Source organism: Podarcis cretensis, assembly GCF_951804945.1.
Source record: "Podarcis cretensis genome assembly, chromosome: 2".
In the NCBI taxonomy this organism is placed as follows: Eukaryota; Metazoa; Chordata; class Lepidosauria; order Squamata; family Lacertidae; genus Podarcis; species Podarcis cretensis.
In genome coordinates, this window is record NC_137171.1 from 19,603,234 (window position 1) to 19,746,341 (window position 143,108).

Consider the following 143,108-nt stretch of genomic DNA (forward strand, 5'->3'; position numbering starts at 1 on the left):
TCATCTCGCTTTATTAGCCAAGGGAGCCGGTGTACAGCTTCCGGGTCATGTGGCCAGCATGACTAAGCCGCTTCTGGCGAACCAGAGCAGCACACAAAAAAGCCGTTTACCTTCCCGCCAGAGTGGTACCTATCTATCTACTTCCACTTTGACGTGCTTTCGAACTGCTAGGTTGGCAGGAGCAGGGACCAAGCAACGGGAGCTCACCCCATCACGGGGATTCGAACCGCTGACCTTCTGATCAGCAAGTCCTAGGCTCTGTGGTTTAACCCACAGCGCCACCCGCGTCCCAATTGTATTTATATCCCGCCCTAAATCTGGAGGTCTCAGGGTGGTTCAAAGAAAAGATCACAACATATATAATCAGAATAAAAACAACCCAATAACACACACCCCGAAAAGAGCTACATTTTAAAAGGGTGTTGGATGTCAAACAGATCAACCAAAGGCCTGGTTAAAAAGGAACATTTTTGCCTGGTGCCTAAAGGTGTGTAATGAAGGCACCAGGTGAACTTCCCTGGGGAGAGCATTCCACAGATGGGGAGCCACTGCAGAGAAGGCCCCGCTCTTGTGTTGCCACCCTCTGGACCTCTCGAGGAGGAGGCACACAAAGAGGAAGAAGAAGAAGAGTTTGGATTTGATATCCCACTTTATCACTACCCGAAGGAGTCTCAAAGCGACTAACATTCTCCTTTCCCTTCCTCTCCCACAACAAACACTCTGTGAAGTGAGTGGGGCTGAGAGACTTCAAAGAAGTGTGACTGGCCCAAGGTCACCCAGCAACTGCATGTGGATGAGCGGAGACGCGGAGCCGATTCACCAGATTACGAGTCCACTGCTCTTAACCACTACACCACACTGGCTCACAAAGAAGGGCCTCAGAAGCAGGGGTGGAGGAAGGGAGGTGCGGCGGGTGCAGGCCACCCCAGGTGTCACTACTTAGGGGGGTGACAAAATGCCGGGCGGAACTTACCGAGAGATCTGCAGCGCACCCGAGCCACGCGTCTCTCCTGGGCTCCACGCTGCCCAAACGGTCCACCCACTGCATCCCCCCCCCCCCCAAGCTGTAGGGCGGCTGAGTGGGAGGAGGCAGGCAGACTCCAGAGGCCCTGCAGTGCGCCCTGCCCCTATGGGCAGCTTGCCATGCCTCTGGGCGCACTGCCCCAGGCACCTGAGCAGCTTCCTCCGCAGCTGCTCAGAAGATGATCTCAGGGGCCGGGTAGGTTCATATGGAAAGAGGCAGTCCTTGAGCATGTCTCAGACAGTAAAGGTTGCCCCCTACCCCTGCTTGAGTCACAGTTTCCTGCCTCCCCCCCCCCTTTTAAAAAAGTTTTTGTCTTGCCTGAAGATTGAGCATTTCACTGTTGCTATTCAGGGAATCTAGGAGCTGGGAAACTAAACCAACTGAAGAGAAGGCCGCTGGTTCTGTCAGTCCTTTGGAGAAGGAAGGAAGCAGGTGTGGTTCCTTCTGCATTGTCCAGCTACTTCATGGGTGGGGAAACTAAGGCCCGGGGGCCGGATCCGGCCCAATCGCCTTCTTAATCTGGCCCGCAGACAGTCCAGGAATGTTTTTACATGAGTAGAATGTGTCCTTTTATTTGAAATGCGTCTCTGGGTTACTTGTGGGTCCTGCCTGGTGTTTTTACATGAGTAGAATGTGTGCTTTTATTTAAAATGCATCTCTGGGTTATTTGTGGGGTACAAGGTCTGAGGGACAATGGACCGGCCCCCTGCTGAAAAAGTTTGCTGACCCCTGAGTTAGACTCTGAAACAGGCCAGATGGCCCTAAGCTGTGGAATTCCCTCCCTACAAAGATGTATCTTGTACCTTTACTTTGGCACCTGAGACCTGTTTTCAGGACTCATCCTATTCCCATGGCTGCAATTTGTTTTAACTGTTTTTAGTACTGAATTTTAATAATAGCAATAACAATAGCAACAACAACAACAATTGTCAGAGACTCAGCGGGAGCGCAGGGAGGAGAGGAGATGGAGAGCGAGGGGGAGCAATCTGAGGGCAGCATAGGAGAAGATGACAGCAGCCCGATAGATTCCGTGAGCCTCTCCAGCGAATCGGAAAATTCACAGAAGGGGGCGCCGATGGGCAGGGCAAGGGGGGACCCAAGGGGGACACCCCAGAAACAAGGGGCCAGCGGGGACTCCCAGAGCAGCAGTTGGAAATCAGGACCAGCTTCCCCACCAGAGTGTAGTGGGGGGGAGGAGTCCCAGGTATCAGAGCCCACATATTCACCACCAGCGAGAGAAGATGAGTCAGGGGTGGCCACGCCTCCATCGGAGAGCGAGGGAACGGTCAAGAGGAAAGTTGCAGGCTGGGCGCGCGCGCCAAGTTCAAATGTACAGGTGAGCGGCACAGAAGGTAGCCCGGATAGGGAACCAGGTCCTAAAGCCCGCCGGAAGGAGGGGGAAGAATCATCAGGGTCAGCATCAGAGGAGTCCAGAAAGGATGAAACCCTAGCGGGCAGGAGGGCCCAGAGGAGAAAGGAACTTAGGAAGAGGTGGAGCAAAGCAAGAGTCTTAAACTGGTGTGGAAGGGGCGGAGACTCAGACGGGACTTCGCCGGTCTAGGGTTGAGACGTAGAGCTGCGCGCTGCGGCTTTAAAATGGAAACTGAACCTCAATAAAGACTTTTGTACATAACTACAGCCTAGCGTTGGTCCTCTGTGAGCTGGGACCTAGAGGCAGCTCTGACAACAATTATTATTATTATTATTATTATTATTATTATTATTATTATCAGGGTTTTTTGTGGGGCATAGGAATTCGTTCATTTTTTTTTTTTTTTCAAAATATAGTCCGGCCCGCACAAGGTCTGAGGGACAATGGACCACCCCCCACTGAAAAAGTTTGCTGACCCCTGAGCTAGTTGCATCAACTGCAGCAGTTGAAAGAAGATTAAAAAAAAACCCACCACCACCGGTCCCAATCCAAGAAGAGAAATTGGCATGTACAGCAACCCCGCCTGCCCTCCCCTTGTCACATGGAACTAACATTGGGTTTGATTGGCTACGCACATGTCCACCCAGAAACATTAAGTTACCTCCATACTCTCAGTATTTTGCAGGATGGATTCAAGTGCATTCTGGGAATGTGAGGTTTGCCCAATTCACTGTTGCTCTGGTGAAACAAACCCACTTTTTTTGCATTTAGGAGTATGATGGGGAAATACACACAAAAAAAGTGTGGGATAAGCGACTGCAGAACAGGAAGGCGTTCAACTTCTTTGACACAATCAAATCTGGACGAGGTCAATACGAATGTTCGTTGTCGTATAACCTCCCCACAGACAAATCAGAATGGATGTTCCTCAAAGTCCAGATGTAGCCTAACCTCCATGTGAGCTTTGTTCAAGCTAAGCAGAGGAACTTCGCTCAGTGTTATTTATTTATTTCATTTCAACAGTTTATATGCTGCGATGGTACACTGCAAGCATGGCCGGATTTAGGTTTGATAAGGCCCTAAGCTACTGAAGGTAATGGGGCCCTTTATATGTCCAGCTGTCCTTTATCAACAACAAATTGTCACTGTTTTTTGTGTTAAATATATGCTATATGGTAACTTATGGACCTAATAGGTATCCTAATAGAAGACTCCCTGGAAAAGACCCTGATGTTGGGAAAGATTGAGGGCACTAGGAGAAGGGGAGGACAGAAGACGAGATGGTTGGACAGTGTTCTTGAAGCTACCAACATGAGTTTGACCAAGCTGTGGGAGGCAGTGGAAGACAGGAGTGCCTTGCGAGTTCTGGTCCATGGGGTCACAAAGAGTCGGACACGACTAAATAACTAAACAACAATAGGTATCTAAAGCCATCTGCACATAACAAAATATGTATTTTATCAAAGTAATGGTTGAACTGAAATACAATTAAGTATTTTAATAGTGAAATACATTTAAGAAGTATATTAATAGTGAAATAATTATTAAGCTTAAACTTAAAATGATTTTTTATTCATAACAAACTTAAAAATGCAAACACGTTGGCATTTGACAATAACAAAAGTTCCTTTAGAAACACAATTTACAAAGACCCATAAAAACTGGGGGGGGGGCAAGAGTGTGGAGCCCTTAGCTATAGATTGTTTAGCTTATACAGTGGTACCTCGTGTCAAGTACCTTACAAATACTTCGGATTATGCGCTCCACTAACCCGGACATAGATGCCCCTTGTTCCAACCTTTGCCCCAGGATACGAGCAGAATTCGCGTGTTGGCATTCCAGCAGCAGCGGGAGGCGCTGTTAGCGAAAGCGCACCTCATGCCACGAGTGGTTTCCGGTTATGAACGGACCTCCGGAATGGATTAAGTACGTAACCCGAGGTACCACTGTACAGTGGTACCTCGGGTTAAGTACTTAATTCGTTCCGGAGGTCCGTTCTTAACCTGAAACTGTTCTTAGCCTGAAGCTCCACTTTTAGCTAATGGGGCCTCCTGCTGCTGCCGCACCGCTGGAGCACGATTTCTGTTCTCATCCTGAAGCAAAGTTCTTAACCCGAGGTACTATTTCTGGGTTATAGCGGAATCTGTAACCTGAAGCGTATGTAACCTGAAGCATATGTAACCCGAGGTACTACTGTACGTAAATCCAGCACTGACTGCAAGTGTAAAAATATACAATGAAGATAAAATAAGTTTATTTTTTAATTTTTAAAACTTTATTCATTTTTCTTTTTCATTCATTACATACACCTCAAATTCTTAACATTTACTATGTATACCTTCCTGCCTCCCCTCCTCCTAGGCTTCCCCCAACTTCCACTTCTGGTTTGTTTTTCTTTTCACCCACTTTTCTATCTCCTAACAGAAAAAGTTATTAATAACATAACATCAAACCTAAAAACATAAAATTAAAAATAAATGCACCATAATATTTCACTATCTTCTAAACATTTTCTAATACTAATAATGCGAATGTTTATTTCAATCCTGCCATCAAGTCTATTGACTTTCTTTGTTTCTGCAAGTATAATATATGGTGGTACCTCAGGTTAAGAACTTAATTCGTTCCGGAGGTCCGTTCTTAACGTGAAACTGTTCTTAACCTGAAGCACCACTTTAGCTAATGGGGCCTCCTGCTGCCGCTGCACCACCGCTGCACAATTTCTGTTCTCATCCTGAAGCAAAGTTCTTAATCTGAAGCACTATTTCTGGGTTAGCGGAGTCTGTAACCTGAAGCGTCTGTAACCTGAAGCGTATGTAACCCGAGGTACCACTGTAAATGGTTCACATTCTTTTTCAAAGTCGCTATTGTCTTTTTCTCTTAATCTGTCTGTCCTTTTTGCCAGTTCTGCATAGATAAAATAAGTTTAAACTCAGCGTTATGTCGGAATGCTTACGTAAGAGCCCTGCTGAATTGATCTCTCTCACAGAGATTGAGTGGGTGGGGTGTGTGTGCAGATCAGGCATAGGGGTTAGGAAAGGAGAAGCCACAGAGATTGGCTGGGTGAGGGGAGGAGAGGAAATGGAGTCACCTCCACTTCATGGTTTGAGTGGGAGGAGATGGGGATGGGGGCTGCATCAATCTGCAGTCACTGGGGCAACCAGCAGTGGCAGCTAGTGAAGTTGCACATCCACTGTGGCCGCTGCTGCTTTCCTGCTGGCTGTGAAAAACTCCTCTGCCTCAGTGCCAGGGGAAGGTAGAGTCGCTGTGCCACGAAGTGAAGGCAATCAGCTGCCCTGTTGGCCATATATTGCTGTGTATTTCCAGCTCAAAATTGTTATCTCGGTGTGATTTCAAAACCAATTTTGGCTAATACAGCGGTACCTTGGTTCTCAAACGCCTTGGTACTCAAACAACTTGGAACCCAAACACTGCAAATCCATAAGAATGTTACGCTTCCAATTTGAGTGCCACACTTCCATTTTGAGTGTTACGCTGAGGACCGTCTTTTTTTTGCTATTTATTTTGAGCTTGTGTGTTTGCGCCTCTTTTTGTTTTGTTTTTGTGACTGTGTGGAACCCAGTTCAGCTACTGATTGACTGGTTGATTGTGTGACGGCAGTACATTGTCTATTGCTTTCATTTTATGGATCAATGGTCTCGTTAGATAGTAAAATTCATGTTAAATTTTACCGGTTGTTTTTAAAAGTCTGGAATGGATGAATCCATTTTGCATTGCTTTGTATGGGAAAGTCCACCTTGGTTTTGGAACGCTTTGGTTTTGGAACAGATTAAGTTTGAGAACCAAGGTACCACTGTATATTGAAAAATCGCACAGCACTAAATCAGGCCATAAGATCTGTGATATTACCATGCAAAAATGACAAAAAAAGTAGGGGGGAGGCAAAGGATGAGGCCACAGACCCCTTGGGTGCGTTCCGTGGACCCCCAGGGGTCCCTAGACCCCTAAATGGGAACCACTAATCTAAGGAATCAGGTGGTCTTTAAAGTATCCTGGACACAAGTTGCTAAGGGGCTGGTAAGTTAATACAATGTTAATTTGAAGCTGACCTGGTAGCATATAGACAGCCAGGGCTGTTCAGCCTGGAGTTACCTTCTGGCGGTTGTCTCCTTGACATAAATCCATTCTAGCCACAACTTTGCAGCATCTTGAGCCTCCAGATCAGGCCCAGGGGTAACCCAACATAGAGCACATTGTAATAATCGAATCTTGAGGTTCTCAGTGCAGGAATTCCTGTTGAAGGACAGCGATAGTTGGCATAGCAGCTGTAACTGCTAAAAGACATTCATTGAGGCTACTTTCAGCATTGGAGAAATGTTGGAGGGTATGGTAGGATGTCCATATTTTCATCGGAGAAATGTTGGAGGGTATGGAGTTATGTAACCCCCGATCCAAGGAGATAAGTAACTATACAACCTTTGGAAGACATCTGAAGGCAGCCCTGTATAGGAAAGTTTTTTAACAAAATGTTTAATGTTTTGTTATGTTTTTATATTTGTTGGAAGCCACCCACAGTGGCTGGGGCAACCCAGGAAGATGTGTGGGTTATAAATAGTAAAATTATCATGATGGAATGGGACATCCCTATTTTCATTGGAGAAATGTTGGAGGGTATCCTATCAGGGCGATGGGCAGGGTATACATAATAAAATTATGATAGTGATGGTGATGGAATAAAGGTAAAGGTAAAGGTACCCCTGCCCGTACGGGCCAGTCTTGACAGACTCTGGGGTTGTGCGCCCATCTCACTTAAGAGGCCAGGGGCCAGCGCTGTCCGCAGACACTTCCGGGTCACGTGGCCAGCGTGACATCGCTACTCTGGCCAGAGCCAGAGCCAGAGCCAGAGCCGCACACGGAGACGCCGTTTACCTTCCCGCTGGTAAGCGGTCCCTATTTATCTACTTGCACCCGGGGGTGCTTTCGAACTGCTAGGTTGGCAGGCGCTGGGACCGAGCAGCGGGAGCGCACCCCGCCGCAGGGATTCGAACCGCCGACCTTTCGATCGGCAAGCCCTAGGCGCTGAGGCTTTAACCCACAGCGCCACCTGCGTCCCTGGTGATGGAATAGGATGTCCCTATTTTTATCAGATGAATGTTGGAGGGTATGCTCTTGCTTGCTTGGATAGAAGACAGAGAGGGTTGTGAGAGTGTGTGTACACACAAGTCTGCAGGACAAAGGTAGAATTTGCATTTACTCCACCCATATTTGCCCCTGGTCCCACCCACCACAGTCATGTGACCCTTGGAAGGTCCAGGTGGGTCACCATCCCTATATTAAGGGAAACCCTTATACACTCCTTTCCAATGATTTCCCAGAACACAGTCTGAAACAGGAAAGCAGGAGGGTTAAAATAAAATGTGTATGTTCATTTGGTGGTGGAGAGGCAACGTGCCAGGATTTCCAGGACTTCTGAGCTAGATACCCTGGTTTCTGGGGCTGTCTCAGTCCCACGGATGATTTCTTCATCCCACATGGAAAATAGTATTTTCCCAGAATTTTTTTTTTTTTGGGGGGGGGGGAATACCTTGATTTCTTTCTTTCTGCCTCCTCCATCACCCCACCTAGCATGATTTGTTTCTGGAAACTAGAGGGCCGAGGGCGCCACACATATTATTGGAAAGGAGGAGAAATGATAAACAGGCAGGCTTGAACTAATTGGACAAGCCAGGAGCTGGAAAATTTGGCAGGGCACAGGGATGTAGGACAGGCAGGTGGAGGAAGGGAGAATTAACACAGAAGCTACGGAAGGGAAAATACGAGCGAGCAGAGAGAGCAAAATGGCAGGCTGCTTGCTGCGGCTTGGCAGGTGTAGGGAGAAAAGGACTAGCTGCACAGATAGCACTTGGAAAGAGAAACTGTGCCATGGATATGTCAATGTGGGAGAAATCTTGGAGGGAAGAATGCTTCTGTCCGCCTAGTTTCCCCCCCCCCCTCCTTGAAACTATTCCCCATCAGTTGTTTTTCACCTGTTGTCCCAGTTGGGCTCTGAGACCAGATATAAGCCTGCCTGCAAGAGAAACCAGCCTTGGGTGGGATAGGAATTGCAAGGAGCGGTCTAAGGGCCACATTCCTTCACGGTGAGCCTTCCAGGGGCCACTTGCCAGTGTGGACCTCCCTATCTTAGACTACTGCAATGCGTTCTACATGGGGCTACCTTTGAAGGTGACCCGGAAACTGCAATTAATCCACAATGTGGCAGCTAGACTGGTGACTGGGAGTGGCTGCCTGGACCACATGACAGATCTGCATTGGCTCCCAGTACGTTTCCGAGCACAATTCAAAGTGTTGGTGCTGACCTTTAAAGCCCTAAATGGCCTCGGTCCAGTATACCTGAAGGAGTGTCTCCACCCCCATCGTTCAGCTCAGACACTGAGATCCAGCGCCGAGGGCCTTCTGGCGGTTCCCTCATTGCGAGAAGTGAGGTTACAGGGAACCAGACAGAGGGCCTTCTCAGTAGTGGCGCCCGCCCTGTGGAATGCGCTCCCTTCAGATGTCAAGGAAATAAGCAGCTATCTTATCTTTAAAAGAAGGCAGCCCTGTTTAGGGAAGTTTTTGATATTTAATGCTGTATTGTTTTTAACACTACATTGGAAGCCGCCCAGAGTGGCTGGGGAAACTTAGCCAGATGGGCGGGGTATATTATTATTATTATTATTATTATTATTATTATTATATCTCATTGTATCCTGTCCTTCCTCCTATGCAATGTTTGCCTGAGTTTCTAGGCTTCATATTGGACCTTCAAACTTCTTCCAAGACAGTTGAGCTGCCATAGGCTGGGTCTACACTGACCAGTTTAAACATTATTTTCCCCCATTCAAATAATATTAGATATGTCATTTTAAACGTCGCACACTTGTTGATTAAAACGTTTTGTACCTTGGGTTTTTTCCATCCAATGTAAGTAATACCCGGCCACACCATTTTCAAAAACACTGTTTCTTTCCCTGCTCCTGGTCCCTGGTTGCTCTGTCCTACCCTCTTATCACATTTTAATTCTTCCTCCCTCCATGTCCTTTGTTATCTGCCCCTTGAATACGATTGGAGGGGGTGGTGGTCAGAGTTTGAATGCAGTAAAAAAAAGGTACAGTGGTACCTTGGTTCTCAAACTTAATCCGTTCCAGAAGTCCGCTCCAAAACCAAAGCGTTCCAAAACCAAGGCACACTTTCCCATAGAAAGTAATGCAAAATGGATTAATCCGTTCCAGACTTTTTAAAAAAAACCCTAAAACAGCAATTTAACATGAATTTTACTATCTAACGAGACCACTGATCCTTAAATGAAAGCAATAAACAATGTGCTGCAGTCACACAATCAATCCATCAGTAGCTGAACTGGGTTCCACAAAGTCACAAAAACGAAAGAGCTGAAAAAACAAAAACACAAAATAAATAGCAAAAGCAGACAGACTTCAGTGTAACACTCAAAACGGAAGTGTGGCACTCAAATTGGAAGCATAACACTCAAAATGGAGCATGTTCGGCTTCCGAACAAAGTTCGCAAACCAGAGCACTTAATTTGCAGTGTTTGGGTTCCAAGTTGTTTGAGTACCAAGGCGTTTGAGAACCAAGATACCACTGTAAAACACTACATAGGGACATATGAGCAGTGTTTCACCGATATAGCAACATAAAACGAGTAAAAATTAAGCAATAAAAAAGACAAGGTGATAATGCATTATGAACATAAAAAATAGGACGTTGTGTGTCCATCTATGTTGTCAAAACCATTTCTTAACCCTTCCTTAATGTTAAAAACCATGAATGTAGATTCACCCCTAGACCACAGAAGAATGTTATTCCTCTCTCTTCCCCCCCCCCTTGCCCACAAAACGTTTTTATGATTTTCCATACAAGCACTGAAGGAAAATATGAGTAACCACACTGGCCTCAGGTGGGTTTTGTGTGTGGGTGTGCGAGTGTCACACCATCTCTGAGCGAGGAGGAGCAGCAGCAAGGATGGAGGAGTTCAGCAACCATACAGAATGGTGCAGCTTTTGAAATCTCAGAACGGCTCTTTGCTCTTATGAGGAGGATTTTGACATGCCCATTCCCACAGCTCTCGATAACAGGGTTGGGAAAGGAAATGCAGGAAAAACCGGGGGGAAGTGTTTAGAAAGCCCTTTTTGCATTTGCTGGAATCTGGGATTGCGAAGCCAGAGGAATCCAGTCCGTGTGTGAGCTGAGAGTGCATGCACGCACATTAATGTATAACAGGGGCGAGTGAGGAGGGGAGTCGCCTTTTTATGATGGTGTCTACGCTGCACTCTTCTTAAAGGCCTCTTTGTACCTGAGCAATGCCAATTTCTTTATAGGAACTCTCTCTCTCAGCATATTAATATATATGGTTTGGGAGCGTGGGGGTGGCTTGTCATTGCTTCAATTTCAACGGAGCCAACTGCTGTATCTGGTAATTTTTTCCCCCTGCCAGTTTCCTGCAGTGAAAGCAACGCAGCTGTCACAAGCAGAACCTTCTACAGAATGTTAGAATTCCTCAACAACAACAACAAGTCCAAGGCAAAACGAAAAGCTTGCTTGTTTGTGGCTGCTTCTAGAGTATCTCCAGTAAAATGCCATGGATGTTTGCCACCAGACAGGCACAGAAACTAGTAAACTACTCCCCTGAAATTCTTTTATTCCCCCAGGGGGAATCATGGAAAGGGATGCATTGATGGCTGCCATCAGATAGACACACGAGCTGGCAATAAAATGCCCGTGATTCACTGCGTTTCATTCCGCAGGGCAACTTATGCAAAGGTAGCGGCTGATATTTATGTTCGGTTTATGCCTCCGCGAGATGAGAAGAACGAACAACCGGTTTTATAGCATGTGCTATTGGCCCGCAGGGGAGGAATTATTTATGTGGATTCCTATATTTCACACTAGTCAATTTTGTTTCCAATCTGTTAAAATGTTCCTATACCCTGGTGAGCTCCAGCACCTTGTGTGTGTTTTTTGTTTTTTAAAAAATTGCACTGGTCAAATGTATTTCTTCTGCTGCTCCCACCTAATGATTTGGGAGGTAAGTATAGGGAAGAGGGCCTTTTCAGTAGTGGCTCCCCAATTCTGGAATGTCGGCATGCCTAGCACCTTCTTTGATGCCCTTTTGGAGCCAAGCAAACACCTTTTTCTCCCAGGCTTTCTCATTTATCAATATGTCTACCACGGGATGTGAGGCTGCTTGCATATTCATTAAAAAATTTAATCTTTTGTTTTGCATCTTGGATCTTTTGCATTGTAGTACAGTGGTACCTTGGTTCTCAAACACCTTGGTATTCAAACAACTTGTAACCCAAACACTGCAAATCCATAAGAGTGTTACGCTTCCAATTTGAGGGCCACACTTCCATTTTGAGTGTTATGCAGATGTCTGTCTGTTTTTTGCTATTTATTTTGAGTTTTTGTTTTTGCGGCTCTTTTTGTTTTGTTTTTGTGAATGTGTGGAACCCAGTTCAGCTATTGATTGATTGATTGATTGATTGATTGCAGTACATTATTGCTTTCATTTTATGGATCAGTGGTCTCATTAGATAGTAGAATTCATGTTAAATTGCTGTTTTAGGGGTTGTTTTTAAAAGTCTGGAATGGATTAATCCATTCTGCATTACTTTCTATGGGAAAGCGTGCCTCGGTTTTGGAACGCTTTGGTTTTGGAATGGACTTCCGGAACAGATTAAGTCTGGGAACCAAGGTACCACTATATTTTAAAACTACTCATATGGGTGCTAGAGCACCTTGTTGAACAGCAAGGTACCAATGTCCTAAATGAAACAAATCGTCATGATTCCCAGGCAGTGTGTATATACAGCAGGCAGTGGGTGGGGAGTCCATGTTCATTTGTGGATATGGGATGAACTGCATGAAAGACCCATATGATTTTCAAAAGAGAAGGGTATAGGCATTCTGCAACCCCATAGTCCCCTTTGAGTGGACTTAACCGTCTAGGGGTCCTTTCCCTTTTACCTTTTTTTATTTATTGAGAACACGCTCTCATACAAAAAACAAAGACACACCCCAAAGCTGACTTGAACATGTGTATTATTGCACTGCTAATAACGTGCGCTGTGTGTGCATGGGAAAGTTTGTGGTTGAAGCATCCTGCTTGTTAACTGAAATTCAAAGCCACAAAATAACATCTGCATGTCGCCGGTAACGTGACTGGTAGCTCAGGACCAAGAGCTATAAATGCATAACAGTTTTAGCATTGTCCAATGATCCCTTTTTGAACCTAACCCACCATACTGTCCCTTAGCAGGGATGCTATAGCATCATCCATGGACCACAAACATTGAACTTCAATTTGGCCTCTAATTCTATGTTGCATCATGCTTTCCAGCCAAAAGATAAGGAGGCCTATTTTGTAAAGCGAGGATATTTTCAAGCAAGGATACTTTCCTTTAAAAATGGCAACTGTTGGCCTTCAGCATAAAAAGGTAAAGGGACCCCTGACCATTAGGTCCAGTCGTGCCCAACTCTAGGGTTGCGGCGCTCATCTTGCTTTATTGGCCGAGGGAGCCGGCGTACAGCTTCCGGGTCATGTGGCCAGCAGGACTAAGCTGCTTCTGGCTTAGTCCAGAGCAGCGCACGGAAACACCGTTTACCTTCCCGCTGGAGCGGTACCTATTTATCTACTTGCACTTTGACGTGCTTTCGAACTGCTAGGTTGGCAGGAGGGTCTTCAGCATACAGGGAAGCAAAAGCTTTGGGTCCTAGGTGTTGTCTCTCCAATGTGCCCAAAATCGAGGGCAGGATTCCTTGCTTGTGTAATGAGGCTCCCCTCATGTGTCCCCCACCCAGAACACTGTATGGGGGAGAGGGGTCATTGCATTGGGCAAGCTGAAAAGCTTGTTCTGACAGAACATCCAACATAATGTGACATTGGATTACTGAAGGAGCGTCTCTGCCCCTATCGTTCAGCCCAGACACTGAGGTCCACCTTCAAGGGCCCTCACTGAGAGAAATGAGGTTACAGGGAACCAGGCAGAGGGCCTTCTCGGTAGTGGCGCCCACCCTGTGGAACGCCCTCCCATCAGATATCAAGGAAATAAACTATTATCTGACTTTTAGAAGACATCTGAAGGCAGCCCTGTTTAGGGAAGTTTTTAATGTTTGATGGAGTACTGTGTCCAGTTCTGGGCACCACAGTTCAAGAAGGACACTGACAAACTGGAACGTGTCCAGAGGAGGGCAACCAAAATGGTCAAAGGCCTGGAAACGATGCCTTATGAGGAACGACTAAGGGAGCTGGGCATGTTTAGCCTGGAGAAGAGGAGGTTAAGGGGTGATATGATAGCCATGTTCAAACATATAAAAGGATGTCACATAGAGGAGGGAGAAAGGTTGTTTTCTGCTGCTCCAGAGAAGCGGACACGGAGCAATGGCTCCAAACTACAAGAAAGAAGATTCCACCTAAACATTAGGAAGAACTTCCTGACAGTAAGAGCTGTTCAACAGTGGAATTTGCTGCCAAGGAGTGTGGTGGAGTCTCCTTCTTTGGAGGTCTTTAAGCAGAGGCTTGACAACCATATGTCAGGAGTGCTCTGATGGTGTTTCCTGCTTGGCAGGGGGTTGGACTCGATGGCCCTTGTGGTCTCTTCCAACTCTATGATTCTATGATTCTATGTTTTATCGTGTTTTTAATATTCTGTTGGGAGCCGCCCATACTTGCTGGGGAAATCCAGTCAGATGAGCGGGGTGTAAATAATATATTATTATTATTATTATTATTATTATTATTATTATTACCTTGCCACCTGGGAATCTTGGGTTAGCACTGGATCCAGGAGAATCCCCAAGCAGCGACTTGATCCTTCATGGGAGTGGTACACCATCCAGCAAATTAACTAACATGGGTAATTAAATAAACAATATAGGAATGACAATACCAATATACCTTGCAGGGTTTTTGTTTAAATTTCAGTGGTGATTTGTGCGAGATAGTTTGAATGACCAGGAGCCGTGTACATGCTTAGCTGGAGTATTTTCATCTTATCAGCTCCGATATTAACTTTTACTCTCTCTAGAGGAAGGAACCAGAGACAAGTTATTGGAAGCCTATCTTTGTAGGGTCATCCTTCCTATTTTAGCAAGACAACTATTGAGCCAGAGTTCTGCACTAAATATCTTCTCATTTTCCTGTTCCTATAGATAGAGGGTAACCTCTGGAAATTACACATTCATGCTAATGTGTTTAGATTTAAAGTACTAGGAGTTGATTCAAAGGTTCTCAGGAGACAAAAAATGGTTGCGGACATCACTGGATAACCCTGTTGTTCAGGACTTGAGCAGTCTGCGTGTGAGAAGAATATCTCAACATTTCCTCACAAATCTAAACCTTTTTTTTTCCTGGCCAAAATCCACATGTCCTTATTTAACCCTAAATACCTGTCTGTAAGCTTCCAGGAATGTGTTCCTTTGTGAAATATTTGGAAAGATCGCTCCCTCCCTAACCCTCCCACCCCCCCCCCAAAAAAAAAAACCCTGCTTCTAAAGTCAGCAAAGTTTCATATTTAGAGGAGTGAGACACCAACACATCCTATCCTGAGTAAGGTCCTTTGATCGGTTGTGACACTGAATGAATAGTAAATATATCCTCAGACTCAGAGTAAATATCAAATGGCATGTAACTCAGGTAGAAAGGAGCAAATTTTACACACGTTGGCCACAGACGCCTTGTCATTTCCCAGTAAATTAAAGGGTCTTCCGTTGGACCTGTAAATTTAAATTTATCATGCTAGTATTCTTCCATAATTAAAGCAATAGAAGACCCCCTGTTTTTTAATACCGTCTTCCATTCCCTGCAGACAACAAGGGCTCCGTGCTGTGTGTGTGTGTGTGTTCAAAGGAGAGGGAAAGAGGGTTTGAGCGCTAGGCCTTATGGCTTCTCCTTTCCTCAGTTTTAGCCCATCCCCAATTAACTTTATTTCCCCTTAAGGTTTTGCTTGCATTCCTGGCCAGAAAAAGAAGTGCTTTTTCATGGGTTCTCCTCACTTCTTGGCAACTGGAAAACCCTTTCCCCGATGCTGGGATTGCCTCAGTAACGGCACCACAATCTCCTCAGTCAACAAAATAAATAAAGAAGTGGCGAGTCTAGGTGTGTGGCATGTGCTCCGCCAAATTGTTGCTGCAGGGGTGGAGAAGGCCAGTGGGGAAGTTGCCCTCAGCGGTACAATGTGAGTTTAAATTACTACGTAGCAATCCGTTCCAATGCCCGCCCAGGGCCAAGCGTATTGCTCTTCTTTTCTTTTCTTTTCTTTTCTTTTCTTTTCTTTTCTTTTCTTTTCTTTTCTTTTCTTTTCTTTTTTCTTCTTATATTTTATTTTTTAGGTAAAGGTAAAGGTACCCCTGCCCGTACGGGCCAGTCTTGACAGACTCTGGGGTTGTGCGCCCATCTCACTTAAGAGGCCAGGGGCCAGCGCTGTCCGGAGACACTTCCGGGTCACGTGGCCAGCGTGACATCGCTGCTCTGGCGAGCCAGAGCCGCACACGGAAACGCCGTTTACCTTCCCGCTGGTAAGCGGTCCCTATTTATCTACTTGCACCCGGAGGTGCTTTCGAACTGCTAGGTTGGCAGGCGCTGGGACCGAGCAGCGGGAGCGCACCCCGCCGCAGGGATTCGAACCGCCGACCTTTCGATCGGCAAGTCCTAGGCGCTGAGGCTTTAACCCACAGCGCCACCTGCGTCCCTATTTTATTTTTTACCAACCACCAAAAAATAAACAGTGAACCCCCCCCCCCCAGGCGGCTGATAAATTGGGTATACAGTGGTACCTCAGGTTACATACACTTCAGGTTACATACACTTCAGGTTACATACGCTTCAGGTTACAGACTCCGCTAACCCAGAAATAGTGCTTCAGGTTAAGAACTTTGCTTCAGGATGAGAACAGAAATCGTGCTCTGGTGGCACGGCAGCAGCAGGAGGCCCTATTAGCTAAAGTGGTGCTTCAGGTTAAGAACAGTTTCAGGTTAAGTACGGACCTCCAGAATGAATTTACTTAACCTGAGGTAAAACTGTACAATATTCAGTAATATACATATTCAATAATATTCAATAATAACATATTCAAATCAACCATATGTACACTTCTGTATACCTTAACACACCTCCCTCCACAAGGTTTATTTAACATTTAACATTTTAATTGCCCCAAATTGTTCAAACCTACCCAAATACAGTGGTACCTCGGGTTACATATGCTTCAGGTTACAGACTCCCCTAACCCAGAAATAGTACCTCGGGTTAAGAACTTTGCTTCAGGATGAAAACAGAAATTCTGCTCTGGCAGTGTGGCGGCAGTGGAAGGCCCCATTAGCTAAAGTGGTGCTTCAGGTTAAGAACAGTTTCAGGTTAAGAACGGACCTCCAGAACGAATTAAGTTCTTAACCCGAGGTACCACTGTAATTCAATATCTTCTCAAACCAATCCTCCTCTTTCTCACTGACCTTAAGCCCTTTCATTCTATGTATCTTCACATTTAAAAGGTAAAGGTAAAGGTACCCCTGCCCGTACGGGCCAGTCTTGACAGACTCTAGGGTTGTGCGCCCATCTCACTTAAGAGGCCGGGGGCCAGCGCTGTCCGGAGACACTTCCGGGTCACATGGCCAGTGTGACAAAGCTGCATCTGGCGAGCCAGCGCAGCACACGGAAACACCGTTTACCTTTCCGCCAGTAAGCGGTCCCTATTTATCTACTTGCACCCGGGGGTGCTTTCGAACTGCTAGGTTGGCAGGCGCTGGGACCGAGCAACAGGAGCGCACCCCACCGCGGGGATTCGAACCACCGACCTTTCGATCGGCAAGTCCTAGGCACTGAGGCTTTTACCCACAGCGCCACCCGCGTCCCTCTTCACAGTTAGGTATTCTAAAATTATAATATTATTCAGTTTTTTCCTCCATTGGTTCACCCCAGCTCTTCTGTATTTTTCCAATTACTCGCTATAACCTGCTTTTCTTTGGACAATGTCAGCGAGTCTGGGGAGGGGGGTGGCTTGTCGTCTGGGCATCCCGGAACCTCCATACACACTTCCCACACTGGTGCCTTCAGGTCACTTCAGTGCTGCTAACGGAGCAGCTTGACATCATCCCCAGAGCTGTACCCCATTGTCACTTGAGACAGACGGACACCAAGAACAACAACTACTGCACAAAGGAAAAAAAACACGCATTCATTGCATCAGAGCCAGCGTGGTGTAGTGGTTAAGAGCGGTAGTGTTATGTACTGAGTCGAATAGGATCCAAACTGCAGCAGTCTGATTGGTCCTAGAACAATAGGATCCAAAAGGCAGCAGTCTGATTGGTCCTAGAACAATAGGATTCAGAATGCAGCAGTCTGATTGGTCCCAGAACAATGCAGCAGTATGATTGGTTGGCAGGAACCACCCAATCATGCTCCAGATAGAAGTAAATCCACAACCTGATTGGCTTACAGTAGAATTCCGGAATTAGCCAATCATGTGCAGCCCATTGTGTAAATAATGTATATAAAGCAGATACTTTGAGGGGACTTTCATTCATTCCTCCTCACCACTATGAGCTGAATAAAGAGCATGAAATCACTTTGCGACTCTGAGTATATTTCAGGTAGACTCGTAATCTGGGGAACTGGGTTTGCATCTCCGCTCCTCCACATGCAGCTGCTGGGTGACCTTGGGCTAGTCACACTTCTGTGAAGTCTCTCAGCCCCACTCACCTCACAGAGTGTTTGTTGTGGGGGAGGAAGGGAAAGGAGAATGTTAGCTGCTTTGAGACTCCTTAGGGTAGTGATAAAGTGGAATATCAAATCCAAACTCTTCTTCTTCTGCACACTTTGCCTCTGGCCCTGCCCACCACTCATAGGAGCCAACTCCTAGGGGCCAAGGTCCCTTCAGAGCCCCCATTAAATATTTGAGGGGGGCTCCCGGCTGGTGGGCACTGCCTTTCAAATGGCGTGTGTATGCGTTATTTCATGCGATTGATTATGCAGGGCAGTGTTTACCTTTCCACCCCCAATATTTTATTCAAGTTGGCACCCCTGCCACCACTAGCCCCCAAAAAGTTGCCCAGAAAGAATCGTTGTCCTCAGGCTGCAAGTGTTCCTCACCCCTCCAGCAAAAGGGGGGGAAAGATGGTCTGAAGCCCCCCCCCGGCAGAATATGCAGGAGGAGGGGATAAAAAAGGGTAAAAAGGTAAAGGGCCCCTGAACGGTTAAGTCTAGTGAAAGGCAACTATGGGGTTGCAGCGCTCATCTTGCTTTCAGGCCGAGGGAGCTGGCGTTTGTCCACATACAGCTTTCCGGGTTATGTGGCCAGCATGACTAAACCACTTCTGGTGCAACAGAAAACAGTGACGGAAACCAGAGCGCACGGAAATGGCGCTTACCTTCCTGCCACAGTGGTACCTATTTATCTACTTGCACTGGTGTGCTTTGGAACTTCTAGGTTGGCAGAAGCTGGGACAGAGCAATGGGAGCTCACCTCATTGTGCAGATTCTAACTGCCGACTTTCCAATCAGCAAGTCCAAGAGGCTCAGTGGTTTAGACCACAACTCCACCTGCTCCCCTGCTGTGGAGGGCATAGACAGAACTGCACCCTACACCCCCTGAAGCAGCTTTCTGCTCTTAAGGAAAGTGGGGGACGCCATCCCATAACACCAGTGTTTAAGTACAGTCACCCAGCAGCCAATCTACTTAGCTTTTCTCCATGAAAGGCTGGGGGACAGTCGCCATCTTGTTTGCTTTTGCCTTATGTTATATGATTATAGGAAGCAAAGTGTTTGCTAATTTTAAATGCTGCTGTTATCATTGCAAGCTGCTTTGAGCTCATTGCTGCTGTGGGAATACAAATAACATATCATATCAAAACATTGGCTCATCTAGTTCAGTATTGTCTACTGGCAGCGGCTCCAGAGTTTCTGCTGGAAGTCTTCTCCAGCCCTCCTTAGAAATGCTGGAACATCCAGTTTGCAAAGCAGGTGATCTACCACTGAAACGATAGATAGATAGATGATAGATAGATAGATAGATGATAGATAGATAAATGATAGAAGGATATAGATAGATAGATGATAGATAAATAGATGATAGATAGATAGATAGATAGATAGATAGATAGATAGATAGATGATAGATGATAGATAGATAGATAGATAGATAGATAGATAGATAGATAGATAGATAGACAGATAGATAGATAGATAGATGATAGATAGATGATAGATGATAGATGTTCAGTGTAGTGGCATTATGACTCAGTTCAAACATAATGGAATACCACAGTTTCCCACTGTATGAATGAGCCTGCATGAGACTTGCATTGCTTCCAGATGACCTGTTTATTGAGCGCTTATCCTGATTTGTTTACAGGGAGATTAGACATCAGCTGTTTAATGTGCATTCATTCTGACTTGTTTTATATACGGTATATATATGAGGCGCTGTGGCCTAAACCACTGAGCCTCTTGGGCTTGCTGATCAGAAGGTCAGCAGTTCAAATCCCGGCAACAGGGTGAGCTCTGTCCCAACTCCTGCCAACCTAGCAGTTCGAAAGCACACCAGTGCAAGTAGATACTGTAAATAGGTACCGCTGCGGAGGGAAGGTAAATGGTGTTTCCGTGTGCTCTGGCACTCAAAACGGTCCCCCATGCGCCAGAAGAGGTTTAGTCATGCTGGCTACATGACTCGGAAAGCTGTCTGTGGACAAACGTTGGCTCCCTCAGCCTGAAAGCGAGATGAGCACCGCAACCCCATAGTTGTCTTTGACTGGACTTAACCATCCAGGGGTCCTTTACCTTTACGCTTACAGAGGGAGAGAGAGAGAAAGAGAATATACTGCCCCATACCCGGAGGTTTCAGGGCGGTTCACAGAAAATCACTGTATAGTTACAAGGGAGGCAGATCTGTCAGGTTAGGGGGTGTAACTACAATTTCAGTCCAGTTATACTGCCGTACACTAGAGGTAAGATGGGATTGCAACACACAGCAACAGAGGGCTACAACTGTAGAGGGGTTTTCTTAAGCACATAGGATCAGATCCTCAAAACTGTGAATGGAAGTTGATTGCTCACCCCTCCCTCTCTGTGGTGCTTTTCTGGAACCTTTCTGAAAAGCATGAAACGGGGCTTTGGGCTGTGAGAGGAGGAAATAATGGTCCAAAACTGGGCACCAGTGAAGTTAAGTTTATGCACAGCCCCTCTGCTGAATTTTGGCTAATGACCCCTTCATCCACCATGGCCCATCCTAAGCTGTTCAAGAGAGTTTCCACTTCCGAGGAACTTCCAGAAGGTGCCAAAGATTCAAGCCACAGGTTTGAATGGAAAATCGACAACAAGAATGTTAAGTTTTCTTGATCAATGAATAGAATTCTATGCATCCTCAGTTACATTCCTTGTTTGCAAGGAGGTTAAGCAAGTGTTGTATCCCACCCTTTTCCAGGGCATCATCGAGTCACTTTCCTTGGTCTTTTGTGGAAGCTAGTTTGTTGCACAAGACCTCCCAATCAACTTCAATTGCACAACCTGAACTTGTCAGTATGTGATTGAGTCCCACCTGTAAACGGCAAAATTATTTTTTTAACAATAATAATTTTATTATTTATTTCCCCGCCCATCCCATAAAGCAGGAAACTGTGGTTTTCATTATGTCTGAAGCAACCTTTTGTATTCATGAAGAAAAAAAAATGCATCAGAAAGAGGGAGAGTTTTAACTTCTGAAAACCCTGAAGTGGGTGGGGGGTTTGAAATGTGAAATGTTCAACTGCATGTCTGCACACTCTAGCAAAAGTTTTAAAACACATGCCCCCATCTCACCAAAATACAAACTAGGGGGAAGTTTTAATCAGGCTTAAAGGTAAAGGGACCCCTGACCATTAGGTCCAGTCGTGGCCGACTCTGGGCTTGCGGCGCTCATCTCGCTTTATTGGCCGAGGGAGCCGGTGTACAGCTTCCGGGTCATGTGGCCAGCATGACTAAGCCGCTTCTGGCGAACCAGAGCAGCACACGGAAACACCGTTTACCTTCCCGCTGGAGCGGTACCTATTTATCTACTTGCACTTTGACGTGCTTTCGAACTGCTAGGTTGGCAGGAGCAGGGACCAAGCAAGGTACTCAAAAAATAGGGATGGCAGCGAATGAAATGAACTATTGGTTTTGATGGTCAAGGCTTTTGCTTTTGCAGATTGAATAAGTAGCTGTGTGTGGAGCTGAATATGGCAACAAGATGTAAAGATAGTTCTTGATGCCAGGCTCACATTCCAACCAATGTGTGTAAATATATCTCAGAGCAATTGTTTACTGAGCAAGTGCCCATGTTTCTATTCAGGCTTTGAAAATTAAAGTTTACTTATGGTGAAAATTATACAAAACGAAACTACTTATAGGAAGAGGTAACTGATAACAACTCAATGGTTTATATAAGATCATTGGATCAATATGCTAAACTATTCCTGGATTATTAAACAATATAACAATACTGCTTTTCCATATATATATATATATATATATATATGGATGGATAGGTTATAATGAATCTGTTTTTCCCCATTGTATGGGGAAAGCGCTACATTATAGCCACGAGACACCTACAATTAAGACTTTTATCATTTGAGTCAAAAAGTTTATATAATTTACATGCAGGAACAGTGACATCTAGTGGACAGCTAGCTTTCAAAGATTTCCAGTTCCAGTGAAGTGGTTTGCTGGTCTGTGAACACACAAAGATTTAAACGATACAAGTTAAACATTCTAGAAGTTCTTATCTCATGCACCAAATCCCAGATCTGATTCCCCTGCAACCCCTTTTAATTTATTAAAACTGTTTACAGGGAACTGGGCAGGCTAAAGAGTGAATGCTGGTGAGAACCCACCCATTTTCCATCTTAAGTGGCCCAGAGCTACTTCTTTTAGTTTTGATATTGTACATAACTCTTGCCAATGACTTGGCGGGGGTGGGGGAGCAGAGGGCCCAATCCACAACATACACTGTACTACTGAACCAAGAAAATCCTGGCGCCACCACATAGCTCAGAGTAAGCCAGTTTGCTTTCCCTTCTTGGAAACTTCAGCCTAAATTTGCATCTATACCTATAAATTAACAGGTGCAAATTTGTGCCCCAAGTCTTTGAAATACATACCAATGCCTCTAGTATTAGATATTCTTGTGGTGACTGCATTCTAATATTCTAACTGTTTTCTGAGAAACTTTATTGAAACCCGCCTTCACGGGTACAGCTTTGAGCAAGATATTCACATGGAGAATAATGGAAAGTTATGTGGCTTTAAGATATAGAATACGTAATGTAATAGCTAAGCTAATGCTAGCATGGGCCAGAATTTTTTTTTCTAAACATTAATAGAAGAGGCAATTCCTAGATTGCCTAGGCCAGGGGTGGTCAAGGGGATCCCTTCCTCCAGATGTTGTTGAACTACAATTCCCATCAGCTCCAGCCAACATGGCCGATGCAATGCAGCAACATCTTACCTGCCACAACCTGAGCTAGCCCAGATCTGAGCACCTGAGGTGGTCATGGGTGGGTCAGTCCTGGCTACAACAAGATCTTCAAGGCCCAAGAGATTATAGATAGATTAGATGATAGATAGATAGATAGATAGATAGATAGATAGATAGATAGATAGATGATAGATAGATAGATAGATAGATAGATAGATATAGATAGATGATAGATAGATAGATGATAGATAGATGATAGATAGATAGATGATAGATAGATAGATAGATAGATAGATAGATAGATGATAGATGATAGATAGATAGATAGATAGATAGATAGATAGATAGAGATAGAGATAGATAGATAGATAGATAGATAGATAGATAGATAGATGATAGATCAATGTTTCCCAACCTTGAGTCTCCAGCTGTTTTTGGACTACAACTCCCATCATCCCTAGCTAGCAAGACCAGTGGTCAGGGATGATGGGAACTGTAGTCTGAAAACAGCTGGAGACTGAAGGTTGGGAAACACTGTAGATGATAGATGATGATAGATAGATGATAGATAGATAGATAGATAGATAGATAGATAGATATAGATATACAGTTTTACCTCGGGTTACAGACGCTTCAGGTTACATACGCTTCAGGTTACAGACTCCGCTAACCCAGAAATAGTACCTTCGGGTTAAGAACTTTACCTCAGGATGAGAACAGAAATTGTGCTCCGGTGGCACGGCAGCAGCAGGAGGCCCCATTAGCTAAAGTGGTACCTCAGGTTTAGAACAGTTTTAGGTTAAGAACAGACCTGAAGAACAAATTAAGTTCTTAACCTGAGGTAGCACTGTACAGTGGGACCTTGGTTCTCAAACGCCTTGGTACTCAAACAACTTGGAACCCAAACACTGCAAACCTGGAAGTAAGTGTTCCAGTTTGCGAACCTTTTTCGGAAACCGAATGTGCTCCATTTTGAGTGCCACACTTCCGTTTCGATTGTTACGCTTCCATTTTGGGTGTGGTTTTTTTCTTATTTGAGTGCCACACTTCCATTTTGAGTGTTATGCTGTCTGTTTTTGCTATTTGTTTTGTGTTTTTGTGACTGTGTGGAACCCACTTCAGCTACTGATTGATTGACTGATTGTGTGACTGCAGTACATTGTTTATTGCTTTCATTTTATGGATCAATGGTCTCGTTAAATAGTAAAATTCATGTTAAATTGCTGTTTTGTGGGATGTTTTTAAAAGTCTGGAATGGATTAATCCATTTTGCATTACTTTCAATGGGAAAGTGTGCCTTGGTTTCGGAATGCTTCGGTTTTGGAACGACTTCCGGAATGCATTAAATTTGAGAACCAAGGTACCACTGGATATATAGGCTGGGGTGAGCTGAGTGGGGACCCAGGAGACGGCCTTCTCGGTGACAGCCCCTAAGCTATGGATCTCCCTCCCCACAGAGGCGCATCTATCATCTTCATTCTCCACCTTCCAATGAATGCTGAAGACACCTCTCTTTCCCCTTTGCTTCTGACACTTGAGATGTATGTTTTTAGGACCCACCTTGCTTTGGTGATTTTAAGTTATTTAAAACAGTTTTCAGTATTATGTTTTAAAGTTGTAACCCACCCTGGAACCTCAGGGTGAAGGGCAGGTAATAAATAAGTACAGTGGTACCTCAGGTTAAGAACTTAATTCATTCCAGAGGTCTGTCCTTAACCTGAAACTGTTCTTAACCTGAAGCACCACTTTAGCTAATGGGGCCTCCCGCTGCTGCTGCGCCACTGGAGCACGATTTCTGTTCTCACCCTGAAGCAAAGTTCTTAACCCAAGGTAATATTTCTGGGTTAGCGGAGTCTGTAACCTGAAACGTATGTAACCTGAAGCGTATGTAACCTGAAGCGTATGTAACCTAGGTACCACTGTAAGTAAGTGCAAAGTGGGTCCTCTGAGATGGGCACTCTATAATTGGGGGTGCAATAACAAAAAAAGGACATCTCAAAGGAGCTCAGAGAAAAATCTCAGAGTCTAGGAAGTTACATGTGGTAAGAAGTGATTCTTGGTGTACCATGTTCTCACATGATAAAGAACTTTGGGGTTTTTGTCATAATGTTTTGGTTTTCCTAGGTAAAGGTAAAGGTACCCCTGACCGTAAGATCCATTCGCTGATGACTCTGGGGTTGCACGCTCATCTCGCACTATAGGCCGAGGGAGCCAGTGTTTGTCCATAGACAGCTTCCGGGTCATGTGGCCAGCATGACTAAGCCGCTTCTGGCGAACCAGAGCAGCGCACGGAAATGCCGTTTACCTTCCTACCAGAGCGGTACCTATTTATCTACTTGCACTTGACATGCTTTCGAAGTGCTAGGTGGACAGGAGCTGGGACCAAACAACGGGAGCTTACGCCGTCGCGGGGATTCGAATCGCTGACCTTCTGATCAGCAAGCCCTAGGCTCTATGGTTTAGACCACAGCGCCACCGCGTCCCATTTTGGGTTTTCCTACAGTTTAACAATTTTAACAATTTCATAGAATTTAACAAATTCAGTTTCGGTTTCGGTTTCCATACACTTAGGTGACCAAAGTAGTTTCAGCACCTAAATTCTAAATGAAATGGATTTAGGAAAATCAGTTTCATTCCAAAGTGCCTTGAATTGGCCAGCAGACATTTCCTTAGGTTAGAGCCATTAGCCATAAACCAATAGTTGTTCCAATATATGTTTGTTTGTTTGTTTGTTTGTTTGTTTGTTTGTTTGTTTGTTGTTTTTCAGGAGCAGCTATACTCCATTAAGGTAGCAAGGATCACCCCCTGTGTCAACAAGGCATTTGTAAGCTTCCTGCTAATAAACCAAGAGTGGAACATGCAAAGTTGTCAAACAGACTTGTCCAAGCATCTTGTCCCCATCCTCAGGCCTTCTGAACCGATAGTCAAACAACAAATAGGATCAGGCAGGACTTTGGACCAGGGCCAGCCCACCTATGAGGCAAGGAGAGTCAACCGCAGGAGCAGCAGATTGGATGTTGATCTTTGTTTCCTCCTTGTTCCTGGTGTAGATCTTCACTCAACCATTCTTCCCTGACAGGGTAATGGGGGCCTCAGGTGCCAAATTGTCTTGGGCCTGCCTTGTTCTGGACTAGGGATGCGGGAGAAATTCAACTTAGTTTGCATCTGAAAGCAAACTTGCCTAATTTGCCTTTTCTGAAATGCAATGCAAACAGAAGAGTGGCCATCCTTCAAAATTAATTAATTAATTAAATTAATTAATTCAATTTATTTTAATTAATTCTCCAAGCAAGCAATGCACAGAGGCATACACTGGGGGTAAAATCTGCACACAGGTGCATGTATTGGTGAAAATAATATACCAAAAAAAAATCATTAGATGCAACCCTATTCCCTGTATAGGGAAGCTTTTTAAGGTTTAAGGTTTTACTTTGTTTTTATATATGCTGGAAGCCACCCAGAGTGGCTGGGGCAACCCAGTTAGATGGCAGGGGTACAAATAAATTATGATTATAATTACGATTATGATCCATTTTCAACAGAGCTCAGCAACAGAAGTGCAGAAGTGTATTGAGGCAGCACCGGGTGTTGAAATTATGTACCCCCTAAGAATTTTGCACCCAGGGCAACTGCCCCTGTGCACAACCCCCCCCCCCAAAAAAAAAGCTACGTCACCCCCAGAACCACTTCTACTTCACTTTCATTTTGGGGCTGGTCACACTTCAACACATCCTTGTATATACCCATAAAGTACTCCTGGGGAGTTTTTTTGCACCTCTTAGTTACTGAACTAAGGCAGATTCATCTACAAATTGTCACTGTATAGCAGATAAGAACTCCTGACTCCCATGGGAAAACCACCATTGGTACAATATGTAAGCAAGGAGCAAAGCATGCCTTGCAATCATTTGGCAATTTGACTGAGACTAAGTGATTTACCGGGGAGGACCTGGTTGGTGCCAGCAGACTAGTGGTGTACGGGTCAATAGTCCATGAGATGACCGTGGGCTCTGTACGAATGCCACACATTGTACTTTCACACCTGGTTCACTGCACGCTGTATTTTAGACTCGTGATCTGGCGAAACAACTCCACCGTTGGACTATTGAAGGAGGGTGGGAATGGGGAGCGGCAGATCTGCAAGCAGCTATTACAGCCACATTTATAGAGTAACAAGTCACTGCCTAGTGAAAATTTCTACCCACACTCATTATCGGATTCAATGAAGAAACACCAAAATAATGAAAACAAGCTTTGTTTGAAGCAGGTTTTATATGAGGCAATTAACAGAAAGCTAATGCTGAGCAAATGGTTGCATTTAATTACAAAGTAATTAGCAAAACTACTGTCATTCAGCTCATCTTCCAAATCCGCTACGTTATTTGCCCCTGTGGCTACTTATTAGTTAAAGCTTCCAATTTCCTTTTCTACCCTAAAGTGGAAGTTTCTGGCATTTGGAACAAAATTGCAGCTATGTATTCCTCAACTTCGAGGAAATATGTGTGTGGGCACACACAAACTTGCATTCTTGAAAGGACATCTCTGAGGACACAAGCTATTTTAATTAGAAACTACCCCTATTTGTACTGCCCAACTGATACATGAGACAAAACCCTTCAAAATATGCACTTCTCCACAATAATGAAGGACCAAATGATGTGCACAAAAAGGCATTGTACTGGAGGAAATGGCATTCAAAAAAAGTGTAGATCAGTCAAAACTGTGTTCAAATATGTGTGCATTAGGAGAAGTTTGCAATGAGACGACGAATCTTCGTGGGGATTTTTAAACAAAAATATGCACATTGCTGCGGAAGTGCGGAGAACGGAACTTAAGATCAGAAAAAAGAGAGAGAAACTGAGGGGAACAAACAAATAGAAGTAGCGGAAAAGGAGTGGAGGGAGGGCAGCCAGGTGAAAAAATGGACAGGGCTTCTGCACCATTACTAGTTGTGCAGAAGAAGAGGCGATTTCAGTGGGTCTGCTTGCCATTTGTGATAGGAATTTTGAAGTCTTGATATATGGAATTTTGAAGTCTTTGATATATGGTAATGTTCATAAGTGTACCAACCAAGCACATACATAGATCAGCACAGGAAGGCCAACCTGGAACCATTTTGATTCCTAAACTGGCCAAATCTTTTCTCTGCAAGGTCAAAATGGAAACGCCTCCCCATTGTCTTTTCCTTCACAAATCCTGTCTTAAGGGTATGTCTGTGTTTGAATAAGGTGTGAGTCTATGACATGGCCCAGGAACTAAGTATTTATCATTACAAAAGACTGGCCAGGCTACCCAGGAAATCCAATCAAGTAACCTGCCAGACAGGAGATAAACAAGGGCAGGAGAAAAAAAACAATATTAAAATTTTTGTTTTAGACTGCCTTTTCTGTGATGTAGGTATGATGTATCTGAGGGGTGGTCTTAGGTTACACCCCTTCTGTGATGTATGTATGATGTTTCTGGGGGTGGTCTTGATCTACAGGGTGGGAATTTTAAAAGTCTTTATAAGGCCTTGCATGCCATTTTTCTGGGCCCCTCCTCTCTCCTGCAGGTGAGGGGAGCACCCTGTTGCAACAGATCAATAAAGGCCAAGCCTACAGGCTGCTGTTTTGCTCTAAATAATCCTGGTTGGTGTCTTTGTTTTTGTCCAAGGGAGCCCTCGGATTTTTCCGTTAACAAGCTACACCTGCTGAAATCCCCGCTTCTATGCAACTAGTAAGGGTACGGAGTCCTGCCTTCTTTTGCATCTGGTCTTGCTAGAGAGGCAGTATAGATCATTAAGATGCCCATCTTCTCTGGGATTACATTTTATTAAACTGGGTAGGATTCAGTTCCTACCCAGGGATGGGAGAAGGATGCAGCCCAGGTCCATGCATAAAATCAGAACTGTAGAGTTGGAAAAGACCCTGAGGATCATCTAGTCCAAATAGCTGTCTCATATGGGGATCAAACTCGCAACCTTGGCATTATCCGCACCAGGCGCTCTAACCAACCGAGCAATCCAGGAATGCTCAGTTCAAAGGAACTTGCTCCCAAGTCAATGGGCAAAGCATTGCAGTTGGATCAGCAGCCTCAGGGACAGTCTATGGATATCTAACAATCCGGGATAGCAGCGGGAAGCAGCGGAAAACGGTGCTGGAATAAGGGAATTTCCAGCAAAAAAGGGGAAGGTTGACAGCTATGGTCCTTGGCCGCTGAGGTTCTTGACTTAAAAACAGATGCACAGATGCTGACTTAAACCACTTCAGGTGGCTGCATTTTGAAGAACAAGAATAGCAACAGAATTCTTAGGGATGTCTAAGGAACCTACCGCTTTCTAAACTAGAAATCACGATTCCATGTTTCAGAGAGAGACAGAGGCCTGGGAGATTGCACAAATGTATACCTGTGCTTTTTCATCAAAATGAAGCGCTTATCGTTACCAAGAAAGCTCAGCTAAGTAGCAGATTAGTCTCCAAAAACACCCAAGCCTTGGATGTTCTACTGGCATAGACAGTACTAGGTGAATCTTGTCTCATTTAACGTTGACGGTTTCTTTTCCCCCACACAGAAGGATGATCTGGGAAGAAATATTGGGAAATGTTATCACAACACCGCATTGCAAAATGAGGTTTCTGCCCCGAAAGAAATAGTTAAAAATGAAAAGAAGGCTTGCTGTCATTCAGAAAGGAACTGACCCTTTTACACCGGGTGAACTATATTCCTGTTGCAATGAGGGAGGCAGTGTGGATTCAGCCAGTGCTCAAAGAATTGTTCTTCAGATCTCTGTTCCAGTTGCTGGAGGTAAAGCAGGTATTCCTGTTAAAGGAAAGTATTTTTTAAAGCCACTCAGAGATGGGCCACTGAGTCTGTTGGTTAGATGTACTGAACTACCTTAGAGTGACTGTTGCTTTACCCATAGTATATGCTAACAGCAAACTTATTGACCCAGTTTGCACCTAATGCTAAGCCAAACTATGGTTTAGCACGAATGAGTTAACATGCAGGTTCCCAGAGAGATCACAGCTGCTTCTCTTCCTTTTGCCCTGCTGCTACTATGTACAGTGGTACCTTGGGTTAAGAACTTAATTCGTTCTGGAGGTCCGTTCTTAACCTAAAACTGTTCTTAACCTGAAGCACCACTTTAGCTAATGGGGCCTCCTGCTGCCGCCGCGCAGCTACCAAGCAATTTCTGTTCCCATCCTGAAGCAAAGTTCTTAACCTGAGTTACTATTTCTGGGTTAGGGGAGTCTGTAACCTGAAGCGTCTGTAACCTAAAGCGTCTGTAACCCGAGGTACCACTGTACTAAGCCATGGCTTAGTGATGTGTCTGAACTCAGGCTTGTGGTTTATCTCACTTCAGGCAAACAACAAGCTGTAGGTTTGTTCTATGACTTATCCCTCACCGTTCATGTGTAGTGAGACAAACGCTAAGCCAAACCATAGCTTAGCTCACTATAGAGCAGTAGAACTGGAGGAGGAGCAAAACAGCCCCAATCTTCTCTCCAGGAACCTACACATTTGCACATTTCTGGTACTACCCTTATGAGAAAAAGCCCACCCCACCCTCCCACTATATATAAGGGTCTGGTGACTTCTGTTTCAGTGTATCTGAAGAAGTGTTCATGCACACGAAAGCTTATACCCAGAACAAACTTAGTTGGTCTCTAAGGTGCTACTGGACAATTATTTAATTTATTTCGACTGCGTCAGCACGTCAACACGGCTACCTACCTGAATCTGTTTTATTAAACTCAATTTTATTAAAGGTTTTCAACGTATAATACAATAAAAACCAAACTAAGCTGCTATCTAAAGAGAACAAAATAATAAAAAATGAAAAAAGAGAGTAAAGACAAAGAAGAAAGAAGAAAAACACTCACATACAAGCAAAATTTTATATTCTGTCAACTTTCTATCTTAATCTTCCGTACACAAACTGTGATCCACATCTTCCCAGCTCCCACCTGGGACAGCTCCCATCTTTCTTAGCATCACATCCTGAAAAAAACACTCTATTCTGTCTCTCTACTATCAGTTTTCTCTCTGTATGTATCTCCATATCATAGTTATAAGTAGTATGATTTAATATTAATTTTTAAAAACTATCAAAAATTAAATAATAAGAAATAAACAAAGAAGAAAGCATCTAGACCTAATCAGGTTTGTTTGTTTTTAAGTATCAGTAAATAAATACAGCACATTTTAAAACACTGCGCAGAGACACCTAGATCTCCATTAAGGCAGAGGTCACCTGCATGATCACCCCCCCCCCCATGCCTGCTTTGCATTTAAGGCAGTGTTCTCTGATACAAACGGGACGTGGGTGGCACTGTGGGTTAAACCGCAGGACCTAGGACTTGCCAATCAGAAGGTCAGCGGTTCGAATCCCCGCGACGGGTGAGCTCCCGTTGCTCGGTTCCAGCTTCTGCCAACCTAGCAGTTCGAAAGAACGTCAAAGTGCAAGTAAATAAATAGGTACTGCTCCAGCGGGAAGGTAAACGGCGTTTCCGTGTGCTGCTCTGGTTTGCCAGAAGCGGCTTAGTCATGCTGGCCACATGACCCGGAAGCTGTACGCCGGCTCCCTCAGCCAATAAAGCGAGATGAGCACCGCAACCCCAGAGTTGGCCACGACTGGACCTAATGGTCGGGGTCCGTTTTCCTTTACCTTTACAGTACCTCTCTGGTACAAGTTGCTTGGCTTGCGGACAAATCAGAGACAACATGAAAAAAGAACATGATGGTGTAATGCGGCCTCGCTTCACAACAGTTTGTAGCGAATGCTATAAGACCAAAGTCCCTCTTATGTGTGAATGGTAGTTGAAGGTCTGTAAAGATGAATAAATGACAAGCATATGGAATATATGAGACTAAAAGGGTAGACGACTGGGGGGGGGGGAATCCTGGTCTCTTTTATTAAGTTCCTAAAAATGATCAGTAATGTAAATATAGAATTACAGGCTTAATATTATAGTGGGTCGTTGTTTTTTTAAAAAATGAGGATTTGTCGTGCATACTCTTCTATCCTTCACTTTGTACATTAATGCACACAATAATTTAAAGCATTGCTTGATTGGTGCCCCCTTCCTGCAGATGAAATACAGCTTTCTTAACTAAAAACTGAGCCATTTTGTTAGAATGGAGTAGCAGGTGTGTACAGTTATTGATTCTCAGACCTGGAGAGCAATGGCAAGAAGTCGCACAGATAGCACACAGAGGTACATTCAATCATGCCGTTGTAGAAATGATCCGCTTGAGTTTATTTTGGCAAAAAAATGTGCAAAAGCTTAACAATAGAAGCTTTGTGCTGATTTTAATGGTTTGCTTAGAATGTGTCACATTTAAAGATAAGCCAGCAAAAACAAACAACCCAAAAGCATCTGTTTTTACTTAAGTGAAATATTAAAATCACCCTCATTGGTTCATACAGGGAAGCCAGCTTTTCTTGGTCTGTCTTCGCGACGGGTTCTCAAAAGCTGCTTGGCTTGTTTTTCTGGTAGTATTGGCGAGGCATCTTTTTAAAAAGCGAAATGGACAAGAATAGTTAAGTTTTCAGGTACACGATAAAGTATATAGAAGGCTTATATTATAGATATGTGTGTGTGTATCTCTCTCTCTCTCTCTCTCTCTCTCTCTCTCACACACACACACACACACATATATATATATATATATATATATATATATATATATATATATTACAATACACAAAGTGTTCTTTCATTACAGTGCCTTCTCAGGAGGATATTACATTCCAGGAGGCATGAGTGGAATCTGAAACCATTTTTAATAATAAACTAGGGCTTGTTTATAAGTTGGATAGGTTAAAGTAAACAAAACCTACATAGAACCACATCTCTTCACAAAATTAGGAAAGTATAACGGCACCGTCTACTTGTGATCAGATTTACTCTTTTTCCATTGGGTACAATCCACTGGGGGGGGGGTGCGCGTGTGTGCGTGTGTGTGTGTGCATGCAAGCCCCATTGAAATGAATGGAAGGCGTGCTCTGAACAGCTCTCATTCATTTCAACACAGTTTGTGCAGGAGAACATCCTGGTTAATATTGCACTTCATCATCTAAAGGGCTGCTATGCAAGATAAAGGCATTTATTTTATTGATTGATTGATTAATTGATTGATTGGTCTGAGAGCCTTATCTAGGCAAAGAAACAGCATGGATCACTAAGCAAGAGCTGCAGTAAAATACTGGCAATTAAAAAAAAACAGGTTTACAACTTTAAAGGACCCTGTGCAACCTTTTGTGGAAGTTAAGTGCGCTGAATTCAAAGGCAATCGCTCCCAGGTATGGATGCATAGGACTGTAGCAGCACAGTGAGATCTTAAGCATATTTACCCAGAACAAGTACATAAACCCTAGTACGAAGTGTGTTCCAGAGAACAGCAGCTAGCAGTTTGTTTACTGATCTGTGACTCTAATATCCACAGGATGGATCTCTTTCAGACTGCAATCCTAAGAACACTTGCTGGTAAAATAAGCTCCGTTGAATTCAGCGGGGCTTACTGCTAAGTAAACATGCGCAGGAATAGGGCTGATATTGATCTCTATAGATTATCTTCCACACTAGCCTGGTTGTCAAGCTGTCAAAATTAAAAGGCTGCAGTGTAACACCACAGTGAAGTTCAGCCAGAATCGTGGAGAAAATTTCAGTAGCAAAATACAACAAGCCAGTCTGCTGTCTAGAGCTCCCGACAGAATAGTACATATTCCCTTCCACCCCCATTGCTAATAATACCTACCTACAAAAATGGTTAGAAGGGTCAAAACAATAACAAAAGCTGTCTTCATTTTGATTCTGCTGCTTCTTAGTCTGCTCCTCCAAAATGAATTACCCCGACGGAGGTATTAGCCTACTTGAGGCAGCTACGTCAGTCACAGATGTTTGTTTATTCTTTGACTACTATGACTTAAGAGTATGCGTTTGAGGACATCTGGTCCTGGGTTTTGAATATGGCTATTGTGAGCTTTTGACATTCTTGGGGAGGTGCTAATCTATTCCTTGGTAAAAGAAACAGGCAAGCCTTCTTTGCAGCGTTTCAACACTTTTTAAAAACAAAACAAGACATGGAGAGGAGCACCGAAAAGGCAGAAGTAAACAAGGAGGAGGGTATCCGAAAGGTGCTATGGGCCAAGATGAATTTGCCTGAAGTGTTTGTGTGTGTGTTTATATAGAAGGAAGCTAGCTCAGGCAAACACAATGTCTACACCAGATTCATTATTATCAATTGTTTCCAAAGAAGAAGAGTTAGACCATGGGTAGGCAAACTAAGGCCCGGGGGCCGGATCTGGCCCAATCGCCTTCTCATTCTGGCCCGTGGATGGTCCAGGAAACAGCATGTTTTTACATGAGTAGAATGTGTCCTTTCATTTAAAATGCATCTCTGGGTTATTTGTGGGGCCTGCCTGGTGTTTTTACCTGAGTAGAATGTGTCCTTTTATTTAAAATGCATCTCTGGGTTATTTGTGGGGCCTGCCTGGTGTTTTTACATGAGTAGAATGTGTGCTTTTATTTAAAATGCATCTCTGGGTTATTTGTGGGGTATAGGAATTCGTTCATTATTTTTTTCAAAATATAGTCTGGCCCCCCACAAGGTCTGAGGGACAATGGACCGGCCCCCTGCTGAAAAAGTTTGCTGACCCCTGAGTTAGACTCTGAAACAGGCCAGACGGCCCTAAGTTGTGGAATTCCCTCCCTACAAAGATGTATCTTGTACCTTCACTTTGGCACCTGAGACCTGTTTTCAGGACTCATCCTATTCCCATGGCTGCAATTTGTTTTAACTGTTTTTAGTACTGAATTTTAATAATAACAATAACAATAGCAACAACAATTATTATTATTATTATTATTATTATTATTATTAATTGATTAATCATATCCTGCCCATCTGGCCAAGTTAAACTGTTGTAACCTGTCATAGGACCTGTGCCAAGTTCTCCTTTCTCCCCGTTATATTCAGTTCAACTTACTCCTTGCCCTAATGTCATTAAAGTGTGGCACTTTCCTCACCCAACAGGCACAGGGGGAGGGGAGGGTGTGTATGAAAAACAAACATTGTGCCAATTAGCAATGGACCATATTGAAATAAAAATGCATTTTTGTCGTCATCTTCTGAAGTTGATGCGGGAAGATGGCTGTGATGGTTTTAGATCCAGAGCCTATATCATCCAGGAAACCTTATTGTGGGCCTTGAAGGGCTGGCAGAGGGGAGACAGAGTGGGGAAACTGCATTCTATTGGCTCGCTTCTGGTGGTGTTTCAAGACAACACCATCCTAATGAACTTACCAAGATCCACTTTTGTTCCATGTGCAGTCTAGGGCTGCCAGCTTCTGAACTTGGAATCTGTAGCTGCAACAGCAGTTTGATTTGAAAAATGAACTGGCAATTGCCTTTGGCTCTATGCCATTTAAAGTATTACCCATTCACTTCTGCATTATCAAACCTCTGTTAAAGGCTCAGGAAGAAGCTGGGCTGTGATTCTATTTATTTAGCCAGTTGGAAATACAACTTATACCATGCAGTTGGGCGAATGAGTTTAGGCATCAGCCTTTGAATGAGGCTTCTCAAACTCAGCACACAAACAGCACATCTCAGACAAGTATTCCATTTCTTCCTCATCTTCTTTCAATTTAGCTCCCTCTAGTGGGATTGCAATCTGCCAATCCATTTTCTCTGTAATAAATCCCTCTACGTTATATCTGAGGTTAGTTCTGTTCAGTAAACCCACTTAAATTAACATGCATGACTAACTGAAATGCATTAATTTCAGTGGGACTACCTTGGGTAGGTCTTCGTTGGGTACAACTCTTTAAGACTTTAATCCTGCAACAAATGGATTGTGGTTGTGATATAATTAGGGAGGGAAAACCCCTCCTGATAGCACTGTTGATATTGGTCTTTAAGCTTCACTTTATGTTTGAATTACAAGGTCGGGAGCACCAGAACCTTCAAGTGTCCCTATTTTCCAGGGACAGTCCCGGATTACAGAAGCCATCCTGGTTTCTGATTTGAACCTGGAATGTCCCACTTTTCTTTAGAATGACCTATTACCATCGGAGAAATGTTGAAGGATATGGAATTGTGTGTCACCACTGAGCCAAGGAGATACGTAACCACAACCTTTAGAAGACATCTGACGGCAGCCCTGTATAGGGGAGTTTTTTTAACGCTTAATGTTTTATATGTTTATATGTTTAATGTTTAATGTTTTTATATGTGTTGGAAGCCATCCAAAGTGGCTGGGGCCACTCAGTCAGATTGGTGGGGTATAAATACTACTACTACAACAACAACAGACGAGGAAACCCCACTTTCATTGGAGAAATGTTGAAGGATATGTATTATTTCATTTTCTTCCGCATTCTTTACCAAGACCCCAGGGTGGGTTACAGCAATTTTAAAACACAGTATAAAGCAGTTTATGGGACGCGGGTGGTGCTGTGGGTTAAACCACAGAGCCTAGGACTTGCCAATCAGAAGGTCGGCGGTTTGAATCCCGCGACGGGGTGAGCTCCCATTGCTCGGTCCCTGCTCCTGCCAACCTAGCAGTTCAAAAGCACGTCAAAGTGCAAGTAGATAAATAGGTACCACTCCGGCGGGGAGGTAAACGACGTTTCCATGTGCTGCTCTGGTTTGCCAGAAGCGGCTTAGTCATGCTGGCCACATGACCCAGAAGCTGTACGCCAGCTCCCTCGGCCAATAAAGCGAGATGAGCGCTGCAACCCCAGAGTTGGTCACGACTGGGCCTAATGGTCAGGGGTCCCTTTACCTTTATAAAGCAGTTTTAAGCAAATTATGGTCAAGAGAATAAGTTGAACCCTATATATGTATCTATTGTCAAAGATCAGGGTGAAAAGGCACAACGTCTTCAGCGTACAAGGAAAATGCATGATGGTCCCATCTATTGGGAAAGCCTGATGGGCAGGATATAAAAATAAGCATTATTACTATCATAATTATTACTTTTTATTGTTGTTGTTGTTGTGGAACAGGGTGTCCCTGTTTTCATCGGAGAAAGGCTGACGTTTTCAAAAAGCAAATTATAGTCAAGAGAAAGTACAGTCCAAAGCACAGGCGGGAGGGGAGTCAGTGACGCAGAGCGGGGCGGCAGGTGATCAGCTCCCTTCCTCCTTCCCTTCGCCCGTCCCTTTCATCAGCATCCCTCGTTCGGCCTCTACCCCTCGTCACGTGGGCCGGCGGTCGGGCGGCCGTTTCCTAGCAACCCCCCATCAGCAGCTTCCTGGCCCGCCGTTCCTCCTCCTCCTCCTGACCCCGCCCCTCTCCCGCTCAGAGAGCTCTTCCGCTTCCGGCGCTCATCCCTTGCCTGGCTGCCTCTGCAGATGGTCCCGTCGAGCTGTCGGTGAGGAACCGGGGGGGGGGGCGGGGGGATTTTGAGCGGGGGACCAGCAGCAGCAGCAGCAGAATTGCTAGGGCTGTTCGCTGCTGCTTCTGCCTGGAAATGCCCAGGGGCGGTGAATTTGTAGGAGGGGCAGGTGGCCGCCCCAGGTTTATGAAGGGATTTCGCAGCCTCACGGTGTGTTGAGGTGGGGGGGGGCGGTTCGTTACTATTTTATATATATTATATATATATATATATATATATATATATATATATATAATATTATATATATATATATATATATATATTATAATATATATATATATATATACATATAAAGGTAAAGGTAAAGGTACCCCTGCCCATACGGGCCAGTCTTGACAGACTCTGGGGTTGTGCGCCCATCTCACTTAAGAGGCCAGGGGCCAGCGCTGTCCGGAGACACTTCCGGGTCACGTGGCCAGCGTGACATCGCTGCTCTGGCCAGAGCCAGAGCCAGAGCCGCACACGGAAACGCCGTTTACCTTCCCGCTAGTAAGTGGTCCCTATTTATCTACTTGCACCCAGGGGTGCTTTCGAACTGCTAGGTTGGCAGGCGCTGGGACCGAACGACGGGAGCGCACCCCGCCGCAGGGATTCGAACCGCCGACCTTTCGATCGGCAAGCCCTAGGCGCTGAGGCTTTTACCCACAGCGCCACCTGCGTCCCATATATATATATATATATATATATATAATATAATTCATATATATGTATATGAAAAGCCAAGCGATAGGCCTGATTTGCTGGGAAACGAAAGCCGAGTGAGGTGCGCTTTTGTACGTGAAGGTTGGCAGGTTGGTATCTGAAGAAGTGTGCATGCACACAAAAGCTTAAACCAAGACAAGCTTAGTTGGTTTACAGTGGTACCTCGGGTTACAGACGCTTCAGGTTACAGACTCCGCTAACCCAGAAATAGTACCTCGGGTTAAGAACTTTGCTTCAGGATGAGAACAGAAATCGTGCTCCAGCGGCGCGGTGCCAGCGGGAGGCCCAATTAGCTAAAGTGGTGCTTCAGGTTAAGAACAGTTTCAGGTTAAGAACAGACCTCCGGAACGAATTAAGTACATAACCCGAGGTACCACTGTACTGGCTTTCCAAAAGATCAGCACATGCAGAGATGTCTATGCTGTCCTGAATCATAGGTACCACTGTATAAGGTGCTACTGGACAATTTTTTTATTATTATTTTTTACTGCATCAAACCAACACGGCTACCTACCTGAATCTAGGTTGTGTAACGTTTCATTTCCTTTTATTATATATGTCAGAAGCCGCCCAGAGTGGCTGGGGCAACCCAGTGAGATGGGTGGGGGTACAAAGAATAAAATTATTATCATCATTATTAAGGATGGAAGGAGGTACCGCAACTGAGCGAGCAGCCACTGTTTTTGTGGAATCGTAGAATTGTAGAGATGAGCCCAATGCAGGAATATGAAGCATCTGCTGCCCGCCCCCTCAACCCTCAGGCTAACTCAGGTTGTTTTTTTTAAATTTCAGATGACTTAATCCGGAGCTGCTGCGCCCTTCTGCTGTCCTGCCCTCGTGGACTAGAGTTGGCCTAAGAGGCGCAAGCCTGGCATTAAAAGGGGCGGGGAACCACCTGTGTTGCCCCCTGGGTGTGGGTGGGTGTTAAGGGGTAAATTGATTGTTCTTGTGCTTATATGTGTGTAGAGCAAGAAGCAAGGTAATGATAGTCATAACAAGGAGAGAAACGAGGTGCTGTTGTTTATAGCATGGAAGGCGAAAGTGCTTGACTCTGTTTTGGGAGTTGGCATTTGCTTCTGTGCATCGGCTTAGTGTTGGGTTTCTGCTATAACAAAGGGCAGGTGAGCTATAGCAAGAACACAGTCACTGTTGTCATGATGGTGTGATGTTGTAAGGGTACATTGATAGGAGAAAAACAAGTTGTGGTGAACTATTTAATAGCACGAGAAATATATGTAGCATTGGAATTACGTAAAACTAAGTCTTCTGCTTTGTCAGGTATTTTAAGACAAGTGGATATTTGATTTCAAGACACAGATGTTTAAGCCTTTCTTTAGGGGAGCCACAAATAAAAGGAAAAAGTGAGGCTTTGTTCAGTAAGGTCTAATGAGGAAGGAACAGGCAATGTGGTTAATGATGGCAGATTAGGGAAAACTGCTGAAATGAACATGAGCAAATCTATGTTGGGACCTACATGATCAAAACGTGCTCCCTTGTATCAGGTTTAATTTGACACCTAGAGATTGATACTAAATCAATTAAGGATGGAAGGGGTTGAAAGGAACAGCTCCATATTTTCTCCAAGACTGTTTCAAGAATGGAGTCTAGCCTTCTGGACTCTGTGCTCGGTGATGGTTCCCGTACTGATCACCTTGTGGTGCAGCTTTCGGCGATCTCGGAGGCAGGAACTGATGCAGGACATTTTGCATAAGAGCAAGCACAATTGGCAGGACACAGATCTCTTCAGCCAGCCCACCTATTGCTGCATCTGCTCTCTGCACATCCTTCAGGGAGCTTTCTGCAACTGCTGTGGGCTGTGTGTCGATGAAGAGTGCCTGAAGAAGGCTGACCGGCGTTTCCTCTGCAAGGAAATAATAATGAGGGGTGAAAGCGGCTTCAGGACCTCTATGGTACACCAGTGGATCCGTGGCAACGTCCCTCTGTGCAGTTACTGTGTTGTGTGCAAACAGCAATGCGGTACCCAGCCCAAGCTGTGTGATTACAGGTAATGCTGGGAGTACAATTTATTTATTATTACATTTGTAGCCCAGGTACTCATAAAGTGGTGTACACTCTTCTCCCCCTTCTGAATTTATCCTTGCAACAACCCTTTGAAGTAGGTTAGGATGAGAGATGGTGATGGGCCAAAGGTGAGCTTCATGGCTGAGTGGGGATTTTAACCCTGGTCTCCCAATCCTAGTCAAACACTTAACTACTTCACCACAAATGGGTCACAGTTATCAGACACGGTGGTGGCAGAATGCTTCCCTGTGGAGGTGAGTCATCAGAAATGTGCTCTGCATTTTCTCATTGTGTTCATAGGCTACCTCTAGCTTTCCATGAACAAGATGATGAGTACTGTGATCTCCATACCCTGCTGAATGAAGCTATGATTTACAGTATTTCCAAAGACTACAAAGAAAGTAGGCCAAGTAGTGAGGTGTTCTTAGTGAACGCTTTTCAACTTTAGAGCTTCCGTCTCCTGGAGAGCAGTACAACCTGTTCTTACTGGCTTAGGCATTTAATTTAATACTAAAAGTACACAAGAGTCCATTTTAGTAGGTTAAAGAGATAGAAATATATATATTAAAACATGAAGGGAAGGGAAGGTATTCATTCTCTTTATTCCACAAGCTGGCCTAATGAAAGCTTGAAAGGCCTCACACCCCTGGTTGCTTATGATGAGCAAATACTTTCTTATAGGTGTACATAGGTTGGCTAGTAACTCTTTTTATGGTCTTTTACCTTAGCCAGCCAAGCCAGCCTAGTGGGATAAGGATGACAGATAAATCAAACCAAAATAATTACTTAGTAGAATTCTAGAGTCATCTATGTGTTGTATGTAAGTACAGCAAGTGTGTTTACAAAGCATCATCTTATCTCTTAGTTTGGATGGCGTGGCCAATTGTCAGAGATTATGGGAGTTGTGGTCCATCACAATGTGAAAGACCAAGTATTCCCCATCTTTGCTATAGGGAATGTGACAGGCACATGACAGCTTTTTCCTCTGGCTTTTCTTGACAACCCTCCCCTTGGAATCTTCTCTGAAGCCAAAAGTGGGTGGGAAAGCCTCTCTTGTTTTCTCACATTTAGTGATGAGTTGAGTGAGAACCGATGTGCCCAAGGGCAGTGTAACTGAAAGTATGATTCTTCTGATGCAGCTGAAATGCATCTTTGGATTAGATTGCTGCGTGAAAAGTTAACCAAAGGCAGAAATGCTGGGACGTAAACCACCCCAACTAGTGTGGAAGCCCAGTCCCTAATCCCAATTGCAAGGGAACAAGCTGGTGATTAATATTCATCTGTGGTGAGCAAATGGTTCTCTGCACATGCTCAAAGGCTCTGTTTTATGTATTCAGTGATGTTGCGTAACTGAGCCTTGGCCTTGGAAATAGGCCCCTAGGCAAAACTGTAGCTGAAATTTTAAAGCATTAAGAGCTTTGTAACGAGTCATACATTAATTGGACATTAATACATGCAAGTTCTTGTGCAATAATATGGCACCTGTGTGTTAAAATCAGAGTGAAGGTTTATGAGTGGAACATTAGGTTCTTAGCCACTGTGTCTTGCTCTATAGAGTATACAACTGTTGTTCTAGTTTAAAATTGGATTAGCACACAGAGTCCTAAATATAGTGTCCAGGGCTTTTCAATCTACTCTCTGAATAGTAAGAGTGAGAATCCCACCTCTTGTCCAGTTATCATAGGCCAGGCATGTCCAAAGTCCATTTTGGGGACCTAATTTGGCCCGCTGGTCAGTTTAATCCGGCTCCTGTGGCAGTTTATTTCCTGGGGTAAAATTCTAAAAAAACTTCAATCCTGAAAGAAGCTCAACAACTCCAACCCTAAAAAAGGTCAACAACTTTGGGGTCAAATCATAAAAAAGCTCAAGAACTTCAATCCTTAAAAAAAAGGTCAACTTTGGTCGGCCCTTCACTTCATCAAATCTGGCCCTCTTTGAAAAAAGTTTGGAAACCACTGTCATTGGCCATAATATGCATCACTCTCAAAGTTATTTTGTAGGGTCTTGATCTTGCTTGAGTAGTGCACTTTCAGAATCTGGAACATATAGAACCTAGGGCAGTGTTTTGCAAACATCCTGAACGCATCTCCTCTTTCTGAAGTTTAGCTTTTCTTCCCACCTAACCCTAACCCAGCATGAACATCTCTGTAGCAATTGAGTGGGTCAGAATCCTCACACATAGACAAACGTGTGTGCATTTACCTGCTCTGCATGAAGCTTTCTTAACTGTGGCAAAGAGATGTTTAAAAGATTGTTGTAGCAAAAGTACTTCACAATTCTTCTCATTTCTTCATCTCCCCCCCCCCCCCCCCCGGTTTCTTGCCTGCCTCCAGTCCAGGGTGGATTTGATTTAAATCAAATCGATTTAAATCACGATTTAAATCACTAGACAGTAAGACTTGTGATTTAAATCATTATTTTTACAGAAAGACTCATTCTTGCTGGTATAATCTTAATATTTACAACCAGATGAAGATTTCATTTTTGGAATAATAAATTTTCAGAGTAGTTTTTACAGTTATATCAAAAAATACTGATTTGGTTATACTGTTAGAAATACATAGACAGATAATGATGAAATTATTGTGAGGTTTAATAAGTTAACCGTTTATATTTGGACAACTTTCCTGCTGTACTTTATTGGAAGGAGAAAAAGAATCATTAGTAACAATTCAAACTATTTATTTAACTAAAAGAATAACGTTATAGAATATGTATCCATGTTTGTTAACTGATGTGGTTAAACGCTTTTTAAAAAAAACAACAGACTGAGTTTTAGTGAAAAACTTAAAACAAATCCTTATTTCCTGATGGCCTTTGGACTATAATGTAACTTAAATAGAAAACTATCTTTAGAAATATTTTTCCTCCAAAAGCATTTTATTTTAAAAATCCGATTTAAATTTTAAAAAACCAGATTTTTATTTATTATTTTTTTAAAAAACATCATTGATTTTTATCCACCCTGCTCCAGTCTCACTCACCCCCCCCCCCCCCCGAATCAAGCCCAGGTCTTGATTGCATAACAGATGCATATGTTTTAATCTCTGCCTTCTGGTACAGTTGAGTTCAACAATCAGGAAGCAGAGAGAAATGCAAGCTTTTTTCCTGGCCAGGGAAGTGTAAGTGCCCGAGAGAGAGGTAGGATGAGAGAGGCAGGTAGTTTGCCATCTGGCAGGGGCTAATTGTTCCAGGCAAATGAAATGGCTGAAACAATAGTACGTTAAAATGCAGTGCATTTAATTGCCTTTTTTATTCGTGCAACTCAGTGCCTTGGACATAATGCGCTTGGGTTCTTCAGTCGCTTTTTCCTTTCTGTTTGTTCAGAAAGTATTTTGGGTCACCGTTCCAACTAAGGACTCTCAAGGTGACATCACAACTTCCCCGCGACGGTGAGGGCTATAAAATTCTTTTCTTTTGAACGGAAGCATGCATCTCTTTCTAAATTCTGTTCACCTGGTGGGTCTTATATTGCTGATCTGGCGCTTGGAGGGAACAACATAGTTGATTCTAGGAATTGTTTCTTTTGGATTTTTGAGTGCTTTTTTCACCTTGTGGTTTTTAAGTTACTTTTAGCCAAGCTTGAGTTAAATGTCCTCTTAATAGCTTAGTCTGTTTAGTGTGGATTAAGGACCTCATTCACTCCTATCCTCAATGAATTCCTACTATGTAGTATTTTACAATGTTTAATATTAATAAGTTTGTACCAGAGTACGTTGTGTACCTTTTCCAGCAAGAACATCCAAGGCATTAATATGTGTGTGTGTCCCCCCCCCCTTCACAGGGGAGGATATTTATGGCTAGTCTCTTTCATCCTATTTGTAGATGTGCCTTTATTAACATGGGAACAGCCAGCATTGCTTCCTGGTCATAGTGGACATCTGCATCGAAATTATTATTTGTTGGTCCTGGCAGTTCTTTAGGAGATTATAGCCATTCATCTTTATACAAAACGTGGTTTGGCAGCACCGCTGTCAGACCCAGAATCATGTGCATTTTCCAGGTGGGTAAGGGTGTGAAAGACTTTGGTCAAGTGATCAAGTGCAGCTTGTCACGCTGGCCACGTGACCCGGAAGTGACTGCGGACAGCGCTGGCTCCCGGCCTATAGAGTGAGATGAGCGCACAACCGTAGAGTCTTGCAAGACTGGCCCGTACGGGCAGGGGTACCTTTACCTTTACCTTTATACCAATACAGTGGTACCTCGGGTTACATACGCTTCAGGTTACAGACTCCGCTAACCCAGAAATAGTACCTTGGATTAAGAACTTTGCTTCAGGATGAGAACAGAAATCGTGCTCCGGCGGCGCGGCAGCAGCAGGAGGCCCCATTAGCTAAAGTGGTGCTTCAGGTTAAGAACTGCTTCAGGTTAAGAACGGACCTCCAGAACAAATTAAGTACGTAACCAGAGGTACCACTGTAAGCATTTTGTTATTCCAGTTTAAAGGCACAGAGTTGGTATGTAGATTTTTTAAAAATAGCTTGACTATTGCTAGAGATTACCTTATAAGCCTTTCTATTTATACAGCTTATCTGCTTGTTGGTTTTTTGATGTTCATTTTTATAGTGTTCATTACATAGTAATAAAAATCATTTAAAAAAAAAATCCAGTAAAAATAGAATAAAATTGAATAATGCACTGAACTTTCCCCTGAACCCCGAGACAATCTCAAAAGCGTAGATCTTGTAGTACTTCCATCCAGTGTTCAGGATTTGACTTGGGCTTGTCTTCAGCGAGAGAGTGTTTTGTAACCGGTGGAAAATGCTGCGAGTGCTTTTATATATGTCCTTGCTGGCTGAATCTGGCATGCATCCTTAAGGTGGGGGCACCTCAGAGAGAATAATGCAGAGATGGGGGAAACAGATCTCTGGTATATTGGGGCTTTTTGCCCTTTAGACTTGATTGTTTACTGCATTTATATACAACTTTTTTGACTCATAGGTGGCTTTTGGTTTAAAATAGAAAATAGGGGCTGCAAAAAATAATAAAACAGGCAAATTGTCTGAGTGTTGTAGCAAATGCTATGCAAGTGGAGCTCCACTCACATGATAGGGAATCCCCTACCACTCCTCCTAGGTAAAGGTAAAGGGACCCCTGACCATTAGCTCCAGTCGTGGCCAACTCTGGGGTTGCGGCGCTCATCTCGCTTTATTGGCCAAGGGAGCCAGCGTACAGCTTCTGAGTCATGTGGCCAGCATGACTATATCTATAGATATAGATATGAGAGAGAGAGGGAGGGATTGTATAGACATATGGAGGACATTTTTCTAAAAGAGTTGTGGGAGATGGGTATGTATTTGCATACGTCTTGGTTTGCATACGTTTTGGATTACAAACCATTTTGGGGGGATTCCGAACAAAAAAAATTTGGAGGCCCCATTGGTGAAAGCGCACCTTGGGTTTATAACCTGTTTTGGTTTACAAACAGATCTCCGGAACGGATTATGATTGTAAACCAGGGTACCACTGTACTTGTTTCATCCTTCAAAATCCATGTAACAACTCGTGAGTTGAGAGAAATAAGGAGGCAGCAGAGATTTTCTTATTTCATGATTGCACCGTGCGAACTGTGGCCCTACCCACTTTTCTTCTTGAGCCTGTTAAAAATGTCTTTCTCAGCAGCTGCCTGGCAAAAAACAAACAAACAAAAAACAGTTGCTTGAGTTCAGTCAACCTTATTATTTTCTTTTCAGGTGTGTGTGGTGTCAGCAAACCGTACACGATGAATGTATGCAGAGCGCTTTGAAGAACGGGACATGTGAGCTAGGAGAATTTCGCAACTTAATTATTCCTCCATATTACTTATTCAATGTCAGTCAGATGCGAAAAGACAAAAGAGTGGACTATGGCAAGGTAAGCCTTTCTCTAGAGCTGCATCAGAGATGGGGAACCTATAGCCCTTCAAAGGATAGAGGAGAACATCATGCAAGTGGGAATTAAAAAGAAAAACCAGGAAACCATGGTTTCCCCTTTACATCCCAACCAGGGAGTGTTGTTTGTTCCTCTCTCTCTGCTGCTGGCCATGGTTTGATAGAGGGCAACAAATTACAAACACTGGTTTGCACATAATATAAAGTCAAGGCTTCCAGATTTGTTTTATTTTGCTAATACAGTGGTAGGGGGCAGCAAAGCAGGAGCGGTTGGTATGCTGTTTATTCCAGATAAACCATGCTAACCCAATGTTCGTGGCTCCATTCCATCTGAAGGATTAGGTAATAATCTCACGGAGTTCTTCCATGCTGTAGGAGCTGTTGATCCTTTGAAGATGTCACAGGCATAAAGTTTGCATAAGTCTGCATAAAATACAGATACACAAATTAGCTTATGTGATTTAGCCCTTAAATATTGTTTGGAAGTGGAAAAAAGTAGTGTTTTGTCTAAACTGCAAAGCTGTTTATTTTGCTGTAGCTTTTTTCTGAAATATTATTCTAAGGTGTTCAGTCTCTCTTTCATAGTTTCAATTAGTTACCTAACAATGAAATAAGAAGGGAAAGAACCGAGTTTCTTTTTATTTGCTTCATCACACAGATCAGCATGCAACTACTTACTTGTTTGTTTCTGTTCTGCAGCTAGCAGCCTCCTGTGGGAAAAACTGGACTCCCCTAATCATTCTGGCTAATACTCGGAGTGGAAACAATATGGGGGAAACATTGCTTGGGCAATTTAAGATGTTACTAAACCCAATTCAGGTAATTGTACTGATTCACTGAAATTGTTTTATTGTTGAATGAATCTTACTGCTGAGTGGGGGGGAGGGTGATATATTTTAAATACATTATGCTAAAGACCCTCAGGGTACAATCCCAAACATGCTTTCTAGGGAGTAAGCCCCACTGAACACAGTAAGATTTAGCAAAACATGCACAGGACAGCATAGTGTAGTGGTTAGAGTGTCACACTAGAACTGAGGAAACATCTTGGGCTGGTTACTGTCTCAGCCTAAATCTACCCCATGGCAAGTTTAAAAGGAAGGGAACATGCCCTACTACTTAGCTGCTTGAAGGAACAGCAAGACAAGACCATAGTTATAATAATTATAGCCTGCTTGTTTGCTCAGGAAAACCCTGTTGTCATGTTTTAGAACTAAGCTTAAAGTGTGTTTTGATAAGCCTGATCTTCCTGAAGTAGTACTACAGCCTTGCAAATCAATTCACAATTACACTGCACTTGGAAAAAGGGCATGGAGAAAGGCCCTTCTTGTTTCTCCGTTTTAAATTGGTCAGGAATGTTAAGTGTGTTTTTAGAGGAGGAGGAGGAGGAGGAGGAGGAATGGGTGCTGGTTTTTTCCCTCTCTCTGCATTGTGTATTTTCTTTCTTCGTTGTTTGTTTCAAAGCCGCACTAAAATAACCCACTTGCTTTTGGAAACACTTGCAGCGTTCTCCCGACGTTTTGTGCCTTGAACTCAACTGGGCAGTGGCACAGGATGCTATTACAGGAGCCTTTTGTTCCTTAAGTTTCCTGTTTAATTTTTTTAGTTCTCTTCCTCCCAAATCTCAAATGAGTTTTTAAATGAATGGGAACCAGGCTTTTGAAATTCTCTGTGCAAACAGGCTGTGTCGCAAGTAGCCTCAAAGCGTAACACACCTAACGTATTCAATAATATCTCGCTTGTAAAGACAAGGCAGAAAATCATCGCTATATAGATGGAAATTCTCTTTAGGCACAATTAGATTGTAGTGTATCAGTGCATCGTTTTGCTGTTTGCTTTCTTATCATAGTGACAATATTTGACCTGTGAAGTAAAATATTTCTGACTGCCATTTTAGGAATAAGCTCCTTTTTAAAAGGTACAAAATAAAAATTAAAAAAAATCTGTCTCTTATTTTGTATATGATTTCAAGGCTTAAAAGGTATTTTGTATGTTTGGTGGTTTATAAATCCTTGCCGTTAAACAAATAAATTCTATTTAATTTCCAGATTTTTGAGCTAACCAAAACAACACCTGCAAAAGCACTGCAGCTCTGCACTTGGTTGCCTTGCAATTCTGCTAGAGTACTTGTCTGTGGGGGAGATGGCACCGTGGGCTGGGTCTTGGATGCGATTGATGACATGAAGATCAAGGTATGGTGTCCCAAAGTGACTTGGCAACCCACTGATTTCTTCGCACTCCCATCTGTGCCAGGTTCACCTGACCCGGTAAAGGTAAAGGGACCCCTGACCATTAGGTCCAGTCGTGACCGACTCTAGGGTTGAAGCGCTCATCCTGCTTTATTGGCCGAGGGAGCCGGCGTACAGCTTCCGGGTCATGTGGCCAGAATGACTAAGCCGCTTCTGGCGAACCAGAGCTGCACACAGAAACGCCATTTACCTTCCCGCCAGAGTGGTACCTATTTATCTACTTGCACTTTGACATGCTTTCGAACTGCTAGGTTGGCAGGAGCAGGGACCAAGCAATGGGAGCTCACCCCGTCGCGGGGATTTGAACCGCCGACCTTCTGATTGGCAAGTCCTAGGCTCTGTGGTTTAACCCACAGCACCACCCGCATCCCTACCTGACCCAGTACTGCAGGCCAAACAACCCATGTCGTCACTTTACTATATGCTCCCGGAGTAACTTTAATCTGCCTCCTTTTTTCCTTTTTACCAGGAGTACCATTTAAAACTTTTATTTGGGGGCGGGGGAGAGAGAGAATGTTCAGCCCTCCTCTCTCCCCACCCATATGTTGTGCATTATTTTTATAATGTTTTTAGAATGTTGCACTATTTTAGTGTTGTTAGCCGCCCTGAGCCCGGCTTCGGCTGGGGAGGGCGGGATATAAATATTTTTTTTTTTTATTTTTATTTTTTTTTATTTATTTTATTGTTCCACAACCCTTGCTCTGTGCTTCTAACACACAGTTTCCCAAAATGGCACCCTGTCGTTTTTCCTGTTTCATTCTTCATTCCTGCAAATTTTGCTACTGCTTAATTTTTTCCAGCAAAGAACTGCCTCCTTTTAGGTACATTTGGTCGCTGGTGTGGTTTCAGTTCTGCTATTTTGGGGGGGGGGCGGCATTGTTTTTATTTTGTGACAATTACCTTTTTGGTGACTGGAAAGGAGGTTTTGTTGGGTGTTACTGTCGGGTGATCAGTTCCAATATAACTGATAAAGGTGGTTATAATACTTCACTCGTTTTCCCCACCTCAAAGACTATCATAGCTTTGGAAGCAGGTTGCAGACACCCCAAGGAACCCTGTTTTTCCATTTGAGAATCCCTGTTTATATAGGTTTCTTACAGGCAGCTGATTTCAGGCTCCCATCCATCATCATCATTATTATTATTATTATTATTATTATTATTATTATCATTTCCGGTCTGGTCTCTCTCTATTTGTTGGTATCTAAATATATATATGTAAAGGTAGAGAAGAGGAAAGTTACATACCCTTTCCTTCAATTAGTATATAATTTTGTCATATGCTTTCTTTAGCCTTCCAGCTGTAACATTTAATAGTAATTTTTGAACCAGATTTCCAGTTAATGGTGTTTTTAGGCAGTCTTTTATATTCTGGGATTAAATTTGAGGAGTTGCCAACCGTGTAAAATCAAGAGCCTTTGGGAAAGGTTGTGGACCACTGGGCTGAACTTCACTGCATGTAATGCTCTGAAGGAAAATGTAATGAAAATGATATATAAATGGTACATGACCCCAGTTAAACTTGCCAAAATATACCATTTGTCTGATAATAAATGTTGGAAATGTAAAGAACATGAGGGAACATTCTTTCACCTCTGGTGGACCTGCCCTAAAGTGAAGGCCTTCTGGGAAATGATATATAATGAGTTGAAAAAGGTATTTAAGTATACCTTTACTAAGAAACCAGAGGCCTTCCTTCTGGGTATTGTCGGCCAGAAGGTGTTAAAGAAGGACCGAACATTTTTTATGTATGCAACAACGGCAGCAAGGATACTCATCTCTAAGAATTGGAAAACTCAAGATCTACCCACACTGGAAGAGTGGCAGATGCAGCTGATGGACTATATGCAACTGGCCAGGATGACTGGTAGAATCCGAGACCTGGGAGAGGAGAGGGTTGAGGAGGACTGGAGGAAATTCAAGATTTATTTACAAAAATATTGTAATCTGGTTGAATGTTAAGAAGGATGCTAGATCATAAATAACTGCCCACCACTGAATTAGATCTGAATTTGACGATAAGTGAGATTAAGGAAAATATAAACTTTTTGGAAAACTGCTAGACTTTATTTAAATGAGCGGAGATAAGATTGTAAACAAGTGGGTAATTTGCTTGGAAAATTCTTTTTTTTTTTTTTTGTAACGATGTAAGTGGGAGCGGGAGATGTGAGGGAGTCCAAAGAAGTGATGAAATTATGTCATGTAATAAGTAATGTTGTTTATTATTTATGCATTTGTATTCAAAAAACTTTAATAAATATGTATTAAAAAAAAATATCAAGAGCCTTAATGCTGAATCAATACTTCTGTCTGGCAGGGCCAAGAGCGCTACATCCCACAGGTTGCGATCTTACCTTTGGGAACGGGAAATGATCTGTCGAATACACTGGGCTGGGGGGCTGGCTATGCCGGAGAGGTCCCTGTGGAGCAGATTCTGCGCAACGTGATGGATGCTGATGGAATCAAGCTGGATAGGTGAGCTTCCAAGCAAGCCATCTCTAAGATCTTTGCTTGTTCCTCCCACCCTCTAACCTCTCTAAAATATCACTATAGGGGAACTGTTACGTTGAGTTCTGACATCTGTCCTCAGTTCTGTGCATTGCTACTGCTCTATTTCAATGCCTGCTTGAATCATATCTGGTTCTAAATGTTTTAGTGGTATGAGTAGTTATGATTAATTTAATTTAACCAAAAAGGATTAAACCCAGGGGTGAGTGGGGAGGGTGGTCCAATTAAAAGGGGGAAAGGGTTAGAGGTCACATAGGAAGCAGCTGCACATGGAAGCAAAGCCCATGGTGATTAGAGATCAGGGAGTCCTTCAATAAGCGGCTATGCAGAAACTGAATGTCTCATTTTTAATCCAAACGTAGGCAAGTACAAATGCAGCGTAGCATTTCCAGTTTATAAAACTGCAGCAGGATTTCAATGGGCTTAGGTACTGGGGGCCCCATGGCATACGCTATCTGTTTTTGTTTCTTTATATAAAATTTGTTCTCTTGTACACGCTTTCGAAGCTTTGGGATGTTAGGTGGTCTCTAAATGGAATCACAGAATTGTAGAGTTGGAAAGGGACCCCAAGGCTAATCGTCCAGTCCAGCCCCTGCAGTGTAGGAACCTTGCCTAATTTGGGGCTCAAAATCCACAACCCTGAGATTAAGAGTCTCATGCTCAACCGACTGAAACATCCAGGGGTCATTTTGTGTTTGGCAACATGCACCTTCCATTCACAGGAAACGCCACCATGCCCAGTTGCTCCGTGGCGAGCACCACGCATACCGTGAGTCTTCTTTACAAATAGATGTGCACCTCAGCCTTCATACACACACATACAGATTTATAATTTAGCTAAATTAACTTGTCCACACAACAGGAATCCTCAAGATGACCTATACTCAATAGAATTTTTAATAAACACACAATATGTTGTAAGGCAGAACCCATGTTTCTTTGTGGCTGTTACAGTCTAGAATAGGGTTGCCATATTTCAAGAAGTAAAAATCCAGACATAACAAGTTGTTTGAGCTTTTTTTGGAAAATCCCCCAAAGAAAGTTGTAGGGACATGGTTCAAGAGGTTTGCACTAGTAATGGAAAATGGTCGTTCTCATGTAGATAGCTGAGCACAGTCAGTTCCAGGAGGGGAAGAAAAAGCTGCAAAATAACGATGTTGTCCCTCATACTGTGTATAAATGTGGGGTTTCCTTGCCCTTTGAGGGATTGATGCGGTAATGTTGTCCATTTCTATAAAGTCTTAAAAAGAAATCTTTTGTGAATAAGGGTTGTGCTCCAGGATACCTTATTTCCGACGAAGAAAGGCTAGCCTAACCCCACTCATATGCAGGCACGATGAACACAGTTACAGCACAGTCCTACATGTGTCTTGAAATCAGTAGGACTTGCTTCCAATTAAGTCGGGTTTGGATTGCAGTCCTGGTCCTGAAGCCTTATCTTGAAGGACTTGCTCAGCAACTGTCATGATTCCTAAAAGCATAATGTTCAAAAGGGGTTGTTTTATTTTTTTCCTAATGTCAGTTTCAACCTGTAAGGCAAGTAGAGCCAAGTTGCCATCTCTGCCATGTTGCATGTTCCTTTATTAGGCGTTTTGACATGCCGCCTGAGGCTTGTTTTGTGGGATGTGAAACACTTAGCAGTCAAGTACAACATTCCTAGAGTGGACATGCTAGGGAATGCCTTGTACCAGCCAGGAGAAAACTTCCTGTTTCCTCCTGAGCTGTGACAAACTTCCTCTGCATGTGACTAGAGGTGTGTGTGTGTGTGTGTGTGTGTGTGTGTGTGTCCTAACCTGGGCACAGCTCCTTCTTTTGCTCTCTTCTCCATTTTGCTTTTCCATGTGTTTGCAGAAGTGACTGCCTGTTCTCAGTCGCTTAGGAACTAACACCCTTATGGGATAGTTCCACATGTGTATATAGTTTTGTAACCTAAGTCTGCCTTCAGGGATCCAACTGTGAACAGAAAGATTGTGAGTAAACTACTTTTATATTGACTTTAATAAGACTGTCGTGTCTGTTCTTTTTATGAGGGAGTAGAAGGGATCTTACCAGGAATCTTATATTGGGAGGCTCAGACGAGCCTAAAACAAGCAAACCACTGTGTGTTTAAAGGGGAATGTTACTCTGCTAAGATATAGAACTTGCTAACACAAGTTAGGAAAGATATCATTAAACAATATGTCCTCCCCTGCATCCCTGAACATTCCCACATGTTTGAGAATTTGGCTTTGGAATGCAAACAAAAATGTACAATCTGCGCCTTTCTCCCCCCTCTGTAGGTGGAAGGTTCAGGTGACAAACAAAGGATACTACAACTTAAGGAAGCTTAAGGTACGATTTGGAGATGTGTGCATGTATTTAATCGCTCTAAGCCTGGGGAGGACAAAAAACACTGCTTGGTCACCAATGGACACCTTCTGGCACTGAAACATCTTGGTCCTATGGGTTGCTGGGATTTTGGAAAGAATAGAGGACTAGTTAAATTGAGGATCCAGTAAGCTGCTGCTTAATCAATCATGGTTCCTCAGGACCTCTGGATTCAGCTTAGTTATACCCTCCAGGGGTGGGACGGCATTGGGCTGTGTGAAGGGAGATTTCTGCTCCATATACTACCACCCTCCAGTGAGTGGATCAGGGATTCGGACAGCTGCCTAAATTACATTGTACAGTGGAACCTTGGTTGTCAAACGGCTTGGCTCCCGAAAAAATCAGCTCCCGAACACTGCAAACCCAGAAGTGAGTGTTCTGGTTTGCAGATGTTTTTCGGAAGCTGAACATCTGACGTGGCTTCCTATTGAGTGCAGTAAACTCCTGCAGCCAATCGGAAGCCATGCCTTGGTTTTCGAATGGTTCTGGGAGTCAAACGGACTCCCGGAATGGATTAAGTTTGACATCCAAGATACCACTGTATAAATTTTTCTACGAACATAGAAAACTTTTAAAAATAAAATAAAATAAATCTGTTAAAGCAACAGTTTTATGAGTGGGGTCTATTTCTGAGCACAACACAGAACCATTAGGTCCAGTCGCAGATGACTGGGGTTGCGGCACTCATCTCGCTTTATTGGCCGAGGGAGCCGGCGTGCAGCTTCCAGTTCATGTGGCCAGCATGACTAAGCCGCTTCTGGTGAACCAGAGCAGCACACAGAAACGCTGTTTACCTTCCCGCCGGCGCGGTACCTATTTATCTACTTGCACTTTGACATGCTTTCAAACTGCTAGGTTGACAGGAGCTGGGACCGAGCAACGGGAGCTCACCCCATCACGGGGATTCGAACCGCCGACCTTCTGATCGGCAAGTCCTAGGCTCTGTGGTTTAACCCACAGCGCCACCCGCGTCCCTAACACAGAAGAAGCCAAGTGCTAAAACTGTTAATGCTTCTCCCTCTTCTTGCAGGTCTTCACAATGAACAACTACTTTTCCACGGGTCCAGATGCCCTCATGGCTTTAAACTTTCACACACATCGTGAGAAGTCTCCCTCTCTCTTTTCCAGTAGGATCATTAACAAGGTACGTCGGGTAAAACCAAAGCTTTTTTTAATACCTACCTTTTCAGAACCCTAACATTTAATTTAAAAAATCTCCAAAAGAAGTTGTGGTAGCAAAAGTAAAAGCTCCTCTGTGTGCAGACTTTCTTTTTCACAACAGTCTTTCTTTCTTTGCAGGCTGTATATTTTTTCTACGGGACCAAAGATTGCTTAGTACAGGAGTGTAAGGATTTGAACAAAAAGATTGAGGTAAGATGGTTGTTTCCTCCTTGTCATACTTAATTCACTTTGTAGTAGAGCTGGGCAGAGAAACCATCTCAGAGATAATAAATCCAAAATGCTCTTGGAGAGCAAAAATGATTGACCAGTTCAGATGGGAATCGGAGGTTTGTGGTGGGCTTCGGCCAATAATGGGATTATTTGGCTTGGCCTCACTCCCCATAGTCTTCTCACTTTTATTGAGCTAAAAAAGGAGGTTATCTTGAAACCCTCAGAACTCTTCTGTGTAAAATGGCAGCATGCCTCACTTAGAGTCCCTTCCTGACATACCCAAAAGTCTAGCTTTGAATTTGATCTTGCCAATGTCTTCTTTTCTTCTTCTCTGGCAATCACTCGTAGTTGAGTAAGAGTGTCATCCATAAACACGGTTTTAAAAGTGACTCTGTAAGTGACTGTGGAGGCCAATTCTGGATCCACACGTTCTTCCACAGTGGGGACATAGGTTTCTGGGTTGGAGTTGATCACGGTGAGGGTTTGCCAAGCGTGCCTTCCTCTTAGCACGTTTCTCCCTTTTGTCCTGAGTTTGAGCGTCTTCAAAACCAATGACACCTTTGGTAAAGGCTGTTCTCCAATTGGAGCGCTCGCAGGCCAGTGTTTCCCAGTTGTCAGTGTTTATACTACATTTTTAAAGATTTGCCTTGAGAGAGCCTTTGAACCTCTTTTGTTAACCACCAGTATTAGACTTTCCATTTTTAAGTTCGGAGTAGAATAGTTGCTTTGGAGGACGATCATCAGGCATCTGCACAACATGACCAGTCCAACGAAGTTGATGTTGAAGAATCATCGCTTCAACACTGGTGATCTTTGCTTCTTCCAATACACTGGCGTTAGTTCACCTGTCTTCCGAAGTGATGTGTAAAAATTTTCAGAGACACCGTTGATGGAATCTTTCGAGGAGTTGGTGATGGCGTCTCTCTCTTGCCAATGTAACTTGCTAACAATCTGTTGTATCTCTTTTAAAGCTAGAGTTGGATGGAGAGAGAATTGATTTGCCCAGCTTGGAAGGCATCATAGTTCTGAATATCGCCTACTGGGGAGGCGGCTGTAGACTGTGGGAAGGAATGGGGGATGAACTTTACCCTCCGGCAAGGTAAGAGTATAAACTTTTTGTACATGATCTGTGTGCATTTGGTAAAAGTTTTGGGGCCCGTGTATCCAGGGGTTTGCTCACTGTGTGGGGACTTGTAGAATTGTTTTGCAGCATCATGCATACTGACTACTGAAGCAGCAGAAACATTTTGAAACAGTTTGGCTGAAGTGTTCTTCTATGACGAGTCATGTTTAAAGTTGTGCTTATAATGGTAAGAAGCTCCCCTTTTCTCTCTCTTAGGCATGATGATGGGCTGCTGGAAGTTGTCGGAGTCAATGGCTCTTTTCACTGCGCTCAGATTCAAGTGAAGCTCGCAAATCCCATTCGGCTGGGACAGGCCCACACTGTGAGGGTAGGTGATAATTTCGGGGTGTGCCTCCAGGCCTGCTTTCCATGCTCTTGGTTCAGCCTTCTGGCACTGAGCCTGGTAGTACAAGCAGCAGGTACCTTGTCTCCATCTTCATCTGGAAACTAATCCTCAGGTTGTTATGAGGGCCACACATATCTTGTGGATTCCAAAGTCACTTCAGTCTGTTGTGTGGACAGACTGACCAAAGCAGAGGAGGACCTTCAGGAGGATGCTGTGTGACTGCATTGTATCTTTAAAATAAGTGCTAGGCATGTGCTTTTGACTGGTGGTTTAGTTAACTTTTGGCTAACCAGCCTGGTACTTTTTTTCTGCAGCAGGCAGTCAGCAGAGTTAGTGCCACTTAATTTTACTGTGGCATTGGTAGCGTTACACCCCAAATAGTGGCTTCAGAGCAACCTGTTCAGTTTCAAGTGACATTCTAGGAAACTGACGAACCATACATAGGGAAATGCTCTCTGCATAATCTACAGTCTTGGGGGTTGATTTGAAAAATGGGGTGGTTGCTTACTTGTTTATTAAATCTACTATTTTTAGACACACACTCAGACACACACACACACACGTTTCATCTGGAGAAGCTAGGGCAGGTTGCAATTCAACTTAAAAACATAAAATACATCCAAAATATCTTTTACTCGTGGATTTCTAGCCTGCCCTGTCTCAGGGGGTGGGGACCACTAATGGCCTTTAACAAATGCTGTGGGTTTTGCTGTTGTGAAAGAAGCTCAAGTAGCATGAAAGGAAGAATAGGGAAGGAAGGAAACAGGAATCCCCTTTCATTATCTGTATGTAGCTCTGCTGGTTTGAGCCAAGGAAGTCTCCTTTTTCCACCAGTCTAAACAGTATTGAGTTGTACAGCTAGTTGCCTCCTTCCTCCCCTCAAGCCCCCCTTTTTAACTCCTCTTTTCCCATTAAATCCCAGTGAGGTTTATTTTTTTGCCCCCAAACTTTCTCTTGCCATTTAATAAATGCCATGAGCTGATCTGCTACAGACATTAAGCATCCTGCCCTAGTTCAGTTGCCTGGCCTGACACGGCTTTCAGGTTTTGCCGTCTCTGCAGTGGTTTGACTTTGTTTCTTTTTCTTTACGTACCTTCCCAATTCCAGTTAATCTTGAAGAATTCAAAGATGCCAATGCAGGTGGACGGAGAACCCTGGGCACAAGGCCCTTGCACTGTCACCATTACACACAAGACACACGCGCTGATGCTGTATCACTCAGGGGAACAGACAGACGACGACGACGTGTCCAGCATATCCGAACAAGAACTTGCCAAGGATCAGACAGATGAAGATACCTAGGTCTGGGCCAAGTTTTTGGCATGCTAAAAATGGTAACTCCAGCTTGGCTTTGGCTGAAAAGCTTAGCACTAGATATTCCGTCTCCAGTAAACCTCTCAACGCCATGCCAATCTCTGTACTTACAACTGGCACAGGAGTAACTAAGCCATGCTTTTAGTGAGATAGCGATATAGATATATATATAAAAGCTGAACCAGGCTTAAATTCAGCAAGCACTTTTACTCTGGTTTATAGTATCAAGCTGAAGTGGATGGGGGGAAAAACTTTCATGGTTACACTGACTGCTCTGCAGACAATGCCTTCTTCTGTAGGCTTTCTTTCAGAGTTTGTGTATAGTCCTATGGACTAGCTGCTGGTGTCTGTGATGTCTAATTGTGTAGATTTGAAGAGCATGAAGAAATGTCGTTTGGGGACATGTTGGCTCAGTGCTGATAGGCCCCTGTCTGATCACTTGAGAACCCTGTGGACTCAAGTTCTCCTTTTCCATCCCATTTTTCTCATGAATTCCCCCTTCCCTTCCCTTCCCTTCCCTTCCCTCCTCCTTCTCCTTTGAGCCAACCCTGGTGCTAAGTCGTATCAGCACCAGGGTTTTCACTACCCGTGGTTAGCTTTGAAAATGAAAGTGAATAGGGAATTTGCACGTGAGTGAAGTATGATGAACCACAGGACACTCTCGATGGGGCAAGCGCTATGTCTGCACCAGACCATGACTAGCTTCATTTTCAATAATAGAATCACAGCACCAGATGTTATTTGACTTGCACTTAGTGTTGCTAGGCCTCATAGATATTTAAAAACCATTGCATATCACAGCACTTGATATTATTACCTTCTTAGGTGCTGAACAGAGAGAGTTCCTGAACAGTATGTTGCTCACCTAACCAGTCAAGACCTGATAGATACTTATGGTTCTGGTTTTCAAAGAAGAGTATTCATTTGACCAGTACGTAACGCTTCTTTCCTCACTGGCTGATCAGAGATTAAATGTGTTAGATCCCTGAATTATACAAGACAATAGCAACAAATATTCTAGATGAAACTGTCCAGTGCAACTGTAGTCTTGTTTTGAGGGAAACAGATTTGCAAAATTCAGTAACCAAAGCTTCGCCACCTGACTGACAGTCCCAGTACTTGTAATTTTAAATTTCAAAGAATTCCTAAATAGCCTGTGAACGATGCACTGATTCCGTTCAGACCACATCGAAAGAAAAACTCAAATGAGAACATATTATCCACTATCTCTGAGTCCAATCCCAAATTGCCTTCTGTTTGCAGAAGGGACTGCAATCCAGCAGGGACTCCTGATGGAAAAAAAAAGGAGGGGGCAAGTTTCAGTTATTTCCCCCTCACTGATCCAGTGTGTCCCCCAACCTTCCAAAGTAGATTTTCAGGAGGCTGTAAATTGAAACAGGAATTGGTGGAAATCACTCTTGCCACTGGGAAGCACACGCCCAAGTCTGCTTAGGTTGCAGATATGTTGTTGTTTTTTTCTTGCTGTTCACAAATCCCACTGAAACAAACCAAAGTAGTACAAGGATAGAAATTCCTCCTTGTTTCAGTGAGGCTTGTGGAGGGATACATTCCTGGCATATTATGCCTTTGGTCTTAACACTGAATTATTCTTTCCCCCTTAGAAAAGATTCCCAACTCCATGTGTGTGTGTGGTAGTACTTTTAAGAGACTGTTTAGTAATGCACGTTATTCACTTGGGTAGTATAATTACAAGTTTTAGAAACACTAGCTTGTATAGCTTAAATTAAGAGTGCCCCCATGCTCATTTTGAGCAAAGGAGAAAGACGTCTAGAAATCAGGCAAGTTTCAGTATTGGTGATATAGTTTAATAGTCTTTGGCTGGAGCAGACTATGTAAATTGACAGACCAAATATTATCCATTGAAGTCAGGGTGGTTGTGTGTTTTTGTGTTAAACCTTTTTCCACTGGACTGATTTTGACAGTCAACTAGTTGTATTCTTAAGCTATTTGTAGCGTTAGCAGCGTGCTTGAAGGTCCATTTGCATCCATGTATGTCTTCCGTTGCACAGGAGAGTTCCCAAATATGCATGGAATGAGTAAGTTGTGTTATTGAGAGAAATACACGCCAGTGATTGCCAGGACTTCATGGCCCGGGTATCATTGCTGTAGGACTTCTTGGTCGGCACTACTCTCTTGGTAACCATGTCCAAGAATCTGTTCTATGGGGAACATCACTGCTCAACAAAGACAAAAGGGGCTTTCAATCACCACCTGTACCTCGCTGAAAATTGTTACAAATTCTTGTGTACCTTCTTAGCTGATAAGAACAGCAAAGAGGTATATGAAAAGTCATTATCTGTGTCCTCAAAGCACTTGACCAAGAAACAGATTCCGAGCTGCTAGGTGGATGTTAATAGAGACCTAACCATTCGATTTCTGTTCTTATTTATTTGAATGATTCCTATGTAAGTGCTATGCTCTGATTTTGAGTGTCCTAGTGTTTACATAGTAGGCATCTCCGCAGGTGGATTCCGGTAAGAATCTGCTGAATATGCTTTACTGTTTCCTACTGAAGAATGTATAATTAGTTCAGCACCTTGGAGAGGTAGCAATGCACTTTCACCTTTATTCTTCTGTTACCTGGACCACTTCATTCTGCCAGACTGCAAGGACATTCCTACTTTGAGTTGCTTCCTGTGCCATGTACTATTCCACTAGCTATCAAGGGGCCAATCTGAGCAGCTGTTGGGCTCTGTAGGATAGGATTGTAACACTCTCATTCTGGTTGATGCATTCTCAGACCACCAGGAATCTTCCAGGTGGGGTGGGCCCTTCTACTATACGATGCAGTTATAAGTAGGCATCTCCAGTTTGTGAAATCTTACCTTTGTCACGCTCTCTCATGTTTCCATGCATAATCCCTGTACTCCTCATTATGCCAAAACAACAGTGAGAGGTGCAAGGACATGCCTACTGCAAATAGAGGATTTATCAGGCTGTTGGGTGTGTGAGCTGGTTTTAGTGTGTTCATGTGACGCTCCAGTTTGGTTTCAATATTTGTTCCTGTAAATCAGCTAGGGAACACACCCTTGAGAGGAAATATCTTAATTACTTAAACTACTGAATCTTGAACAAAATTCAACGGACTTGGCAACTCCCTCAAATAGTGCAGTTGATCAGTTATCCAAAAGGGGGTGCTCAGCTACTGAGTTACAGCTCTAACATGAGCTGTGGTTTCCTCACTCAAGTAGTTTACATTATGACTAGATTTGTAAGAATCTGTTGCTGTTTAACACTTCCTGATCTGCTGCTGCTGCTGCTGCTGCTACTACTACTACTAACCACCCAGAGTGGCTGGGACAACCCAGTCAGATGGGTGGGTACAAATAATAAAATTATTATAACCTAGAATGAACAGTTATTGCATTGTAGATGTGGCAAGCTGTGTGTAATGCCCATATCACACAGACGTTCCATTAGATTCAGGTGATCTATTTGCCCTGGCAGCTTTTTGCACCGCTGTGGTGCAGTGACCACTTGGATGTGTGGCTGTCTGGAGGGCGTGATGAGTGGATAAGCCCTTGGCTGCTACTCTCAAATTATTACATGCAAACCTTCCTCTAATGAGCGATTAGAGATAAGGCAGAAACAGCTACCAAGGAGATTGCCACCCCTTGCTTCTGTCATGGCATTGGGAGTATATAGTAAATATTCTGGAGCAAAGTTCTCCAAAACCATTGGCAATTCTTAAGTAGCTTCAGCCTCTCTAACTAGCAAGAGTGAAATGAATTAAAAGTTACTGCTCCTTGGCTAGTGGAACTTTACAAACTGGTTTTGGATAAGACTCAGAAGAGCAAACAGAAACACATGGTCTTGCTTTTCTAGAACTCTCTAAGGAAGTCTTTTTTTTTTTAAAAAAAGGAAATTGTTGGATTGTGTGAAATACTTTGCTACTGAAATAAAGCGATTGAAGCACTGATGTCTAGTTGCTTTTCGAGTTTATTCTTTTTTAGAATAATTTGTATGATATGATCTTTTATAATCTGCTGCTTAATGTCGTCGTGAGAACCTAGGCCAGTGAGAAACGTAGACCTGTCTGTTGTCTGAGCTTATATGGTCTGCATCAGCTAAAATAGTCCCCTTTTAACTTTTAAGTCAAAGTCCACCTTATGTCTGAGTACTTTACATAGCTTTCCACCCCTCGCCCCAAGAAAAAAAAAAGGGTTGTATCTTATTTGTAGTGAAATTAGGGCTGGTTGTGATGGTGACTTCCCTGGCACATCTCAAGGCAAAAAGCTGGGAAGCGAAAACCAGGAGTCCTCTGCGTACTGGTCAGAAGTAAATCTGCTGCACAGAACTTGGGAAGATTCCCCCAAATGATCCACAAGTTCAGAGTACCAGCCTCACAGCTCACTTGTGAGAAAGTGCCACGCATTTCTAGCCATTTCGAATGCTGGAAGGCACTCAAATTCAGAAGTTAGTGTTGTGGTGCATGTAGAGAGCAGCTTATGCGCAGGGTGCCTCATTCGAGAGAATGAGAAGTCAGCAGATATCTGAGCACAGGAACGCGTGTTTGGGTGTTGATGCAAATGGGGAGCCTGTTGCAGGTAAGAAGACTTGAGGTGCTCCCTTGGAGCTGCTGCTTCTGATTCAGATTTGCTGCATTAGTTTTTACACACTGAGCGAAGCGGGGTGCTTTGGTTATAGACACGGGGTGAGCGCTGCTGCAGACACAGCCCCCCTCTTCCGCCTCTGTAAGTGGCATGTAGGCCGAGTTACAAAAGCATTTCCTTCCCTCTGCCCTTTCTGTTGATGGCAGGAAAATTCTCAGCAGCGTGATACCAACACACAAGTTGGAGTAAGCATTCCAGATGGGGCGCTGGGAGTTTCATCCCCGTGGCCCTTTATAAGAGTTCCTCCGAAAGGTTAACCGTTTACGCTATGTCAGGTAAATTTTAGAAAAATTCTACTCCCTTTTGAGTGCAAACTGTCTCGCCATGTCGTTCCCTGTTGCAAATGAGATCTCTCGTTTGTTTGCTCTCCAGTACCAGCACTGCATCTTTCTCAGGTATTTTTTTATATATATATATATGATTTATGTTGCTTGAGGTATTTGCATTCTAGACTGTGTCTTTTTGTTTTTCCAAATGCACACGCTTCTAAAATGGGTGTCTTTAAACGTGAGCTATTCTACCTTACAATGCTTTCCTTCTCGCGGAGCAGGGGGGGAAAGTGCTATCTCTCAGAAGGTGTGCGTGCTGTCCGCATGTTCAGTTTGCGTCAAACAAAAGTCCCTAACCACTGTACTTGATTGTCTTTGAATTTGTCTTCAGGTTAATTAGTTGAAACATAGAAGGCGTACAGAAACAATTAGAGCATGCAAGTGGTGACTGCTCATAGGGCAAGGATGGTGTCTCAAGGCCTTGTGTGCGTGCACTGCTTATTTTGAAAACTCAGTGCCCTTGGCATAGTGCATGCAGTTCCCTCCACTCTCACAATCGCTCCATTTTTTTCCCTGAGAGATGGTTCTTGCCCACCATGGTCTGTGCATAGCCAGAATTGTGCTTTCAAGCTGGGGTTATGTAGGAGAGGCATGGAGCAGTTAACCAGCCTTTTCCAGGATACACCCCATGTTTCTGATGGCATGTCTTTTGAGAGAGAGAGAGAGAGAGAGAGAGAGAGAGAGAGAGAGAGAGATGCGAGCCAAAGAACTGTCGTTCTGGCCTTCAAAAGTTCAAGGGCATCTGTTAAAACCCTAGTCTGGGGTCCTCCTAGTGAGGAAAGAGCAACTATGTGGCCAAAGCAAATACCAGTGAGGCTGGACTTTCACCCCCAATGTGACTAGTGATCAGGGATGATGGAAGCTATATTCCAGCAGCTTTCAGAGGGCCACAGGTCTCCACTTCCCTGTGATACAGTCAACGTCCTTGCTTACATTTGCTCACTTGTCACCATGTCCTCTTCTCCACAACTAACTCCTGGAGACTACTTTCCATAAAAGAATGCCCCCCTCCATTTTAACCAAAACTGTAGAAATAGGTCTGATATTGTTATAGTTCTAAATTATAATAAGCTGGAATGTAGCCTCCAATTATAGCCCCTTAACCTGGGAAGTCGGCTTATAGCTGTGGTTGCAAGACTATTGCCACTGTCACTCTTTTACATACCAAAATTTTAAGGTAGGGTACAGTCTTGCAACCTAGGATGAAGTTCCGTTCTTTTTAATGGGGCTTAATTCTGAGTTAGCATGTGTAGGATTTCCCTCTAAGCCAGAGTAACTATCCCTAATAAGTCAGTTGTGGTTGTAGGTCTCTTTCTCAATGGTCTCTGAAACCCTCAGATAGCTCATAGCTGAAAAGTGAAAAGGTAAAATGACATGTCTTGTTTTTAACCACATCATACCCTTTGGATGGGTGCTGTCAAGACATGGTTGAAACATGAATGTGTTCATCTTTGAATGTGTGCTCTGAAACAGCTTCGAGTGCTTAGATGGAATGATAACTCAACCACACCTTCCCCTGGGTGGAATCCAGTTTCACAAGGGTGGCTTAAGAGTTTTTTTGGGGTTTTTAATGTCAGGCTAGTGGTCATACTCTGATTTTAGAAACCTGCTGTTCCATGTGAGCACATCTGAGTTGCCACCGCAGTGTATAGCTGTTGTAAATTATTCCAAATGTCTGACCTGCTTTTCGGGGGCTTGGGGTGGCTGTCCTACATGTGGGCATTCTTGGGTTTTCAGCAGAATCAGGGTAGTGACTAATGCTTAGCTTTCACGGGTTACAGGTGAGGCAATCAAAATGTTCCTGAGCTATAGTCTTTCAGACTGCAGATGGCAGATTACATAGAAGGATCATTTTCCATTGGGGGGAGAACCAATTCTAGTTTTGTACGTAACTGGGAGCAGGCTAGGCTAGAACCCCTTTCCTTTCTATGTGCACAAATATCTTTTTCCATGAAAGAAGTCTTCTGCCTTCAGTCTGAAGTGTTGAGGAACAGCTCCTCTCGGTGGGAACTAGGCCTCAGAGTCTGAGCTGAGACACCCAGGACTTGCTGGGTGGCATCTTTTCTCCCTCTGCTTATCTTCTATATAAGGTGGGGATAAGAATACCGTTCTGTATTAAAGGAGTGTTGTGAGAAGTACTAAGATGACGTGGGGCAGTCCTTCAGAATATTCGAAGTGATTTATGAAACAGAATTTTAACCTGCACGGCTCCCAAGTCCTACAAGCCGTCAGAATCTGTTTTAAGAGTTCTCCGTACATCTTCCTTTCCATGATGCTGCACAGGTGATGTGCTAAAAAGAAACCTCTTGTCTCCTCTTTTTTTAAGGGACCCTGTTTTCATACTTTGGAGAGCTGCCGGGTTTCCTATCAATTGGTCTGTTTGTTTGTTTGTTTTCCTCTTGTGTGAATTTAGACCGAAGAAAATGTGTGTGGATCTGAATCTGTATTGTCTGCTCTTTGGTGAGACACTTCTCTGAATTTGTTTTGTTTTGTTTACATCATCTGTTAATAAAAGATTGGCACCAAATGTTTGTGTCCCTCTTTTTTTCAAATAATAATGGTTTCCAATCAAGCAACCTATTAGCAAAAATATGAATGGCCTGTGTCGGTACAGAAGAGGCGTGTGACATTTGATGTTATGTGGGCTCTAGTCTATGAAAGTGGTGCCACAATAAATGGTTGCTTTTTTTGCTTTTGCAGCAATAAACAAGTAAACCTACTGCCTGGAATTTGCCACAAGTGAAAAGAGAAGAGCCACTAGTTTATTACGCAGATCATAAACTTTAAACAAGGGCTTTAGGGCAGACAATGTAGTTTGCCTGTGGTTGCTCCTGAGTTCAACTTTGGGCACCTATGAATTGAATGTGAAAGACTTCTTCCTGAAACCCTGGTGAAATAATAGTGGCCATATGGCCTGACTCTGTATAATGCTGCTTCCTATGTCCCTAAAGCAGGGGTTACTAACCTGCAGCCCATATGATGCATGTGAGCTCTCCAAAAATTTTTGTGGGCAAAAATTGCCCTTTGAAAACAAAATGCTGACGCCTTCACAGGTCCCCTGCTGTGATCAGTGATACCAAAAGGTTGTTGTGAGAGCCCCCCCGAATGTATTTTTTTAAGAACTGAGAATGGTCATGTACCCTTTCTAAACTTTGGTCCCTGGGGGGTTCATCAGGGATCAGTCCGTCCCTCTGCATGAAAAGCCTAGCTTACCTTTCTAAAACAAATTATTCGGAGAGCTGCAAATTTTCTTCACTCCCCCGCCCCTCGTTGAAATGCTTAATACAATAGCTAATAAGTGAATCCTCCAGAATCTTCCCGGTTCTGGCAAACTCTGGTTTACCAGCAACTAGGTTCTGTGCTTGCCTTCCAAGTTAGGACAGAAAGGCCTATAGTTTGAAGCTGTTTTCCCATGCGAAACTGAAAGACGATGACCAGCCATGGCTTGGTGGTTCAGACGTGAACTGAGCTGATTTGTGGAGCCATGCAATTTTAGACTGACTCTGCACAGAGGAGGAGTGCACAGCCCCATTTATTATCTTTCAACACACGGAAGCCAAACTAAACCATGGCCTTGGTTACGTTTGCACCAGGCCATGGAGTTTGCAAGTCGGGGTGGTGCAATCGCAGCAGCTTGAGAAAGGCAGGCTGTGATTTCATAAAATAGGCTGGGATGTGGGCAGCAGGAGCCCCAGTGTCATGCAGAAATGAGAATTGTTCTGTAGTTCAAAAAGCATTTCATGTGTTGTGGTGTTTTCATATATATATATATATGTTTACTTTTCTAATTTACATTTCAAAATATTCATTTAAACAACCTTAATTCAATGACTTCCCTTCTCTTTCCTGGTTCATTTTGCATACCATACATCCCGGCATATTTTACATGAACTAAACCATTCAGTAATCCATTGTTACATCCACCAAAACTTATTTACACTGTTGAATTTATCTTAGTGCTGCCAGCATTTTCAAACGAACACAATTTTCACCCATATATCCAGTACAGTGGTGCCCCGCAAGACGAATGCCTCGCAAGACGAAAAACCCACTAGACGAAAGGGTTTTCCGTTTTGGAGGTGCTTCGCAAAACAAATTTCCTATGGGCTTGCTTCGCAAGATGAAAATGTCTTGCGAGTTTTTCCGACTTTTTCCCCCTTTCCCCCCCTTTTTCTAAGCCGCTTATCCGCTAAGCCGCTAATAGCGCTAATCCGCTAAGCCGTCAAAGGACCCCTGACCATTAGGTCGAGTTGTGGCGGACTCTGGGGTAGCGGCGCTCATCTCGCTTTATTGGCCAAGGGAGCTGGCGTACAGCTTCCGGGTCATGTGGCCAGCATGACTAAGCCGCTTCTGGCAAACCAGAGCAGCACACGGAAATGCCATTTACCTTCCCGCCGGAGCGTTACCTATTTGTCTGCTTGCACTTTAATGTACTTTTGAACTGCTAGGTGGGCAGGAGCAGGGACCGAGCAACGGGAGCTCACCCCGTCGTGGGGATTCGAACCGCCGACCTTCTGATCGGCAAGTCCTAGGCTCTGTGGTTTAACCCACAGTGCCACCCGCATCCCTGTTAGCAAGTCTACACAAAGTTAAATACCATCTATAAATCATTTTCAGGTTGTTGTGGCGTTTTCAGATGTTCGTAAAATATAAACCCGCACTGGGGTCTTCCTGCCCTCTTGAAGTGGGCTCCGCCATTTCCCCTTTTCACTAGACCTGCAGTTGGGGAAAACGGCCCACTGACAAACCCAACTAGCTGTGGATGTGGATGTCCACTGGGGAAGGGGGGAATGGGCTGTGAGTTTGCTGGTGGTAGAAAGAGCAGTTCAGAGATCAAGTGCCTCAATGGCTTCTAATGGCAGCAGATGGGCTGGTTTTGAGTACGGAGTACGTTGGGGCTGAATGAACCCTCCCGGGGGGTCACTTCATCATGGTGTCAGCATCCTCCCAACATCCTTTCCTTTCTGCTTCCCTGACTGATTTGGAACAAAGGAGGAGCTTTGGCATTTCGACTCCCGATATTGTGCCTGCGATCAGACCTTTTAAAAGACTATTTGCATGTAGCTTTTGATTCCAAAATGAGGTCGGGTCAGATACATTCAGCTGACTTTTTGCTCTGAGCGACGGCATAATTGTCTCGAACCGAGCTTCAGAGATCACTATGCTGCCTTTGTTAGCTCAAGATCTTAATGCCAGCTCCCTCCTTCCTCCTAAGGCTGGCAATCGCAAAATTATTTTTGTGCGACATATTAAAATTACAGTAACCTAAGTCCCCCATAGTGGGACATGGGTGGCGCTGTGGGTTAAACCACAGAGCCTAGGACTTGCCGATCAGAAGATCGGCGGTTCAAATCCCCGCGACGGGGTGAGCTCCCATTGCTCGGTCCCTGCTCCTTCCAACCTAGCAGTTCGAAAACACGTCAAAGTGCAAGTAGATAAATAGGTACTGCTCCAGCGGGAAGGTAAACGCCGTTTCCGTGCGCTGCTCTGATTTGCCAGAAGCGGCTTAGTCATGCTGGCCACATGACCCGGAAGCTGTACGCCGGCTCCCTCGGCCGATAAAGTGAGATGAGCACCGCAACCCTAGAGTTGGTCACGACTGGACCTAATGGTCAGGGGTCCCTTTACCTTTTAAGTCCCCCATAATAGAGAAACAAGAATTCCCATCCCTTCTGAACTGCTGTTTGTTTCAGCCTTCCCCAACAGTGCACCCTCCTGATGTTTTTTGACCATGGCGAATGGCCGAGGATGATGGGAGTTGTTCAGCAACATCAGGGCTCACAAGAGACAATGCATCACATAATTTTGGATTGCCGTCTTCTCAACACCCATTGCAGAGATCTCCTTGTGACTCCCTTACAGCTCAGATTATCGATTTGCAAAGAGTCTGTAATTCAATATTTGTTGAGGGATTATACTCCAGAAACTACCAAGATTGTTTCGGGGTGCTTAGCCAAGATCACTAAAATTGCCTGATTTATTCAGTGGTGGTTATCTAGTCTTTTTTTATATATTGTATATAAGTCACTGGATATTTTAATGTTTGTAAAACGTTTATTTGAAATTGTAAAACAGAAAATTTAATTTTAAAGAAAAAAGAAACTCGTGTATATAAGCTAGGTGCCAAATGGCTCCTCCAACTAGGTTACAGTCACCAGAATGACTGTTGCTGTTTGTGGCCAGATGGTTGTAGTGATAGAGCACAGCAACATCTGAGTGGGGCACAGTTTCCCCACTCCTGTCACACTTTTACAGAACGATTTGCTTAATTGATACGATTCTTCTATGCCTGGCTTTCGATTTGCCTTAAAACTGTTATCAGTTTTCTTTCTTTCTTTCTTTCTTTCTTTCTTTCTTTCTTTCTTTCTTTCTTATACCCCGCCCATGTGGGCGGGCCTCCCCAGCCACTCTGGGCAGCTCCCAACAGAATATTAAAAACACAATAAAACACCAAACATTAAAAACAGGGCATATTGAACTTGCCGCCCTTTTCTCCATGGGGCAATTGTGAGTCTGTGTGTCAGTGCTTATTGTAATAACCTGCAGTTTGATAAGAGTATATATTTAAAGTAGATGAATAAATTAGCAAATTAAGTTAATTTGGATATGCAGAAGATATTAAAAATAAATTTAAGAAACCACAGAAACGGGGAGGGAAGTCAAGTTTTGAAATGTTGAAATGATTGTAAAATTAGTGAAATGTATAAACTTGAAAAGCATAAATAAAATTTATATATATGTATATGCCTAAAAACTTTGTCTCCATGCTATAGGGCAATTGGTGTTACCTTGCCCTTTGCTGACAGAGAGGTCACTCCAGCTTAGCTTAAAATATCTTACGGTTATCCTCATATTGGGACACGGGTGGCGCTGTGGGTTAAACTACAGAGCCTAGGACTTGCCGATCAGAAGGTCGGTTGTTCGAATCCCCACGACGGGGTGAGCTCCCATTGCAGGTAAAGGGACCCCTGACTATTAGGTCCAGTCGTGACCGACTCTGGGGTGGCGGCGCTCGTCTCGCTTTATTGGCTGAGGGAGCCGGCGTACAGCTTCCGGGTCATGTGACCAGCATGACTAAGCCGCTTCTGGCGAACCAGAGCAGTGCACGGAAACACCGTTTACCTTCCCGCCGGAGCGGTACCTATTTATCGACTTGCACTTTGATGTGCTTTCGAACTGCTAGGTGGGCAGGAGCAGGGACCGAGCAATGGGAGCTCAGCCCGTCGCGGTGATTCGAACCGCCAACCCTCTGATCGGCAAGCCCTAGGCTCTGTGGTTTAACCCACAGCGCCACCCACGTCCCTTCCCTTTACCTTTAATATCTTCATATTGTCTGAAAAAGCCTGGAGAGCTCAGTTGGTTAGAGCATAATGCCAAGGTCGCAGGTTTGATCCCCGTATGGGACAGCTGCATATTTTTCAGGGTCCCTTCCAATTCTATGATTCTATGCTCCTCAGCAAGCCATTCGGTCTGAATACAGTGGTACCTCGGGTTAAGAACTTAATTCGTTCCGGAGGTCCGTTCTTAACCTGAAACTGTTATTAACTTGAAGCACCACTTTAGCTAATGGGGCCTCCTGCTGCCGCTGCGCCGCCAGAGCATGATTTCTGTTCTCATCCTGAAGCAAAGTTCTGAACCCAAGGTACTATTTCTGAGTTAGCGGAGTCTGTAACCTGAAGTGTATGCAACCCAAGGTATCACTGTATAGCTGTTTCTACTGCCCAGGACCAAAAAGAGAGCTGGACCGCCGAAGAATTGATGCTTTTGAATTATGGTGCTGGAGGAGACTCTTGAGAGTCCCATGGACTGCAAGAAGATCAAACCTATCCATTCTTAAGGAAATCAGCCCTGAGTGCTCACTGGAAGGACAGATCCCGAAGCTGAGGCTCCAATACTTTGGCCACCTCATGAGAAGAGAAGACTCCCTGGAAAAGATCCTGATGTTGGGAAAGATGGAGGGCACAAGGAGAAGGGGACGACAGAGGACGAGATGGTTGGACAGTGTTCTCGAAGCTACCAGCATGAGTTTGACCAAACTGCGGGAGGCAGTGGAAGACAGGAGTGCCTGGCGTGCTCTGGTCCATGGGGTCACGAAGAGTCGGACACAACTAAACGACTAAACAACAACAACAAAACTGCCCAGGATGCAAGGAGGGACCTCAGGAACTCCACCTTGACCCACGCTCTCCATTTCACATTGGCTGGCCTTAAAAAGAGCCTCTTTCCCTCACAGTGGCTGGCTGCGCAGAGCACAAAACGCTTCTCCGGGAGCTGTCCAGAGCCATGGCTCTCTGAGCTGCCACTCCCCTCGCTCTGGGCAGCTGTGGACAATGTGAGAACGTTCTGTTGGCAACGAGGTAACAGATGGCCTTAAAAGTCTTGCTGCCCGTGAGCCTTGCCTTATTGAGAGGGGGTGGGGAGAACAATAGCGCACAGAGCTGAGCATGTGCCACACAACAGTACACAGAGCCATTGTCCGTGCCCGGGTGCGAAATCTCGATTCCACGCTTAAGGGAGACCGAAAGGGAGCCTCACTCCTCGAGACCCGCAAAAGAGCAGCTCCCCATGTTGCACATTGAAGCCCAGGAAAGGCAATGCATATAGAAATCTAATTATTGGCAGGCACAGAGCAGGCTTTTAGCATGATAATCGCAGGGACCCCCGGGGCTTTCTTGTTCAGGGACCCCTGAAAGGCGATCCTGAAAGCCAAAGTTAAAGCCATTGAATTTCCATCAATCATTCAATGTTTGCTTTGATTGCGCTGACAAGATTCTGTTTTGTTGGCTCTTAAAAGTGCAGTGAGAAACTCTTATTAATCACTTTAAGATATATATTTTTTTTTTCTTTCCAAAGACAAAAGGAGGTTGGTCTCCTCATTAACCGTCAGCCGGAGCCAGAAGGGCTGAGAATGAGCGCTTTGTGGGACAGAAGGGGTTTCGGGTAACGGTGCATTCGGGCGGACTTTTTCACTGCTCACCAACAGGGTGCTGCCGGTTTTGAAACCGTGCTGTGCTTTCAAAGCCAGAGGGTCAACTTGGTGTGCACATCGGCCTGACGGTGCAACGAACTGCCAGATGTGCAAGCCAGGCCGACAGTGAGATCCAGCAGCAGAGATTCCTCACCACTCGTTCCCCAGAGGTCTTAGTGGTGACTGATAAGATGCTTTGCATGCAGTCCCAGGTGGAACTGGAGGAAACTCCTGCCTGCAACCCTGGTATGCAGCTGCCTGTTAGTGTAGACCAGGCGCAGGCAAACTCTGCCCTCCAGATGTTTTGGGACTATAATTCCCATCATCCCTGACCACTGGTCCTGTTAGCTAGGGATGATGGGAGTTGTAGTCCCAAAACATACCCTGCCCATCTGGCTGGGTTTCCCCAGCCAGTCTGGGCAGCTTCCAACACAATATTAAAATACAATAATGCATTAAACCTTAAAATTTGCAGCACTTTAAATGGTGGTTGTTGTTTTTTATAATATTATATTATTTCATTATTTTATTTTTGCTTGGGGTGGGATAAGCACTGAGTCAGCACTATTGTTCCTTGCTTTGTTTTGTTTTGTTCTGTTTTGTTTTTTTATTATTATTATTCTGTTAAATTATTATATAGTTTGTATTTTGCCTTTTAAGGGGAAGGGTCATGGCTGCCTGGGAGTGGGCCTCAGCCAATAGATTGGGTGGGGCAGGTTCCACAGGGGGAGATGTATTGGGACACCCGATCTCAGTGATCACGGGCAGGAGGAGGAGTTATGCTAAGACCAGACCATGTCATTACCGAGGAGGCAGGTTTAGTCGTTGTTTGAGGACTATCCCTGCCTCCAGGTCTGGTCCTGACCGGAAGGATACAGTAATCAGCAAGGGAAACCCACATGACCTGAAAGTGTTGCTGTGCAATGCCAGGTCAATGATGAATAAAACCACTGCCATCCACGACCTGATTGTGGATGGAGGATTTGACCTGGCATGTGTGACAGAGACCTGGTTGGATGAGGCAGATGGGCCTGTCCTTGCCGCTGCCTGCCCACCAGGTTTCTCTTACGCACAGCAACCCAGGTCATGTGGGCGGGGAGGGGGGGTTGCAGTGATTTTTAGGAAGTCATTAGTCTGCACCAGGCATCCTATTGGGAAGACCCAGTTTTCTGAGTGCATGTTCTGGAAGTTGGGCAATAGGGGCAGTACAGGATTCCTACTGGTGTACTGACCTCCCCGCTGCACCAAGGATTCCCTGCCCGAGCTGCTTCAGGTCGTGGCGGATATGCTCCTGGAGACACCTAGCTTGGTTGTCCTGGGGGATTTTAACATCCATGCCGACACGACCTTACAAGGGGCCGCTCGGGACTTCGTGGAAAGCATGGCCTCCATGGGGCTGTCCCTGAATAAGTCTGGCCCAACTCATAGCCACGGACATGCCTTAGACTTGGTGTTTACCTCTACGGATGTTGGTGATCTGACATTAACTAAAAGCGAAACAAAAGAAGTGCCATGGTCAGATCACTTCCTGGTGCAACTGGACTTCTCCGCAACCCTTCCCCTCCGCAGGGAGGTGGGACCGATTCGGATGGTCCGCCCCCGCCACTTAATGGATCCAATTGGCTTCCAGAGAGTGGTAGGGGATGCTTTATCCCAAGTTGATGGCCTTTCAGCTGATTCCCTGGTGGCACGCTGGAATGCGGAGTTAACCAGGGCTATTGACTGTCTGGCTCCGAAGCGCCCTCTCCGATTGCATGGAGCCTGGACAGCCCCTTGGTTTTCCCCGGAGCTGAGGGTGATGAAACAATCGTTGAGACGGCTAGAGCGCCGGTGGCGGAAAACTCATTCTGAATCAGACCGGACACGGGTTAGAGCTCAACGTCGAGCCTACCAAGTGGCAATGGCGACGGCGAAGAGGGCCTTCTTCGCCGCCTCCATTGCATCTGCAGAAAACAGCAGCAGGAGACTTTTTCAGGTGGTTCGCAGTTTATCGGAACCACCTGTACCACCGGGGCCTGGTAGGGACCCCAAGATCTCCTGCAATGCTTTTGCAAAGTTTTTTGCAGATAAAATCACTCAGATTCAGAAGGAGGTAGACTCCACAGTGGGAGCAGGGCCAGGGCGGGAGAGTGCTAGAGTTCTGTCTGGTCCTGTTATATGGGATCAATTCCAATCTGTTACCTCCGAGGATGTGGACAGGCTGCTTGGACGAGTGAAACCGACCACCTGTCTCCTTGATCCTTGCCCATCCTGGCTGATAAAAGCGAGCCGGGAAGGGCTGGGCGATGGGCTTTGCGGGGTGGTGAATGCTTCCCTCTGTGAGGGAGCCTTCCCAGACCCGCTGAAAGAGGCGGTCATTAAACCGCTTCTTAAAAAAACATCTTTAGACCCGGCCAATTTGGCCAACTATCGCCCAGTCTCAAATCTGCCATTCTTGGGCAAGGTGATTGAGCGGGTGGTTGCTGAACAACTCCAAGCACGCCTGGAGGAAACGGACCATTTGGATCCCTTCCAATCGGGATTCAGGCCTCACCATGGGACTGAAACTGCCTTGGTCGCGCTGGTTGATGATCTCCGGCGGGCTAGGGACAAAGGTGAGAGCTGTTTCCTAGTTCTGCTGGATCTCTCAGCGGCCTTTGACACCATCGACCATAACATCCTTCTGGACCGTCTAGAGGGGCTGGGAGCTGGGGGCACTGTTATACAGTGGTTTCGCTCCTTCCTCCTGGGCCGTGTTCAGAAAGTGGTGGTGGGGGATGAGTGTTCAGACCCTTGGGCCCTCACTTGTGGGGTATCTCAGGGTTCCGTCCTCTCCCCCATGCTTTTTAACATCTATATGAAGCCGCTGGGAGAGATCATCAGGGGGTTTGGACTGGGTGTTCATCAGTATGCAGATGACACCCAGCTCTACCTCTCCTTTAAATCAGAACCAGTGAAGGCGGTGAAGGTCCTGTGTGAGTGCCTGGAGGCGGTTGGAGGTTGGATGGCGGCTAACAGATTGAGCTTGAATCCTGACAAGACAGAAGTACTGTTTTTGGGGGACAGGAGGCGGGCAGGTGTGGAGGATTCCATGGTCCTGAATGGGGTAACTGTGCCCCTGAAGGACCAGGTGCGCAGCCTGGGAGTCATTTTGGACTCACAGCTGTCCATGGAGGCGCAGGTTAACTCTGTGTCCAGGGCAGCTGTCTACCAGCTCCACCTGGTACGCAGGCTAAGACCCTACCTCCCCGCGGACTGTCTCGCCAGAGTGGTGCATGCTCTGGTTATCTCACGCTTGGACTACTGCAACGCGCTCTACGTGGGGCTACCTTTGAAGGTGACCCGGAAACTGCAATTAATCCAGAATGCGGCAGCTAGACTGGTGACTGGGAGTGGCCGCCGGGACCACATAACACCGGTTCTGAGAGATCTGCACTGGCTCCCAGTACGTTTCCGAGCACGATTCAAAGTGTTGGTGCTGACCTTTAAAGCCCTAAACGGCCTCGGTCCTGTATACCTGAAGGAGCAACTCCACCCCCATCGTTCAGCCCGGACACTGAGATCCAGCGCCGAGGGCCTTCTGGCGGTCCCCTCATTGTGAGAAGTGAGGCTACAGGGAACCAGACAGAGGGCCTTCTCGGTAGTGGCGCCCGCCCTGTGGAACGCCCTCCCATCAGATGTCAAAGAGATAAAGAATTACCTGACATTCAGAAGACATCTTAAGGCAGCCCTGTTCAGGGAAGTTTTTAATATGTAATGCTGTACTGTTTTTAACACTGATTGGGAGCCGCCCAGAGTGGCTGGGGAAACTCAGCCAGATGGGCGGGGTATAAATAATAAATTATTATTATTATTATAAAAGCTTCCCTAAACAGGCCTGCCTTCAGATGTCATCTAAAAGTCTGGTAGTTGTTTTTCTCCTTGACATCTGATGGGAGGGTGTTCCACAGGGCGGGAGCCACTACTGAGAAGGCCCTCTGCTTCCCTGTAACTTGACTTCTCTCAGTGAGGGAACTGCCAGAAGGCCCTCGGCGCAGGACCTCCGGGTAGAACGATGGGGCTGGAGACGCTCCTTCAGATATTCTTCAGATTCCTGACGTTAGACGAGGAGAATTTAAAACTTCCCAGAAGGTTATCACAAAGCCACGTTGCTTCACCTTGGTCCAATTGCTCTCCAGCAGTAGCCACTTCACAGTCCCTTGTACTCAAATCATTAAAACCATTTCATAACCACCAGCATTTGGCCAAAGGAAAACAGGCACTTTTGTTTCACAGAAAATGAATCGGTGGTGGGGGTGGGGTTCAATTATAACGGCAGCTGGCAATTATACTGGTGGCTTCCTCCATTAAAAAAAAAAGCACGTTAGAAAAATCATCTTAATGAAATGCATTTCCATGCAACGCTTTTTCAGATTTAGTTACTAGGTATGTTTGTACATTGAATATGAAATACCAGTCAGGTTGCCTGCACAGAACCTGAAAATTCGGCCCAAAAAAAACCCCACAACCTTTTTTTTTTTTCTTTAATGGGATGGGAAAAGCCTTGGGGCTTCCTGCTGGTTTTCCTCCTTGGCCTTTTAATTCACCTCTTCTCTGCCTGCTGTGAAGCACATTAGAGTCCTCACTACAGCTGGCAGAGACAAAAGAGGAAGGAATAAACAGCAGCAGGTTTAAAAATAACAAAAGAGCCTTCCCAGGGTGGCAACCTGGCAACGCTTAGAAACACCAGTGCACTCCCCAAAGGTGATTGGCTTTTTAAAAATGCACTGCTCAAGAGCCAAGTAAGACAGAGATTGTTTTCCTCTTTGGCACTCTCATTACTTTTGAGCCTTTCTCAACCGTTAAAAGGTAAAGGTAAAGGTACCCCTGCCCATACGGGCCAGTCTTGATAGACTCTGGGGTTGTGCGCCCATCTCACTTAAGAGGCCAGGGGCCAGCGCTGTCCGGAGACACTTCCGGGTCACGTGGCCAGCGTGACATCGCTGCTCTGGCGAGCCAGAGCCGCACACGGAAACGCCGTTTACCTTCCCGCTGGTAAGCGGTCCCTATTTATCTACTTGCACCCGGAGGTGCTTTCGAACTGCTAGGTTGGCAGGCGCTGGGACCGAGCAGCGGGAGCGCACCCCGCCGCAGGGATTCGAACCGCCGACCTTTCGATCGGCAAGTCCTAGGCGCTGAGGCTTTAACCCACAGCGCCACCTGCGCCCCCCTTCTCAACCGTTACTGTACTCCAAAACCCAATGGAGAGGCTGTTTAAAATCGAAGGTGCATTCTTGTGAGTTTATTGCAGGATGGGGGGGAATGGATAACATACAAACAAAAACCGAAGCCCCATACAGCTGTGAAGAAAACCTCAGTTCCACGTTGCGCACTTAGCAAAAGCGTACAAACAGCAGGTGAAGTATTAAGAGCCAGTGTGGTGTAGTGGTTAAGAGCAGTGGACTCGAAATCTGGTGAACCGGGTTCGCGTCTCCGCTCCTCCACATGCAGCTACTGGGTGACCTTGGGCCAGTCACACTTCTTTGAAGTCTCTCAGCCCCACTCACCTCACAGCGTGTTTGTTTTGGGGGAGGAAGGGAAAGGAGAATGTTAGCTGCTTGGAGACTCATTAGGGTAGTGATAAAGCGGGATATCAAATCCAAACTCCTCTTCTAAGTGCATCAACACACACGTGCAACTGGCATACCAGATTACAGTGGTACCTCAGGTTAAGTACTTAATTCGTTCCAGAGGTCCGTTCTTAACCTGAAACTGTTCTTAACCTGAAGCACCACTTTAGCTAATGGGGCCTCCTGCTGCCGCCGCGCCGCCGTAGCACGATTTCTGTTCTCATCCTGAAGCAAAGTTCTTAACCTGAAGCACTATTTCTAGGTTAGCGGAGTCTGTAACCTGAAGCGTATGTAACCTGAAGTGTATGTAACCCGAGGTACCACTGTATAACAATCATCTGGACAACTGCAATAGCATTTATACAAGGGTGCTTGCTGAAGAAGGCTTAGAGGTTAGAGTTGCACAAAAAATTATAAAGTGGGAGCTGACCCTTTTAAGCCATTTTTTAGGATCATGGAATTGTAGAGTTGGAAGGGGTCGCAAGAGTCATCTAGTCCAACCCGTGATAGATAGCCACCCAACCTCTGCTTAAAAACCTCCAGGGAAGGAGAGTCCACCACTCCTCGCAGGAGTCTGTTCCACTGTCAAGCAGCTCTTACTGTCAGAAATGTTTTTCCTGCTCTTTTCCTACTCATATTAAGTAGTTTAAACCTGCTGCCTTTTGCTTATGTGGCCTGTACAGTGGTACCTCAGGTTAAGAACTTAATTCGTTCCGGAGGTCTGTTCTTAACCTGAAGCTGTTCTTAACCTGAGGTACCACTTTAGCTAATGGGGCCCGCTGCGCCGCTGCTGTGTGATTTCTGTTCTCACCCTGAAGCAAAGTTCTTAACCCGAGGTAATATTTCTGGCTTAGCGGAGTCTGTAACCTGAAGCGTATGTAACCCGAGGTACCACTGTATTGTGTTTTTTAAAAAATTATTTTTGGATTTGATTTTTTTAAAAAGTATAAACATGTAACAAAAAACAATTCCAAATGCAAATATTGATATTACTCTGAATTTCCTGACTCCTCCACCCCCATCCTTTCCATGGATGATAATGATAATATTTACAACTGCATATTCAAATTCTTGTCCTTCTAAATTATCCATAGTCTCCATTACTTTACAAGTGTGGTTTTCATAAAGTTCTTGTCTTCTTGATTTCTGAGCTTCCCAGTTAATTTTGCCATTTCGACATCATCTCTTATGCGGTCTGTATTGACCTAGTTGGTCCTAGCGTTAGTGGTGAAGGCTGCAGGAGAGAGATGTAATAACGAGATGGAAATAATAATAAAATACTAATAACGATAATAAGTTGCTGTTATTCTTTCCTATACCACCTTCCCGACCCACAGCCCATACATGAACAACTAAATGCACGTGCGCACACTAACTGGGCATTCAATAATGGCGAGGACGCTCCTTGCTCCCTTAAGGTAAAGGTAAAGGTACCCCTGCCCGTACGGGCCAGTCTTGACAGACTCTGGGGTTGTGCGCCCATCTCACTCAAGAGGCTGGGGGCCAGCGCTGTCCGGAGACACTTCCGGGTCATGTGGCCAGCGTGACATCGCTGCTCTGGCCAGAGCCAGAGCCAGAGCCGCACACGGAAACGCCGTTTACCTTCCCGCTGGTAAGCGGTCCCTATTTATCTACTTGCACCCGGAGGTGCTTTCGAACTGCTAGGTTGGCAGGCGCTGGGACCGAGCAGCGGGAGCACACCCCACCGCAGGGATTCGAACCGCCGACCTTTCGATCGGCAAGCCCTAGGCGCTGAGGCTTTAACCCACAGCACCACCTGCATCCCCCCTTGCTCCCTTATGTATGTATAATTTGGTTTTGGTGGGGGGGCGCCTCTTTGCAACAAAGCGCAGCCCCTGTGTTTGGCGGTGCTGGGGGGAGAAGTGGGAGTTCTGGAAAACCAGGGACATCTGTCAACTCAACCGCAGATTAGACCTCGTTGAAATGCAGGCATGGGACGCGGGTAGGGAGGGTCGCAGCCTCTCCCGTTTCATTCGCTTCGTCCTGTTGCGCACAGCGCGCGCCTCTGTCTCTCTCCAGTCTCCATTCCGCGCTCTCCAACGAGGCCGCTTTCCTTCTCCCTCCCGCGTAGAGAGAAGGGAAAACGAAGCACCCTTTTCCCCTCTCCTTCCCTTCGCGCTGGCCCGGCTCCCAGCTGCCCCCAAGCCGCCGCTTGATGTCCCCGAAGAGGGAGGCGCGGAGCAAGCGCGCAGGGACGCCGCGGATGCGGATGCTGCTCCCGCTGCTGTTCCGCCTGTGGCTGCAGCCGTGCGCCGCCGACTACTGCAGCTGGAAGGGCAGGTAAGCCGCGGGCGGAGAGGGCGAAGCAAAGCGACGCGGAACTTACGCGCCAGAGGAAATTTAACATTATTTTTATTAATTCAATTTCTATATCCGAAGATCCCAGGCCAGTGCAAAACGTCTGCCCGAGGAAATGGATATTAATATTATTATTATTATTATTATTATTATTATTATTATTATTAACTCAATTTCTATATCCGAAGATCCCAGGGCAGTGCACAACATCCGCCCGAGAAAATGGATATTATTATTATTAATTCAATTTCTATATCCGAAGATCCCAGGGCAGTGCACAACATCCGCCGAGGAAATGGATATTATTATTATTATTATTATTATTAATTCATTTTCTATATCCAAAGATTCCAGGGGAGTGCACAACATTAACAGCATAATTCGCATAGCATAATAGCGTAATTTTAAATACCCGGCAGATTTAAGCACATTGTCCTGGCAAACAGTCTGATAGGTTTAAGTCCCATTGAGTTCAAGGTAAGCAATTTCAACTTCGCTCTCCCACTGAACTCAAAGGGATTTTAAGGCTGGGGCAATGTACACTCCTCCAACTGCATAAAATATTGTTCTCCTGAATGCAATGAGGCTTATTTCTGAATGTATAGAATCACACTACACAAGGCTCCCCCCCACCTCCCCCCCATCAAGCTCTAACTTTCTGCAGTTCTTAAATATAGACTGCTTGTTCTGAAATGATCCCTGTATAATTACATTTTTACTTATTTAAAAAAGCTAAAACTTGTTTGTCTTGACAACGTACAGAATGCGTCAACTGGCTACCTAAAAGCAGCCATGTTCTGCTCTGTAATCTGAAGCATATAGGTGCTGAAAGCTGAACTGGCATCCGTAAATCACATTGTTAGATTTGATATTTGACTGAGTAGAAGATTTCCCCTTTAGCCTCTGGCCTGCTCTGGCTCAAAGACTGACTTCCTAAATATCTGTCCCAAAATTGCTATTGGTGAATGTGACTCCAGTCCAGAGATAAATTCATATGAGCTGAAACATACACACCACTCAGAAGACCAAAATGGTTAGTTTTATATGTATGAATTTTTGTGTGTGGTTTTTTTTATATTAAGAATAACATGAAACAACACATAAGAACAACAAAATAATGTGTATTGGTAACTAGGTGCAAAGCAAAAAGCAGGTTCTGTGTATAAGGCAGAAAATAGTAGCAGCATACAATCAGAACCTTAGAATGGTAGGCTTGGAAGGGATCCTGATAACAATCTCTTCCAACCCACTGAAATGCAGAAATATGCAGCTATCCCACATGCGAATTGAACCTGTGACCTTGGTGTTATCAGCACCATGCTCTAACCAACAGAGCTACCCAGAGTTAAGTTAATAACCAAGCCAAAAATATGTATGAGTTACAGGGAGGGGGGATGAGGTTCCTTTAGGTAATAGTTGGATGCAGGTGGCGCTGTGGTCTAAACCACTGACCCTCTTGGGCTTGCCGATCAGAAAGTCGGCGGTTCGAATCCCTGCAATGGAGTGAGCTCCCATTGCTCTGTCCCAGCTCCTGCCAACCTAGCAGTTCAAAAGCACACCAGTGCAAGTAGATAAATAGGTACCGCTGTGGCGGGAAGGTAAACAGCATTTCCGTGCGCTCTGGTTTCCATCACGGTGTCCTGTTGCGCCAGAAGCAATTTATTTATTTATTTATTTATTTATTTATTTATTTATTTATTTATTTTTTAAGAATATTTATTAAGATTTTACAAAATCCTAAGTACAAAAATACATAGTAAAACAAGAAAAAAGGAGAAAACTCTCAAACAAAAATACAAGGTACAAAAAACAAGAGAAATAGAAAAATAGAAAAAAGAAAGTTAAAAAACAAATCCATTTTTTTATAACCTTAAACTCATTAGCTTATTTCTTTGACTTCCTCACACCTCCCCTTTTTGTATTCCCATTAAAATATTCAAATCAGCAAATCCTTACCCTCTTCCATTTATCTTAACTCTGGATCTTTATTGTAACTCTATAATTTCACCAAATTTTTAATTCATTTTTGCATGCTCTTTTTAACTTTGTTGCTAATGCCACTTATTTTCAGTGCGCCAGAAGCAGTGTAGTGATGCTGGCCACATGACCTGGAAAGCTGCTTGTGGACAAACGCTGGCTCCCTTGGCCTGAAAGCGAGATGAGCGCCGCAACCCCATAGTCGCCCTTGACTGGACTTAATTGTCCAGGGGTCCTTTACGTTTACCTTTACCTTTACCTTTAGGTAACAGTTGATAACAGAAATAAATCTGAAGCAAAATCAGCATCAAAGGGATCCTTTTGTTGTTGTTGTTGCTCCACGCATCATTCTAAAGCGTTGTGTAAGTTTATCAGTCAGAGCAAAGTACCATGCCCATCTCAACAGTGTGGTTAGCTCTGATGAAGGCTCTCTTCTCCTCAATGGGTGGTTTCCTCTGCCAGCGTTGAGGAAATTCATTCAGTGCCACACTTGAGAGATCCAGCCCGATGCCCCAATCTTGAGAGGGATGGTTTATTGGCTAGTTTTGGGTTTTATTTTGTGTTTTTATTTTGTGGTGTTATATTGTGAACCGCAGAGACATGCAGGTATATGGGTGGTATACAAATAATAATAATAATAATAATAATAATAATAATAATAATTTTATTTGTATACCAAATAATAACAACAACAACAATAGTAATATGGGACGCGGGTGGCGCTGTTGGTTAAACCACAGAGCCTAGGACTTGCCGATCGGAAGGTCGGCGGTTCGAGTCCCCGCGACGGGGTGAGCTCCCATTGCTCGGTCCCTGCTCCTGCCAACCTAGCAGTTCGAAAGCACGTCAAAGTGCAAGTAGATAAATAGGTACCACTCCAGCGGGAAGGTAAACGGCGTTTCTGTGTGCCGCTAAGGTTCACCAGAAGCGGCTTAGTCATGCTGGCCACATGACCCGGAAGCTGTACGCCGGCTCCCTCGGCCAATAAAGCGAGATGAGCGCCCCCACCCCAGAGTCCGCCACAACTCAACCTAATGGTCAGGGGTCCCTTTACCTTTAAATAATAGTAATAATAATAATAATTCCATCCGGACAAAAACACTCATGGAGGAGGCGAAGCAGAGCTGGTAAGGGGTGTGTCCTATGGCAAGGGGTTTGGTTATGGAAGGAGGTGTGGCCTGGATAGAGTCCCAAGGGCCAGACAGAGAGATTTGGTTGTCATAGTTGTCCATCCCTCTGTTTTCCAGCGGCTTGAGCTGGGAGCCCCGCTCCCGTGCGGTGGAGCAGGTCCACCTGCGCTGTACCGAGGGCTTCCTGGAATGGATGTACCCGACCCGAGCCCTCCGCGTCATCTTGGAGCCCAACCTGTCCAGCGCTCAGCACACCGCCGTCTGCATCAAGCCGTCCAACACTTTCCAAGGTGCCAACATCTACGTGGAGCGGGACGGGCAGCTCCACCTGCTGCTGAGTGACGCTGAGGAGCCCCGCCTGCACCAAGTCTCCTGCTTCAGCACCCGCACGCCCCAGAGGGTGGCGCTTTTCCTGCAGGCCAGTCCTCAGAGGGACATCAGCCGCAGGACAGCCAGCTTCCAGTACGAGTTGCTGAGCAACAAGACTGTCACAGGCCCAGACTTCCAGAAAATGGCGCTCGTGGAAGGTAAATGATTACATGTGGGTCTCATTTCCCCCAGTTTGGTGTTCGAACCTCATGTGGGGATGGGGATCTTCAAGTTCACATGAAATAACCCCATCCCACCCCAAAAGCTGCTCATAAAACAATTAGATCAATAAAATATCAAACGTATATATATAAGAAAAAGCAAACTATTCACATCAGCAGCAGCAACCAGGCCAAAAGATAAAATGAAAGCAAAGCCAGCCAATCAGTCAGCTATACCAGAAGCCCTGAAGAGCAAAATAAAACTTTTACCCATTTTTCTGCTATTATTATTATTATTATTTATTAATTAGTATATATTTATACCTTGCCTTTTCCCCTAAAGGCAGCTTACAGATACAAACATAGGGAAATATAGGGAAAACAAACATTAAAAAATAGTTAAACATTGGTAGTATTAAAGCTCTGTACCTTGGTTTTTGAACAACTTAGTTCTTGAACGTTTTGGCTCCCGAATGGACTGTTCTGAAGTGACTGTTTCCGTTTGTGAACTATTTTTGGAAACCAAACACCTGATGAAGCTTCTGCAGCTTCCGAACATTTTGGAAGCCAAATGGCCTTCCGGAATGGATTCCATTTGACTTCCAAGGTACAACTGTACATATATATAATCTGTTTAAAACATACAAATAATTACAATCCACCAAGAAGGCCCCCTCTTGCATCCCCACCAGTTAAACTATAAAATAATTAAAATAATATAAGAAGAAACATGTTGAATGCTATGAGCACACATTCCTAGCGAACCATCCAAGATATCTAATTCCAGAGAGTGCTTGTCTTAAAAAGACCTCGCAGCTCATTTATTTGTCAAATGTCCCTATTTTCACTGGAGAAATATTGGAGGGTAAGAAGCTGACCTCTACAGGCCTGAGCAATCGACAGAAATTATGTACTGCTTTGGAAACAGATGCTCCTGAGCGGATTATCACAAGACCCCTCAAGGTCAGAGGTGAGGAACCTGTGACTCTTCAGATGTTGTTGGGCTGCAGGCAGCAGGGCCAAGAGCTGGGGTGAACGGAGCTCTGGTCCATCAACGTCTGCAGGACCCCAGATTCCACTCCCCCACCCCATGTTACAGAAAATCATACAAATGCTCTCAGATGTTCAGAATGAAGGCAAAACCTCATCCAGATGCCAGTGAGGTCGTTGTACCAGGCTCACCGTTTGGGACTCGTTTAAGAGCCCTCTAGCAACCCTCCTTATTGACTTTGTGTTTTCCTTCCCCAGCTATGTGCCGCCCCTGTGACAACATAGAACTTCTCATGGCTATTTGCAGCAGTGATTTTGGTAAGTGAGCTTGGCAGGAGAACATCGTTTTTTGGAGAGGTGCAAACAGTGCAGTCCTGCGCATATTTAGAGTCAGAAGTAAATCCCACTGTGTCCCATCAGGTAAGTGCGCAGGTAGAACTGCAGCCAGAATGAAAGGCCTCTTGCTGATCAGCTGTTAAGTTGGAGCATAGCCTAGTGCCTCTAAGCAGCCTAACTGGCGAGGAACTGCCTAGCAACAGCATCTCAGTCTTGTCTGAACTGAACTTTGTTTTCCTGGCCCTCATCCAGTCCATTATTGCAACAACGCAATAATGACTTTTGGGGGGAACACTGCTTAGCTCCATGGGTTCTCTAGTATGGGGTCCCATGAGGGTTGGTCCATGTTCTTTAACATCTGTATGAAACTGCTGAGCAGGATCATAGAGAGTTTTGGAGTGTGTGGTCGTCCACAAGTAGGAAGGGAATGGAATGACTGCAATGCAGTCTCCTCAATCCCAAACACAAAGTTGCTCCAGAAGGATATCATGGTCTATGGTATTGAAATATTGAAAGTGTTGAGAAATCGAGGAAGATCAACAGAGTCACACTCCCCTAGTCTCTCTCTCTCTCTCTCTCTCTCTCTCTCTCTCTCTCTCTCCCTCTCTCTCTCCCTCTCTCCCTCTCTCCCTCTCCCTCTCTCTGTTCTCGAATGGTTCCATTTTTGAATATTTCGGTTCCTGGAAGCCAAAAACCTGGAAGTAAATGCTCTGGTTTTCCTTGGAATGTGAATGTCTGACGCTGCTTCTGCTTGAGTTCAAGAAGCTTTTGCAATCAATCGGAAGCCGCGCCTCGGTTGTCGAACGTTTTGGAAGTCGAACAGTCTTCCAGAATGGATTACTGTACGTTCGACAACTGAGGTTTGACTGTCGAAAATTTGTCTCCTGCAGGACTAACTGGTTCTGGCAGGATCTGGTATGAACCACTGAGTAGAGCCCTACAATGGTTCCACGCTGCTAATGGTCTTTAAGGTTCACATCACTGAAATGTCAAGCAATGATTTTCATGAACAAATGGGTCATCACAGATAGAACTTTTGTGCCACTCCAGTCATGCCTAGTGGTGGCCATTCTGTCTTCTGTAACCACTTTCCTGGGAGTAAGATCCAGTGAACTTATATTGTGCTGCAAGTCGTATGAAGTGGCTCATTGTGTAGAAGTCTACTCAAAGCCAATTCACATCACTATTTGGGGAGGGTTGGGGGGTGGGCATCTTTTTGAACCATGGTGACTTTTATTTTTGTTGCCATCCCAGACCGATTGTGAACTTCAGAATGATCCATCACATACATCTGGCTCCACTGTATTCGTGGTGATGTTCTACATTGAAATCTGGGTTCTCAGGATAGCATTTAGACGGCCACTGCCTTGAATGCGCCCTGAATTCTGCCCGACAAAACACCCCTCCTCATTAAATATCTATATTTTTTAAGGCCTGTGGGTGAATAAATCGTCCCTAATTTGGTCACAAGCCCATTTCCACACCTTTAGCTCTCAGACAACAATTTCTACTTGTGATCGAAAATAAGGCACCCCAAACCAACTAATCAATTGTGGAATTTGTCTGCAAAGGAAAGCAGCATTTGAAATATTCCCCTTTTGGGGGATAATTATCTCACTCATGTCATGGGCACAAAGAACTTACTTAGGAAGATTTCGGGAACTTCCTTAGTTAATCCAATTTCCTGGAGCCACTAGCCTTTTAGCATAACAGATGTCCCCCTGTTCTGTTCCCCTTCTCCCCCCCCCCCCCCCGCACTCAGCTTCAGTCAAGTCTATTGACAAACTATAATGCTCTTGTTCCTCCTGTTCCAAGTTGCTCCTGAGGTCTGAGGGCCTCCGCTCTTATGAACCATAAAGCTAAGTGTGCTTTGGGGGTCAATTGCATTTTCACGACCAGTTATTTGATCTAATCCACACACACACACACACACACACACACACACACACAAACCTGGTGGTGGCAACTGCTAAACTCAGGACAAGGAAGTGAAGCCATAAATAGTGTCAGTTCAAAGGGCTCTTTCGTCTGCTCTGTGGATGCTTTAAGTCTAAATGCCCCCCACCATGTGGCCTTCAGCACAACATCTGTCCGTCTCGTGTGTGTGTGTGTGTGTGTGTGTGTGTGTGTGTGTTTTGCAGGCCCAGCAAGGAGGAACTTCCTCACTTGAGACCCCGGTAACCAGTGCTGGATTTACGCAAAAGCTAAACAAGCTATAGCTTAGGGTCACACTCTCTTGGGGATCCCAAAAAAATTAAAGGGGGGGGGGGAAACTGGATGTACATTTTCAAAATATAAGATAAAAAAACAAATAAAATAAAACCTACATACAGCAACAGTGTTTTGTGTTGTGTAGGCTCCTATGATGTAAGTAATGGGCCCCACAAGCTAGCCTGCTCCCTAAAATATCACTGGTTTGCTCATTTCTATATATAGGGTGCCTGCATGGACTGGTTGCATGGCAACATGTGCCAATGGCTTTAGATAGCTATTAGGTCCATAAATTACCATATAGCATATATTCAACACAAAAAACAGCGACAATTTGTTGTTGACAAAGGACAGCTGGACATATGAAGGGCCCCATTACCTTCAGTAGCGTAGGGTCTCATCAGACTTAAATCCGGCCCTGCCGGTAACTTAATCAACTGAAAAACAGTGGGGCTCACCACTTTTGCTGAGCAAGAGAAGGAGGGAAATGATCTACCAGCTTAAGCAGAGTAGTAGACGTTGGGCACATCCGCACATGACATTTAAAGCACCGTGATACCACTTTAGAAACGTCACAGTTTCCCTCAAAGAATCATGGAAAGCATCGGGAGACCCCTATCGCCCTCACAGAGCTACAATTCACAGTGTTTTCTGGAAAGAGGGACTGACTATTAAGCCACCCTAAGGACGGTAGCTCTGTGAGGGGAAAGGGGGTCCGCTGAAAACTCTCAGTAACCTTAACAAACTACACACCCCATAGTTATTTGGGGGAAGCCAAACCATTACTGTATAAAGTAAAAGGTAAAAAAAGGTAAAGGACACCTGGATGGTTAAGGGATTTCAGCTGATGGGCATGGTTTGGGGGAAATGGAATCGTGGGCCAAATTAGACCCACAGGTGGGCCAAGTTTGACCCACAGGCTCAGATGGAATCTTCACCCCTAGAGTTACACCTGTCTTCCACGTTGTTGGTTTTCAGGTGTCAACTAAGAAACAGTTTTCTTTGCCCAGGCTTGATAATGCAATATTTAATCCTTAGCAGCATTACATGAGTCAGCGTTTCGACGATTTGTTGTTTTAAAATGCTCTCACCTGTTTTTAAAATTATGTTTGTTTCGGATTGCCCCGTGCCCATTTGGAGGAAGGGTGACTCATAGTTCCCTTATAAATAAACACACAAAATTTACACCTAGTGGTGAGAGGGTCGATCCACAACGTCACCCACGATGCGGAGAACCACATGTCCCAGGTGGAAGTCGGTGCGCGGCGGGTCTACAGGCAGAAAAACCAGATCTTTCAGCAAGATAAAGTGAGCGGCGAATGGCGAGGACCCGTCAAGACCTTGCTGCAGTGTAAGGTGAAGAAAGGAACCGGCGATTTCCTCTTCACGGGCAATGAGCACTTTGGGGAAGCTTGGCTTGGCTGTGCCCCACGATTTAAAGACTTTGGCGCCGTCTATCAAAAAGCTATTGAGAGGGGGGCAAATCCCTGCGAGTTTCCATTTGACTAAGGAGTCGCCATGCCTGTCGTGATGATCCAAAGGACCATTTTCAGGACAGCTTTGCGTATAAGGGAGAAGCATGGCACTCGTGTTGTTTGGCAGAGGTGGAGCATCAAAAGAGAAGTGTGTGTTTTCTTTAAGGGAAAGGGAGCCGGAGAATAGCGACAGGTTAGCTAACAAGTCTCTTCTCTGCAATGGACTCGTCGTGCAGTCATGGGCAAGTTAAGTCAACCCAGTTCCTGACTGGGAAAAGGGGGAAGTTGTAGTGGCCTACCTCACAGGGTTGTTGTGAGGACAAACAATAAAGAATGTAAAGCACTTTGCTAATAAAAAAAAAGAACAGCGGAAGGATGAGTCGGAATTGTATTGTCTCCAATATCAGATGTGTTTTGAACTCCACTGTGGCGATCACACAGGGTCCCTGGATGTTTAACTGTCTATTGATCCCTGTGCCACCACTGTGATCACTTCCCCGCTGCCACCAACCAGTTACTCTCTGGTAAAACACTGAGTCCAGTCAGTTGTTAAAAGTGAACCAAAAAAAAGAGTTTATTTTACAAACATTAACAAGTTTATGGTTTCTCAGACAAAATTCCTGTCAGTATCTTAACTTTAGTTTCTTTACCAGCCTATACCTTCCTAATACCTTCTGACTGATTATCTCAACTGTTTGACTGACTCCTCTTAACAAATTCTCTCACTCTCTCACACCAGACTAGCCCAACCCACAGACTTATCTTCTCTGTCTCTTCTAACTCCAGACTGTCTTCTCAACCACCCTAACTCTAACTCCCCCCCCCCCAAACCCTCTGTGCTTAAACCTTATACAGACTTAACTCTGCCCCTTGGGTTCCCATTGGTTTGTTGTTGTTGTTTAGTTGTGTCCGACTCTTCGTGACCCCATGGACCAGAGCACGGCAGGCACTTCTGTCTTCCACTGCCTCCTGCAGTTTGGTCAAACTCATGCTGGTAGCTTCGAGAACACTGTCCAACCATCTCGTCCTCTGCCGTCCCCTTCTCCTTGTGCCCTCCATCTTTCCCAACATCAGGGTCTTTTCCAGGGAGTCTTCTCTTCTCATGAGGTGGCCAAAGTATTGGAGCCTCAGCTTCAGGATCTGTCCTTCCAGTGAGCACTCAGGGCTGATTTCCTTCAGAATGGAGAGGTTTGATCTTCTTGCAGTCCATGGGACTCTCAAGAGTCTCCTCCAGCACCATAATTCAAAAGCATTGAATTGGTTACAATCCCATTGGTTACAATTAGTCAACCCTTTCCTTATGAACCCAGTATGATGTCACACACCTAGGAGGGCAAACATCACATCCACTAACCAGCTACAGAGGCTTTGTTTAGCCTGGCAGAGTAGCCAATTTGGGGACTGAGACAAGGAGATGTTGGTACTATCTGAGAAAAGTTCCATGTTCTGCTGCCACACCTGTGTCCAATGTGGTGCAAGGAACCTCAGGGATGGAGTCCATACTCCATAATGGCCTTGGAGTTTGTGTACACCCCATCAGGCATTCTCTTCAGAGGTTTTTGGCCAGACTGGAATGATTCTGTGACCCCATAGTAATGCCCCTTGCCTGACTTGCTGGGGAGATCATGGTGGCTTGTCAGGAGCTCAGCCTACACTCGAGTAGGACCCTGGCAGACACACATGCCTGACTGGCATGTTCTCTCCCTCCTGGTCTTTCGTTCGGGAGCTTCAAAAGCTTTCTTCTACCTGAACATCACAATGACTGATGCCAACCAACAACGGCACACTTAGGGATCCGCAGAGTTCGCACATCATGCTTGACAGACCTCAGCAACTCTGCATTTTGGCTAATCGACTTTATTTACATATAAACACACACGGAGCACTGCAACATGGCTCCCTCTCTCTCTAGCATCAGACAGCAAAGAGAAAAAGAACAAAGGACAATAGTCCCACTTCACAGAACACAGTAACACAAACATCCTGTCTCCGTCACTTCCCACTCTGCGGAGTCAAAACATATACCGTCATGTGAAAAATAAAAATCCCATGACTGCAATCATAGAGCAGGAATTCTAACAGGTTTACAGGTTATCAAAGGTGCAGGAGTCACTCATATCTGCTGCCTGCACAGGCCTGCTCTTTTTGACAGAGGCTGCGCCTCTTTTAGTCCAGGCAGTGGTTGCAGGCTGCAAAGGTACTCACTCTCCCCCCCTCGACACACTATCATGAAGTCCAAGCGAGAGAAAACTCTTTAATGAGCTTTTGAATGACTGGGACCACCCCTATAAACGGCAGGCTGTGTGAATAGAAGTCCGTGCAGCTTATTCTGCTCTGCTCCTGTGAAAGGAGTCTCACTTAAGCTGCACTGAAACGAGACCCTTCCATTTAAAGCTACTCTTTTGTTAGAAAAAATAAAAAGTACAGCAGTCAGCATATTGTAAAACACCATTTGACATTTTCCTTCTGAAGAGATGCGGTCATTTCTTAATTTTGCTGAACCCACTGTCGCTATTTAAAAGTAGATCTGTCCAGCCCAACATCTAGCTCATGCAAGTTGATTTTCATCTCCATCCTATTTATTTCCTTATTTCATCTGTAGCCACCAGAGTCAACTCATAGGGATCAAGGTCTCTTTGTGTCTGCCCCCCCCCCATGAAATATTTGAAGGGGCCAGGCCACCCCTACATCCAAAGTTGATGGGCATTGCAATTCAAACGATGTGTGTGTGCCACATCATGTGATCAATTTTATGCAGGTGGGGCTTACTGCCCCCCCAATGTTTTATTCAGGTTGGCACCCCTGTTTGTAGCCTGCCTTTTCTCCAAGCTCAAGGTGCTGTATTCGGTTCTCCCCCTCCTTATTTAATGCCCACATCAACACTGTGAGGTAAGTTGCACTAAGATGCAGTAGCTGGCCCAAAGTCACAAAGTTTAGGGAAGTTTTTAATGTGTGATGTTTTATTCTGTTTTTAATCTGTTGGCAGCCTCCCAGAGTGGCTGGAGAAACCCAGCCAGATGGGCGGGGTATAAATAATTATTATTATTATTATTATTATTATTATTATTATTATTATTTACCATCATCATCACCACCACCCAAGTGTGGATTTGAACTCTGGTCTCCCAAGTCCTAGTCTGACATTAGCCCCTAGACCACACTGGCTTTCTATGCTATTGCGATAGCAGCAAAATACATTCCAAGGTATGAACTCCAGGTTATACTTGGCCGTTACAGATATCTTTTACACATATGCACTATGCATACTCTTGCTAGCTAAAAGTTATTATTATTATTATTTATTGAGTACTACCCAATCCCCGGAGGTCTCAGGGCAGTTCACAGAAAAGATCACAACATATATAATCAGAATAAAAACAGCAACCCAATAAAGAAAAAACCCAGAAAAGAGCCACATTTTAAAAGGGTATATAGGATGTCAATCAGGTCAACCAAATGCCTGGTTAAAAAGGAACGTTTTTGCCTGGTGCCTAAAGGTGTATAATGAAGGCGCCAGGCGAACTTCCCTGGGGAGAGCATTCCACAGACAGGGAGCCATTGCAGAGAAGGCCCCGTTCTCATGTTGCCACCCTCCAAAAAACTTGAGGAGGCGGCACACAAAGAAGGGCCTCAGAAGGTGATCTTAGGGTTCGGGTAGGTTCATATGGAAAGAGGTGGTCCTTCAGGTATTGTGGTCCTGAGCCATTTAAGGCTTCATAAGTCAAAACCAGGACTTTGAATTGGGCCCAGAAACTAATTGGTAGCCAGTACAGTTGGACCCGAATCAGTGTAATATGCTCAAACCGTCTTGCTCCAGTGAGCAACCTGACCGCTAAATTCAAAAAGATATAACATCAGCTTAATGCTGCTGTGCATTAAGCAAATGGGGTATGTGGAAACACAACCTTGCACTGTGATGAGGAATGTACCCACCCCCAATATTTATTGGACTATAACTTACATCATTCCTGACCTAACATCTGGCAAGTCACAGGTTTCCCAACTCTGACCAAACATGCAAGATGCGGGACTTACAAGTGCTAGATCCAACCAATGACGTTTTGCCCAAATTGGTGTTTTTTTGGGGGGTGTTTTTTTAAAGGCCAGTGGGGTGCTTTATCCATTTTCAGCATGGGCCAACTGTGTTGTTTTTTAACTTGAAAGGCTAAAAATAACATCCCGAGTGCTGCTTATAGCTGAGCGCCATACGCTGGCATAGAATTGAGCAATAGATAAATAAAAGAATCAGAAAATACACAATGCACCTCGCATATCAAAGTAAAGACTCAAGAAAGTGGCTGCATGCAACATCAGTGGCTATTCATGGCATCCTGAAGGGATGCAGGTGACGCTGTGGTCTAAATCACTGAGCCTCTTGGGCTTGCTGATCAGAAGGTCAGTGGTTCGAATCCCAGAAACGGGGTGCGCTCCTGTTGCTCTGTCCCAGCTCCTGCCAACCTAGCAGTTCGAAAGCACAGTGCCAGTAGATAAATACATACCGCTGCAGCGAAAGGTAAGCGGTGTTTCCATGCGCTCTGGTTTCTGTCACGGTGTCCCATTGGGCCAGAAGCAGTTTAGTTATGCTGGTCACATGACCCAGAAAGCTGTCTGTGGGCAAACACCGGTTCCCTGGGCCTGAAAAGCGAGCTGAGCACCACAACCCCATAGTTGCCTTTGGACTTAACCATCCGGGGGTCTTTTACCTTTTTTTCACCATGGCATCCCTAAATGCTTCATACAAGAGTCTACATACCTACGGGACTGCCTCTCCTGGTATGCCCCATGGAGCACCTTAAGGTCCACAAATGGCAACACTTTGGAGGTCCCAAGTCACAAGGAGGTTAGATTGGTCTCAACTAGGGCCAGGGCCTTTTCAGTACTGGCCCCGACTTGGTAGAACGCTCTGTCACAAGAGACTAGGGCCCTGCAGGACTTGACAACTTTCTGCGGGACCTGCAAGATGCAGCTGTTCTACCTGGCCTTTGGTTTGGACTCAGTCTGAGTCTTATGTTTCTCTCCCCTTATGGTTTTGAACTATGGGCTACTATTAAAATGAGGCTGCTTTTCAAACTGGATTTTAACCCATATTTTAAATTGGTTCCCCCCCTCCCCTATTATGTTTTTATTGTGATTTTACCAGTGTTAGCCGCCCTGAGCCCGGTTCTGGCGGGGGAGGGCAGGGTATAAATAAAAAATTCTTATTCTTATTCTTATTCTTATTATACTCTTCCTGTTATGTAGTGAAGTTTCACCCTGGGCCAGCAGGGGGATACTGTAGATAGTTTTCACTCAGGTCTGTAGATAGTTTTCACTCAGGTCCACGTCAGTTATTTTAGGCGGGAAACTCTGGGTTGTTGTTGCTACAATGTAGACAGCCGGCTGCCTATAAAAGCAGGCTGGCTGAGCTGTTTGCTAGTCAGTTCTATTTCAGCTTACAAAATAAAGAGCTGCTTTGGAGAAATCGCTGTGTTGTCTGCTATGTCAACCCACTACTTAACATTTCCCACCCCTTGTGTGGAGGCTAGATTAGCGCCACATCTCATCTGCACAAAATAAAGTAGTGGCCACCCCTCCTTGCTGTACGCATGAGATGGAGACCCATGTTTACCACACAGTGGTAAAATCCACATCGCCATCTACCACTGACGGACCCACGAGGAGGATACCAAGAGAGAAAGACAGGCAACAGTGCCCCTGAGTGCTTAGCTCCAGCCCAGATTGTCCTCCTTCCCACAATCTCGTCTCCCATGACCTGCCCTCTGTGGAGCATCCTGACACCAAAACAGAAGTTCGTTTTCATTGTGGTCTTGCAATTTATTTTAATTGGTGCTTGTACAGGAGGATCTGTATGCCGGAAGACGGGATATAAATACAGTGGACGCTCGGGTTGCGAACGTGATCCGTGCGGGATGCACCTGCAGTGTTCGCAACCCGCGTCTGCGCACGTGCAGGTTGCGATTCAGTGCTCCTGCACAAAGCACGATTTAGCGCTCCTGCGCATGTATGACCGCCAAAACCCGGAAGTAACCCGCTCCAGTACGTCCGGCTTTTGGCAGTCTGCAACCCAAAAAAACGCAACCGGAAGCAGCTGTAACCCAAGGTATGACTGTAATTGCAATATACAAGAAGCCTGTGGGCTGGACTGACTATGAAACCTGAATTCCAACTGGGAGGGATGGAGGTCGGGCCTGGGAAGGGAGTTCGGCCGATGCCCACCCCCCCTCAAATTTGCCTGTTGTTGTTGTTCTTTAGTCGTGTCCAACTCTTTGTGACCCCATGGACCAGAGCACGCCAGGCACTCCTGTCTTCCACTGCCTCCCGCAGTTTGGTCAAACTCATGCTGGTAGCTTCGAGAACACTATCCAACCATCTCGCCCTCTGTCATCCCCTTCTCATTGTGCCCTCAATCTTTCCCAGCATCAGGGTCTTTTCCAGGGAGTCTTCTCTTCTCATGAGGTGGCCAAAGTATTGGAGCCCCAGCTTCACGATCTGTCCTTCCAGTGAGCACTCAGGGCTGATTTCCTTCAGAATGGATAGGTTTGATCTTCTTGCAGTCCATGGGACTCTCAAGAGTCTCCTCCAGCACCATAATTCAAAAGCATCAATTCTTGGGCGATCAGCCTTCTTTATGGTCCAGCTCTCACTTCCATACATCACTACTGGGAAAACCATAGCTTTTACTCATATTCAGCTCAAAACTGCCTTTTGCCACGTAAGGAAGGCCTACCCACCAACCTCCCTTCCAACGGGTTGAGATCTGAATTCAAAACACATGAATGTGCCACACTATCTCATCTAGTTAAGTAGTTCTCAATAGTCATTGACTTTCCTTGGTGAACTTAAGGATCCACATTAACCACCTGACCGCAGCCTTTGTCAAACATGTTGGGTGCAACAAACCCCAAAGACAACATCTGTTGGTAAAAGACAATGCCAAGCTTTCAGGATTATCAGAGCTCTTCTGCATAGTTTTTGGGGCTGCCAAGTATATATTAATGTTTGTTGATTAATTAAGAGACTACAAGAAATGCTGCTTGTTATTCTGGCAGATTTTTGTGTGTGTAGAGAAATATTTCATGCAACTGCTTAGGGACAGCAAGCATTGCCTTAAAAAGAGGCACACCATCTGTGCAAGAGGAAAATTGACTAAAAACAAAAAGTGCTTCTTCCCTTAGAAAAAGCTTTTTTCCTTCCTTCATAATTTCCTGAACTGGAGTGAGGTCTTAATAGTTTCCCCTTATGTATCTGCACACACACGGAATTAAAAATAGCAAACAAACACACAAGGATTCTCTCATAAATTAAGTGATCTAAGAATTTTAGATCCACACAAAGGAGCCAAACCAACTGTTGGCGTCTTGGAAATAAACGTATTTGCTTTACTCATTTGACTGAGCAATCTATGGTGGGAAGAATGGAAACTCAGCAGAAATATAAATCAGTTTCATCTGCAATCACTAGCTTAGCCGTTTTGACCAAACTACGGTGCTAAAAAGAAAACTATGAGCAGAGCCCTGTGATATGAAAAACTAGTGGGAGTTTTACTACCTATTTCAACAGAAGGTAAGGGGAAAAAGAGGTTGGATTTGAGCTATGAGCAACAGAAGTAATTAGATTATAATATCATGGTTGTGATTTAATAGACAGAAGATAGGATGCAGCAAAAGGGGAGAAACAACATGGAAAACAGGGAAGGAATTTGACAAAGATGAAATTGTGTTTCGATTGTGTATGATAAAAGTGTTGAAACTTAATAAATTATCACTGAAGGAAAAAAAGAGTAGTTTTATTTATCCAACAATGAATAAGCCTTATATGTAGCATTAAACGGTATCATTCAGAGTATTTCTGATATTATCTTTAAACATACACACTCTATTCCCGAATCATCATGGAACCATGAATTCGAAGTGCTGGCATTTTCTCCTAAATTATCTCCTTCTTTTCAATTAGCTTATTATTATTTTAATGGGGGGTCCTCCCTCCCTCCCACAGCTTTTTGGACTTGCTCACATAATTGCCTATATTTTATGTAAATGGAATTGTTACACCGTAAAATGATATACAAATGTGTCTACCACACAAAGTCCAATAAAGAGCCTGAATGAACCCATTATTTACAATGTAACGGCATCTGATAGCAGCCTGGGAAACACAGACCTGACAGATGCTCGCCCGTGACAAGGCCTGAAAAAAAAGTGAATGAGGAGGGCTCCAATAGACCACAATTAATTGACTTTTAAAATAACTCCTTTTTACACAGTTCTACTTGGCTGAGCAGGATTCACAAATTGCTGTCTTGAACTTTTTAATGGGACAAAATAGCTGCCAATGAAAGTCTAAATGACATGGACTTTGAATGGGAACCATACAATGACCACACCGTGACATGTTTTTAACTGACATATTGATTATTTGAGAAGTAGCAGTCACTCAATTGAAGACAGAGGAGAAAGGGAGGGGAGGGGGGCTGGGGTAGGGGGTGGAAGCAGTGGGTCGGGGTGGGGAGCTATGCGGTTTCTTAAAAAGTTGCACATTCTGCTCAAAATGTAGAGGAACAATTAGTGCCCCAAAGCAAGGTTCGAACAATTCAGTAAAGTTTCACAGAAAAACTTGCTTGCTTCCAACTTGTGGCTGCAAAACAGGTGAAGTGGTACCTCTGGTTACGTATTTCATTTGTTCTGGAGGTCTGTTCTTAACCTGAAACTGTTCTCAATAAGGAACTGTGGTCAGTTTTGAAATCAGTGCAAATCTATGGCTATGCCTAATAATAATAATAATAATAATAATAATAATAATAATAATAATAATAATAATTTATTATTTATAACCCGCCCAGCCACTCTGGGTGGTCCCAACAGTATATTAAAAACACGATCAAACATTGAACATTAAAAACTCCGGACGCGGGTGGCGCTGTGGGTAAAAGCCTCAGCGCCTAGGGCTTGCCGATCGAAAGGTCGGCAGTTCGAATCCCCGCGGTGGGGTGCGCTCCCGCTGCTCGGTCCCAGCGCCTGCCAACCTAGCAGTTCGAAAGCACCCCCGGGTGCAAGTAGACAAATAGGGACCGCTTACTGGCGGGAAGGTAAACGGCGTTTCCGTGTGCTGCGCTGGCTCGCCACATGCAGCTTGTCACGCTGGCCACGTGACCCGGAAGTGTCTCCGGACAGCGCTGGCCCCCGGCCTCTTGAGTGAGATGGGCGCACAACCCCAGAGTCTGTCAAGACTGGCCCGTACGGGCAGGGGTACCTTTACCTTTACCTTTTAAACAGGGCTGCCTTCAGATGTCTTCTAAAAGTCAGGTAGTGGTTTATTTCCTTGACATCTGATGGGAGGGCGCTCCACAGGGCGGGTGCCACTACCAAGAAGGTCCTCTGCCTGGTTCCCTGTAACCTCACTTCTCGCAGGGAGAGAACCGCCAGAAGGCCCTCGGTGCTGGACCTGGGGGTGGAGATGCTCCTTCAGGTATACTGGGCCAAAGCCGTTTAGGGCTTTAAAGGTCAGCACCAACACTCTGAATTCTACTTGGAAACATACTGGGAGCCAATGTAGGTCTTTCAGGACCGGTGTTACCGTACATGGTCGCAGTGGCCACTCCCAGTCACCAGTCTAGCTGCCGCATTCTGGATTAATTGTAGTTTCCAGGTCACCTTCAAAGGTAGCCCCACCTACCTTGGAGCACATTGCAGTAGTCCAAGCGGGAGATAACTAGAGCACTGTCAACATTGAGAGGGTAAGCTCATGCACCAAAGGAAGAAGCACACAAGTGAAGAATGCCCCCAATGGGTGAGATAGGTGCATCTCCTAGTGAGATCTGGACCAAAGACTTCCTGGTTCACAGTGTAGGTCAGAGGTCAGCAAACATTTTCAGCAGGGGGCCGGTCCACTGTCCCTCAGACCTTGTGGGGGTTGCACTATATTTATTTTTTAAAAAATGAATTCCTATGCCCCAAAAAGAACCCAGAGATACATTTTAAATAAAAGCACACATTCTACTCATGTAAAAACACACTGATTCCTGGACCGTTTGTGGGCCGGATTTAGAAGGCGATTGGGCTGGATCTAGTACCCAGGCCTTAGTTTGCCTACCCATGGTATAGGTGGACGCTGCAATCCTATGCAAGTTTCACTGGCATTTATTTGACGAAGGTCCTGGCGCTTTCAATTAAGATTCCCTACAAGTGAATTAAGTTTTCAGGATTAACGTTAAACCCGTGTTCATTCCCCGGCAGAGGCAGCAGGTTGTCTTTTCCAACAATCATCACTCCGCGGTAACGATCATAAAATCAAACTTTATTGAATTTTCGCTTAATGAACATCAAGGCACACTGCAAGACAAAGGCTGTGCAGTCTTGTATACATTGCAACATTACATTTGACATAGTCTTGTCTGAGATTGCAACAGGCTAATCAAAAAGGCAGCCCAGTGGCAAAAAAATGGAGGAATGCCAAAAACATTCACTCTCTTGTTTTTAACCTCTGCTTCCTAAAACCAACCCACAGATCAACATGGTTCACAATCTGAACTAGAAGAAACATTAGCTAGATTTTGATTTTTATGTTCTGTGCTTCTATACAAGTTTCCAAGCATGCTGAAGTTATTTCCCAGCAGTGTTGCAGACAAGAGAAGCTTTCATTTCATTTACTACACAGAAAAGCTGGGCAGAAATTGGTAGCTTAGATACTAGATTATTATAATTGAGCCAACCATGTATCCATGTAAACACAGCCACACTGCTAGGCAAACATTGCTTTTCGGTGAAGGGACTGGGAAAAGAACAGCAGAAAATCAAACTGTATCACTGATTATCAAGGCAGAGTTGAAAGATGAGGCTCAGCATCTTTCCACTCAAAACCAATAGGACATAATACGTTTAATTTTTGCTTGACTGGATCCATTAGTATTATTCTACTGCCTGTCTTGCCATAACACCCCCATGGTATTCTAGGCTAGGAAACAAGCCTTAACCTAAGAAGAAACAGATTACCTTTCATTTTTATCTCAACAATCAAAAACAGTGATCAACTTTTAGCCAGTGGTCAATATTTGTGCCACGCAAAAGACTAAAAGTAGCAAGATTCCTATCTCAAAACCCACTGAAATATAATCAGAAGACTTCAGCAAAGGTCAAAGAAGACAGATCGTAATGAGAGCAGAAGGGCAGCTGGGCATCAACCAAGTCACTGTATGAAACATCCCAAATCACACAAAGTTTGGATAGGGGGAACTGGTTCTACTGCGCCTTATATCTTGTGGGTTCTTTAAACACATGGAAAAGTGTGTCAAGAGCCCACGAGCATTTGTAGGAAGAATACCTAAAGTAAAATACCCAACTAATTTGAGAAAGTAGTCCTCAAGGGCACTTCTACCAAAAAAGAAGTTAGTAGGCCTTATGAGAAAAAGGATACACACCCAAAATTCTCTCTATGGAGGGAGATGATGTCCTCAAATCCTACAATACATAGGCATGGATCATTAGGGGGAAATGTGGTCCCAGAGCTCCTGAACACCAAGGTTTTGCTAGACTGGAAAAGAATAATCAGATCTCTATTCCAGCAATTCTTCCACCCTAGCAATTCTTCCATTACCTCAAGTTTATTCTGTATTTTGTTTCAAAGTCACACTACGGCTTAACGCGGTAGTGTTTCCCTTGTCTGCCTCACACCCTACTTTGTTTTCAGCTCATTCATCACTCTTTCCTGGCTTTCTTGAACTTCCTTGGGGTTTTTTGGAAGAGGACCAACGATCTACTACATTTTCATAAGCTCCACAGAAGGTCTCAGTAACTTGTGCCTCAGATTCCTGGACTATTCTGAAGAGTCGTCGTTTGGTGCAAAAGCCCAGCTAGCAGTAGGGATGCAGAGATGTCACTGCTTGGAATATTTGGAAAGGAATTATTTCCCAACAGTGTGTTATCCCTCGATCCTTTGACTACGGGAAGAAACCCATGGCTTGATTCTTAAACATGTGGGCCAACCTGCTGTAGCATTTTGCTTTTATCTCAGGCTTTCTCCAGAGGTCTCAGCTCATGCCTAGCATCGATGCTTCTCAGTTTTCATTTCACCTCTGCCAGAAGACCCCTGGTATGTGAGGCTTCTAAACTGGAGAGCTTCAAGGCAAGAGATGTGGTCAAAAGCATCTTTGCAAAGTATGCGTTTGGCCCTAGAAAGTTTGGCCCTAGAAAGGCCAAACATGTTGCCTACTAGCAACAGTACAAAACACACATTTTCTTAAGACCTTAGCAGTGCCTCCAGCTTGTTCCTCTTTAATAAAGAGTGTTGCAAACTTCTCTTCAATTGCTTATAATGTGTAACTGTCAGAAAGGCACGGAAGCAGGTATCAAATAAAGAAATCTAAGACATAGGAATGTTGACTAGAAAATCTTAGATTTCCAGCTTCCTCAGGTTCCTCCTAGTTTGCTGACTGGCAGATCACACAATAAGCCTGAAATGCCCACTAGGAGGGATCACTCAGAGACATGATCCATGTTGGGCATGCTAGTTCTTCACACTAGTGATCTTTTAAGTCAAAACACTATCAAAGTCTGCCCTTGGAGAACTGCATGTGTCCAACAAGAGGGATCAAAATCTCCTCCAACAGTGAAGAGCAGAAGATTCCATCTACCAGACTAGCCTGAAAGATCTCACATTTCACCCACAGCCTCTTCCCAATACCTCAAAAATCAGAAAAAAATGCCGCAGCTAAGATTTTCAAGGATCAGGATGAGAAGTGACGTGCTTTATTCCAAGCGGTCAACGACACAGAAGGTGTTCAGCATGGACTGCTGCTGGTGATGTCTTCTTGTTGTTCTAAAGGAAGCTGTTCCCCTTTAGCAAGAGTCTCTGACCAGGAAGTGCAACCATAACATGAGCACTTCCTGTCCAACCTTCCTGTCCTGGCATGCTGAATATGGTTCAAAGCCTCCAAAAGAATCAGCTCCTTAAGTTCCCATGACTCCAAAGATACAAATTGAGCTAAGAGGGGCTTATCTGCATCTCCATGGACGTTCCAAGTAATTGAAGGGGGGTGGGTGGGTTCCTTTCATAACATCATGGGTAGTTAGTCTGAAGAGACTGTTTTGCATCCCTCCTCCATGCAGCGATAGCAAACTTATTGCCCCTGCTCTTCTTCAAGAGCAGAATTAGCAATATCGGATACAGGAATGCCCAACCACCTCCACAGCCCTGCGCTGTTCTTGTTTATCAAAACGCAACTCCCAACAGAAGTTACTGCCCTAAGCATCACAACAGACTATTTCAAAGAGAAATCTGTTTGAAGCCTGATCTGCCTGAGACAGTGTGATTGAGCGTGTGCCACTGCCCATACGGCAAGAACTGAATTCTTCCAGCAGGGACACAGCAGTGGGGATACACCTTAGATATCCTGTGCTCGGAACTCCTGGCAGCGTATTAGGGATGGAGGCAGAAGCAAAGCAAAGCAAGCGTCTACTCAGACATGCCCCAGACTTGCATGTACAACGCGTGCCAGGAGTTCTGTGTGCCTGAGGAATACAGTGCACCGAAAGCGCAACAGGAAAACACCTCTGAAAGTTTCCTAAGGACACTCTCAGAGAGGCTTCTTCAAGACAACATTCTTAGTGGATTGTGGCTTTGATTTAGTAGCCCTCAGATTCCCAGAAAGCAAGGTCAAGTTTCAAAAGGGTGAACTCTTGCTTTGAAGCCAAGGATTCTGAGAGAGAGAGAGAGAGAGAGAGAGAGAGACAGACAGACAGACAGACAGACAGACAGAGACAGAGAGAGAGATACAGAGAGGAGTTAACATACGGACAGGCCCTATGTGAGCAAAGCAAATGGTGGCGGTTTTGTTCTTCACTTCAGCTGGCAGAGCGAGATAGTGGTCCCGCTGGAGAACACCCAGAACGCTGGATAGAGCGCTTCCGTGAACTGCGCCCGGAATTTGTAGAGCAGGATGAGTTTCTCGCCGACGCCGAAGAAAATGACGAAGCCGCCGTCGTAATTCAGCAAGACGCCAATCTTCTTCAGCTTGGTGTTGGGCAGGCATTTCTCGATGTCGTTGTGCCAGGCCGAGATCCTGGAGTTGAACCACTCGATGCACCACGAGCTGCCATTACGCCCCAGGCGGCTCTCTGCCCCCTGCCTTGCCATGCTCCCATAGCAGATGCCGACCCCACAGAAGGTGTTGTGCTCCAGCTCCACTTCCCAGTAATGGATGCCTCGCTTGAAACACTGGAAGGCCACCACCTGGGAGCAGTAGGTGAAGCGCTGAGGGTGGTGGGCATAATTCTGAGGCGTTTCCGACACGGATATCTTGGTGTTCCTCTCGGAGAGCAGCACTTTCTTGTGGGCGGTGTTGAAATCCAGAGTGAATTTTGTCGCAACTGCGGAGAAGGAAGTTCAGGGGAGAAGTGAGAAGAACGGCCACTTGATATTTTACAGAGCAAGAGGGGAAATTGAGGAAGGTTGGGGAAGAAGAGCAGGATAGTCTTTGCTATTAAGAGAATTTCATTTATACAAAGATAGTGTGAGGAAAAAGAAACAAAGTGTGTGAGAACGAGGACGGGACCCAATACTGTTACATTACCATACATTAATACACTAGTATTGTGGAAACCTTTTGGGAAATTTCTGAGGTTTCATGGCTCATAACACCACTATTTTGGGAGAAATACCATAAAATTATACATCAATGGAAATATAAACTAATGAAGAATGTAATGCAGCAAGGTTTGTTCAGTTATCTGAATTCTGTCAAACATTATAACCAAATAACCAGGAAAAGAAATTTACCATGCCCATTGAGCCAATCACCCATCTCCTACTACCCTTCTGAGAAATACCCCACCCCACCCTCCCACTATATATAAGGGTCTGGTGACTTCTGTTTTAGAGTATCTAAAGAAGTGTGCATGCACACGAAAGCTTATACCCAGAACAAACCTAGATGGTCTCTAAGGTGCTACTGGACTTTTTTTTTTAATTTTTATTTTTATTCAGAAAAAGGGAGCACAACTTGTTTAGGTTGAATGTAGCCAATGAGCAAGAGTGTTTAGAGAGCCAATCAGGTGTTATGAGCCATCAAACCTCGGAAAGACACTTTTCCCAAAAGGTTTCCACAAGTTTGGCCAATAGTGTATACTTAAAAAAAATACACTGGACCTTTCCAGTCCAAATCAATGTGACAGAATGTTGAGAGCGTGATGGAATTCCGGGAACTGAATTTGCATACACAGAATCAGGTGACTTACATTCCAAAAGCTCTTCTCGGGATTTACTTAAAAAGCTTTCCAGAGTTATCGACGGAATCCCTGCTTGAGGCCTGCTAGAACTTCGTGCTCTCTGGCTGGGACTTTGTGCTGGGGAAGGGAGGTAAATGGAGTCGTGTGATGATTATTTTTTTTACAATACACACATTTTAAACAACCATCACCAAAACAGGGCAACTTAATTTCTGCAAGGTTTTATTCAACTCTACCACACAGGTTGCTCAAACAGGATCTGAAGGGTCTTTTCGCCATACAACTGGGTTTAAGATTGCACGCTATTCCAACAATTGATACAGGAACAGCTGTTGAACTGGAAAGCAGGAAACTTTGATAATCTTAGGGATGTTTTTAATATTTGATGTTTTATCGCTTTTTATTTTTATTAATATTCTGTTGGGAGCAGCCAAGTGGCTGAGGAAACCCAGCCAAATGGGCGGGGTATAAAATTATTATTATTATTATTATTATTATTATTATTATTATTATTATTATTATTATTATCGCAAGAGCCAGGAGCCGCTGAACATCATTTAACCCAGGTGAGGAAAAGCCCAAGGTCCTTTTTCAATCACTTAAAACACTTCTATTCCCTGGTCCTTGTGTTCAGTAACACTTCAGAGCTCCTTCCCTCCCAACTCTGGGACCACTGGAGATCTAAGCAAGGCAGCAGAGGCATTTTAAAACATCCTTATTTTCCCTAAACCTCTGATTCTTCTAGGAGAAGGGTGGGCAGAAAAAAGATCAGGATTTATCTGTTTCCTGAAATCTAGATGTTCCTGAGGCTGAACCCTCTTGACCAAGGCAAGACAACACAGTTAACTTTTAGAAGAAGAAAGCAGAGTCTTCATCTCTTTATTCTGTTTTACAAAAATGGTTTTGGTTGGAAAGGCAGTACATAATGCAAGCAAATAGATCTTGGCTCCGAAATAGGCCACTTTGTTCACTGCCCATGGTAGCATAGCCAGGATGCTTTCCTAGCAAGGCATTCATGCAGACTCTCAAGTCTGCTTCACCTGACCGCTACGTGCCTCTAATACTCCCTCTGGTGGCTTGGTCACATCTGAAATGTGATTTGGTTCACAGAAACTTTAGTAGGAGTTAACATGAGAAACATTTATTCATTTGCAAGGTTCCTAACCAACCACAAGCAACTTACAGCAAAACAATGATATAACTTAAAACCAATACAGTCGTACCTTGGAAGTCGAACGGAATCCGTTCCGGAAGTCCGTTCGACTTCCAAAACATTTGGAAACCAAAGCGCGGCTTCTGATTGGCTGCAGGAAGTTCCTGCAGCCAACCGGAAGCCTCGGAAGACCCATCAGACATTCAGGTTCCAAAAGAGTGTTCGAAAACTGCAACAGTCACTTCCGGGTTTGTGGCATTTGAGGGCAAAACATTCTAGTACCAAGGCGTTTGGGATCCAAGGTACGACTGTAGTTTAGAACGTAGAATTAGCTTACAACCCTCCGAACTGTAGAATTCCTTCCCCACAGAAGGGCAACCGTCATCCTCATTGTACAACTTTTTGTCATATGCTGAAGATGAGCCGCTTTACGAGCTGAGATATATGCTTAGGACGTTGTTAGCTTAGAACCACATAAAACGGGATGTTGGCAGGGATACTTTATGGATAGAGCCATGAGCCAAGGTGCCCCACACATCTGGGTAGATGCATGAAGAGCACTCTTGTGACACCAGGCTCAAAAGACAGGTCGGCTATTCCTTAAATTTTAAGCAAGGCAATACAATTTTTGCAGGAGTGAACTTACATCGTTTAGCAGGTCGCCTTCTCTGCTCTGAAAAAAAGGAGAAACGAAACAGTTGTGGTTACTGAGGAAATGAAACAGTTGTGGTTACTGGGGAACGTAATGAAACAATATATATTTTTAAACAAGCAACTTCAGCATGTGCTAAGAATGGAACACCTGTGCCTTGCGACTAGAGCTTTGCTATCTGGAAGAGTCACTGAAACTTATTTTCATTCAAGAGTTGAATTTATCCAGCTGAAGTCCAGTCTACCTCCGACATCTCATTCTGCAACAGATGTAAGGCAGGCCCCAAACAAATCTAATTGTTTTCTTGTCAACTCTAAAATGTAAACTTGTTCTTTTAGCTGCACCCTCCATGTTTTTATTGAACCATGTTTCATTCTGCCATCTTCCTCAGTCTCTCCTGGTTATCTAAATTTATCTATCTTTGATCACCCATTTTTATACATTAAAAAAAGGAAAAAACTCTTCAAACTTCACACTCGTTATAAGCTACCATGTGTTACCTTGTGGGTGGTATTGAAATACTAGTGAACTTGTGACTTGATTCTGGTGGTTTGGCTAATAATAGGTTGGGGGGGGGGGGACTGGCCAGTCGGTAGGGCAGGTGTTCCGCCAACAACACGGGAAGCAAAACAAAAAGGAAATGGGGGTGATGAAACATGACACCCATTGCTGATGCTCACAAAGGACTCGTGCACAGGGAAGTTTTTAATGTCTGGTTTTTATTGTGTTTTAAAATTCTGTCGGGAGCCGCCCAGAGTGGCTGGGACAACCCAGTCAAATGGCAGCATATAAATGAATAATAATAATACCGCGGTACCTCGGGTTAAGTACTTAATTCGTTCCGGAGGTCCGTTCTTAACCTGAAACTGTTCTTAACCTGAAGCACCACTTTAGCTAATGGGGCCTCCTGCTGCCGCCACGCTGCCGGAGCACAATTTCTGTTCTCATCCTGAAGCAAAGTTCTTAACCTGAAGCACTGGGTCAGCAGAAGCGTATGTAACCCGAGGTACCACTGTATTACATATAGTAATAAATTATTATTATTATTATTTTTAGAAGATATCTGAAGGCAGCCCTGTTTAGGGAGGTTTTTTAATGACTGATGTTCCTAATGTATTTTTAATCTCCTGTTGGAAGCCGCCCAGAGTGGCTGGGGAAACCCAGCCAGATGGGCGAGGTATAAGTACAGTGGTACCTCGGGTTACATACGCTTCAGGTTTCAGACTCCACTAACCCAGAAATAGTACCTCGGGTTAAGAACTTTGCTTCAGGATGAGAACAGAAATTGTGCTCTGGCGGCGCGGCAACAGGAGGCCCCTGCTAAAGTCTTGCTTCAGGTTAAGAACAGTTTCAGGTTAAGAACAGACCTCCGGAACAAATTAAGTACTTAACCTGAGGTGCCGCTGTAATAACTTATAAATTGTTGTTATTATAGCCTTGTTTTTAATCAGAAAAGAAGCGCCAGAGCTTACATCAGCAGACACACACTTCATTTTGGAAAGAATCTTCCTTCTTAAAAGCAAGCAGAGTTGGGGAAGAAATTGCATGCAATTCATCAGTATCATCGTGAAAAATGGGCGGGGAAAAGGGCCCGCCAATCGATCTCCAGAAACCTCACGCCTTATTCACTGCAGCAACCAGGTATGCTTTTTTTCTGAGCAAACATAATGGGTGGAGGCAGCGAATGTCAAACAAAGGGCACAGCCCAGGTCATCACCTGGCAAATAAGGCCTGCTGTACACAAGGGGGCCACAATCACCTTTGGACTTTGGCAACCGAAACGCCCTTTTACCATCAGGTATGCAGAACAGCACAAGAGATGCTGCCTGCACCAAGGAGCTTATATTTATAACAGCGCCGCCTAGAGGAAGCTAGGGAGAAGAGAGGGAGCAGTAACATAAGAGGGTCTCTTCCTTGAGGACTCGAGACATATTTAAAGAGTTCCCTACAGCGAGAAAAGGGATGCGGGTGGCACTGTGGGTTAAACCACAGAGCCTAGGGCTTGCCGATCAGAAGGTCGGCGGTTCAAATCCCTGCAACAGGGTGAGCTCCCGTTGCTCGGTCCCAGCTCCTGCCAACCTAGCAGTTTGAAAGCACATCGAAGTGCAAGTAGATAAATAGGTACCGCTCCGGCGGGAAGGTAAACGGCGTTTCTGTGTGCTGCTCTGGTTCACCACAAGCGGCTTAGTCATGCTGACCACATGACCCAGAAGCTGTACGCCGGCTCCCTTGGCCAGTAAAGCGAGATGAGCGCCGCAACCCCAGAGTCGGCCACAACTGGACCTAATAGTCAGGGGTCCCCTTTACCTTTACCCTTAATCCAGTGTCCTAACTGCTACGCCACAGCGTTTCTCTTTGGGAAGGCCAATAATTATAGCTGTCTGCCCAAAGACAATAAATATCCACCTTCTCAAAGATTAGCAACTTAGGCTGCATGCGTAAGAAAACTTGGGAGGAGCCCCTGGCTTCCTGTAACCTCTTATCTCAATAGCTCTGCTTGCTCACACGAGAGGAGACAGAGGGAGAGAGAGAGAGAGAAAGAGAGAGAGAGAGAGAGAGAGAGAGAGAGAGACAGACAGACTCTGGAAATTATCAGTAATAATTTGTGTCCTCAACACTCACTAGTGGCAGCAGCAGCAGCAGCAGCAGTAGCATCCTCTTCTGTCTTCTTCTCCTGTGAAGATGTTGATGGGGGGTCATCTCTCTTTGGTGCACCTTTGAAAAGAAAACACTAGTTAGAAGGGTGGCCATATTGGTCTTCTGCAGCAAGCAAGAATCTTGCTGCATATCTTAAAGACAGCCAGGCAAAAGGAGGAATGGGCATGCTCACGACTGGAGGCGATGCGTCTATCGTAGGACCTTCCACCCACTTAGCAACCAAGGCTGGAGTTAAGACGCGTATTTGCTACTGCAAAAAGAATTTAGCAAGCAGCAGGGGGTCGCATGCATTTTTACTTACTGGATGCAGCAATTTCCCCCCCTGGCTGCACAAAAGGCTTTGGTTTCCACTGTGCGGCTCCTGAAAGTAAAGTATATATGTTTGCCCCTGGGAACAATGCCACAGGTGTACACATCTGGTGGTATGGTTTGGATCTGTTGCCTAAAGTTATTTTGGCAAGCAGTTCCAAATTTGTTCCTAGGCAATGTGCCGAAAGAATAATTCCCGGTGGGCGGATAGCTCAGTTGGTTAGAATAAGCTACCCAGAATCGCCACTACAACGGGGACACTATTTGTAAACCCATTTTACAGACAGAGAGGTGTGAGGCCAAGAGACTGGACCAAGGGATTAAAATAGCATTCGAAATTTGCCAGGCACGTTTTGTACCTGGCTATCAGACACATGTAACCAAGGGAAGATGCCTGGGCCCAAGGATGGTGCCTGACGTCTCCCCCACCTGCAGGTGCATGCCTGGATCTTGACCGTTTTCACACACTAGCAACACATCCTGTAGAATTCTATCTGTTGTATTTTATCTGCACAGTCAGAATGAATTTCAGGAAACAAACAGTTGTACTGAAAAATACGACTTTTGAGCCGGCTGCCCCAAAATGGCAACTAGGTATTCTGTTTCGGCTACTGAAGCCCTGGTTTAAGGAGTTTTTTGGCGCCTAACTTATATATATCTGTGTTTCTAACCTAGGTCTCCTCACTCCAAGTCAGTTACTATGCAGAATTTACAAATCAATCGGGCTCCCACCTTCACCCATATTCACATTAATAGGTAATGGGTAATTAAGAAAAACATGGTTTTCTGTCATTATAAGCAGTAGTTCGAGAGACCCTGGACCTGTGATTCTCATAATTTATACCAAAACCATTTAGTCTTTAAAACAGACACATGTAAGTGTGCACTGAGCTACAATAAGCAAAAGACGCATGCTAGTAAACAAAACAGGCCAAGTACACTGGTACCTCAGGTTAAGTACTTATTTTGTTCTGGAGGTCCGTTCTTAACCTGAAACTGTTCTTAACCTGAGGTACCACTTTAGCTAATGGGGCCTCCTGCCGCTGGAGCACGATTTCTGTTCTCATCCTGAAGCAAAGTTCTTAACCTGAGGCACTATTTCTGGGTTAGTGGAGTCTGTAACCTGAAGCGTATGTAACCTTAAGCGTATGTAACCCAAGGTACCACTGTACCTTCTTTTTTCTTCTCCTGGGGTTGAGCCAAGAACTGTTTCACGTTTTCTTTGAGGCCAAAAGCTTTTTGATAAATGGTGTGTATCAAGTTTTGATCCAATTCTAGTTTAGGTATGAAGACATCTTTGATGGGTAACTGCCGGAGTTTTGCTGCCTTCTGAAATAAAAGCGGATGATCTCATGAGGATTTCTGCTCTTACACACTGTCACATCCCCTTCTTGTCTGGACACGGGTGGTGCTGTGGTCTAAACCACTGAGCCTCTTGGGCTTACCAACCAGAAGGTCGGTGGCTCAAATCCCCGCGACGGAGCTAGCTCCCGTTGCTCTGTCCCAGCTCCTACCAACCTAGCATTCTAAAGCACACCAGTGCAAATAGATAAATAGGTACCACTGTGGCAGGAAGGTAAACGGCATTTCCGTGCGCTCTGGCTTCCGCCACGGTGTCCCGTTGGACCAGAAGCAGTTTAGTCATGCTGGCCACATGACCCGGAAAGCTGTCTGTGGACAAACGCTGACTCCCTCAGCCTGAAAGCGAGATGAGTGGTGCAACCCCATAGCCGCCTTTGACTGGACTTAACCATCCAGGGCTCCTTTACCTTTTTACCTTTGTGTAGAAGGCAGTAATCATCACATACTGCCCTCTGGAGCAGCAGTCATAGGAAGCTGCTGCCATGCAGCATTTGCGCAGATGGAAATATAGTGGCACCCAAGCCTAGGCTGCCCTACGAAATCAGTTCAGGACCGAAAAGAGTTCAGGGCAGTGCCGGATTTATGCATAAACTAAACAAACTATAGCTTAGGGCCCCACTCTCTCAGGGGCCCCCAAAAAATTTAAAGGGGGAAAAACTGGACATACATTTCCAAAATATAAAATAAAAAACTAATAATATAAAACCTACATACAGCAACAGTGTTTTGTGTTGTGTATTGACCTAGGTAAAGGTAAAGGGACCCCTGACCGTTAGGTCCAGTCATGACTGACTCTGGGGTTGCGGTGCTCATCTTGCTTTATTGGCCGAGGGAGCCGGCGTACAGCTTCCAGGTCATGTGGCCAGCATGACTAAGCCGCTTCTGGCGAACCAGAGCAGCGCACGGAAACGCCGTTTACCTTCCCGCTGGAGCAGTACCTATTTATCTACTTGCACTTTGACGTGCTTTCGAACTGCTAGGTTGGCAGGAGCAGGGACCGAGCAACAGGAGCTCAACCTGTTGCGGGGATTCGAACCGCCGCCCTTTGATCAGCAAGTCCTAGGCTCTGTGGTTTAACCCACAGCGCCACCCGCATCCCTGTGTATTGACCTATTAGGTCCATAAATTACCATATAGCATATATTCAACACAAAAAAACAGGGACAATTTGTTGTTGACAAAGGACAGCTGGACGTATAAAGGGCCCCATTACCTTCAGTGGCTTATGGCCTCATCAGACCTAAATCCGGCCCTGGTTCAGGGAAACAGAGGTTTACCTTTAAGAATGTGATGTCGTCATCCTCTGTCAAGGTCATTTCAATCTGGTCTCTCGCTCCCTGGATTTCGGTTTTCTTCTTACCCAGCACTTTATAGACATATTCGTATTTATCTTGGACTCTCTTCTCCTCCGCTAGGACTTTCTTCACAGCTTCTTTTTCTTCCTCTTCAATTAAAGCAATAATTTCCAGGAATTCTGCCTTCAGCAGGTCCAACTTCCGATTAGCTGTATCCTGAAGAGACAAACAAAAAAAGGATTTGGAAATAAGAGTTCAGAAAGTGATAATGGGTAATTAGGCCAAATGAGAACTCTACAGGATCAGTACTGAATAAGCTTAATGTTGTCAGATTTTTATATAGCAAAAAGGTGGGAGATCACATAGAAGAAAGCTGGAGCCTCAAGTGAATGTTGAACACAGCTTTCTGAAATGTTTTAGTTCTATAAATCATTTACTATGTCAACACAAATAGAAGTTATTAATACTGCAGTTGTTGTATAAGGTATTATTATTTTGACCAGAATGTAATTGAAATTAGTAAGATTTTGGAACGCAGAAATAAAGAAAATAATCAAACTATCAATTCACGTAAATTATATAATTTGGTATTTGAACAATTGGTATTAGTAACTGTATTATGATTTGGTCTTGTTATAATAAGGCTATTATTGGATTGAAACTGGAAATCAATAAAAATTATTATTTAAAAAATGAAATGTTTTATTCACTAAGACCTTAGCATGCATTTTAAAATAGGCATTTCTAATTTTTTTAAAAAAACAGATTTAATAAACTGCACATTCTCTGTCTTCTCCCCACTCAAGAGGACATGTACCTACTGGCCTGGAAAAGAGTCACTTGTACAAAAAGGGAGAGACTTCTGAGGTAAAGAAAATTTTTGGAAATGAGAAAGAAAACTTAAAAAAAAAACCAAAACCCAAAAGGGATTGGCAAATAACCGTGAGCTTCCAGGATGTATGAAATGTTGTGGTGTCAGTTAAGAAGGGAAATGGTAGATGATATAAGAGATGGAGGGTGGGGCTGTGGGGAGCGGAGAGAAGGAATGAGTCTACTCAAGTCTCCAGCATAGTTACAGAAAGTACTAAGGCAGGCATAGGCAAACTCGGCCCTCCAGATGTTTTGGGACTACAACTCCCATTATCCGTGACCACTGGTCCTGTTAGCTAGGGATGATGGGAGTTGTCGTCTCAAAACATCTGGAGGGTCAAGTTTGCCTATGCCTGTACTAAGGGATGAGCAGAGATGTATGCCGCAAGGTTAAATGAAAGACTGCCCCTTGTTGCACTACATAGGGATGTTTCAGGAGGAAATGAAAGCAGGACCCCTTTGCTACTCTTGAGGTAGCATACAACCTGCTCTAAAAGTAAAGGGACCCCTGACCGTTAGGTCCAGTTGTGGACGACTCTGGGGTTGTGACACTCATCTCGTTTATTGGCCGAGGGAACCAGCATACAGCTTCCGGGTCATGTGGCCAGCATGACTGAGCCGCTTCTGGCAAACCAGAGCAGCGCACAGAAATGCCGTTTACCTTCCTGGAGGAGCGATACCTATTTATCTACTTGCACTTCGACGTGCTTTCGAACTGCTAGGTTGGCAAGAGCTGGGACCAAACAACAGGAACTCACCCCGTTGTGGGGATTTGAACCGCCGACCTTCTGATTGTCAAGCCCTAGGCTCAGTGGTTTAGACCACAGCGCCACCCGCATCCCTTACAACCTGCTCTACAGGTATAATAAAATGGTCAGGTTCTAAATACCAAAAGGCAGCTCCCAAACCTGAGCCCTATAGGGAGACGCAACAACCTTTTGTCGCATGTTGTGCCTTAAAAAGAAACACTCTGTAAATAAGATTTGATGGGTGTAACACTGGATTACTGAATGGTTTAGTTCCTGTTGTAAAATATGCAGGGATGTACGGCATGCAAATTGAACCATGGAAAGAGAAGGGAAGTCATTCTTTTAAGGTTGTTTAAATGAATATTCTGAAATGTAATTTAGAAAATTTAATAAAAATTATAATACACACAAACACACAGCACTTTTTTCTGGGGAGACGCAGGGATACGCATACCCCTAAACATTTTGTGAATCTAAGTTTGGCCTCATTGAGTATTTCAATATGAGTAGGAAAATGAGTCTGTTTCATCACGTTTGTGAGCCGTTTCCAGGGACAGTAGAAAATATCTATTGCAACCAGCAGTGTAAGACTGTGGTACGGCAGGCTGATGTTAACCAGCTGGCCACCAGCCATCTGACTGAGGTTCACATCCGCCATCTTGGTCTTCCCTTTCAACTCAAGGCGGGTCGCTTTTGGTGCACAAATCTCCCACCCCTCTTATCAAAAGAAAGCTGTGAAAACACGAATCATTTCTTACACTGGTTTGCTTCTGCTGCACTCGCACTTGGTCCAAGGACTGCAAAGCCTTCTCGTTCAGAGCATAGAGTTCCGTTAGTCTCTGCTTCAGCTGGGACTGTAAGAGAATAAAAGAGGCTCCGCTTTAAGAGTACAGATCAGCTATTGACATCCACAGACACGTCGTTCCTGCTCTAGAGCAAAAAAGGGGAACCAGTTTCCCTCCGGATATTAACACCTTGCAACACCTATACTTCCTGACCATTCCTGACTAAGGTTGGGCAATACCTGTTTTTGAACTTTGTGATATATATAACCAGTTAAATGTTGCAATATAGGAGTACAGTGGTACCTTGGAATTCGAATGGAATCTGTTCCGGAAGTCCGTTTGACTTCCCAAACATTTGGAAATCAAAGCGCGGCTTCCGATTGGCTGCAGGAAGCTCCTGCAGCCAATCGGAAGCCCCGTCGGACGTTCGGGTTCCAAAGAACGTTTGCAAACTGGAACAGTCCCTTCCAGGTTTGCGGCGTTCAGAAGCCCAAATGTCCGAATGCCAAGGCGTTTGACAGCCAAGGTACAACTGTATATTGCAATGTCTGAAATAACGGGGGGGGGGGGGGGGCTATGTAGAGGCATTGGCTGGCTTCACAGTTTTCCTCACATTGTGATTTTTGAACAGCATGCCTCCCTCCTCCACCAGCCCAGTTCCCTCTCCTCTTCACCCAGCATAGAAACTATAACTTCACAAGGCTAGGCTCGTTGCAACAGCCACATGTCCTTTGAGCCCAGTCCCTGGGCATAGCCAGGGGGAAGGGGCAGCTTCCCTCCCCCAAATCAAGCAAATAAATAGAAATATTTGACTAAAAGTAGAAATAGTAGAAAGATTTTGAGCACTTGGGGGCAAAAGAAAGGAATTTAAAACAAATGTTGTTGAGACAGTTCATTCTGAATCTGCTGGACAGAGCCAGACAGAGGATGCTGACCAGTGGGTGTCTTTTCCTCCAACATAAATCCTAGCTATGTCCATGGATCGAAGGGTATACAGCGTGCTTCTCTCACGGCCCTCCTTGAGCCGCTTTGCAAGGCCTCGCAAAGCAGCTCAGGGCTGGTGCTGTTCTGGTTTGGTTGAGAGCTGGGTTGGGACGTGGTGGGTTCTGTTCGCCCACTGTGCCCCCTTCCCGGACACCATGAACAGATGCTCTGCTGCCAAACCATAGTGCTCTGCCCCTCCTCAACCAGCCTGCTCACTTGCCTCTGTGCCTACCAGGCGAGTGCCTAACTGCAAGGCCGCATGAGCAACATCTGCGACACAGACCAGCCTTCCCCCAGCCACACGCCTTCCAAATTTAGATGACAATCTCCATGTCGCCCCTCTGACCATTTACTGTGCTGGCCAGGGCTGACGGGATTTGGGAATCCAATAGAGTCGTACCTTGGATCTCGAACGTCTTGGCTCCTGAACGACCAAAACCCGGAAGTGACTGTTCCAGTTTTTGAGCGTTCTTTTGGAAGCCGAACGTCCAACGGGGCCGTGCTTTGGTTTCCGAATGTTTTGGAAGTCAAACAGACTTCCGGAACGGATTCCATTTGATTTCCAAGGTACGGCTGTACACCTGGACGGCGCCAGAAGCCGGCCAAGGCCCCATCTCACCTCCTTCTCGTCCTTGGCCTCTTGCAAGGGGACGGTGGCACACGCCTTGTGCGCGACCAAGCAAAAACAGCAGATGCAGCCGTTGTGCTCCTTGCAGTAGAACTCCAGGAGCTTCTGGTGGGTTTGGCACTTCCGGCGCTGGAGGTCCTTCACCGGCGGCACCAGCTGGTGGCCCTTGAAGGCGGGGCTCTCCAGGTGTGGCCGCAGGTGCTCCGGACAGAAGGAGGCCATGCAGGTGAGGCAGGTTTTGTCGGCCACCTTCTCCAGGCAACTGTCACAGGCCACCGAAGAGCGGGTGCTGCTGCTGCTGCTGGTGGTGGTTTTGGTGGTGGCATCTCCAAGGCCTTTCTTCTTCTCGGTGGGCTCGCCTTGGGCGCTCTGGAACTGCTCCACCACCCTGCAGAGGACCGTGTTTTTCTTCAGCTCGGGGCGACTGTCGAAGGAGCTCCTGCACTGAGGGCAGCTGAAGTTCCTCAGCAAGCCCGACCAGGTCATCTCCAGGCAAGGCAGGCAGAAGTTGTGGCCGCACGGGGTGGTCACGGGGCTCTCGAAGACGCACAGGCAGATGGAGCAGGTCAGCTCCTCTTCCAAGCCCACCAGGGAAGGGGCCGAGGGCGCGCGCAGCAGCTGAGCCATGGCTGGGGCGCGCGACTGGAACGGAGACAGAAGCGGACCCCGCCGTCCAACACGTCCGTGGCAGCAACTGGCAGCGTTTGCAGAATTGGAAAGCGAAACTTAAAGAGACCTAGCGCCTTGCCCTCTTCCAGGAAATCACGTGGCCCCCGCCCGGAGAGCCGCAGGGCGGGGGCGCGCCTGGACGGGGCGGGGCGCCGGCGCGTGCGCGCGTCTCGGTCCTCTTCCCTTAGCCGCTTAAGGAAAAGCACGGGAGACGTCTTTGCATTTCGCCCAATGCTCGTCCCCGGGCAATTCCTGCGCGGGGGGGGCGGGGTTGGGAATGAGGTGTGACCGTTTGCTCGCGAGTAAGCCCAGCCGATCTTAGCCGAAAGGGAGCTCCTTTGCATGCAGGATTTTTTGCTGGGGGGGGGCGGGGGAAAGGCAGGCTTTATATTAGAGGGGGCAGAACCTCAGCTAGTCGGGCGTCGCCAGGGAAGGGCAGCTGCCCCCCAGAAATCAATAAAAATACATAGCTCCTTGAGGTTCTGCCCCCCCAAAAAGGCTTGCCCCCCCCCAAGAAAAATCCTGGCGAGGACAGGCTTTACGTTAGCGAGGGCAGAACCTCAGCTAGTCACGGGCATAGCCAAGGGGAGGCAGGGAGGGGCAGCTGCCCCCCTCAATCAATAAAAATACATAGTTCCCTGAGGCTCTCCCCCCCCCCCACAAAAATCCTGGCTATGTCCATGCAGTTAGTTGAGGATTTTTATTGACTTGTGGGCAGCTGCCCCTTTCTGCCACGCCCCCTTGGCCGTGCCCATGTTTGCATGCTTGCTTGCTTTGGGAGTGAACTGCAGTCCATGCACACAGTTTCTGTGCAAAGGTTTGCTCGGAAGACCCGTCGAATGTAACGGGGCCGGGGGGGGGCGGTTGCCAACTTTGATAAGATATTGTGGGGGGGGGGCAAGTAAACCCCGTTGCGCATAAACGATCACATGACAGGGTACACACATGCACGCCCACACTTTGAATTGCAATGGCAATTAACTTTGGGGGGGCCACAGACCCCTTAAATATAAAGAAGGCTGATCGCCGAAGAATGGATGCTTTTGAATTATGGTGCTGGAGGAGACTCTTGAGAGTCCCATGGACTGCAAGAAGATCAAACCTCTCCATTCTGAAGGAAATCATCCCTGAGTGCTCACTGGAAGGACAGATTGTGAAGCTGAGGCTCCAGTACTTTGGCCACCTCATGAGAAGAGAAGACTCCCTGGAGAAGACCCTGATGTTGGGAAAGATGGAGGGCACAAGGAGAAGGGCGCGACAGAGGACGAGATGGTTGGATAGTGTTTTCGAGGTTACCAGCATGAGTCTGACCAAGCTGCGGGGGGCAGTGGAGGACAGGAGTGCCTGGCGTTCTCTGGTCCATGGGGTCACGAAGAGTCGGACATGACTAAACAACAACAACAACAAAGTCGAAGGGACCTCTGCACCGTAGGAGTTGGCTCCTATAAATGAGGCTTTATTCCCAGGCAGTGGCGTAGCGTGGGTTGTCAGCACCCGGGGCAAGGCAAGTAATTTGCGCCCCCTAACCCGTGGATTTGCGCCCCCTAACCCGTGGATTTGCGCCCCTAACCCGTGAATTTGCCCTAACCCCAGATGTTGCGCCCGGTGCGGCCGGCCCCCCCTGCACCCCCCATGCTACGCCACTGTTCCCAGGGAGGGGTCCGTCAGGATGGCGATCGAGTGCTGCGTGTCCCGAAAACGTCCGTGCTGGACGAATGGAGGTTGCTGAAGGTGTGTGTGCATTTCTTGTTGTTTGGTTGTCGTCCTAACGGGATGACACGCATGTGTCAACGGGGCCTGACCATTGGATAGAGTTTACAGTTTAAATTGTTTTTGTATTGTTTTGTTTAGTTTATTGTGTTTAGTTAAATGTGTTAACGTTGTGTTTTGTATAGTTTATATATTGTATTGTTTTTTCTCTTTTTTGTTTTCTTTCTTTTGTCTTCTTTCTCCTTTTTCTTTTTTGTAAGTTTTAAAAGTAATAAATATTATTTTTTTAAAAAAGGATAGAGTTTACAGTGGTACCTCAGGTTACAGACACTTTAGGTTACAGACTCTGCTAACCCAGAAATAGTACCTCGCGTTAAGAACTTTGCTTCAGGATGAGAACAGAAATCGTGCTCCGGCAGCACGGCAGCAGCAGGAGGCCCCATTAGCTAAAGTGGTGCTTCAGGTTAAAAACAGTTTCAGGTTAAGAATAGACCTCCAGAACGAATTAAGTTTTTAATCTGAGGTACCACTGTATATATAAGGGATGCGGGTGGTGCTGTGGGTTAAACCACAGAGCCTAGGAATTGCCGATCAGAAGGTCGGCAGTTCGAATCCCCGCAACGGGGTGAGCTCCCGTTGCTTGGTCCCTGCTCCTGCCAACCTAGCAGTTCGAAAGCACCTCAAAGTGCAAGTAGATAAATAGGTACCCCTCCGGCGGGAAGGTAAACGGTGTTTCCGTGCGCTGCTCTGGTTCGCTAGAAGTGGGTTAGTCATGCTGGCCACATAACCCGGAAGCTGTACGCCGGCTCCCTCGGCCAATAAAGCGAGATGAGCGCCGCAACCCCAGAGTCGGTCACGACTGGACCTAATGTTCAGGGGTCCCTTTACCTTTACCTTACCACCGTATATGCATTACTCCGCCATCCATCAATGCCAAGTGATCAACATAAGGAAAATCATGTGATAAGACATGAACCAGTTGTTGGCACACGAGGAATGTGTGTGTTTGTATAAAGGGGCACATCATTGTTCTATTTGCTCACATCATGTATCTTGCTGGTGTCTAATTGCTCCCTCTAACAGCGAGCTCAGGTGGGGAGTGTTGGCAGGATGGGAACCAAGACAGGAGCATAAGAGAATGCCACAGGGACCTTGAGGTTTGCAGATTTATTTTTTTTAAGTGGGAATTAATACTCTCTCACCAGCCCAGTGAAGACAGCCTGCTTACTGCCGCTTAGGAGGCAGGGAATTCTTGCAGTGGAGTTGTAGGAAAGGACAATCAGTTGGCCGCCTTGCACCCTTTGCAGTTTATAATACTTGCCAGTAGGGCTTCCCAAACTTGGGTCTCCAACTGCTGTTGAAGTGCAGACTGTTTGAGGACCGGGACATTTGCAGGGAAACCAAAATGCTTGTTTACAAAGCTATTGTACTACCAACCTTACTGTATGCTTGTGAGACATGGACCACTTATAAACACCATCTCCAACTCCTCGAAAGATTCCATCAACGGTGTCTCCAACAGATTTTACACATCACTTGGGAAGACAGGCGGACTAATGCCAGTGTACTTGAAGAAGCAAAGATCACCAGTGTCGAAGCAGTGATTCTTCAACATCAACTTCTTTGAACTGGTCATGTTGTGCAGATGTTTGATTATCGTCCTCCAAAGCAACTACACTATTCTGAACTTAAGAATAGAAAGCATAATGCTGGTGGTCAACAAAAGAGGTTTAAAGACTCTCTCAGGGCAAATCTAAAAAAATGTAGTATAAACACCGACAACTGGGAAACACTGGCCTGAGAGCGCTCCCGTTGGAGAACAGCCTTTACCAAAGGTGTCATGGGCTTTGAAGATGCTCGAACTCAGGATGAAAGGGGAAAACGTGCTAAGAGGAAGGCATGCTTGGCAAACCCTCACCCTGATCAACTCCTGCCCGGAAACCTATGTCCCCACTGTGGAAGGACGTGTGGGTCCAGATTAGGCCTCCACAGTCACTTACGGACTCACTGTTAAGACCATGTTCAAGGAAGACAATCTTACTTGGCTACAAGTGATCGCCAAAGGAGGGCTACAATTCTCACCATCCCTATCTAGCAGGACTAATAATAATAATAATAATAATAATAATAATAATAATAATAATAATTTATTTATACCCCGCCCATCTGGCTGAGCTTCCCCAGCCATTCTGAGCAGTGGTCAGGAATGATGGGACTTAATAGTCCAAAAACAGTTGGAGACCTAAATATGGGAGACTGTGCTCTGGAGGATACGGCTGGTTTCTTGCCCTAAATTGGGAGCCCTCTAGCTAAGGCATGTGGAGAACCTTAGGCTCTCCAGATGCTGCAGGACTACAACTCCTATTGGCTCCAGCAGGCATGGTCAGTAGCCAGGGATGATGGGAGATGTAGTTCAGCAACAACTGGAGGGCCTAAGGTTCCCTGTCCCCTGAGGCTACACCACAACATTTTGTTCCAAATCCCACTTGTTGGAATTGGATACCTTATGAATAAGACACCTGCCGAAATGCACAGGTGACATTCATGCCTAAAATAAATGCTGATATCCATGAGTTTCCCCGCTCCTTTGCAACCTATGCATGTGCGGAGAAAACAACGTAAGAGCATAGCCGTCAACTTTCCCCTTTTTTAAGGGAAATTCCCTTATTCCAAATAGGAATCCTTGCAAGAAAAGGGAAAAGTTGGCAGCTATGTGTATGAGACGTTAGTTTAATTGGGAGTGGTGGAGAGAAGCACACGCCCCACAAGTTTAGAGGCATTTTAAAAATTATGATCTGTCCTAGTGTTTGAACAACGGTGAACCCTAGCCCAAAGGTAGGGTTGCCACACTTTCATGACTCAGCACATGGCAGCAAGTTTCATGATGCTGCGCCAGCTCGTACTGTTTGTTGGCAAGTTCAGCTTGTGCTCTTGATAAGTTCAGCTGGAGGTGACATTGCAAACAGTAAGCAGTAAGAACGTGGGAAGCAATATCACTTACCGTATTTTTCACTCTATAGGACACACCCGACCATAGGACACACCTTGTTTTAGAGGGGGAGAACAAGAAAAAAAAAATCTCCCCATCTCTGCTCAGCGCCCCTTCAGGGAAGCGGCAGGAGAAACGGAGCCCCTTCCATTTCTCCTCCCACTTGGCTGAAGGGGCGCTGTGCAGCTCTCCCTCTCTGCTGAAGCCGGCAGTCTTGCTCTCCCGGCTTCAGCAAAAGGAACCCAAAGCGTGCAGAGCACAGCGGAAACTCGCGCTGCACTCCGAAGGCTTCAGGCGGCTATACCTGAAGCCTGGAGACCCCTCTCGCTCTCCAGGCTTCAGTGAAAGCAACACAAATCCTCCGGAGCGTGGAGGGAGCGCTGCCTCTGCGCTTCGGAGGCTTCACATTGCTATCGCTAAAGCCAAGGAGCCTGCATTCGCTCTATAGGACGCACACACATTTCCCCTTCATTTTTGGAGGGGGAAAAGTGCGTCCTATAGAGCGAAAAATACGGTAAATAATTTTTAAAGGTAAAGGTAAAGGTACCCCTGCCCGTACGGGCCAGTCTTGACAGACTCTGGGGTTGTGCACCCATCTCACTTAAGAGGCCAGGGGCCAGCGCTGTCCGGAGACACTTCCGGGTCACGTGGCCAGCGTGACATCGCTGCTCTGGCCAGAGCCAGAGCCAGAGCCGCACATGGAAACACCGTTTACCTTCCCGCTGGTAAGCGGTCCCTATTTATCTACTTGCACCCGGAGGTGCTTTCGAACTGCTAGGTTGGCAGGCGCTGGGACCGAGCAGCGGGAGCGCACCCCGCCGCAGGGATTCGAACCGCCGACCTTTCGATCGGCAAGCCCTAGGCGCTGAGGCTTTAACCCACAGCGCCACCTGCGTCCCCGCATTGTGCTAAATGCATAAGCAAAGTGAGTCAAGTGCTCGGTATGCAGTCACACTCACAATGCCTCCCCCCCATCTGTGTAAGATACACCTATGTGAAAGGACATTTCTGAATTTTGTTCGGTGAGGCAGTTTGCTGCATGTAAAAGGTAAAAAGGTAAGGGACCCCTGGACGGTGAAGTCCAGTCAAAGGTGACTATGGAGTTGCAGCCCTCATCTCGCTTTCAGGCCGAGGGAGCCGGTGTTTGTCCACAGACAGCTTTCTGGGTCACGTGTCAGCATGACTAAACCGCCAATGGAAGCCAGAGCGCATGGAAACGCCGTTTACCTTCCCGCCACAGTGGTACCTATTTATCTACTTGCACTGGCGTGCTTTCGAACTGCTAGGTTGGCAGGAGCTGGGACAAAGCAACAGGAGCTCACCCCGTCGTGGGTATTCGAACCGCCAACCTGATCGGCAAGCCCAAGAGACCACAGCGCCACCTGCGTCCTTTACCTTTACTGCATGTATAGTTTAGCTTGCTAAAAGCCAACCTTTCCCTCCGTGAATGAGGAATGAGGAAGCCCTTGCAAACCGTTTGTGAGCTTTTACATCCATCATGGGCCAGCTAGGTTGCAGGAAGTATGTTTTGCATGCTTTCATAATACAATTGTATTACCTAATATTGGAGAAGTTCTTTCCTCCCCTTTTTATTTTACCCATGGGAGAGACTCCCAACGAAATGTTGACCTCTTTATTTTTCACTTTAATGGAGAGGGCAGGGAGCAGATCAAGTTCCTCCACTGAAATAGACTCCATAGCCCTATGAAAATACATTGCTCTTAATGTAAACATCTCAGAACAAGCACCTGAACCATGGCACAAACTTTTCTTAAACCTCATTTCAGTTTTTGAAATCCTTTATTTTTTTTAGGAAAAAAAAACAGCAATTTGCATACACTATCTTCAGAAACAGAAGGACAGCATTTCACAGACTATTTACAGATAAGTAACTTCACAGCTTAGGGATTTCCATTTCCCGTGCCTGATTCGTTATTCGGAGGGTCAACTATTAATCTGGGCTCAATCAATGCATCCCAACTTTCAGTTATCTAAAGGGGGGAAAAATGCATGTAAGTCTCAACATGAGCAGATCAGATACATGCCACTTCACCAGCATTAACCCTTTTAAATAAATTTAACGTGATTAAACTATTTTGTATAATAAAATCAATTTTAACACACACTTGCCCAAGAGACAAATTGCTGAACAAGACCTATGTCTGATAGCTTCGAGGCAGAATCGGTTTCTCTCCCTGGCTGCATTCAGGCATCATGATAAACATGGCAGGAATGAGTCTAAGCAAGCCTGAGGCTTCCTCCCATTTCCCATGGCGTGTGACCATCAGGAGATCATAAGCCTTCACTTCTTATTTCAATCAACCTGTGGTTAATCTCTATGATTTATTGAAACCAGTCAGCTTTTGTGTACAGTGGTGCCCCGCAAGACGAATGCCTCGCAAGACGAAAAACCCGCTAGACAAAAGGGTTTTCCGTTTTTCGAGGCGCTTCGCAAGACGAATTTCCCTATGGGCTTGCTTCGCAAGACGAAAACGTCTTACGAGTCTTGCGAGTTTTTCCCCTCCCCCCCTTTTTCTAAGCCGCTAATAGCCACTTAGCCGCTAATAGCCGCTAATCCGCTAAGCGGGATGCTTCGCAAGACGAAAAAACCGCTAGACGAAGAGACTCGCGGAACGGATTATTTTCGTCTTGTGAGGCACCATTGTACCTTGTTTGAAGTTGCCTCGTTTCAAGCAAACAATAATTCGGGGGAGGGGACAGACTGTCAGGGCTGAATGACACATAAAGCTGCAGTTCGTTAAAAGCAGAAGCAACAGTTTCCAATCTCATCCCTGCTGCCACGTTGGATAAGGCATGTGTTAAACCCAAAGGTCACCTAGGCTTCTTCCTATCGCAATAATGTCAAAATGATTGCATGCTCTAAGTTAAAACAGTAGACAAAGTGCCAGCACTTTAGTATTCTTGCATTGATTAAGCAGTATTTCGTTTGTACACAACATCTGAAACAATGCAGACTTCTATAAATATTAAAAATAGGGAACTAGACAAAGAGTTTGTATTGGTACCAGTTATTTTCTTGGTGTGATATTTAGTGTCTTAATCAACAGGAAAACCAGTGAAACCAATGGACTGATTTCATTTGGTCCACTTTGAGTATGAGCGTTGCATTCAACACAGCACAAATACAATTGTTCCGTAAGTGAGAGGATTTCTCCTTGCGCAATGTCATGTTTTCCCTTCTCCTCCCCTCAATTTGTTGCAAGGGTTCCCCCAACCTCCCAGAGCAGATTTGGTGAGGGCACAGAAAAGTCCTTGCACTAATGGTAAATTTTGCACTAAAATGACTAGTTAGTTGAACGCTGCCCCAAATTATTTGGATATTGCCCATCGAACACAATTATTATTATTATTATTATTATTATTATTATTATTATTATAAAAAAATATTTATACCTCGCCCTCCCCAGCCAGAGCCAGGCTCAGGGCGGCTAACACCAGTAAAATTACAGTAAAAACATAAGGGGGGGGGAGGAGCCAATTTAAAATACAGGTTAAAATGCAATTTAAAATGCAGCCTCATTTTAAAAGTAGCCCATAGATCAAAACTATAAGGGGAGGGAAACATAAGGGTCATACTGAGTCCAAACCAAAGGCCAGGCAGAACAGCTCTGTCTTGCAGGCCCTGCGGAAAGATGTCAAGTCCCGCAGGGCCCTAGTCTCTTGTGACAGAGTGTACCACCAAGTTGGGGCCAGTACTGAAAAGGCCCTGGCCCTAGTTAAGACTAATCTAACCACCTTGCGACTTGGGACCTCCAAAATGTTGTTATTTGTGGACCTTAAGGTCCTTCGCGGGGCATAGCAGGAGAGGCGGTCCTGTAGGTACCTGGGTCCTGGCCTCCTCTATAAGGAGAATACACTTGCAATGTGGATGAAAACCCTCCAGCACAGAGAATTCCAGCAGGGCTCAACAGAGCTCTGTTCCCTTACATCTCCTCCAAACACATCTTGGCACATACAAATGCTGTGACGGTCTGGGACACCTCTCCTCTCTCCTCTAGCCTGTCCTATAAGGCAAGTAACTTGCAGCGCAAAGGGTTGAGAATCCTCCACGCACAGAGACACTGCAATTGAGTAGAGAATGGAATGTGCCCTACTAACATGGTAAAAAATAAAAGGTCATTGGAATAATTTTAAAGGAGGCTCCTGCAAATTAATTTCAAGAAAGTGCTACCCCCATACCTTCCTATCGTGAGATACAGCATATTCTATTCTTTCGGCTCCATCTGCAGACTGGTAAACCAGATCAAACTTGCCTGGCTCTTTTGAAACTTAAAGAAGAAACAAAAACCACAAATACAATTAGAACATTTGTACAAAAGTTTGGAGGTACTTAGAATGTGACTGAAAGTTGCAAGGGTGGTTACATATATAATATAATTGTATAATAATATAATATAATGGGACGCAGGTGGCGCTGTGGGTTAAAGCCTCAGCGCCTAGGACTTGCCGATCGAAAGGTCGGCGGTTCGAATCCCTGCGGCGGGGTGCGCTCCCGCTGCTCGGTCCCAGCGCCTGCCAACCTAGCAGTTCAAAAGCACCTCCGGGTGCAAGTAGATAAATAGGGACCGCTTACCAGCGGGAAGGTAAACAGCGTTTCCGTGTGCGACTCTGGCTCGCCAGAGCAGCGATGTCACGCTGGCCACGTGACCCGGAAGTGTCTCCGGACAGCGCTGGCCCCTGACCTCTTAAGTGAGATGGGCGCACAACCCCAGAGTCTGTCAAGACTGGCCCGTATGGGCAGGGGTACCTTTACCTTTTACCTTACAAAAGTTTGGAGGTACTTAGAATGTGACTGAAAGTTGCAAGGGTGGTTACATATATAATATAATTGTGGCTGCAATCCTATAACCACTTTCCTGGGAGTAAGTCCCATTTAACACAGTGGGACTTATTTCTGATGCATAAACAATTGCATTGTAATGTGCAGTTAAAGCGGAATGGTGTGCAATTAGTAAAGAAAAGTCATCTTTAAAAGAGAAGTTGCTGCCTTTCATATGAGAAAATATAGTGGGATGTAGCCAATATTAGTTGTGAGAGCAGAACCACTGAAATGAATGAACATGACTAACTTGGGTCATAGAATCATAGAATTGGAAGGGACCCTGAGGATCATCTTGTCCAACCCCCCACAATGCAGGAATATGCAGCTGTATCATATGGGGATCAAACCTCCAGCCTTGGCGTTATCAGAACCACACTCTAAACAACTGAGCTATCCATTAATTTCAGTGGGTTTACTCCAAGTAGAACTTGCTTGAATATAACCCAGAGTCACATTCAACTCTGAAGTTGCGTATCTCTTACCTGATGAGAAAGAAAGAATTTCAAGTTCTAGCTGTTTGTTAGCAGGATTCCAACTGACAATTTTCCCTTCCTTGAAAAAGAAAAAAAAAAGAGGAGGAAAAGCGGTGTTTATTCTAGATCGAGAGCAAATGGACAAATGTCATCTGTCCCACATTTCAATCCTGTACAAATTGCAATAAGGTAAAGGTAAAGGGACCCCTAACCATTAGTTCCAGTCGTGGACAACTCTGGGGTTGCAGCACTCATCTCGCTTTATTAACCGAGGGAGCCGGTGTACAGATTCTGGGTCATGTGGCCAGCATGACTAAGCCGCTTCTGGAGAACCAGAGCAGCGCACGGAAATGCCTTTTACCTTCCCGCCGGAGCGGTACCTATTTATCTACTTGCACTTTGACGTGCTTTCGAACTGCTAGGTTGGCAGGAGCTGGGACCGAGCAACGGGAGCTCACCCCGTTGCGGGGATTCAAACTGCCAACCTTTTGATCGGCAAGTCCTAGGCTCTGTGGTTTAACCCACAGCGCCACCCACATCCCACAAATTGCAATAGATCGGCATAAATCATTAGAATGCCATTATATACACAAGTCAGTTCTGAATGCTCCGTCACACTCAAGGGTGATTCAGGAACAGAATTCATGGACGGGGCTAAAGATAAGAGCAGGCTTGATTCTCAGTAGCAGGCTCAACAGAGATAGAGCAGCATTAGTCCATGCCTGATCTGCCTTTGTCTATCACATGTACAGTGAATTAGTACCATTTGTTCCTATGGGGGAAAATAACCTTTGAACTGAAAAGACACTGCTGTAGCAAGGGCAAAACCTGATTTTTTCTCCTTTAACCTTGGGTGGTTTAACCTGCATAGGCATGGATCCCCACACAGGAATGCATTATGTGTATGTGTGAATTAACAAGTTCACACTCAAGAATTGAATCAGAAGCCAGGATAAGCACAGAAGCAGCTTCAAATTCTAAACTGCTCTTATGGAAGAAACTGCTCCCTGTCAAGAAAATGGAGTCATTCCAGAGCATTCCCCACCCCATCAGGAGCTGAGAACGCTCCTTTACTTTCTCCTAAGTAACTGAATACCCCCCTGCACAGGCTTCTGGCTATACAACAGGGTTTCTCAAACTTGGGTCCCCAGCTGTTTTTGGACTACAACTCCCATCACCCTGAGCTAGCAGGACCAGTGGCCAGGGATGATGGAAATTGTAGTCCAAAAACAGCTGGAGACCTAAGTTTGGGAAACCCTGGTATGCACTATGAGACTGTATGGTACAATGGTTATAGAGTGTTGGCCTATGGCCTGGGAGACCAGGGCTTGAACTAAGCCATGGAGCTCCTTGGGACAGTCACTGTCTTCCAGACTACCCTACTTCTCAAGGTTTTTGTAAGGATAAAACGGGTAGGGGAGACTCATCTGCATTGCCTTGAGCTCCAAGGAGTAACAGGCAATATATAAATGAAACAAATAATCTGGATTCTTTCCTGCATACTGACGAATTCTTAGCGAATGTATACAGACAAAGTTTGTGGAATGTTCATTTCTTTCATTAAGCCACACAAAACAGAAGCTCATTCGAGAGATGAAGGCTCCCCCACTGGCAAAAGTTTAGCATGTTTCTCTCTCTCCCCCCCCCCCCAGCTCCTGGGCATTAAACGTATGATACTATGTAGTGGATTTTCTTGGGATTGTTCCCTTCCACGCTATGATTCTAAGAGCTTGGTGAATCCAAATTTGAACTTTGCAACCTTCTGATGTGTCTCGTGTTCTTAACCGTTATTAGAATAAGCAATGAGAAATGGGAATATTAAAAGGCCAAGATGCAATCTAGCTAAAAAAATAAAAAATACCACCGAAACACAAAGGAAAGCTTTTAATGTTTAATAGGTTATTGTATTTTAGTGTTCTGTTGGAAGCCGGCCAGAGTGGCTGGGGAAACCCAGCCAGATGGGCGGGGTATAAATAAATTATGATGATGATGATGATGATGATTATTACAATGAACAGTAGTCTCAATACCTTATAATCAGATACTTCAGGAGTGTAATTTTCAGTTAGCTCCAAAAGCTGTTAAGAGAAAATCAAACAGAAAGCATGAGACAAGATGGTAATCCTTTTTCTTTTCAAAAAGAAGACCAACAAAAGAAGACTGGTTATTAAAATTAAGTGAGTATCTCAAACTAGTAAAACTAACAGAATTAGTAAGAAACCAACCAAGTGGAAAATCAGGAGAGAATGGGATGTCTTTGCAGATTATATGAGAAAAGCAGGTTCCCATAATTATGATTGGCTTAGCCTACATTAAAAACTCCACAGGTAAACAAACTGTCTCTCCAAAATGTATAAAATGATTACAGACAACCAAGGTATGAGATTATAGGAACCGTACAGTGGTCAAAGGAAGTCAATCTTTTTATTTTATTTTATTTCTTTGATGTATTTTTTCTTTCTTCTTTACTTTTTCTATTTCAAGTTCTGTATATTTGGTATTTTTTGACATTTTGGTATTTTTGTTTCATAATGTATTTTCTTTTGTATGTATGTAATATGTATAAAGCAATAAAAAAGCAGCAAAAAAGATGGTAATCCCAAGTGATGATGTCGTCCAAATAAGGTTGCAATCCGAACTCCACTTACCTGGGAATAAGACCCAATGAATGCAAAAGGATTTACTTCTGAGGAGACATGGTTAGGATTGCACTGTAAGTCCCTACAGCCACTCTGTCTTACAAAAATGGTCAGTAACCAAAGATCTTAGCTGTCGGCTCCTGAAACCAACCATGCTCCCTTTGGTCTTTGCTAACACCAAGGGATGTGCAACCAAAGTAACACTGATAAATGATCAGTGTTCGATGCTTTAATTTGCTGGAAACCACCCAGAGTGGCTACGGCAACCCAGTCAGATGGGCAGCATATAAATAATATTTTTTTTTTATCATCATCGTCATCACAGGAAATGTAGAAGAAGAAGAGGAGTTTGGATTTGATATCCCACTTTATGGCCACAGTGATCCATGTGACTGTCACCTCCAGGCTTGACTACTGTAATTTGCACTACGCGGGGCTGCCCTTGAAGCTGTCCCAGAAACTCCAGCGGGTGCAGAATGCTGCAGCGAGGCTCCTCACGGGGTCTCTGCCATGGGAGCATATTCACCCAATGCTTTTCAAACTGCACTGGCTCCCGGTAGAGTACAGGGTCAGATTTAAGGTGCTGCTTTTGACCTTTAAAGCCCTTCACGGCCTAGGACCCTTGTACCTACGGGACCGCCTCTCCCGGTATGCCCCACGGAGAGCCTCAAGGTCCATAAATTGCAACACCCTAGTGGTCCCGGGCCCTAAGGAAGTTAGATTAGCTTCAACCAGAGCCAGGGCCTTTTCAACACTGGCTCCACCTGGTGGAACACTCTGCCTCATGAGACCAGGGCCCTGCAGGATCTGATTTCTTTCCACAGGGCCTGTAAGAAGAGAAGAGGAGGAGGAGTTTGGATTTTATATCCCGCTTTATCACTACCCGAAGGAGTCTCAAAGCGGCTAACATTCTCCTTTCCCTTCCTCCCCCACAAGAAACACTCTAAGTGAGAGAACAATATAAATCTAAATTGGATTTTTCTGGGGGGCAGGGACCACACACACATTGATGCATTAATTTATCTAAACTGAGGAAGGGGGCACATCAGCTGATCTAGATGTCAGAATAATAGGAACTCTGGTCCCTGGTCGCAAGTAATCAAGTCCCAGGTTCAGTCCCTAGCATTTAAAAGTTGCAAGGCTGGAGAAGCTTCTTCCTCAAGTCTAGAACTGTGGACAATAACCAGAGCAAACAATAGCGGGCTGGGCGGAAATGTTGCCTGACTTCACATAAGACAGCTCTGAATGGTTTCTACTTGGATGTGCCTGTTCGTGGATGATGATGAGGTCTCCACCTGACTATCCTTCTCTAGTAACATCTCTGATAGAGTAGCTGCCTTACTGGTCCCCGCAGGAACCACCTACTGATGCACCTATTGAGTGGCCGCCAAGACCATATAACACCGGTCCTGAAAGACCTACATTGGCTCCCAGTATGTTTCCGAGCACAATTAAAAGTGTTGGTGCTAACTTTTAAAGCCCTAAACGGCCTCAGCCCAGTATACTTGAAGGAGCGTCTCCACCCCCATCGTTCTGCCAGGACACTGAGGTCCAGCACCGAGGGCCTTCTGGCAGTTCCCTCCCTGCGAGGTTACAGGGAACCAAGCAGAGGGCCTTCTCGGTAGTGGCACCCTTCCTATGGAACGCCCTCCCATCAGATGTCAAGGAAATAAACAACTATCTGACTTTTAGAAGACATCTGAAGGCAAACCTGTTTAGGGAAGTTTTTAATGTTTGATCGCTTAATTATTATTAATATTCTGTTGGGAGCCGCCCAGAGTGACTGGGGAAACCCAGCCAGAAGGGCGGGGTCTAAATAATAAATTATTATTATCATCATCATCAATCCGATTTTGAGCCTGGAGAAATTATGTTGAAAGCATCAACTTCATCAACAATGGTGGTTGCTCTCCATTTAACAACCGTTAGAGAGACGATGTTTCGTTTTTTTCAGCCAGTCGGTATCTTCTTAGGATTTGTATTTTCAGTTTAAATACACATTTTAAATTTAAGTAATTTACCTGAGTATTTGTGCAGTCTTCTCGGACTTCTGTTTGCAGTTCTTATTATGTATCGCACTCCCTTTTTCCAGCAAGGTTAAGAGAGTGCAAGAAACAATTTAATCCACCCAAGTATATATGCAAATAGGCGAGAATATGACCTTTCAAGAATCATAGCAGCCTAAAACAGATGCTTGAGGAGTGAAAGACTTCATGCCAGAACTACATTAACACTACAAGTGTGTATTTTTTAGTCTACCTCACCCAACAGAATGTGCTAACACACTCATCATAAGTCTTGACTCCAGCCCTCAAATTCCTGCCAATTTTACTAGTGTCTTCCCTCCATACAGCTTGCAAGATGACTGAAGAGCAGGATAAAAACTATCTAAGCAAGAAGCAAGGAACAAAAATGTTTTGAGATTTCATACCTTGAAGGCAATTTTCTCTCCTACTTGTGGAGGAGCAGCTAACAGAGGCAATATGCTGTAGTCCTTCTTGGGAGCTTCTGGTGGATTCTGTGAAACAATGATTAAATACATTATCACCCACAATCAAACCCAGTAAAGAGCATTAATGTGATATAGAGGGCAAAAGACGGCAGGGGGAAACTGCAGGAAGAAACAGAGGCAATGAGAGAACTTCCACATGCAGATGCACTCTACCTGGGTTCCAGATACTGGGAACAACCAGGGATGGAAAGCCAGCACCTTCATGTTCTCCTTGTCAGGTTTCAAAGGTATCTATATTTCCTCTGCAGGTGACAAAATGTGAAACCCAGTGCTGCTGTTCCAATTGCTGAAAGTCTTCTGGGGCCGTGGAAGTGTCTGCTAACATCTGGAAAATGTTTTCTTTCTCTATAACCTTCAGGTCTTAAGATCAGCAGAGGGGAAGCCACTGCCCTCAGAAGTTTTGGGGAGAGATCTGGGAGAGGGCAATATCTGTGGCAGCCCCTAAGTTGTGGAATTCCCTTCCCACAGATGTGCATTTTACCTTCACAGTATGATTTTCATCATATGCTAAAGACACACCTCTTCATCTTGGTTTTTGACACCCAAGGTACACGTTTAGGTCCACTCTACTCTTCTGATTTTAAATTGCTTTACCAGAGACCTTATGGTGAAGGGTAGTTAAGAAATAATAATAATAATAATAATAATAATAATAATAATAATAATAATTCCCTTTTTCCAATTCCCATCACCTCCTTCCATGCTGCCCTGCAGAGTACCTCAACTCCCTGGAACAGATTTCCAGGGGACTGCAGTAGAAAATCAGCGAAAAACCATCTCCCTTTCTCTTAAGTTAAACCCTTTCTGCAAGCAGAATGGCAGCACTGGATTTCTTCACTCACAATGCTCAGTTTGTGGGCTACTATTTTGTACGTAATTTAGGGTGTAGGCAGGGTCACCACAATCACACTAACAGTTACACGCTTTGCTTTACACCCGTTGTTTCTTTCAATTTTGTGAGTTATCAAACAGTGTTCCATCGAGAAGTACATCATGTGTCATGGAGACAAAAGCAGTCCGTCGCCAGCAGACTCACCTGTATAATAACTGAAGAGTTTGTTGCTACTTCGTGCAACTGTTGCTGCTTTTGCTGCTCACCGTTGTAATTGTGGAAGAAGTTAGGATTCTCTCCCCTTCCTCTTCCCCAGCCCCTCATCATCCCACGACATCCACGGACCCTAGGCCCTCTCCAAAAGGGGTTTTCTCCTCTGCCACGACCCCTTCTGCTGTCGCTGAGACTTATTTCTGGTCCACAAGTGACAGCTGGCAGTTGTTTCCCGCCATTCCCTCCCAGCGTCTGACTGACTGCAGAATTTGTCTTGGGTTTCTTAGCAGTGCAAGCCTCCGAGTCTGAGCTATCAGATTCTGAAGAGGAGCTTTTAGGTTTGCTCCTTGAAGCTGGGCCTCCCGCAGTTCCTTGACTATTATATGGCTGCTTACTTTTCAAGTTATTGCTCTTCTGCTCCTCCTGCTCTCCTGAAGCAGAATCTGAATCTGAACTTGAGGACGGGCTCTTGGTTTTTTTACTACATGCTGCCTTAGGAGGATTGATGCCTTTAGCGGCAACTTTACCAGCCGATTTCACAGAAGAAGCCAGTTGTGGTTTGTTTAGGTGCTGTGATGCCACCTTAGTTTGATGCGAGTGTTTTCGTTTTGCATCTGCTATATTGTGGTCACTCTCGCTTGATGAAGTGGAAGAGTCACTTGAGGTTTCATGTTTCTTTGTGCCGGACTGTGCTACTGGGGTTTTCGCTGCACTTTTTTGGCCGGGGCTCAAAGAAAAAGTCTTGTTGGTCTTTTGTGAAGTGTTATTTATTTCTATGGCTTTTTCTTTTCTCCTTTTCTTTTTATCTCTAGCTGCCCCCTGCTCTTTTTCCCGGTCAACCTTTTTTTTAAGCTTCTTGGAATGGCAAGTACTATCATCGCTCCCGCTGTCTGTGGCAGAGGATCTTCCGATCGCGTTTTTCCTTTTCTTAAGTGCTTTTGGGTCCTGAATGTTTGAAGCGCTCGCTTCCTGACAGGAAAGACGCTCACAGTTCCATTTGCCCTTCTTTCTTTTTCTGTGACCTTCATTTTCGCTGTCAGAATCTTTCACTTCCAACTTCTGCCGGCGTCGTTTCCTTCGTTTTTTTGATTGGTTACTAAAACCGTTGGCAATTTTATCATCGTCTTCTTCCCCGATAACCTCCTCCAATTTGACTCTGTCGGGATATCATGCAAGAGAAAGTTCTGTTATGATCATGGCATCATCTATACATTGTTAGTCTAAAAACATCAATTCGCGCCAAACTTTAATTCTAAACTGGCAAAGAAATCTTAGGGATTTCAGTTGAACAACCTGTTTGTAGTGTGTGTTTCATGTTCCTTTTTAACCAGGCCTTTGGTCGATCTGTTTGACATCCTATACCCTTTTAAAATGTGGCTCTTTTCTGGGGGGGGGGTGGGTAAAATTGGGTTTCTCTTTTTATTCTGATTGTGATCTTTTCTGTGAACTGCCCTCAGACCTCCGGGGATTGGGTGGTATAAAAACTCAATAAATAATAATAATAACTTTTAGCTAGCAACAGCATGCATAGTGCAGGCATGATCAAACGTGGCCCTCCAGATGTTTGGCGACTACAATTCCCATCATCCCTGGCCACTGGTCCTGTTAGATTAACGTTACCAGATTTTTTTCAATGAATCCAGGGACACTTTTCAACTTCAATGGATTTCGTATGGGGACTGATTTGTAAATCCAGGGACTGTCCCTGGGAAAACGGGGACATCTGGTAACCTTATGTTAGCTAGGGATGATGGGAGCTGTAGTCCCAAAACCTCTGGAGGGCCAAGTTTGGCCATGCCTGGCATAGTGCGTATGTGTAAAAGCTATCTGTAACGGCCAAGTATAACCTGGAGTTCCTACTTTGGAGTGTTTTTTGCCACCACCGTTCCTTTTTAACCAGGCCTTTGGTTGATCTGTTTGACATTCCATACACTTTTAAAATGCGGCTCTTTTGGGGGTGGGGGTGGGGTTGATATTGGGTTGCTCTTTTTATTCTGATTACAGTGGTACCTCGGGTTAAGTACTTAATTCGTTCCGGAGGTCTGTTCTTAACCTGAAACTGTTCTTAACCTGAAGCACCACTTTAGCTAATGGGGCCTCCTGCTGCTGCTGCTGCGCCACCGGAACACAATTTCTGTTCTCATCCTGAAGCAAAGTTCTTAACCCGAGGTGCTATTTCTGGGTTAGTGGAGTCTGTAACCTGAAGTGTATGTAACCTGAAGCATATGTAACCTGAGGTACCACTGTATATATGTTATGACCTTTTCTGTGAACCACCGGGTATAGAGACCTCTGGGTATGGAGCGGTCTATAAACTCAAGCAATAAAATAAAATATAATAATAATAATAATAATAATAATAATAATAATAATACATTCTGAGCTCCAGATGGGGGCGGGGAATCCTCCCACCCCACCCCCAATTGTCCTGTCCTGTATTTTGCCAGAACAAAGAACAGCGGTTCTCAAGCTGTGGGTCCCCAGATGTTGTTGGACTACAACTCCCATCATCCCTGAGCTCTAGGGTGATGGGAGTCGTAGTCCAACAACATCTGGGGACCCACAGGTTGAGAAAGGCTGTCCCTAAACATAAGCCACCTGCTGGTTCGTTCAAAGTGGGGCGGGTTGGGCGGCGCGAGGGCGACTCTCACTCCCAACCCCGACCCCCACCTACCCAGCCCTCTTTCTCCCCCCCCCTCCCAGCGCCCCTCTCAGCCCCACCGGAGAGAGTCGTTGTCCCTCACGATCCTGGCGCTCTCGGTGGGCGGCAGCAGCGCCCCGTCGAGGAAGAGGCTGAGCTTGGCGCGGCGGCTGAAGCCGAACTTGTCCCGGACGAGGCTGCTCAGGTCGGTGACGAGGCGCACCTGGCGGGGCTCCAGGAGCAGCCAGCACAGCCCGCAGGCCGGCGTCCCCGGGGGAGGGTAGTCGAAGAGCAGCCGGAGGCGCACGGGGGCCTCGCCGCCGCCGCTGGCCGCCGCCATCTTGGTGAGGGCGGGAGAAGAAGGTCGGGGAAAGGGAGAGGGGGAGGAGGCTCCGCTACGGCGCCCCGCGAGGGACGAAAAGGGAGGAAGCTATTGCCGGAGCACGCCGTTCTTTTTCTGATTTCACATTACGCTTTATTGCTTTTAAAAGTTGCAAGCAGCATGCGTCCTATTCACTGATTAAATAGTAAGAATCACAAACTTTCACATATATGCGTGTGAGAGAAAGAGGTGAACATTTTTTAAAAATTAAGATTTTCCCCAGCACTTTATGTTTCCATGGGGGGGGGGGGGAATCCATTTCCTAAGTGCATTAGCAAAAAAAAAAAAAAAAAAAGAGGACTGGATATCAATTGCAAATGCAATCTTAGGCAACCGTGCAATCGACGCTGTGCTTGTTTTATTTATTTATTTATACCCAACCCATCTGGCTGGGTTTCCCCAGCCACTCTGGGTGGCTCTCAACAGAATATTAAAAATACAATAAAATATCAGACATTAAAAACTTCCCTAAACAGGGCTGCCATCAGATGTCTTCTAAAAGTCAGATAGTTGTTTATTTCCTTGGCATCTGGTGGGAGGGTTTAAAGACTCTCTCAAGGCAAATCTTAAAAAAAAAAGTATAAACACCGACAACTGGGAAACACTGGCCTGCGAGCGCTCTAATTGGAGAACAGCCTTTTACCAAAGGTGGTGTGGACTTTGAAGACTCTCGAACTCAGGACGAAAGGGAGAAACATGCTAAGAGGAAGGCAGACTTGGCAAACCCTCATCATGATCAACTCCCGCCCAGAAACCTATGTCCCCACTGTGGAAGGACGTGTGGAGCCAGAATTGGCCTCCACTGTCACTTACAGACTCACTGTTAAGACCGTGTTTATGGAAGACAATCTTACTCAGCTACGAGTGATCTCCAAAGAGAAAGAAGCTTGTTTAGAAGCAAAACATTTATTTAGGGAGTTTTCCTTAAAAGACAAACAAAAAACCACAACCCTACAAGACAGATGTTGCATTGTGTTGTGTTTGCCATCATCTTTTCTGAAAAGGAGTGCAAGGGTTTGAGCTGAAATTCACCTTTGTCCTTCAAATGCAGAATGCGCGCCTGAATATTCACTGCGACTTGCTCCGATGTTTCTGGGTTCATATCCCATTATTTTGTATTTGCCTTTGAAAATGGGTTGAGGGGCAAGAGCTGGTAGTCCAACCTAAAATTTAGAACGGTGCCCTGAATGTGTATACCAATTTTCACCCCAATAGCTCAGGGTTTCATGGCTTTGCCACATGAGAAACCAGCTTATAAGTGGAATGCTAAATGGAAGAGTAAACTGAAGGCCTCGTTTTGCTCATCCAATAAAACCAATTAGTTGCAATGTTCATGACTCAAAACTAGGAAGCACCAAAGTTCTCCATGACTGGTTGCAGCTAAGGTAGTAGTTCTCGTGAATATGAAACGGAAAGCAACCCAGAGCAGCAAGCATTATAAGAGTAGCTGCAGACCCTTCACGGTTCAAGTGAAGTTCGTCTGTTTGCATAATTTATGCAGTTTGCAGGAGCAAATAATCACATTATTCTCCATCCAGGCTTGAAGATTGTCTCCTGGTTTCTCTGGAAAGTGGCTGAAACAGCTGGGTTGTGCTTTATGTGTGTTGTTGTTGTTGTGTGTGTGTGTTGGTCCAGGACAGAGAAGCAGCACTGTAGGTTTTGCATTGTAAGGATGCAATCCAGATCCTTTTGGAATTAACCAAAGAGCTCTCTCAGAGCTTTTAAATAGTTTTGGTTTCCATGCCAAGTTTTACTGGAAGAACTTTGCAATGTAACTCTGCTGTTCGCTCAGAGCACATGGGCCGGGTAAAAATAAAATACTACTAATAACAATAATTTCTTCAAAAGGATTTATGGCAATGCCTTTGGTTGTCAGCTGACGGGGGGGGGGATAAACCCTGGTTAATTCCTGCATGTTTAACAGCCTAATGTCTCGAGCTGCTGTTAAAGGCACGGGGGCCGGTTAAAATGTGCAAACCCTAAGAATTAATGGATTTAAACTGAGGGCTTCTCATAATGCCAATGCCGGCATGCCAAGGCCAGCATAAATGCAAGGAACGTGCTGGCTCACCATATCACAAAAGCATGTAAAGAAAAAAGTGAACCTATGAGACAGTTAGAACCTTGTACAGACTATCTGCAGCATGTCTGGAAAACAGGAGTTTGTGGCATGTAGAAAACATGCAAACAGAACTCCTTAATCGCAGGCAGAGAGATATGGGCCTTCTTTTCTCAAACAACACTTTAAAAAAAGAAAAAAAATTAGTGGCACATTCGAATTTCTGGGACAAGTGCTGTGTCTAGAGTGCTCATCCCCTCCCCCCCTTCAATGCCTTTTTAAAGTAGTCTTGACATCAGTAGATTGATCTTTGCTATGGGGAGGGCACACACCTACAGCCCTCCAGGCAGTGGTGTAGCGTGGGTTGTCAGCACCCGGGGCAAGGCAAGTAATTTGCGCCCCCTAACCCATGGAGAGTGAGTGAGCCAGGTAGGGGCAGAGAGCTGCGAGTGCGAGTGCGAGCGCGCCCCCCCCCAGATATTGCGCCAGTGCGGCCAGCCCCCCCTGCACCCCCCACGCTACGCCACTGCCTCCAGGTGTTGTTTCAGCTGGGGCTTATGGGAGTTGAAGTCCCACAACATCTGTAGGGCCACAGAGCAGCCACTCCTGCTTTCTAGACTTAGGTTGGCATAAGTGTCTGTCTCGGGAAACAATGGAGCGCGCCTCTGGGGGTGAAGTCAAACCACTAGGGGAACTGTAAAGGTAAAGGACCCCTGGACAGTTAAGTCAAGTCAAAGGTGACTATGGGGTTGTGGGCGGTGCTCATCTCACTTTCAGGCCAAAGGAGTTGGCGTTTGTCCACAGACAGCTTTCTGGGTCATGTGGCCAGCATGACTAAACCGCTTCTGGTGCAACAGAAAACCGTGACGGAAACCAGAGCGCACGGAAACGCCATTTACCTTCCCGCCATAGTGGTACCTATTTATCTACCGTATTTTTCGCCCTATAGGACACACTTTTTCACCTCCAAAAATGAAGGGGAAATGTGTATGCGTCCTATGGGGCGAATGCAGGCTTTTGCTGAAGCCTGGAGAGCAAGGGGGGTCGGTGTGCACCGACCCCTCTCGCTCTCCAGGCTTCAGGAAACTATCCGCTAGCCACGGGAGACGCAGCTCTCCCACGGCTAGCGGAGAGCTTGCCGGCACCCAGAAGCTTGGGGCTTCAGGCTTCCCCCCGCCCCAGCCCCGCACCTGGGGGAGAAATAATTTTTTTTCTTTATTTCCCCCCAAAAAAACTAGGTGCGTCCTATGGGCCGGTGTGTCCTATGGGGCGAAAAATACGGTACTTGCACTGGTGTGCTTTCGAACTGCTAGGTTGGCAGGAGCTTGGACAGAGCGACAGGAGCTCAGCCCGTTGCGCAAATTCGAACCTCCAGCCTTCTGATTGGCAAGCCCAAGAGGCTCAGTGGTTTAGACCACAGCGCCACCCACGTCCCTTTTTCCTAGAGCTATAGAGTTGGACCACAAGGGTCATCCAGTCCAACCCCCTTTTGGCCAACCCCACCTGGGCCATATTCCAGCCGCAAGAAAGTGTTCATGCTGCCAGGGCGCCAAACCACACTTATAACACGCCCGCAAAATAGAATAATAGAATTGTAGAGTTGAATGAGGATCATCTTCTAGCCCAACCACCTGCAATGCAGGAATATGCAGCTTTCCCACACAGGGATCGAACCTGCAACCTTGGCATTATCAGCACCATGCTCTAACCAGACTGGGTCAGCAATGGCCCGAACTATTTCAGATTCAAACACTGAATGGTTCTTGAGGATTAAAACAGAGAGCAAAGGTTGGTGGACTTGTAAAAGGGCAAAAGAATATTGGGAAATAATTTATAATGAATTGAAAAAAAATGTTTAAAAGTACTTTCCCAAAAAACCCAGAGTCCTTTTAGTTGGGGATAATCCAGATGGAATTCCCATGGGTCAGAAAAGACTATGTATGCTACTACTGCGGCCCGTGTTTTGTTAGCTCAAAAATGGGAAACGATTGAGGTCCCAACTAAAGAAGAACAACAACTTAAACTGATGGAATATACACAGCTTGCAGACTTAACATAAAGAATAAGAGAACAAGAGGAACATACGTTTAAAGGAGATTGGAAAATGTTTATTGAATATATGGGTGAAAACTGTGTGCACTTGAAAACATTGGCAGTGTTAAGATAAATTCAACTGTGTAAATAAGTTTTGATGGATGTAATAATGGAATACCAAATGATTTAGTTTATGTGAAACATGCAGGGATTTATGGCATGCAAAATGAACCATGGAAAGAAAATAAGTCATTGATAATTTTAAGGTGGTTTAAATGAATATTCTAAAATGTAAAACTGAAAAACTTAATGAAAATTATACCAAACAAAACAAAACAAAACAAAACAGAGCGCAAAGGAGCGAAATGGATTAGGCAAAACCAGCTGCGTCAGCCACGCAGGAAACTGGTATTGCAGCACGATCGGGTGCGAAACCCAGCAGATCTTCAGCTCTCTCATTTGCATAACTAAATTGCTCCCGACGTAATTAAGCACCTGCATGTTTGACAGCGTGCTGCTGGCATTCCTCCGCGCAAACTTGCTCGCGCTGAAACGAAGTGTCCCTCATCCATCTTCCCGCAGAGTGTCAAAACGCTCGCCCCACCCACGCTGCAAACGCGCAGGGCTTGCAGGAACTGGCAAGTGGAAATCAATCCTCGGCTGCGCTTCCCCGGCTAAGGCGGAAAGGGGGCGGCTCTTGCCCGGCTCTGCCGCCCTCCCGGCTCCCTTAAATAAAAAGGCGCAGAAACAGCTGACAAGCAGACAGAGTCATATGACCGCCAGCCAGGAAATCGCCGGGCAAGAGCAGAGATGTTGCTGAAACTGCCGCACGCGATCGCGCTGTTTTCTCTGGCCACTTTGGGCTCCGGTGAGTTTTAAGGGGAACTGACCTCTGCAGCTTGAGTGTATGGCTTTTCCTGTGTGTTGTTTTAAGCTCTTACTAGAGGGGAAGTGCCCGATTGAAAACAAACCACTATCTGACTTTTAGAAGACATCCGAAGGCAACCCTCTTTAGGGAAGTTTTTAATGGTTGATGTTTTATCGCGTTTTTAATATTCTGTTGGGAGCCGCCCTGAGCGGCTGGGGTATGAATATTTGTTGTTGTTATTCGCAATTAAACTGAACTGAAAATGCACGCTTACTTATTATTTCCCAGCTACTTACATCTCTTTGGAAGCAGGGTTCACTGGTATCCATGGGCATAGCCAGGATTTATTTTTATTGGGGAGGGGGGGAGGCAGAACCGAATTATCTGTAATGCAAATGGTCAGTTACTTAAGCATTTTTATTTATTTACTTGATTTAGGGGGAGGGCAGATGCTCTCCCCACCCCCACCCGCTATGCCCATGCTGATATCTTAAGGAATTTGCTTCTGTGTTACCTCCCGCCCCCCTGCCCCTCCAGCTGCAGTCCTGTACGCTGGGAGTGATACCTGTCGGACTCAGTGGGGTTTGCTTCTGGTTATAGGATCATAGGTGTAGCCAGAGGTGGGGGCAGCTGCCCCCCCATCAAGAAAATAAAAATACTTAGTAGAGATTTTGACAGATTTTTCCGAGCACTTGGGGTCAAAAGAAAGTAATTTAAAACAACTGTTGTTGAGACATTCCATTCCAAATCTGCTAGACCAGGGGTCAGCAACCTGGGGCCAGCCAGTGTGGTGTAATGGTTAAGAGCGGTAGACTCGTAATCTGGGGAACCATAACTAAGCCACTTCTGGCAAACCAGAGCAGCCCACAGAAACGCCGTTTACCTTCTCACTGGAGCGATACCTATTTATCTACTTGCACTTTGACGTGCTTTCGAACTGCTAGGTTGGCAGGAGCAGGGACCGAGCAACGGGAGCTCACCCCGTTGCGGGGATTCGAACCGCCGACCTTCTGATCGGCAAGTCCTAGGCTCTGTGGTTTAACCCACAGCGCCACCCGCATCCTTAGGGTAGTGATAAAGCGGGATATCAAATCCAAACTCTTCTTCTAAGGCCCATGGGCCGGAAGTGGCCCATGGAGGTCGTTTCACTGGCCCATGAGTCGCCCCCAAACCAAGTTGCCCACTCGCGGGCTGTGCTAAAATCGTGGGTGCACGCGATCCAGCCCACGGAGGGATCTCCGCAGGACCGATCCGGCCCAGGCAAGATAAACTTTGCTGACCCCTGTGCTAGACAGAGCCAGACAGAGGAGGAAAACAGCTGCGTGTCCCGCCCTCCTTAACATAAGTCCTGGGTATAGGATTGCACAATGAGTTTGCTTTTACAGAGAAGCTCTTTCTGCCTGGTGGCCTTGATTACTTTCAAGCCGGGTGATCTCTGCTATGCTTCAGATGCTGATCCCTGCAGCTCTCTCTAGTGAAACACATTGGTTGGAACCCCTAAACGGATGGGTTGGTTATCCTCCACCTGATCCTCTCTGCCCACCCAGCCCTTGTCTCTGGATGTGCAGATGCAAAAGGAGGATGGGGCCCCTGGATCTGTAATGTCTGAATGGAAGAAAAGGAATTTTAGGAGGTCAAAACTTACCGCATTGTAGTATTTATGCAGCCTGTTACAGAAAGAAAAGCTGAAATCCCCTTGCGTGCACCACAACTAAAAGTGCCGGGGCGATGTCCTCTTTTGCAGTCTAACCCTGTAGCTTTCAGTATCGCAGGGGTAGTCTTTGTGGGGGGCAGTCAGATGTTATGGGACTCCAGCTCCTGGCAGCCCCAGCTAATACGGCCAGAGCTCAGAGATGGTGGGAACTTGGAGCCTAAAAGTAAGTAAAGGGCATTGAGTATCCACACTAGGCAGTTTTCATCATGCCCCCTGCTGCAGCACATTAGCCAACACATGAATGGGGAACTGTGACACCCCAGATTTTGACCTTTAACTCCTATTGTCCTTGACCATTAGCTATGTATCTGTCTCAACAGTAAAAGACATTAGAACAGGCTTCCTCAACCTTGGCCCTCCAGATGTTTTGGGACTACAACTCCCATGATCCCTAGCTAGCAGGACCAGTGGTCAGGGATGGTGGGAATTGTAGTCTCAAAACATCTGGAGGGCCGAGGTTGAGGAAGCATGCATTAGAGTGATGGATAGCAGAGCAAGGGTGTTCTGGTGGTGGCCCTGTGATTGTGGAATTCATTCCCCATCTTTGACCTTTTTAAAGTGACAGTCTTCATTCATGTCCATTGTTGTACTGATGACTTTTGCTCATTTTTATGGGCAGTAATCCAGTTTTTAACTCCACGTTGTTCGTTACATGTTTATACTTTGCAATTAGTGATAGGAAGGTAACTGTCCCCTTAAAAGGCAGTCTACAAATCGGTCAATAAATCAGAAATAAATGTATGTGTGAAAGTTCTGCGTGTTTGCAGGATTTGCCCTGTGTTTCCAAAGTGACCATCCTGTGCATTCTTCATAGGAGTAAATCCCATGGAACACAGGGAAATAAAAAGGTATAGAAACGCACACAGTGTACATTTTTTACTCTCTGGGACTAAATTTGTCAAACTTCCACCCCCTCACCATTAGATTTAACAATTAATTGCATTCAGCAGGGGATTAGATTCCCAGCATAGAGATGGAGCAATGGCTGGCTCTGGCTGAATTTCTGCTGAAAGAATTAATAACAGCCACGTGAGAAAAAGATGGCACAGTTTTCTGGGAGTAGTCCATTCGCAACCATAGCTTTACACCTACAGATGGGTGGGGAGGCTACTCTCACCCAGAGCAGTTGCATTGACTGTTGTGGCATCAGTTTCTGGGGGAAGGCTGAATCCTATTGGTGGAATGGAGTGAGCGACAATCAAGGTTTTATTGGAAGCCTACATGGCAAAAACTTGCCTAGGAGCTGGTTTCTACGCCTGTGTTTATCAAGCTGCAGTTAGTGGGGCGAGACTGAAATGTGTCAACCCTTCCTGTTTTCTGAAACAGCTCCACACCAGGCCACTTGATGCAGTAATGGCTTCCTAGATCTAGATCTAGATCTAGATCTAGATAAATTTATTGTCATTGTCCGTATATACACAGTATACACAACAACGAAAATCAAACACCCAAGACCGGATTCACATACACATTTGCACGTATCTCCAACACTCTCATCCTATTCAGACATAATCTATTAAAACATACATAATCCAGAATATAACACAACCTATTAGAAGCATAGCATAACCTAAAACCTATCTCATTCCTTACTACTCACTGCTTGCTATTTCTTACAACTGGCCCTGAGATCATTGTTTAGTGCAATCAGAGCTCTTGGATAGAAACTATTCAGAAGGCGTGTGGTTCGTGTTTTCATTCCTCAGTCTTGGCCCTCCAGATGTTTTTAGCCTACAACTCCCATGATCCCTAGCTAGCAGGACCAGTGGTCAGGGATGCTGGGAATTGTAGTCTCAAGTCACCTTGGGGGCCAAGGTTGAGGAAGCCTGATCTATTAGGATGAGATGGTAAAATGGGTCTGCCTCTTCTGACTGCAAATGGAGAGCTTCACTACTGAATGTTGTGTGCAGCTAGCACAGCAGGGAGATAACATACAGAACGTTTCTCCCCGATGTGTTAGATTTCTTCTAGGGAGTTCTTAAGAGGTGGAGCATTCAGAAATGCCCTACATGCAATCCGAAGTACAGTAGTACCTCAGTTTTTGAACATCTCTGTTGACAAACATTTTGGTTTTCGAACGCCGTAAATATGGAAGTAAATGCTTTGGTTTTCGAACATGCCTCAGAAGTCGAACATGCCACGCGGCCTCCGCTGAGTGCAAGATCCTGAGGCCTAGCTGTCGGCTACTGAGTTTTTGGTTTTCGAACATTTCAGAACTTGAACGGTCATTTCGCCACCTCATTTCTGCTGGATGTGTGAACC

General features: G+C 45.1%; 6 protein-coding genes across 7 annotated transcripts in view; 3 read left to right on the forward strand and 3 right to left on the reverse strand.

Moving 5' to 3' along the window:
- Positions 1-28,685: 28,685 nt before the first annotated feature.
- Positions 28,686-33,720, reverse strand: LOC307210109 (uncharacterized protein C17orf67). The gene is given in 5 exon segments (XM_079965728.1): positions 28,686-29,399; positions 29,518-29,638; positions 32,232-32,246; positions 32,248-32,333; positions 33,581-33,720. Coding segments are annotated over 4 exon segments (267 nt in total). The 5' UTR covers positions 33,630-33,720; the 3' UTR covers positions 28,686-29,399; positions 29,518-29,521.
- Positions 33,721-37,097: 3,377 nt separating this feature from the next.
- Positions 37,098-64,608, forward strand: DGKE (diacylglycerol kinase epsilon). Its single transcript, XM_079965480.1, has 13 exons — positions 37,098-37,202; positions 38,721-39,933; positions 45,644-45,803; positions 46,520-46,639; positions 47,869-48,012; positions 50,386-50,543; positions 52,856-52,907; positions 53,974-54,087; positions 54,243-54,314; positions 55,307-55,434; positions 55,675-55,786; positions 56,912-62,725; positions 62,758-64,608. The coding sequence occupies exons 2-12, from the start codon at positions 39,473-39,475 to the stop codon at positions 57,104-57,106; spliced, it is 1,716 nt and encodes a 571-aa protein (XP_079821606.1). The 5' UTR covers positions 37,098-37,202; positions 38,721-39,472; the 3' UTR covers positions 57,107-62,725; positions 62,758-64,608.
- A 13,822-nt stretch (positions 64,609-78,430) lies between these two features.
- LOC307210033 (meteorin-like protein) lies at positions 78,431-88,462 on the forward strand. Its single transcript, XM_079965575.1, is given in 5 exon segments — positions 78,431-78,772; positions 78,774-78,938; positions 82,181-82,590; positions 83,842-83,901; positions 87,323-88,462. Coding segments are annotated over 5 exon segments (1,284 nt in total). The 5' UTR covers positions 78,431-78,440; the 3' UTR covers positions 87,640-88,462.
- Positions 88,463-97,877: 9,415 nt separating this feature from the next.
- On the reverse strand, positions 97,878-115,019 carry TRIM25 (tripartite motif containing 25). 2 transcript variants are annotated; one of them, XM_079965455.1, is made up of 9 exons: positions 114,260-115,019; positions 112,630-112,725; positions 110,235-110,468; positions 108,768-108,924; positions 107,588-107,647; positions 107,251-107,343; positions 104,623-104,649; positions 102,833-102,940; positions 97,878-101,965 (listed from the first exon to the last, which is right to left on the reverse strand). In XM_079965455.1, exons 1-9 carry the CDS (start codon positions 114,893-114,895, stop codon positions 101,436-101,438), a joined length of 1,941 nt encoding a protein of 646 aa, XP_079821581.1. In that variant the 5' UTR covers positions 114,896-115,019; the 3' UTR covers positions 97,878-101,435. The 2 variants fall into 2 exon arrangements, with proteins under 2 accessions (XP_079821581.1, XP_079821582.1); XM_079965456.1 differs by lacking the exon at positions 107,588-107,647.
- Positions 115,020-121,417: 6,398 nt separating this feature from the next.
- On the reverse strand, positions 121,418-134,144 carry COIL (coilin). The gene is made up of 7 exons (XM_079965466.1): positions 133,870-134,144; positions 131,140-132,304; positions 130,023-130,109; positions 126,983-127,030; positions 124,962-125,031; positions 123,837-123,925; positions 121,418-121,627 (listed from the first exon to the last, which is right to left on the reverse strand). Exons 1-7 carry the CDS (start codon positions 134,127-134,129, stop codon positions 121,538-121,540), a joined length of 1,809 nt encoding a protein of 602 aa, XP_079821592.1. The 5' UTR covers positions 134,130-134,144; the 3' UTR covers positions 121,418-121,537.
- Positions 134,145-138,985: 4,841 nt separating this feature from the next.
- SCPEP1 (serine carboxypeptidase 1) overlaps positions 138,986-143,108 on the forward strand; it is a 24,350-nt gene continuing 20,227 nt past the window's right edge. The window contains exon 1 of the mRNA XM_079965553.1: positions 138,986-139,132. Coding sequence (XP_079821679.1) covers positions 139,075-139,132 — 58 coding nt within the window. The 5' untranslated portion in view covers positions 138,986-139,074. The remainder of the gene's footprint in view (positions 139,133-143,108) is intronic.

Coding starts and splice junctions, on each gene's coding strand:
- DGKE (XM_079965480.1), top strand. CDS start 39,473: ATGGAAGGGGTTGAAAGGAACAGCTCCATATTTTCTCCAAGACTGTTT. Junction 54,315..55,306: donor ATTTGAACAAAAAGATTGAG/GTAAGATGGTTG, acceptor TCTCTTTTAAAG/CTAGAGTTGGATGGAGAGAG. Junction 55,435..55,674: donor GAACTTTACCCTCCGGCAAG/GTAAGAGTATAA, acceptor TCTCTCTCTTAG/GCATGATGATGGGCTGCTGG.
- TRIM25 (XM_079965455.1), bottom strand. CDS start 114,895: ATGGCTCAGCTGCTGCGCGCGCCCTCGGCCCCTTCCCTGGTGGGCTTG. Junction 112,726..114,259: donor AGGCCAAGGACGAGAAGGAG/GTGAGATGGGGC, acceptor ATTCTCTTACAG/TCCCAGCTGAAGCAGAGACT. Junction 101,966..102,832: donor CCGAGAAGAGCTTTTGGAAT/GTAAGTCACCTG, acceptor CCTTCTCCGCAG/TTGCGACAAAATTCACTCTG.
- COIL (XM_079965466.1), bottom strand. CDS start 134,129: ATGGCGGCGGCCAGCGGCGGCGGCGAGGCCCCCGTGCGCCTCCGGCTG. Junction 130,110..131,139: donor ACTCTTCAGTTATTATACAG/GTGAGTCTGCTG, acceptor ATTGTTTCACAG/AATCCACCAGAAGCTCCCAA. Junction 127,031..130,022: donor GAGAGAAAATTGCCTTCAAG/GTATGAAATCTC, acceptor TTCTCTTAACAG/CTTTTGGAGCTAACTGAAAA.